General features: G+C 41.9%; 1 protein-coding gene across 4 annotated transcripts; it reads right to left on the bottom strand.

Moving 5' to 3' along the window:
• Positions 1 to 23,623: 23,623 nt before the first annotated feature.
• ATGRIP (Golgi-localized GRIP domain-containing protein) lies at positions 23,624 to 115,186 on the bottom strand. 4 transcript variants are annotated; one of them, XR_015694415.1, is made up of 23 exons: positions 114,944 to 115,186; positions 98,434 to 98,883; positions 98,123 to 98,238; positions 97,861 to 98,030; positions 97,638 to 97,731; positions 97,270 to 97,356; positions 96,907 to 96,987; positions 96,643 to 96,768; positions 94,534 to 94,642; positions 94,286 to 94,365; positions 94,065 to 94,193; positions 93,786 to 93,886; positions 93,566 to 93,699; positions 56,445 to 56,536; positions 56,166 to 56,288; positions 41,238 to 41,265; positions 41,055 to 41,113; positions 40,158 to 40,229; positions 40,033 to 40,080; positions 24,769 to 24,874; positions 24,587 to 24,645; positions 23,844 to 24,191; positions 23,624 to 23,794 (listed from the first exon to the last, which is right to left on the bottom strand). XR_015694415.1 is itself a non-coding variant. In XM_087697370.1 (22 exons), exons 2-22 carry the CDS (start codon positions 98,792 to 98,794, stop codon positions 24,081 to 24,083), a joined length of 2,286 nt encoding a protein of 761 aa, XP_087553496.1. In that variant the 5' UTR covers positions 98,795 to 98,871; positions 114,944 to 115,186; the 3' UTR covers positions 23,624 to 24,080. The 4 variants fall into 4 exon arrangements, 3 of the variants coding, with proteins under 3 accessions (XP_087553496.1, XP_087553495.1, XP_087553497.1); XM_087697370.1 differs by having other exon boundaries at positions 23,624 to 24,191; positions 98,434 to 98,871; XM_087697369.1 differs by having other exon boundaries at positions 23,624 to 24,191.
• Between the last annotated feature and the right edge of the window lie 28,993 nt (positions 115,187 to 144,179).

Consider the following 144,179-nt stretch of genomic DNA (forward strand, 5'->3'; position numbering starts at 1 on the left):
GCATGTTATTTCTAAAGAAGTTGAAGAGCAAGATCTATGACTTGTCAATATAAGTGAATCCTCCATCTTGAAGGCTATAGGACATGAATCATCTTTTGGTTAGGGTAGATCATTCAAGAGAAATCTATGATGGTACCATTAGGGTACAACTAGCTATCTCCAAGAAGGGCACTTGATGCAGTTTATAGATTCATCATGGCTATCTTCAGGAAGGGCACCTGATGTTGTAGTCTATGGATTCATCAAAAGAAGCTCTAGAATTCCATTTCGGGACTAATGCTAAAGTAGTTGATGGCTATCAAGTATCAAAGGATTTGATAGTATCCCAGATTGAAAGAGTAAAAGATGCAGTGCTAAATCTAAAGCTTCCTTGATTTAAAGAAAATATCATTTGCTTGCATTCATCTTGATTAGAAGACAATGAAGAATATGGGATGGAAAGAAATGATGCTTCTTCATGTCATGTAAAAGCTACAGCTACAATCAAAGGGACAACACTCCCATAAAGATACTCAGAGTTTTCTAGAAAATCCACAACATTGGAGAAAGTGTAGTGCCTTGTTTGGGCTTGATGATGTTGGTTTCCACATACTCTTTTGAGATTGGGAAGGCATACCTTGAGATCTTTAAAAATAATTTGAAAATACGCTAAAATACATTGGCATTCAGTGGCAACACAACAACCTCTTCCAAAGAAAAAATAATTCTTTACTTATGTTTTGCCTGATCATGGTATCAAGATTTTCTCTAAAGGGTGGCATATACTGAAATCATTGCCGATGTTATTTGAGAAGAAGTCACACTGCTTTCTTCAATGTGGCCTAATAGGGCTTTGCCAGTGGTGGCCAGTCTTGATGATGAAGGAAGAAGTTACTACCAAGCATAACTGAAAGGCTGCATCACTTGGAAAAGGGTGCAACAACAAGTATGATATGCATAGATCTTGAAAAGCTCCAAGGTGCAGCAATAGGTTTGATATGCAACTCCATGACTTCAGATTTTGCCACTATTCATGACAACAGGGCAAATCTTCTATTAGAGTTCATGAATCTTAGTATAGTTCTTGCTAATAGGAAGTAGGCAGCAACAATGGTTTGTAGGCTTGGACAATGGCACCATAAACAACTACCTTGTCTAGATTGATGCTAATAGGAAGTAGGCAACAACAATGGTTTGTAGGCTTGGACAGTGGCACCATAAACAACTACCTTGTCTAGATTGATGCTCATCTTTACATCTTGGACAACAACATGCCTCAAGGACTATCTATTACAAGCTTGATTCACAAATCTCTTTTTCCTTCTTGAAAGAGTTTTCAAGAAGCACTAAGAATTAGAAGGACAACCTGAAGTAACAAATGCAACACAAGAGATGGACAGGAAAATCAACACCAAGTAAAATGGATACAATGGTTCTATAAGTAGCAACAACACCTTTGGCATATATATGCAGGAGCATCAACAACTCACATAGCAACATCATCTCTTCATCCACTTCTTCTTCTAGCAATGTACAACGATGTGTACATGACCGACACCAGATATGCAGGAGTAGCAACAACTCACATAGCAGCATCATCTCTTCATCCACTTCTTCTTCTAGCAACGTACAATGATGCTAATAGGAAGTAGGCAACAATGGTTTGTAGGCTTGGATAGTGGCACCATAAACAACTACCTTGTCTAGACTGATGCTCATCTTTACATCTTGGACAACAACATGCCTCAAGGACTATCTATTACAAGCTTGATTCACAAATCTCTTTTTCCTTTTTGGAAGAGTTTTCAAGAAGCACTAAGAATTAGAAGGACAACCTGAAGTAACAAATGCAACACAAGAGATGGATAGGAAAATCTACACCAAGTAAAATGGATACAATGGTTCTATAAGTAGCAATAGCACCTTTGGCATATATATGCAAGAGCAGCACAACAACTCACATAGCAGCATCATCTCTTCATCCACTTCTTCTTCTAGCAACGTACAATGATGTGTACATGACCCACACCAGATTTTGATTTGGATGTAGGTAGCATAGAGTGCACTAATTTATAGGGAACAAATTGGCACTCTGAGCTCCATTAACAATGGTAACACAAAGAATAATCTAGTGGATTGTGGCTGCAAAATTCTTGATCACAAAAATTAGGATCATGGTTTTATCAATGATCCTAACTAGTGCCTGCATGTGAAAATCAACTAAAGCATCCCAACCATTGGAGGGTTCTTTGGCATTAGTTTATTCTATGAGAGTAGGAAAGTTTCCAGGCCCAACATTAGTCTTCAAAATTAGAAGTAGATGTATGAGAGTCATTATTGAGATTTCAAAGGGATGTTGTATATTATACTACATGAAGGCCTGGAAGCGTTTTCCTTTGCACTAATCTAGCAAGATTAAGGGCTTGAACAAGTCTTATATTTCCAGCAAGCTTAAGAGTTTGAGCAAGGATGAGTACAACTATTGATAGTTGATCTGTTGTTCTTCTAATCTATTGAGCAAGGTTTGAGAAAGATTAAGGGTTTGAACAATTATTGGATTGGTTCAACATTGGTGGATTGTTCTTGATTTGCATCGGTAGCAATCTCTGCAACTAGAGTCACAGGGATATAAGGTTCGTTAGGCTACCTTAAGGGAAACTTAATGATGAAAAAGATTATGGAAAGAAGGATGCCTTGAGATAGATAGTTTCTCTTAAGGTAGACATGTTTGATGTATTGGCATATGCACATGGCTGGCATGATTGATGTATTGGCATATGCACTTATGGATTTTGATGCAACCATGATGGAAGCTGAAGTGATAGATGCCATCTCCAAATAGAACTAGAACTTGTCAAACACTTGACATCTCATATGGATCAATTGTTGGTACAACCATGCATATTGGAAGCTCTCATCAATCTTTATGGTGATGTTTTGCAAGAGGGTTTAATGCATATACACGACAAGCATATGTTGGTTGTATTAATTGCTATGGCTAATGCAACAGCTCAACAAGACTTATTACAACCATTGCTAAATATGTACATCAATGAGTATATCCAATCACTCTCTTATGGACACTAACATCTATATGGGCAGCAATATGACTATGAGTAGCATTCATTTCCTTCTCAGCCACATGCTTCTCATGAGTACCATGGAAAACAGTATGATTATTCTATTGCTAATCTATATAGTGATGATGTGGGCAACATTGTGTCTAAAACCCGTAAAGCTTGACAATTAACCAATGATTAGATTAGAGAAATGCATGCTCAAGGGTTATGTTATAGATGTGTTGAACCTATGTATTCTAATCACAAAGATATGTGTAGAGAGCAAAGAATGCAATGATATTTGTGGTGATCCGGGTTTTTTACAACCCGGATTATTACCACAAAATTTGGCCAAAGCCCCTATCAAGAGCTTACCATATCACTTTGGGTTTACTCTTCAAGCACTAGGTATGCTACATTGCTTCTCGATTATGATAACTCTAGCAAATGGGGGAACAAGTTCTTAGAAGGCATGTTAATGTAAAGGGTAAAAGGGATGGTTATCTTAGTGAAGATGGAAATGGATTACATCTAGGAGTTGAGTGAGTGCATAGATTTTTTCAAAGGACTAGCCTCCAACTACACATGGGCTCCGTCTGCATCACTAAGATTTGGAATCTATCACCATCATTAGAGGACACCTCACCCTAGCACACAAGTCAATATCCACATCATGGTGTCATTTAGATCTTGCACAAAAGCTTACAAGCATGGACCCCTTTTGTCACATGCTTATATGTATTTATATACATATGGGGGACTAAAGTCAAAGCAGCTTTTGAAAGACATTTTTTATAATCTCAATAACTCCCAAGAAAAAGTGAATTTCAAGAAAATTCTCGCGATGCTCGATCAGTTTCGACCTGATCTACAAAGTTGTAGAAGAAAGTTTTTTCAAATTCCTCACGGATTTGAAGTTACAAAGGCGTAGACTGCGGGCTACATGCAATTTTCTTCTCTCTTTCACCACACCAACTTTCCACTCTATCCTTCTTGTAAATATACTATAATAATGTGTTTTGGGCACCCACCTCTTAAATCTAGCTCCATTTCTCTATTTTGTCTACCACCACCCTTGGCTTCTTGCATGATGACCAAGGTGGAGACTTGTCCCATCCACTATGCTCCATATTTTCAAAGATGCCATACATCATCTAGGATTATGTTAATCAAGAAGATTAGCTTAATCTAATCCCTCATGGAGGCTATATAAAGAGCCCATGGAGAATGAGGGGAGAGAGGACAATGACAAGTCCATGAGAGCACTCTAGAATATCCTCATCTCTTTGAGGTAAGCTATGAGTGAGTTCTTTTATTTTGTAGCATAATGGCAAGCTTCCTCTACCTCTTCTCCTATTATCTCCCTCTCTTCTCATCTTCTCATTCCATGTAGCATAATGGCAAGCTTCTTCTACCTCTTCTCCCCTTGTATCCCTCTCCTTTCATCTCTCTCTCCTATATTCCAATATGGTGTCTAGTACATATATTCTCTCTTGTAAATTTGTGTCTTGGTTCTCTTGATTCTCTTTGAGAAAAGGGATGTCCTAACCCATCCTCCCTTTGGCTAGGTAGTGCCCCTCTTTAGTTCTCTTAGTGAGGATTGGAGGTTGGATGGGTAAGAGGCAACCCGTTCATCATTTTAGCCCTCATTTTTGGTGCCCCCACTGAGGACATTCTCAACCACAATTCTCTACCTCCTTATGTGGAATGATACAACACATGGTGGTGCATCCTCTACAACAAGTTCCCCAAGTGGCTCTTTCTCAACGCCTTCACCAACTATTTTTGAAGCTGGTTGAAGTCCATGACTCCCAGAATTGTCTCCTAAAGAAGCTCAAGAAAGAAAGTATGCCTATCGGATGACGGCACGCATGCAGGTAAAAGGTGTTCACTTTAGAAATTCCATTATCTCACAAGGGAAAAAATTATGTCACCATCAATTGCTAGGTTCTCATAATTATGGTGAGTGTTTTGCAAATAAAGCGAAGGCCCTTCTGAGATGTCCTCGTCTCCAAATCATCAAATCCCTCTCTCTCTCTGGCCTAATCCACATCAAAGGAGGACAACTATGCATGAACGGTGTGGAGTTTTATAGAAGTGCAAAGTATGGAGACTACCTTCAACTGTTGTTAGCTCGAAGGTTGGGTGTGGTTGAAAAGGTGGCCATCACACCTTATGAAATATATGTCACCGAGGATGGACACACCAAGGCAAGAACAATCACTGGTGAGCAAATTCTCCGTATAGCAAAGTTGGTGGGTTCTAAAAAAAAACACTCTGGGAAAAATCCTTCATAATTCAAGAAAGTGCATTCCCTCTACTCCCTTAAGTAGTTTCCACTCATGAATAATAACAATGGCCCGAATTTCTACACCTTCCACTCTGTACAAAACATCCGAGTTAATGTATGCATCAGTAGGAAGATTTTCTTCCAGCAGCGTCTTGTCATGTACTTTGGGGCTGAAAGATTAAGGGAGATTCTTGTATCACCAGAACCTATAATCTTCCCAATGCTAGACTACAATACATCCTTCAATGTACATGTCTTTATCCTATTATAATAGTTTCTCATGAATCAGAACGAGTTGTATGGACCTATTTGTCCACTTGCTATGCAAACTATGCATATTGTAGCTAGCACAAAGCTTAGATTCCAAGGCATTATTAGAAGCATACTGGGGCCTCGACGTCTTGCTGAAATCAATGCATCTGTGAACCCATTCATCCTTCCCCTTATAAAATACAACTTAAGTCTGGACGTTTTCATCTTCATACTCTACTAAGGCAGCATGGCATTTCCAAGTTTTTTTGGGCACAAAGGGGAGAAAGCTCTAGACTTTTTGGATGACTTAGAAATGGCCTTCCTAGTCACGGACCGGGATGATGAAGCAACCAAAGTACGTGCCTTCTCTTTAGTTCTAAAGGGTGATGCTCGAGTGTGGTATCAAGCTCTCTCGGAGGCTACAAGGGGTAATTGGGAGAATCTCAAGACTGCATTCATGCACAAGTACCAAGATACAGAGCCACCTGAAGATATTTGGAGACAACTCTTAGATCTTCGCCAAACCGTAGCAGGGGAGTACCAAGCATATGAAGGCATGTTTATAAAATTGTGGGATAAGTGGACAACCTCTTTAGCCGAGGGAGAAAGAGTACCTGATTGCCTTAAGAAAGATTGTTTTCTAGCCGGACTCCATCCTCTACTAAGGGAGAAGGTCAAAGGAAAGTTTCCCACATCCTATGAAGAATCAGTCACTTATGCGAGGGAGAAAGATAGAAAATTAAAGTATCAAGCCCAGTTGAAGGGGGGAATTGAGCCCATGCAGGTTTTACCAACCATGCCAAGGCCTAGAGAAATAGCAGAGGCCCCACCTGAACCAGAGATACCACAACAAGAGCTCCTACAACGCATTACTAATCAACTTGAAAGCCTTTCATTAAATTTGGTGCAAGGAGTGTGGCCCCCTCCCCTCATAAATGAAGGTAATCGAGGTCCAAGGAGGCAAGAAAGAGAGTATGTTTGCTATAATTGTGGGGAGACTGGCCATGGTATATACTTTTGCCCTCATCCTAGGCGTTTTCCAGGAAATGGGTTCCAACCAAGAAGGAGGGGACAACAAGTGACACCACCTAGGGAAAGGTTTGTTCCACCAAATCCAGGGCCTCCACCACCGGTTCAAGTTCTCCAGCATCCTCGACCACTTGCAGAGGTGCCACCCTTGCCTGTCCAGCCGCCAGAGAATCATGATGTTAGGATAATTAGTTTAGATGAGAGTGATGTCAAAGGGAAGGCCAAAGTAGTAGAGGTTGAAGCAATGCCGGTGAAGAAAGCCCGGAGAATTGAGAAAATGGAGCCTACACCACCAAAGGAGGTTGAAAATATGGAAGAGGAGGCAGAGTCATCAATGGCTGCAAAGACACGCAACAGTAAAAAGAGGAGGGCTCGCTCACGCCGACACATTGAGCTAGATGATTTTTCCGTGGGTAAAGGTACTAGAGCTTATGATTTGCTTGCTGATGTGAGGAATCAAGGGCCAAAAATTTCATGGCCCCAATTACTACATCTATCTCCAACAATGCGGCGACAATGGTCAAAGATGGTAAGCATTAGACCCATGAAGAATAGACATGTGAATGCAATCCAGGCTAGAAAGATGAAAGATATTGTGCCTCTAGTGGAAGCCGAAATCAATGGGTAGAGAGTGCCAAAGACATATGTGGATGGAGGTGCAGAGATTTGTGTCATGACAGAAAAGTTGATGCATCGTTTGGGATTAGAGGTAAATGAAACTACTAAATTTGGGGCCAAAATGGCTAACAATGTAGTAGTAAATTGTTTGGGAGTTATAAAGAAAGTCAAGGTAAAGGTGTGTGGAGTGCAATTGGAGCTTGACATGTATGTGATGCTAGTGAAGGGGGACGACTATCCGCTCATTCTTGGGCGACCATGGCTAATGGGAATGAAAGCCAGACAAGATTGGGAGACAGGGGCTTTAGAGCTAAGGCCACAAAAGGGGCTGCATAAAAAATGGAAGAGCACTATCTACAACATGGAGGAGGGCCGATAGGAGGATCTTGTGTTAGAGACCACCGCTGATGAATGGAGTTCCAGCGAGGGTTGGTCATCTATGACGGAGGGAGAGTCTTCTAATGAGGAGGAAGAAAGCTCTCTAGAAGTGATGGGGATTACATTAAAAGGGTCTTCTAGTAGTGAAATTCCACAGTAGCTTCCAAAGGTCGAGAAGGAGGGGTTAGAAAAAATGTTGGCTAAGGATCTATCAGTTGAGGAGAAGGCAGCCTACATGGAAGTGGTGATAAAATACTTTGCACTTTTTATTTCTGATTATGAACACATCACAGGTGTGACAGCAATACAACATCACATTAATCTAAAAGAGGGAGCACAGCCAGTAGTGTAGCGACTACGACGATTGGGAGTAGTTCAACAAAACGCTCTACTCACTGAGGTGTAACGACTTTTAAAGGCAGGCTTCATCTATCCAATAGGGGATTCAGAGTGGGTTTCACCTGTGGTGGTGATACCCAAGAAGAATGGAAAATGGAGGATTTGTGTGGACTACAAGCCGCTAAATGCTGCAACAAAGAGAGATCACTTTCCTCTTCCCTTTCAGGATGAAATACTCAACGAGGTGGCCGGGCATGAGAGATATACTATTTGTGATGGGTATTCAGGTTATTTCCAGATCCGAATAGCTGAGGAGGATCAACAGAAGACCACCTTCATTACACCTTGGGGTTGTTTTGCTTACAAAGTAATGCCATTTGGATTAACAAATGCCCCAACTACCTTCTAGCAATTCATGAATTATGTCTTCCAACCATATTTTGGGAAATCCATCAGGGTCTTTATTGATGATTTTTGCATTTATAGTTCTAAGGCTCTACATCTAGGGAAGCTGGATGAAGCTTTCAACCACCTTGCACAAATGGGAGGGCAATTAAACCATGAGAAGTGTCGCATTGGCGAAAGCAGTGTAACTTTGTTAGGGCATGTCGTAAGTGAGAGGGGAATTGAAGCAGATCCAAACAAAGTTAAGGCCCTATTGGTAGTGCCATCACCATCTTCTGTGAAGCAACTAACCTCTTTCATTCAGAAGGTGCGATATATGGGGCGGTTCATTCATCTCCTCTCCCAATTAATATTTCCACTGCAACAGTTAACCCACTCTGAGGAACTCCTGTGGAGTGATGACAACGAAATGTGCTTTCACGAGGTGAAGAAGGCTCTTAGCACCCTTCCTATAATTTTACAGTCGTGTTGGGATCAAGAGTTTTTTGTCAATCTGAGTTTTGCGAAAGATGCTCTAGGGGCAGCACTAATACAAAAGGATGCTAAAACTGGCCTAATGAGACCGGTTTACTTTTCTAGTAGAGTAATGACAGCGTCAGAACGAGGGTACAAGATGGTCGAGGTGATGGTTTTGTCTCTAATGTTTGCTGTAAGAAATTTTCATCCTTATCTTCTCCCTAGACCATTCACAGTGATCACGACAGAAGAGCATTTTCCCTATGCCTTACAGCACATGGATGTTTCGACTAGAATCGCTAAGTGGGTGATACAACTCCAAGAGTTTGACTACACCTTCAAGGTGGAGGATTCTACTCGAGCTTGCCTAGCTGATTTGTTGACCCATAGATGCCATCAAAAGAAGGAAAAGGAGAAGGGAAAGGTGAAAGAGGAGACAGCTTCTCTTGAGGAGCCGCCACGGGTGGAGAATGCCCATGCCCTCTACTTTGATGGGGCCTACAAGCGTATTAAAGACAGAGCGGCAGCAGAAATAGTGGTGTTCAGTCTCGAAGGTGACAAACTTTATGGAGAAGGTATCAGCTTGGAGGATGTCCATTCTAACAATGAGGCAAAATATCAAGCCTTGCTTTTAGGTTTGAGGTGGTGTCTTTCACATGGTGTCACTCGACTTAATGTTTTTGGGGATTCTATGCTCATTGTTAAGCAAATGAAAGGAATCTGGGCTTGTCAAAATGATAACTTAGCAGTGAAAATGAGGGAAGCTAAAACTCTCATGAGAAAGCTACAGAAAGCCCAAATCTATTTTGTGCCAAGGCACACAAATGGCGACGCAAATGCTCTAGCAGCTGAAAAATTGAAAGAGGTAATGGTGGGAATCATTACAGTAAAGCTTCCCTTGTTTCAGGGTAAGTTTCAACTACAAGATGCGCTTTATTTTCTCGAGCAAGGTGAGGCACCTACACATATGAGTAAAAGTGAGAAAAGGTGGCTAGCTACTAAGGCCACCAAATACCACTTGATAAGTGATGTGTTGTATTGCAAAGGAAAGGATGCAGTGCTTAGAAGGGTGCCAACAGCAAAGGAGATTATAGATGTGATTAAGAGCTGCCATGAGGGGGTTTGTGGCGGACATTTTGCTCAAGAAATAACCAGTAGGAAGATTCTCCAAGCCGGTTTTGTGTGGCCTAGTCTACATCGAGATGTGCAACATTGGTGCCGCACTTGTGACAATTGCCAAAAGGCCGGACCAAGGAAGCTAGTGCATGAGGAACAAAATCCCATAACTACATATGGTCCATTTGAGAAATGGGGGATTGATGCAATAGGGCCACTCCCACGAACTCACTCTAGCAAGGAATACATCATAATGGGAGTGGACTCCATGATGAGGTGGGCAGAGGCTTCAGCACAACTAGTAGGATCACAGCCCAAGAAGTTGAAAATTTTGTGTTTGAAAATATTTGTTGCAGGTTTGGCACACCTTTGGAAATTATCTCTGATCGGGGTCTTGGTTTTAGGGCGAACCTAGTAGGGGAGCTAATGGAAAGGCTAAAAATCAAGCACAGGCATTCTACTCCCTACTATCCAGCTGATTTGTAAGATAATTACCAAGCAGGTACACACGCACCCCAAGCACTGGGATAAAAAATTGAATGCAGCTCTTTGGGCTTACATGACTTCATTTAGAACCTCACTTGGCTACACTCTATTTCACCTCTCCCATCCAGTTAGGATGAAAGCTCACGTCACTCGATTGTTTGTCGATGAAGATCGCATCATCAATTATTGAAGAGGCGTACCCAGGGAGGTAGCCCTCAAATCGAATATTGTATTGGATAGGAACATGTCGTCTGCGAGAGGACATGTAGACACTCTACAGAAAGACCCAGGACACAGCGTACCAAGGGAGGTAGCTTCGGAATTGGATCCTGGGAATATCAATTAATGAATCCGCTTTCTGGACTGCTGGGTGTTGCCACCTTTTCCACAGCCAGCTTCCCGCCCAAGGGTGTTTACCACCTTTTCTTGGAACGAGGCCTGCTATGACAGGGAATTGCTTCCTTTTCTCTCATAACAGATTTGCCTTTTTTTCTCTCTCTCTCTTTTTCTTTTTCTTGTTTTCCCCTATTCCCGAGGGTGTTTCCACCTTTTCTCGAAGAATAGGTCGGCATGACAAGGACATTAGTCCTTTTCTCCCATGACCGATATGTATATATATATATATATATATATATATATTCGAATTGAGCAAGGGAATGGTAGAACTACCATTTTTCAGAACCCACCTCGCCACTGTCACTGGTGGAAAATAGAGGATAAGAGATCAAGGCTGGAGGGGGGATTTGAGGGAACAGAGGGTTGCATCCACTTCATCAGGAGTGACTGAAGAACGGCTATCAGAAGTAGCATCATAAGAAGTACAGTGCCGTGCCAATGAGGGAAAAGATAAAGTGACCGTAATTGTCAAGATCCCCAAGGAGGGAAGTACTTCTTCAGGCGATATCCATTGATCAGAAAGGGATCATCAAAGGCATCAATGGTCTGCACTTGGACAGAGCCATTAGGGTTGACGGCAAGTACTTTATAGGGGCCCAGCCACCGCTGTTGGAGCTTGCCAGGAAACTTGCCAAATCGTGAATCATAGGCTAGGACCAAATCACCTTCTTTGAACTCCTTATGCTTGATGAAGCTATCATGGTAAGCCTTACGTCGAGCTTGCGTGGCTTCCATGCACTGGAGAGCCATCCTACGAATTTCGTCCAAACATTCGAGGTGCAGGAGACGGCGTTGCAGTGAATCATCGTCCCCCAAACGCTCTTTGATAGCCACTCTCAAAGAGGGTAGTTCCAGTTCAACAGGGAAAATAGCTTCTGTACCATACACTAGCTGGAAAGGTGTATGCCATGTTGCTGCTTTATGGGAGGTTCTATATACCCAGAGGGCTTCTGTAAGTCGATCATCCCAATCACGACGATGTGCGGCAATCGTTCTTGTCAGAATCGAGCAGAGGATGCGATTGGTGACTTCGACTTGGCCGTTGGCTCTAGGGTAATAAGGAGTGGACTTGCGATGGCGGATCTTATACAACTCTGTCAACTCTTCCATGACTTTATTAAGGAAATGAGTGCCTCTATCACTTACTAGCTCTAAGGGGCTGCCAAAACGGGTGATGATATTCTCGTACATGAATAGGGCCACGCTGTTACCATCGTCCCTCTTGAGGGCTTTAGCTTCACACCACTTTGTGACATAATCCGTACATACGAGGATGTATCTGTTCTGCTTCCTTCTAGTAGGAGGATCGATTGGACCTACGAAGTCGATGCCCCACTTCTCAAATGGCTTCAGGGGAAGGATAGGTTGCATTGACATGGCACTTGTCTTGGTGGGTTTCCCCATTCTCTGACAAGCATCACATCTTTTACAGTAATCATAGGCATCTTTGTGGATGGTAGGCCACCAATATCCTGCTAGCAGAGCCTTCCTGGCTGTAGCTTCTCCTGCAAAGTGGCCTCCACATGGCTCGTCATGGCAAGCATTCAGAACAATCCCAATCTCATTTCCTGCAACACACCTTCTGAGCACTTCATCTTTGCCTTTCTTGTACAGTGCACCGCCTAGCAGGGTGTAGGGGGATGATTCTAACATGAGCTTCTTCCTTTCCCGACTAGAAATACCAGGAGGATACTGTTGGGTTGCCAGCAGATTGGCAATGTCTGCATACCAGGGAGTTACAGTTTCCACCAAGAATAGGGAAGCATCAGGGAGGTCGGGATCATCCTGCTCCTCGTCTGTAGTTTGTGGGATACGCGACAGATGATTAGCCAAAACATGGGAACGACCAGGCTTAGTAATCACCTCAAAGTTGAACTCCTAAAATAGAAGGAGCCATCTCATCATTCGTCCTTTCACATCTGCTTTGTTCATCAAGAAGGACAGGGCCTCATGATCCACATAAAATTTAAAGTGGGTGGATAGGAGGTAATGGTGAAATTTCTCCAGGGCAAACACCATTGCCAAGCACTCCAGCTCTGTCACTGTATAGTTCCGTTCTCGATCAGTGACTTTTCGGCTTGCATAATAGATCGGTTGATCCAGCTTCGAGGAGCCCTTCTGGCAAAGGACAGCACCTAAGCCTTCAATTGATGCATCAGTGTGTACATGGAACTCTTTCGTCCAATCAGGAGGTTGCAGAATGGGTGCCTCAATCAGACACTGCTTTAGAGTGTGGAAGGCTTTGTCACATTCTTCCGTCCAAGTAAACTCTGCATCTTTCCTCAAAAGCTTGTGCAAGGAGGTTGCCTTTGTTACGAAATGAGCTATGAACCTTCTGTAGTAACCCACATGGCCTAGGAATCCCCTCAACTGTTTGAGGTTGGTGGGTGCTGTCAGAGCTGCGATCTTTTCGATCTTTGCAGGGTCTGTTGATATCCCTTATGCAAAGACAATGTGGCCCAACAGAACTCCAAAAGAGACCCTAAAGATGCATTTGTCGGGGTTGAGGGAAATCCCATACTCCCGGCATCGGTCGGCATCGGTCAAAGCATTGTTCCAGGTGTTCCCAGTGTGCACGGATCAAACTATAGACACAGAAGTCATCCAAATATACCTCAATAAAGTCGTGCAGATGATTTTGAAATGCAGCCATCATGACTCGTTGGAAAGTAGCAGGGGCATTGCAGAGTCCAAATGGCATCACCTGGTAAGCGTAGGTCCCCCATTCTGTGGTGAAGGTTGTTTTGGATTGGTCTTCTTCTGCGATCTGCACTTGGTTGTATCTGCTGAATCCATCCAAAAGGGAATAAAGCTCATGTCCTGCCACTGTGTCCAACAGTTGGTCTGTGAAAGGGATAGGAAAGTGATCCTTCTTTGTCTTGGAATTGAGCTTTCAAAAATCCACACATATTCGCAATTTTCCATTCTTCTTGGGTACAACCACGATGGGTGAAACCCATTCACTATTTGCCACTGGATAGATGAACTCGGCTTCCAAAAGCTTCAGCAGCTCCGCTTTCACCAATGTGGAATAATTCGGGTTCATTCGCCTCTGTCGTTGCCGTACTGGCTTGGCATCAGGCTCCAAGTCAATATGATGCTGACATATTGTGGGATCAATCCCCTTTAGGTCTTTGTAGGACCACGCAAACACGTCCGAATTCTCTTTCAACAAGTTGTACAAGGTTGACAACTCCTCTTCTGGGAGACTGCTACCCACCTTCAAGTGGCGTTCAATGCCATCTGCATCCACAAAAGTTAACTGCCTTTCACCTTCTACCTCACGGATGAAGGTCCCATGGACTGCTTCTTGGTACAGATCCGACTCCTTCAAGGGAGCGGTGTCCTCTTCGGATGTTCCACTAGAACCAACTTCTTCTTTTGGTGGAGACTTAATTTGCTCCTTGAGATGTTGGAATGGGATTAGAGCCGTTTCGGGTTTGGTTTCAAAATTAATTACCTCTTGGCTTGAAGACTCATCTTCTGATGACACATCCAGGAACGTCACATAACAGGGACCCTCTGATGCCTGTTGGGTTGGTGGGACTGGTGCTTATTGGCACGGTGCATCATCATCATCTTTCTTCGGTAAGTATGGGTTAGGACGGCATGAGCCACTGCTAAAAGACGGCTTGTTCTTCTTAATCCACGCCTTATAAGATTTTTGCATATAAGAACATCCATTTACCAGACCAAATGGTACCATCACCATTCTATCCCATAGCATGAGCTCGTCTGCTTCTCCTGCTTCCGAAACTTCTTCTCCAAATATATCCTCTGCAAATGGGATAGATTCTTCTGGCTCACTTTCATAACCTTCTTCGTCCATATCATGTCCATCCTCTTCTGTCTCTGTCTCTGCTTCTGCTTCTGTCTCTGTCTCTGCTTCTGCTTCTACTTCTGCTTCTGTCTCTGTAGGAGCTCTGTAAGAGAAGAACAGGTTTTCTATTTCATCTTTTGCCTCTGTCTCTGCTTCTGCTATGGCCATGTAACAGGGAGAGCAGTACATCCATGCTTCTATCTCACTGTCAAAAGTGATTTCAGAAGTCATTCCTGGTTCATGCAGGAAGTATTCACCCATTGATAATGGCTTTGCATCTTTTGGAAGTCGGCTTACAGTATCCACTGTTAAGGAATGTGCCACTGTTTTCTTAGGAAGGATCTGTTTGACAGCATCTTCATATGCTAATGTTCCATCCGTAGCCTCATTAGGGGAGTTAGAAGATAATTCCAAGGAAGTGGATCCATGTCCTTTTTGAGAATCATACAGTTTCAGCACCACTTTGTTGGGCCCTCTACCCAAGGTCAAGGTTCCTTTGAACCAATCCGTCCTTGCTCGGGCTTCAAAAAGCCATGGTCTGCCCAGTAACAGAGGGTAGGATGTACCATAAGAGTTTGGCTTCACCACCAAATAGGTTAGCCAATAATCTTTTCCAGCCACTATAGTCTTCACATATGGGAGAATACCCAAAGGCTTGATTCTACTCTGATCCGCCAGTCTGATGAGCCATTGGGTGGGTTGCACACCTTGTAGGCCTAGATCCTTCATTGTAACATCCGTCATAATGTTCACTGATGAACCTCCATCAATAAGTGCATTTGCAATAAAACAGCCTTCTATCCACACGCCAGTCTCTGGGGTACCCGGATCTAGGAAAGCGTTAGCCACATCCACTTCTTTGACAGGCTCTGGAGCCTTATTGGACTTTGTCACTATTGAGGGAGCAATCCTTAAACCACGTCTTTTTGTCAATATACTTTTGAACCTTTTTCGGCAACTGGGAGACAACATCAATAATTGTCGAAATGTAAGGTTTGGTTTAAAGGTATCTAGATCTCTGACCAGATCGTATTCCTTAATAGGATCCACTGGCTTCTCTAACCGGTTAGGGAATGGGGCAACACCCATTTTCATTTTCCCTCTTTCTTCCAACAGAGGAATTACAGGAACTTCTTCTGCCACTTGTGGCACGTCCTCCTCTTCTGTATCCTGGACCTCTGGTCCTGTCTCTGTAACTCTCTGTGGCACTGTAGGGCTCTGTACGGCACTGTCAGGCTCTGTTCTGTTCTGTTCTTCTTGTGGAAGGTTGAACTTCACTGTTCTGCCAGGAGGGTTATTTTCTTTTTGGACAGGTGGTTCCTTCTGCTTTGCACGAGTGATGGCAGCAACTTTCAATTCCACTAAATTGGAGGTAGGCTCTTGAGCCTTGGCCGGACTATCAGTAGCACTGTTTTTCACTGGGGCTAGGCTTGGACAGTCCTTTGCAGTGTGGCCTTCTCCTTTGCATCAACTGCATAAGGGCTTGTAATCCACTGACCTTCTAGGATTTGGACAATTTGGTGAAATGTGTCCCTTTTCTCTGCATCTGTAACACTCCACTTCTGATCTCTGACCACCGCCAGACTGTCTTCCTCTGTAACTTTGTGAAGGAAATCTTCTGGGTCCGAAATTAGGACCAAACTCTCTAGGCTTGGGTCCAATATCCTGTATTGTCATTTTGGATTCCAGCAAGTTGAATCTTGCGTCTTCTTCCTTCCTTCTCCTGTCATGCATCTCCTTCAGAGAGCAAATGTCCTCTGTATGGTTCTTCCGCAAATAGTAGGAACAGAAGGCCCCAAGAATGGTTGGTTTGCGTGTACATTCAGTGGCTAAATGGCCTACTTGATGACACTTACTACACCAAGTATTTAACCGCATCACATCTCTTCCTGCTTCTGCAACATTGGATATGCTAGCAGTATTCACTTTCAGCATCTGTAGCTGCTCTGTAATTACATCCATTAACTCCTTTTTTATGTTTGCAACTGAGTTGGATAAATAGTCCTTTAAGCTTTCTCCTCCTGAGGCACTGGCAGGAGGGTTTGGAGGAGTCTCTGTAATCACTGCATAAACCGGTTGGGCTGGTACAGAGGGGTCTCTGTTCTGGTTCTGATTCAAAGCTCCTGTTTGAACTGTTGGCTGTTGGCTCCAGTTAGTAGGATTCCACTGTTGCTGCTGATTTGGCGTTGAGGAAATTGATTGGGACAATTGTTGTTGTGGTTGAACCACCATTTGAGGCATGGATTGTGGCCACTGTGGATTTGGTGCACTGTACTATGATACTGGGGGCATCTGTTGGTAAGGATAGGGAACAGTCCCTGGAACTGCATTTGGTGGATACATCATTCCTGGCATCAGAGGAGGTAGGACTCCTCTTCCTGTATTCATCACCAATCTAGCTTCCACTTCATCGTACAGTCTTGCACCTTCTGTTGCAGCTTATAGGGTGGCTGGTCTTTGTAGCTCCACAAACTTACGGACTTCTGGTTGTAATCCTCTGAGAAATACCCCCTTCTGAATGCCATCATCTAGATTATGGTTAGTCCATCTCTTCAGGATGGATTCCATTCATGAGACATAGGCTTCTACTCTTTCTCCAGAGGACTGACTTAGGTTCATGAATTCCTCTCTCATCCGCTCTTCAAAACCTTCACGCCTGAATTTAGTGAGGAAGGCCAACTTCAGGTCGTCCCATGTGCCAAAAGTTCCTGCTGCTTGTCTCTCATACCACTGAAACGCCGCGCCCTTGAAAGTGGCGGGGAATATTGCTAACCAATGCTCAGGGGTTCTGGCATTGTTAGCCACACACGCTACCATAAACTCTGCTACATGAAGATCAGGGTCTTCATTGTACTCTCCCTTAAAAACTGGCAATGGAACTACATTCGCTGGCTTGTCATCAATATTTCCAGGACGGATCTGGCTTGGAAGTGGATCTCCAGCAGGAGAAGGAAGGGCTTGATGTGCCATTGGGACTTCTGTAAAGAGTTCCGCAAGGGCGTCAAAGGCAGCTTCTACTGCGAGCTCGTTCTCAGCCTTGATTTTTGCTTTCTCTCTTCTCACGTACCTCTGGACTCGTTCTAACGCTTGCCTCTTTATTGCGTCATTCATCAGGGGGTTGATTCCACTATGTTGTTAGTGCTCCACAAAGGGTTAACAGAAGGCTTCAGTCTCTGGAGGACTCTCTTGCCAACATTTCTTCTACTTCTTTCTTTTCAACGTCCCTGAACTCTGCTTTCATTCCACTGCACAAAGGAAGGTATTCGGTTTTGAAGGTGTCAAAATGCATACGTCTGAGCATTGTGGTGGTACCATCATCATAGTAATGCCAGCTTCTGATGGTTTCAACAATGTATGTTGTGAAAAACACTCTGTCTACCAACTTCCAGTGGGTTGCTAATTAAACAAACAGAAGATTATCAGTACACCAAGCATCCCATGTATCTTGCTGTTGAGCGTCCACGAACAAATTTCAACTTTTTTCCTTCTTGTCTTTGTGAACCTCTACAGACTAAGACTCCTGAAGCTTCTTCACAATCTCCCACTTGATGTTGTCTGGAAACTTCTCAATGAATGCCAAATCTTCCATGGATGGTCATTCTCTCTGTTTCTTCTCTTCAGTTTATTCCCAAACAGTTTGCCACCAAGATGCAAGTTTCTGCTGCTTCAACAGGAAGAGGAAACTGTCCACCACATAGAGCATGCATCATGATGGTGATGTGTTTCCGCCATTGTGGGATAAACTTCTTGTGGAAAGTGGCTTTGATTATGAGAAATTCCAACTCTTCAGTGGAAGAAAGAACTTTACAAACATCCATTGAATTCTTCTCTTCTTGGCAATGCCATTTCCTTCATTTTCAGCCTCTTTTGGTGCTTGTTGATGGGAAGTTTCCCCGGCTGCGCACCAAAAACATGGAGCCCCGAGAGGAACACCAAGGAAAAGGGAATTCTCTTGCAAGAAAATCTATCTTGTAACATCAACAAGCTTGTTTATCATGTTTCATATGATCACAATGAAGAAAAGAACACCAGGCACAACAAATCTTCGTGGAGCATCATGTAGATCTTCCACGGATTTGATAGAATCAACCATATTCTTCAATATCTTCAAAAAATCCATCAATAGAACAAAGAAAACAAAGGAATACACCATCTTTGAATGGAAATACATCACATAGTATTCATCTTCAATATCTTCATAGTCTTCTCTCTCAATCTCTCATATACAATCACTCTATTTGAGTAGAATTGACCATCTCTGACTCTCTCTCTCTCTCTCTCCATCAATAATACATCATATACTCACTACAATCTCTCAAAATTACTCTCAATAATCCTTATTAGGTCGTGGATACCCCTCCCAAGAGGTATGTCTGATATGAAGAGCCACCAAATCCACTACAGTGTCTTTTCATAGCTCACTACTGTCACTTCACTCTAGTCTTCACTTGAGTCTTCAGCAGCTACTTCTTTCACTTCTTCCAGCTCTTTTGCACTTGTATTCACCTCTTTCCAAGGCTAGAAAACTTTCCCAAGCTACACTCTCATCCATCAGAACACATATAGAAGCATACAGAACAGTCACAGAACAGTACCAGAACAGCTACAGTACAGAACAGAACAGAACAAAACAGAAACAGAGGCTCTACAGAAGACCTACAGAAGGTTACAGAAGGTCATCAAAACCACATAACTCATTCTCAAACCATTCCATACTCTTACAAACCATTCAATAAGCTTTCTCAATATCTCATTCTTCATCAATCAATACTCCATCCCTCCTTACAGAAGACAATCAGAACAAAACAGAACAAAACAGAGCAAAACAGAACAAAACAGAAGGTATACAGAACCTATCAGAACATCACAGAACCACCAATAAACATCATGAACTTCCAAAACACAATCAATATCATCAAAAACACTCTCAAACCACTTCTAAACCAATCAATCATCTCATAAAATCAACCATTTAGCTCTCAAAAACAACAAAAAACAGCCAAAAAACAAGTCATTTCAACACTCAACAGTAGCTTAGTGTGTTGCCTCTTGTGCCTAGGTGTATGTCCTTGTGACACGAGGTGCCTAAGGTTTATGGGTTACATGTGTGCAAATGGAATGAGTGAATATGCATATGTGTATTGTATAATGAAGTCAAGTCCTTGAGGTAGTGCCTAATGTGTAAGTGAGCTTGTGACGAAGCTTTGCAATGTGACTATGTGTGATGCATGCATGTGTATAACTTAGTGAAATTTGTGACTAACTTGTGCCACTACTAGTGCATGTGTGTGGCTCTTCCAATAGACACATCTTGACTACTTGTCATTGTAGTCACGTTGCAATGTTGATGATGGTTTCACAATCCTCATGTCGTTGCCTTGATCGCCAAGCTCTCGATGCAAAAGTTTCGTGCACATCTAGTCTTAAGTTTCCATTGTGAGATCGATGACGAGAAGGGAAGAGAGCAATGAACTTACTAAGCATTTCACATCTCTCCCTCGCACTCTCACTATTTTATTCACTTTCTCACTCTCTCTTCCAGTCTCTCCCTCAACAGCACGCAAGAAGCACAAAGCAAAAAGCAAAAAGTAGAGATAAAGAACTTGATCCATTACACTGAGCTTTCATTCATTTTTTCTAGTTACATACATGGCCATTCTTTTTAGGGTTTTCCCTTTTCTAGTTGGGCACTCTATTCCCTTTTTTATTCTTCGATCGGCCCTTTTGCACATGGCTATTACAAATTTAATCCTCATCACCTATCTAAACATTGAGATACCTAACTTTCACTAAGAAATTAATATAATTTGCATGGGACTCTCACCAAAATCAATTACATTGCAAGTTACACTACAATTTGTGCCATGGCTTTGTGAATTTCTTTGCATGGTAAGTTCTCTAAAAGAATTCTTCTTTTGTCCTTCTCGATCTCTTCCTTGGTGCTTTGCCTTTTTGTCACTATGTGTGTAGTTCCGTAACAAAATACTTCATTTCGTCCTTCATCACATCGCACCAAGTGGACAAGATTTCTTCTTTAGCATAAACAATGTTGCCAATCAATTAAATCACGGGAGCTGACAAGTTTTTTGCAAAACGTTTATTTCTCCTACCGTCTTGAAACTTGAAAGAAGTTAACTTACTTGACCAGACTTAAACCCTAAATATTTACTTTGATATATTATTTTTCTTTGAAAGCATAACCTTTTGGCAATTGATATATTTTCTCCTCAATAAAATCAACCCTAAACCTTAGACTAAACTTGCATAAATTATCTTCCCACTTTGAAACCGCAATCTTTTGGCAAGTGATGCATCTCTTCATTTGTGAGGCCCTCCCTTATTTGTGAAAGAGATGTGTTTGCACATGCCTTGCGCCAAATGCATGATTTCAAATAAATCTCCAATATAATAGATGCATTTGCATGATCAAACTCAATAACTTGATTAAGTGGAATAAGAATTACATTGACTTCATGACACCTTATGTAGTGAAAGGTTACAATGAAGTTTGTAGAGTCCATCATGAAATTGTAGACGATAGCCTTCTTCTTCAAAATCAAAGTGATACCATTTGTTTTCTCCATGTGCCAAGCATCAATTAAAGTCTAATATTGCACTTGATTTGCGAATAAATAGTGTTGTGTAATCTATATTTTCTTGTCACAAAATAAATTAATAGAGCTTCAATAACCACAAACATTGTTAGATTCACATGTTTTGTTGTAACAAACACCTTCAATGACTTTTGATTATCTTGATACAATCTGACTCTATAGCTTTCTCTCTAGTCTTTGCATCTAGCTATGGTCAATATTTACTATGAAATTATGGGAGGGAAAATGGAATCAAACAACTCCATCCACAAAGTGTTTTGGGTTTGGTGTATTGCATGTCTTAGAAAAATTGCATTGTTACAAGGTTTGATTTTATGCTACCCTTGTAAACTTATTTCCCTATGTGTGGGTGGCAAAAATCAAAATTCTCAACAATGAACTCTACAACTTACTAGCCTATCCTATTGGATGGATAAGTGAATGCAAAACACGTGTTAATAAAGGCTATAAAGCAACTTAGCAAAATGACCTAACAAAGGTGTCTATTAAAGTCCTTACAATTAGGATGATACCCAATAGACCTAGGTCCAAGAGGAAGTTCTCACCCTCAAGTCTACATGTGAAGCACATGTATAAATAACTCTTTCACCCTACTTGAAGGATGCATGGACCTTGAACTCCTTACCCAGTGCTTTGCATGGATCCATGCACTCATAATTACTTTTCTTCTTTCTCCTTTGTAAAAGAACCCAACTTCTAACCACAATTGTCGTCGATATTCGTACCCCATCTTCTGTGTTGCAACTATTGAAAATAGTGATCTTTGATATAGAAGTATGAGACCTCCTAAAGGTTGTGGTTGTTGCAATAGAGTGACATCGTGGGAGAAAAGACAATATGATGGCTAATATTGGAAAAACATTTTGAAAAAGAAGCATTCAAAGTTTGGCTATGCAATATTCATGATTATATAGAGAATGTTCATTTAAGTTGAGTTTGCACCAATTTTATTATCAGTACACATCAAGCTAGGGGAAAGTGTGTGTATTTTAAGACATTTTGTAATGTTTTAATCTACGTTTATGCCTTCTAATTTAAGAAAAACATATCATGTTAAGTTTTTCTATTTACGAAAGACTCATCCATATCAGCTACAACTCTTTTCTCTCTAGATCCAAAGATCAAAAAAATGAGTTTCAATTCCTCCAAATGGTTTACTTGATGGCAATTATCTTTCCAAAAATGAGAGCCAATGGCAATCAACTTTCAACAATGTTTTGAGCTCTATTTGTCATTTATGGATTGGCCTAAGTTGTTTGTCATAGAAACACACATACTTCATTTCCAAATGCATAGCTAAACACAAACTATGGGGATTTCGATTCCCTCGCAATCGATATTTTGTAATGGTTCCTTTTATGATGGAAATGATGACAATGCTTTTTTCAATGAGACAAATGTTGAGACATTTGCAACATTTAATCATCAATGGTAAGCACCACAAAAACTTCCTCGCGTTCACCATTCAAAAATTAAATTGTATGGCAAAAGCACTTCTCAAAACCGCTTTGATTCAAAAGCCTAATGTAAATTTTCCCAACAAAGATTATAAAAGAACATTTGTTAGTGAGGTATTGTTGCTAATGCAAACATATTTCAAAAAATTTTAAAAGCAATTTATCCTTAATAATTGAGAATGCCCATGTATTTGGATGTCATTTGCGCCTTATGTTGACCCACAAATAAAATACTTGCAACTTACATTTATTTCATACAATTGTAACCAAGTTCTTGTTTGCACCTTATGTTGACGTACAAATAAAATACTTGCAATATACATTTCTTTCATACGATTGTAACCAAATTCTTGTTTAGCTCCATCATTATGCAAAACTACAATGTTTGCAAGCCTAGAAAACATTGCACGGTATTGTTCAACTAATGGTACATCATCAAAGCTGTTGTAGCATTTGGCACATGAAAACATATGCATGCACATGTGACCAAGTTTGGGTATATATATTATAAATAGATTAATCAATATATCATTATTAATAGAGTGATCACATAAACATGCTATGATCAATATATCATTATTAATAGAGTGATCACACGAACATGCTATCAACTATATGCATAGCCTTTCTCATGGATTGAGTAGCACGCACACGTGTGAACTTGCATACTCTTTTGTTCAACAAAAAGCAATAGTATCGTGCAATGTGAACAAGCCTAATTCCCCAATACAGACATCGTCATCAAGGTAACCAGCCTTAACAAAGAGGCTTTAAGACCCCTCTTCTAGCCATATTATAAATTACAAGTCATGCTAGCACTTCTTTCTGCATGGCCACACAATGACATGAGCCAATATACATCAATCTCATAAGTCTTACAATGCAGTTAGGTTATTTAAGTTTTGTCATAATTAGATACAATGCGTCACTTTCTCTAACGTTCAAAATATTAAAAGAAGAATATTGATATTATGGCTTTCTGCAGACATGAAGACATCTACCACAACTCTGAGGGTTGAGCTTATTATACACGTAAGGGCACTGACATTGATGGCATATCGTCTTTTGATATTTTAGAGTGACCTTTCAGTCACAACAGGCTTCTACGTGGTGATGAAACAATGTATTTTTTGAATAAGAGACTCAAGCCTACTCCCATCCCACAATGGATCCACATCTGGGGCTGACAAGCTGCTCTGACTAAGATGGCCACATACTGATTCTTTCAGCAAGTATGCCACTCCCAGGCCTTGGTGTCACCAAATGATTGATCCAGCTTGCAAGTAGTATGTCGTACATCACTTCAACATTGCCATTGAGTCCGTCGAGTTTCCGCCTTGCAAATGGATGGAAGCTTCATTACGTGCCTTTGCACACTTTTGTTTGCTATCTACTCACAGTGGAAAACATGAACCTTGAAAGTAAGGTTCGAGGAGTATCAGCCGCAGGTACAGGTGTTTCAGGGGTCACACTATACACCTCCTGACATTTTCTCAACTGCAAATTAAAAACATGGGTGATCAATTGTTAGTTCCACCAGCACATGCATACATGGTTCCAGTCTCATGCCTTTCTTAGCAACACAAACTAATCATCATAACTTAAAATGCAGGTGCAACATTATTATTACTTCATTACCATGGCCATTAATTGACCCTCACATTAGCACAAATTCAAGTTTTCCACCACTTATGCATTATAGCAAGACAAGTAATTCTCATACTTTCTGCCCAGACAAACCTTAAAAATGCATGTCACACAAACTTTTCATTTACACTAACGAAACAGGCCATGCAAATGCCCTATGGTTTCAAAAGCATCCAGAAAATTTAACAAGGTCTGTTTTACAACCTCAGCAGTAAGTTCAGTTCAATAACATATCCTCTTCATACCTCATCAGGGCTGAACTGCAAAAGCATTGCAATAACCGGCAATAAAGCTTCTACTTCACCTGTCATCATAAGTACAAATTAGACCGACCGACAACAAACACAATAGACATCAAACCCTAAGTTCCCCTTGTCAATCACTTGATAGAAGTACAAAACTCAGAAAGTGGAGATAAGAGACTCACCGGTCTCTAGAAGCTTCAAGATGACATTCTTAAGATATGTCATATCCACGCCGTCTCGCTTTTTGGAACGCTCGAGATTCCTCAGCTCTTCTTTTAAAGCGGACTCCTGCACAATGGAATGGAACGTGTCAAGCCTGACATTAAGCTAGCGAAGTATTCTGAAGAAACCACAAATGCACATGCATCAAAGAATACAAACGTTACACAAAGAAAAGGTTGCAAAAACGGAATTGACACGTGCTTTTATAGTTACCACCCCCAAAACTTGTTAGTCCATTGAACTTGCTTAGATCATCTTTCCACAACAATCAAAGCATGCCATTAAAAGGTTATGATAATGTAGTTTATTACCTATACATAGTCTCTTAAAAATGTTGGCAATAATGTTTTCCGTGTTGAGCAATCAAAGCATCAAGGGCCTTGTATTCCATTGGTTCCTATTTTGTTTCCATTTATATCCCCAGGTACCATCAAGCTATCATCTGTATTTTTTCTGGTTCTTAACTTTTGCAGGCTAGTGATCATCCCTAACGGTACTGCAGATGTTGCCTGGCATCAACAAGAGGCTTCTTGCCTCTCTAGGCAGTTGCCATTTTCACCACATGGCAGGATCTGCATTTTACGCTGCTACAGTCAGTGACACAAGCTACAGCATCCGACCTGTTTCTTGGAGACCATATCCAAAAGTAGACAGTTACGTTTCGCTGCTACAAGCTCATTCCATCAGCATACACTTGTGTTTCTGCTACCGGAGCCCCTACAGGTCATTCTACTACAATCTTTGCCATCACATACAGCTATAGAGGACTGTGTTTTTCCTCCCTTCACTGCTGTCCACCTTCATCCAATGTTTTCTCTGACATCCCCTTCAGAGGACTATGTTTCGCTCCGTCCACAGAACATTCTCCTACAGGTGCTGCAACCTGATCAGCCAGTGCAGTTCAGTCATCTCAGGTCACTCCACCAATGCCAAACTCTATACTCACACCTCAACCCCAGTCCTAGAGACATGGAGAACTGAGGCCCCCATTGTATCATCATTGATCATCATTCATCATTTCATTTTCTCTAAATATTACGTTTATTCATTGTTCATGTTTGTGATACATTTTAATGGCTCCACTGCATAGAAGCAGGAAATGCCCTGAAACACCTATTGAAGGTAACAAAGTCCCAAAGGTTGAAGGTGTCTAGTGTTGGGTGTGAAGTCCCTTCGTCTCCGTGTAAATAGACTTACGAGTGTGAACACCCCCTTAATGTACCCTAACATATAAATACACTCTTTTTATTCTTTGTGTATCATCACATCGGTACACCTATTTTTTCTGTGTTCACTCTTCCTCTAACTCTGAGCTCATCTCTACTCTTAAGCTAACGCCTTGACCCTGCACGCCATTGTGCACTCTCACCCCCTTCAAACTGGTATCAGAGCTTAAGGCTTCGTGCGCTTCTTGAGACCACCAAAAGGATACGAGTAGTTGGCAGCTCACAGGCGATAGTCAAGTCACAAGTGAAACTACAGCGTGTGCAGGCGACTTGTTGCGTGGTGACGAACAGTCCAGGCGGTGAAAAGTCCAGGCGACAGTCGGGCGACCAAGCAGCAGGTCCAACATGATGGCAGGGACGGGAGTGGACCAGTCGGCAGGCAGCTGCCTGTAACAGGTGGCACGGGGCAGATGACTAGAGTTCGTGTCCAGCGTGACGACTGGAACCAAGAAACAACCAGGTATTGGTAGGCGACTCCGTAGCACGACGATCGGGACCAAGTGCCGGTAGGAGACGACCAGGCGATGACAGCCGTCGGGGTAGGGTCAACCGACCCCCTTTTCTTTTCATGACTTTGTTAGTTTCTTTTTAATAAAAAGAAATTAAAATTTTCTTTAATTTCAAAGTTACCCAGATCCTCTTAACAAGGGTTCACACATTGGAGGCACAGAGCTTAGATTTGTGCAGGATTATGCCCAAAAATTTGTTGCTCATGCAAGATCGAGGCATTTGCGTCAAAAATTGCAGACATTGTGCGTGTTTGAATTCAGGATTTCGCCAAATTTACTGAAATTTCGCTCATCCGAGTGAAATTTCTCAACGTTGGACCCATAAAATTTGGGCTTTTGCTGTATTGGAGAAATTTTGGTCGGTTGAGTCAGCTTGGCTGACATTGGTGCACAATTGGACCCGAGAAATTTGAGGCTTTTGCAAAATTTTGTGAAATTTTGCTAAATTTGCCCGTTTTATGCTTTCGAAAACATGTATTAATGCAATCCGGGCAGATTGGTCAGTGAAATTTTGGGGTTTTTTACTGAAATCTATGGATTTTGGCAAAGTTAATGCATGAAATACACTTTGGGAATATTTCTGAAGCAATCTTGTTGCCATAAGCAGAGTGATTCGAGCATTTTTATATCCCGCTTGTACGATTTTGGAGAAATTGCAAAGAATTCTTGGTGTTTTGGGGTATCACAAGTTGATACAAGCACATATGTATGCAGTACACATGTTGGGCAGCTCCCATTGAGTTGATGTATTGCTGATTATTCATGTTGCAGCAGTCTTAGTGATCATTTGCAGATCTGGGATTGGTGCAAATGTATTTTTGGTGATATTGCTGAAGTGGGAGTTATTTGGCAATAATGTATGCATTTATTGTACGCTAAAATTGCAGTCATACTACTGAAAGTCATTCATTCTACTGTTATACATGTACTTGGACTGAATCCTACTATTATTTGCTGAAAAATTAGGCTGAAATCAGCTGAATATTCAGCTCATTTTTGCTGTCATAAATTGCAGCATTGAATTTCTGGTGTATTGCTGAAAAATGGCTGCAAATGCTTTTAGCAGCAATGACACAAAATCCCTCTTTGAAATCAAGAGGTTTGATGTTGTTCTCAAGGACTGTGAAGATGCTATCTTGGAGACTAAGCCTACAGCTATGACAGATGTGGATTGGGCTAGACTTAATAAGAAGGCCATTGCATACATTAAGATGGCAGTGTCTGATGATATACTTACAAACATCAAGCGTCTTGATACAAGTTATGCTATATGGAAAAAGCTTAAGGACACTTATGAAAATACAACTCCTGTGAATCAAGTGCATCTTATGCGTAAACTTGTGAACATGGAGTTGGATGAGTCTAAGCCAGCATTTGAGCATTTGAGCACTTTCACAAGGTTTTTGAGTAGTTGCAAGACTCTGGTTTGACAGCTTTTGATGATAAATTGAAAGCTATTTTCTTACTGATGACTTTGCTTGACAGTTGGGAATCTTTGGTTGTGTCACTTAGCAACAACCTCGCTTTGACTTTTGATGGTGTTAGAGGTTCAATCCTCAATGAAGAAATCAAAAGAAAGACTAGTGGTGAAAGCAGTGGCTCAGCTTACCATGTAAGAGGCAGGTTTGAAAATAGGGGTAATGCAGCCAGTAAAGGTAAAAGCAGAAGCAAAAGCAAGGGCAAACAGCAGAATATCACATGCTATCAGTGTGAGCGTAAAGGGCATAAAAAGCCCGATTGCCGGTACTTCAAGAAAGAGCAAAAAAGAAGGAAACATCAAGGTAAGAAAAAGAAAGATGATGACAGCTCTTCCTCAAAAGAAGTTACAAAGGCAAATGTTGCATCCAGTGTGGTCATTGAAGAGCTTCTTGACACGGGAGAGATACTTGTTGTAGCCTCATCTAATGTTGCAGATATTATGGCAGCAACAGGTGATATGCACATCACCAAAAAGGAGGTAATTGATGCCTTACTTTCAGCTCATGATGGGCTGTCACAATCATGGATAGTGGACAGCGGTGCTTCTTTTCATGTTACCCCCTCTTTGGAGTCATTTTTTGAATACACTGCAAGTTGCCTAGGCAAGGTTTACTTGGGTAGTAATAACTATGCATGTGAGATAGAGGGTGTTGGCACCATTCACTTGGCTCTTGAAAATGGCCAAGAGCTGATTTTACAGGATGTCAAATTTGTACCTGGCATAAAGAAGAGTCTACTATCAGTTGGGCAGCTTGATGCTAAAGGGTACTTTACTACATTTGGTGGTGGATCTTGGAAGGTCCATAAGGGCTCTATGCTGATTGTTAAAGGGAGCAAAAGGGAGACTTTATATTACTTGCATTGTAAAGCATTACCTGGCAAGTTCTTGGCTGTGGTTGAAGTCCATTCACAAATGGAGCTTTGGCACAAAAGACTTGGTCATATGAGCCAGAAAGGCCTTCAAGTTCTCTCCTCTTTAGGGAGATTTGATACAAACGGCTCTGATCTCGAATTTTGTAATGATGGCTTATATGGAAAACATGTGAAGTCTCCTTATTACTTTGGTGTCGTTAAGAAGTCTAATGCTCTTGACTTAGTACACTCTGATGTGTGCACTATGCCTATTAATTCGTATGGGGGTGCACGGTACTTTGTTACTTTCATTGATGATTTCAATAGAAATTCATGGGTGTATGTACTTAAGAGCAAAAAGGAAGTATTGAATCCTTTTAAAAATTTTCATGCGTTTGTCACCACACAAAAAGGGCTGGCATTAAGAGGGAGTTGATAGCCCCATATAATCCTGCATCAAATGGCGTGGCTCAAAGATTTAACCGCATACTTTGTGAGAAAGTCAGATGCATGCTGTCCACAGCTAATCTCCTGCAGCAGTTCTGGGGGGAAGCTCTTAAAACTGTAGTTCATATAGGCAATCACTCTCCCAATCGTGCATTGGAAAATGGCATTCCTGAAGAGGTTTGGTTTGGCAAACCTGCTTCATATTACCATTTGCGTGTCTTTGGCTGTGATGTCTTTGTGCATGTACCTGTAGAACAGAGGATCAAACTAGACATGAAATCCATCAAGGGCATCTTCATGGGATATGGAGATGAGAGAGAGATGGGTTATAGAGTTTGGCTTCCTCAGGGAAGGAAGATAATACGCAGCCGAGATGTAGTATTTAGTAAGGCAAAGTTGCTGAAAAATGCTACACATGGTGATCTTGATAAAAAGAAGGTCAAATTTCAGCATGAACAACCAGCCATTCAGCAGCCACTAGCTGAAAATTTTGTCCCTTTTGATGCTGAAAATGAGCAGCAACCTATTGTGCTACAGCCAAAAGATCATGGACAGCAAATAGATGCACAGGATGAAATAGGACAACAAGAAGAACATGCTGAAAACAGATTACAGCAACAAGAAAATGCTAAAAATCAGCCACCTAGTGATGGTGTGCACATTCCTCAAGATGTAGGCCCATTGCCTGATGATACAGATCATTGGGTAAGATGGTCTACACGTGTCAAAAGGCAACCACAAAGGTTTCAGCTATCTTTGGATTGCATTTTGTTGATTGATGAGGGTGAGCCTCTGACATTTAAAGAGGCACAGTCATGTGAAAACAAGAGAAAGTGGGAGCTTGCTATGCAAGAAGAGATGAAGCCTCTATATGCAAATAACACATGGGAGCTTGTATCTTTACCCAAGGATAGGAAAGCTATTCCTAATAAATGGGTTTACAAAGTGAAATGTATTGATGGGAAGCCCAAGTATAAGGCACGACTGGTTGCTAAGGGCTATACACAAAAGGAAGGCATAGACTTCCAAGAGGTCTTTTCACCAGTGGTGAAGATGACTATGCTCCGCGTTTTGTTTGCTCTCACTGCATCCTTGGATTTAGAGTTGGATCGCATGGATATGAAGACTTCTTTTCTTCATGGTGACTTGGATGAAGAGTTGTACATGAAACAGCCAGAAGGATTTGCTATTCCAAGAAAAGAGCATTTGGTTTGTAAGCTGAAACGCAGCTTATATGGGCTGAAACAAGCCCCTAGACAATGGTACAAAAAATTTGATACCTTTATGCTCAGACATGGATTTAAATGCAGTCATGCAGATCACTGCTTATACACTAAAAAGGTTGATGATGGCAGCCTTATTGTGCTGGTTTTATATGTGGATGACATACTGATTGCAAGACAGCATAAGAGTACTTTGAATGCTCTTAAAAGGCAGCTAAGTTCAGCCTTCTCTATGAAAGATTTGGGGGTAGCTGAACACATTAAGGGCATGCGCATTAAAAGAGACAGAGGGCAACATTTGTTGTTTCTCTTAGAGGACAAGTACAGCAGCAAAGTACTTGACAGGTTTAATTTGGCTGATGCTAAGCCTCTTGGTGTGCCATTACCGCCACATACAAAGCTTAGCAAAGCTGATTGCCCTAAGGATGATGCAACTGCTAGTGCAATTAAGGGTATACCTTATGCATCATCTTGTGGATCTTTGATATATGCCATGGTTGCAACTCGCCCTGACATTGCTCATGAAGTGGGAGTTGTTAGCAGATTTACGTCTAACCCTGGCAAGCCACATTGAGAAGCAGTGAAATGTGTCTTCAAATACTTGAAAGGTATATAAGAAAAGTGTATATGCTATGGAAAGGGTACACTAGAGTTGCAGGGATTTTGTGATTCAGACATGGCAGGAGATCTTGACACTAGGAAATCTACCAGTGGGTATGTTTTTACTTTGGCTGGTGGGGCTCTCTCTTGGTGTTCAAGATTGCAGAAAATTGTGGCACTGAGTACTACATAGGCTGAATATATTTCAGCCACAGAAGCTTCTAAGGAAGCTATTTGGCTTGGCCATCTGGTCAAGGATTTTGGTCTTTCTTCACGTACTCCAATGCTTGGTTGTGATAGCCAGAGTACAGTATGTTTGGCTAAGAATGCCATATTCCATGCACGTACCAAACACATAGATGTTCGGTATCACTTTATTCGACAGGTCTTGGATGATGGTCTTGTCACATTGACTAAGGTCAAAACCCAGGATAACCCTGCAAATGTTCTCACTAAGTCTCTTGCAAAGGTTCAACATGAGCATTGCATTCGTTTAGTGGGAGTTGGTTAGCTTAAAGGTACCACTTCGAGCCTTTAAGTGGAAGATTGTTGGGTCTAAAGTCCCTTCATCTCCGTGTAAATAGACTTACGCGTGTGAACACACCCTTAATGTACCCTAACATATAAATACATTCGTTTTATTCTTTGTGTACCATCACATCGGTACACCTATTTTTTTTGCATTCATTCTTCCTCTAACTCTGAGCTCATCTCTGCTCTTCAGCTAACGCCTTGACCCTGCACACCATTGCACACTCTCACCCCCTTCATCTAGGATGCACTCAACTTTTGCATTACAACAAGGCATAGTTGGTGTTGTCCTGCTAGGCAAGATACGGTAAGACGAGCACCTCTATAGAGGGTGCCATAATAGTAAGACAAGGACCATTGGTTCCTCGGCCGTGGTGTGTTCTACCCTCAACGGAACCGATGCAAGATGAGGTCTTTGTCATAATGAGTTCCACACACTCCTACCAATCGCAGCAATCTGCCACAGATGTCCTTCAAAGAGACTTGCAAAACACAAAGAAATGGCTAAAGACGAGCTGCTATAATGGATGCAAAAATTAGGCAACCTGCTGCAAAAGGGTCTTGGATACCCAAGAAGAGACATGAAGGCTGAGAATGCTGAGTTTTGAGGTCACCCGATCCTGTAAAATGGTGAAATCAGAAGCGAATCATAGCACTTTGGATGATGCCTCTTCTTAGGAAGAGCTCCGGTTCAACTCTTTTGGCAATGATACCATGCAAGAGTGTGCAATGGAAGCAACATACACAATTAGGCATTGTACACTGCAAGGACACATCAATAAGGGTGCTAGACTGAGGCAAGAGAATGACAATGGTGCAAACGAAGAAAGGATAGTAGAGGCAACGAAGAAAACTAGCTGAGAAGGCATGCAACATGGAAATGCAACTTAAATAGACATGAGATCTCCAATCTGAACACCTGCTGCCATTAAGGGCGAACCTACTACACTCTGACCTGACTGCCAAAAATGATTGAAAATGATCTGACCTGCTGCAATACAGTCAGCCCAGCTGCCACATGGCATTCCACGTGAATGTGCCTCCAAATCTGGCTGGAAATGTGAATAGAAACAAGCTGGAAATGCATACAGCAACAGCACCTAACAAATGCACACACTTGACACATCAAAGCTCCTCCATCTCTATTAGACTCTAACGGAGCTCACAACTAGGAAATGACAACATGAACACATTGAATGCTAACACATTCATAGAAGGATTGTGTTTCACTCCCTCCACACCAAGGCCATCTGTGCACTATGCTGAGGACTGTGACCTTCATGCTTCTTTTTCAGCATCCACACAAGATCTATAGGTTCTACCTCGGCTGGAGCCTTGCATTTTCAGCCACACCTTGGTGGGGCGTGCACTCAACATGGGAATAGAAAGGTAACACGACATGTGAGAAACGGTACAACATAGGCACATCCCAGGACTACACCCTCGTGACGCCGCACATATGAGGGTTCACCACTGGGTATAAGGAATCACACATAGAGCGGAAACCAAGCACGGCTCACAGTCACTACTACTTCCTATATAGGTGTTTCTGGTAGCAACGCTATGGTATAGCTACAAAGCCCTTACACTCACCCCCGCTTTCTATCCAAGGGTAGAGGTTATTGACTCATCCGGGGTCTTAAGACAGCTTCTTCTAATAAGCTAGCAAGTGTTTGCCGATGTAGGACTTTAGCAAGTTCTTAACGCAGCCTTTACTATCAGACTGGTCAATGTCCACCGCACTACGACTTGGGGATCTTAACACAGCTTTTCCTATCAAGTTGGTCAATGTTTACCCATCTAGACTGCTTTGTTGCTTTGGTTTATTCTTGCTACCATGCAGATCCACCCTCGACTCAATTACATTTGAGGAGTGGAGGCGTTACTAGGCCTATGATAAGTCAAGTGATGACTCAAGGGGCATTGGAAGAATTGTTGGGATTCTCCTTGATCCAGGTGGCAAAGGAGGCATCCTTTCCACTTGGTGAGGTACTTGAGGTACCCTTTGTGTTTCCAGCGCTGAAGGAAGGCTTCTGCTTCAAAGGGGCCATTGGATTGAAACAGTGGAACATGCCACCCCCATTGGTTATCGAGATAGAACATGTGCAAAAGACGAGCATGAAATGCATTATGGGCGCACATGTTTTTTGGCAGGTCGAGCTTATATGTTACTTTGTTAAGGACTTGAGTGATACGGTAGGATTCATAGTAAAAGTGATTGAATTTGAGGCTCATATTCTTCAGGACTACTTGGAGCTGACGAGGACCATGTCTCCCTTGGTAAAGAGTACCACCTTCTGCTTCTTGTTGGCCTATTCTGTGTCATAGTGATTTTGCTTCTTTCTAGACTCTACTTAGCTTCTTCGTTGCGGTCTCTCCATTTCTTCAAGAATTCTTCTGCATCCTGATCTTCAGCTTTAGCAGCTCCTGAGGCTAAGGCAAGGGGTATGATGACTTCTTTTCTCATAGCTAACTCAAAGGGTGTATAGCCCGTAGCAGAGGCGATTGAGTTGTTGTAGTGAAATTTGAGCACATCAAGGTACAAGGCGCAATCTTTTTTATCCACGCGGGCATAGCTCCTCAGATAGTCTTCAATGCCTTGGTTCACTCTCTCTGTTTGCCCATCTGTCTTAGGGTGGAAGGAGGATGAGAATCTCAACTATGTTTCCAGAGTCCTAAAAAGTTCCTTCCACATGTCACTCATGAATCTACCATCTCTATCTGAGACAATGGCTAAGGGTAAGCCATGCAGCTTGAACACATGTATGAAGAAGAGGTGGGCTACCTCATTGGCATTCAATGGTGGCTTAGCAAGGATGAAGTGAGCTTGCTTAGAGAAATAGTCCACCACTAAAAAGACGATGGCGTAACCATGGGATTCTGGCAGCTTTACAATAAAATCCATGCTAATGACATCCCATGGCCGGCTAGGTACTGGCATTGGTTAAAGTAATCCTCCTAGATTGGAGCGTGGTGCCTTCACCAGTTGGCAAGTAGGACATGTCTTGATATAGTCTATGACTTCTTCCTTCATGTTTAGCCAAAAGAATTGCTTTCTGAGTGCTTCCAATGTCTTGCTTTGTCTCTTATGCCCACTTAATTTTCCATCATACACTTCATGTAATATGACCTTTTTCAACTCCATACTATTGCCAATTGGGAATGTATAATCTCTTGCCTACAAACAGAATTCCCTCCTCAAGGCTATATATGCCATGCGGTGCTTTGTCAGCTTTCACCTCTTTGATGATCTTGTGCATTTCTTGGTCATGTTCCAAAGCCTCCTTTACTAACTCAAGGAAGTTGCTACTGGCTGCACTGACGGCTTTCAAATCGGTCTTGCAACTTGGAGCATCTACTATCTTGTTGGTGGAGCCTCGTTTGTGTTTGATTTCCAAGTTGAACTCTACTAGAAAGTCGAGCCATTGGGCTTGTTTGCCAGACAACTTTAGTTGGGACTAGAAGTATTTGAGGGATATATTGTCTCTAAAGAACACTCCGTGTTTGTCTAGAACATAATGCTTCTATTTTCTAAGGCATTGAATCATTGCTAGCATCTCCTTCTCATGTGTGCTCCATCTGGTTTCTGCATTTGTGACTTTCTTGGATTCATAAGCTATAGGGTGGCCATCTTGCACCTACACTCCCCCAATGCCATAATCTGATGCATCTATGGAGATTTAGAAGGGCTTTGTGAAGTTGGGCACTTTGAGTACGGGGATTTGACTCAGACATTTCTTCATCAGCTAAAAAGCGGCTTGTTGCTCGATTCCCCATGTCAAATTGCCATCTCCTTTGGTGAGATGGGATAGTGGTGTCGTTGCTCAACTATAATCCTTGATGAATCTTCTACCAAACACCGTGAAGCCTAGGAATCCCCGAACTTCCCACACCGTCTTTAACACAAGCCAATTCTTTACTGCTTCTACTTTCTTGGGGTCTACTTTGATGCTGGCCTCACCTACGATGAAACCTAAGAATTCTAACTTCTTCACTGCAAACTCACATTTTTCGGGCTTGGCATACAATTTGTGCTATCTCAGCTTCTCAAAAACTAGGCATAAGTGTCTTTTGTGTTCCTCTAGAGTTTCACTATACACTAGAAGGTCATCTATGTAGATAATAATGAAGACATCTATTTCGGGCCAGAAGACTCCATCCATTAGGCCACAAAAGGTACGCGACCCATTACTCAATCCAAAACCTAGGACAAGCCATTCAAAGCTTCCATATCAAGTACGAAAAGTTGTTTTGGGAATGTCCTCTTCTACTATACAAATCTTATGGTACTCTGACCTAAGGTCTATACAACTGAAGTATTTAGCTCCATGTGGTCTATCTAAGAGATCTTCAACTAAGGGCATGGGATACTTATTCTTCATGGTGATTTTATTAGGGGCTCTATAGTCTATACGTAGTCGAAGTCCCCCATCCTTCTTCTTGACAAACAGCACTGGGGTGGGGATTTGTTGGGTCAGATGAAACCTTGCTCTTCCAATTCATGTAGCTATTTCTTCAACACCATGGGTTCTGAGTGATTCATATGGTAAGGGGCTCTAGTTGGTGGGACTGCCCCTAGGATTAGTTCGATCTTGTGGTCCACTTCTCTTTTGGGTGGTAGGCCTTTGGGTAGTTCCACTGGCATCACATCCTTATACTCCTCAAGTATTGCTTCCACTTCTATATTACTAACTTGGGGTTTGGGCCTCTTGGTGACCTCTTGCTCAATGGCCCGAATCATGCATAAGTACACCATGTCTCCCTGCTTTACTCATTTCTCCGCTTATTTGGCACTGCAAGTCATGATACAAGGCCTAATATGGGTAACCTGGTGAGGCGGTACTCGGGTTGGTGCTCCTGGTTTGTTAGAGGCTGGTTTTGCCATTTGGCATGAGACTTCAGGCTTATTCTCCTTCATCTTCACTTTGATTGATGTCCTGCCTGGCAGTTGTATTCTTTCACAGGGTACTCTAACACCCTCTCCTTGCATATCCAGCATCCTCTCATTAACTCCCTTTCCAAACATTAAAATGACATACTTGTCATAGAACTCTAGGTCTAAAATGGCTTCAAAATCGTCCATGGGAATGACTAAGAAGTCGAGTTTGGCTTTCCATTTCCCTACTACTTGCACTACAGAGACTTGTTTGACTTCCTTGGCTTCTCCTTGTGCAAAGCTTATTGTTCATCCTTCTATGGCCTTAGACAATTTTAGTCCATGTTTGGCTGCACAATCTAGGGTGATGAAGTTGTGGGTTACTCCTATGTCTACCATGATGGTTTGATCCCCTGCACTCACTCTGCCTTTGAGGTATAAGTGTTGGACTACTACTACACGGGCCACCACGCATTGGGCTGTCTCCACCCTTGGGTGGTCTAAGTTCTCTTTGCTTCCACTAGGGACTTCCTGGATGCGCAAGGGTTGCAGCTCCTCTCTTCCGTGTGCACTAGTGGCTACTACTCTAGACTTGCTTCATGAAGCTGTCATCCATGGGGCACCTATTTTAATAGTGAGGTCCCCTGCACTTGAAACATCTAATCCCTGTGGTTGAGCCTTCGGGTCTCCACCATAATATATTTGATCCCGCAGACCCATACGACACACTTGGAGTTGGTTTGTAGGGGTCGTTCCCCCATCGAACAACTACACCTCTAAGCACCAAGGCGGATTGTGATGCAATTGGGGCTATGCTTGAGACTTGACCCCGCACCTCTGGAAAGGGGCCTCTAGGGATATTGGATCTTCGGGTCCAAGAGTTGTTGGTGAGGTTGGTGTTGAATCTAGTCCGGCTCCCTTGGGTTATCCTTCTCTCTTCTAGGTCAACGAGTCTTTCAACCATCCTCATGGCCTCAACTAGATTGGTTGACTCCTGTCCCTCCACATCTCTTCTGGTCCATTCTTGCATGCCAAATAAGAATCCATGTAGCTTGGTGTCAATGTCCATGTTGGATAGCTACAGCATTAGCTGCCTATATTTGCTAACATACTCCTCCATCTTTCCTTGTGTTTGCTTGAGATTTTTCCATTCATCTCTAACTTTGAATTTCTCCATCTTTGGGATGAAATAGTCTTTGAGTTCCTCTTGGAATTCTTCCCATGAAAAAATAGTACGTCCTTGCTCCTGTTCCTTTAGGTACCAACTAGCAATGTCTTCCTCTAAGTAGATGGTTGCCACTTCTCCCTTCCTATCTTTGGTGATCATGGAATACTTCAAGTATCTATCTACTTCTACAATCCACTTCTTTAAAATCAACTTGTATCTCTCTCCTTTGTACTTGGTGCGTTCGGGCATTTTGAACTTGCCATAGTCATCTTCTAAGCTGTCACTCTCCTCCTCTTCCCTATGGTTTTGTCTTTTGTCTTTCTTCTTGTCCTTCTTCTTGCTACCTGTCTCAACTACCTTCTCCTTGTCTTTCCTTGTATCCTAAGCTCTCCTAGAAGTCTCCTCTCTACCTAACCTATCCATCTCCTCTTGCAATTCGTGTCTTCTCTCTTCTTCCTGTTGTTGTATCATCCACTCTTTGTAACCCTACTCCTTTTCTAGTTTTCTTCTCTGTTCCTCTTCTTCCTCCTTCATTTGCATGTTTCTCCAGATTGAGTCCAACGGCCTAACATGCCCTCCAACTGCCTCTCTAGGGCGGCTACCTTCTCCTCTTGAGCTACTCTCCATTCTTGTCCTTGGCTCTTCTTCCTCTCCTCCACCGTTGTGATAGGTGCATTCTCTCTATCATCGTCCATGTTGTCATGGGAAGCTGTGCCTTAGCTTTTGGTGTTGTCGACACGGGAAAGACATGTTTCGCCTTTCGGGTGGTGGTTGTGCTGCGGGGAAGCCGCGTCACACTTCACATATTGGCTTGTGTCAAGATCCCCGTACCGAGGGTCGTTATACCGAGGATCAACGCAACGGGGGTCGATGCGACAAGGGGTGACCCGACGTAGGGCGTCGCAACGTGAGGCATCACAACGTGGGTCATCTCGACACAATTTCTTTGGGGCACTGGATCTCCTCTCCTGCTTCTGTGAGCACTCCTTCACTCTGAGCAAGATTTTCTCTGATACCAAGTATGATACACCTACACTCGTTTACTCACTCAACATGGCACAAGAAGGTAATACTATACATGAGAACAAGGTATACTCTTGTATTATTCAATCAAAGAAACGGTATAACATCAGCACATCCCAAGACTACACCCTCATGATGCCACACATGTGAGGGTTCACCACTGGGTATAGGGAATCACACATAGAGTGGAAACCAAGCAAGGCTTAGAGTCACTACTACTCCCTATATAGGTGTTTCTGGCAGCAATGCCATTGTATAGCTACAAAGCCCTTACAAGGGGGGCGGGGGAGCGTACAAAGGGGTGTAAGACACTGGCTATGAAGCCAAGCAGTCAAGCAATGGTGAAGGCAGGAAAACCTTGTGCAAGTAGGGGGTAGGTCCATGCAAAAGACACTTGTGTGCTTGAGCAGCACTATGGATGCTACGTGGAGGAGAAAGCTATGGCAGACCAGGAGGATCCCCATGAGCAAGCGGAAGGATCATGAGTCAATTCAAACATGCAGTGCTCTTCTTCTTCTTCCATACCATGGCCTTACAATGCCCTACAAATGGGGCTTCAATGCTGACCCACACCTTATACCAACTATGCAGCTGAGCTTCCAACAATCTACGATAAGCCTGCAATAGTATATTTGCACACACAAACAATTCCCCAGGCCTCATGCCATACACCCTGACTGGATCCAGATACCAGTTTACACACTTATCTCCTGGCAGGCAGGTGTCATTTTTTGTTTGTATGCAGTCCCCAGGATTAGACAAGAGAAGGGGGATTCCACATGAGGAGGGGGTGTCCAATGAGATCCCCCAAGCATCATGCTGCGCACTATGACTGGATACAGATACCCAGGGTTTATGCACTTATATCCTGGCAGGCAGGTGCAATTTTATGTTCATATTAAGTCCAGAGGATGAGATGAGAGAAGGAGAATGCCATACGAGAAGCGGGCATCCTGACTTATTGTGCAAGTTGGAGTGTGCAACCATCCCAAAACAGAACTGAAAAAACCACAACATATCCAGAAAGAAACAAAAATAAATGCAAGAAAGCAAGCATACAAGCAACCAAGCAATCAAAAAATCAAGCAACAGGACATCCAACTCAACAAACCACTATTAAACAACTAGCTACAGCACAAATTAAAACAACCAGCACCAGGCAATGCTCCAGCGCACAACCTGCACTCTTGTTAGATTAAATTACAATTTCACCACTACACCCTCTCAACATCTTTGTACTTACACCCATAGTGACTGCTATATGAAAGCAAGACATGTAAAGGAAGAGACCTGTTGGCTATGGAGACGATTCTCATGCTCTAGTTCAACAATCTCATCCTGCAAATATGCAAAGACGTCGGTTTCATTCTCATCCACACTAGCACTTAAAAGACAAAAATAACTGTGAGAAATACTTGCAAAGCTTGTATGTGACGCTGGCATTGGGCAAGCTCTTCCTCCCTTTGTGCTTGTTGCCTAGCTAAAAGCTGAAAATGGAGGTCCAAACATCACAAAAACCCACTTCTTAACAAGGGTTATTCTTCTTCACATAACAATTGAGCAGAGTGGAAATGAAAACAGTAATTTCTTGATCTCATTGCTTTTTTAACTGATAATAACAAGACTTCTACACTTTCAGAAATTGTCCTTGAAAATGTTAAGCTTGGGCCAAATAAATAAACTGTTAAGCTTGAGCCAAATAAATAAACTGTCACGTGAGTATAGCAAAAGCACCAATGGAAAAAAGCTGGGTAAGAACTTGTATGTACGCTGCTGATTGTCAAGGCTAAGACATATATGTGCCTATGAACTGCAGAAAGCTTTTCCTTCTATATCAGACAGCAATTGTTATGAGTGTCAAAAAATCCTTTGAAAATATCTAATTGAATAACTTTCCCTTGATTTATCTTAAAGCAATCCCAAAATTGTCATATTCTCATAATTGTGACTGGCAACTAGTCTTTTGAGGCTTTTCATCAGCATCAAGCATACATTTGATCAAGGCAATTGTTATTAGGAAAGGTGCACAAAGAACATGTTGCTTAGATGCAAAGTTTCCGAATAATCCAAACCCTTTCAGAAGCAACTGAAAAACCCTATAAATACAGAACACAGACTGTAGGCAACCATGGATTTGATGCATCTAAGGTTTGCTCCAAACTAACATCTTGATCTTGAAGGTAAACATGTGAGGTGGATAGATTGACTAGAAAACAAAGCAAGCAAGTCAGTAACATTATTTTTTTTGAACTCAACCTGTCCATGTCCCAGTCACTACCCTTAAGCCTTGGGTTAAACGAGTGAATGCTCACCACAATCTGCTGCTCTGCACCCTCAATACTTGAGAAAAGGTTGTCTTCCAGCTCTGGGGCTGCAGATAATTCAGAACCATCACCAGAACAATAAGCTGATAATTGAGAGTCAAATTCTCAACTTTCAAGATTAAACTATGAAACTCCAGATTCATTTATAGTGAATAAAAAAGCATTGCACACCCGTTTTTGAATTAGCTTCACCAGATGCCTGCAAGATAAAGTCAAAGAGAGTTTGATGAATCAAGTGTACATTTGAAAATCTAAACCTGAACTCACTAAACGAAACATGCTACCTTTCTTCTTGAAGACCAAAACTTCTTCAGATAGCAGTTACTTCTACTTTCACACAAAATGACTTCCACTAGTTTGAGCATGCATAACAGGTGCTTTAGTTGCATACAAAATAATATTTCTTTCGACCAGGAAGAAAACAACTTCAACGAGCTTTGAGGCTGACCTAGCAGCACATATCCTAGAACAGGTAGCAAGTGAAAATACATAAGATGACATGGATATAAAGCTCTCTAATATATTTGCAAGTCTCTGAGTGGAAGGCCATATCTACTGGCCGCCCTGCGCGAGAGACCAAACTACTTCTTCCTCTAGACTTCCTATTCTGGAAGATGGACAGAACATCAACTGGAGGAGATCTTACGAGACCAGGTATCTGACCATGTCTCACAGTGGCATCTCGCAACAGTGGAGGTTGTCAACGGATGTGATTGAGTGGCCTTTAGCCGACAATTCCTGGTATTACCACGCCTCAGAGGCTCATTTGACTGCTTGGCTCTTGGAGGTGCTTGCAACAGCTCAAAAAGCACATCACTGCCCCCCCCCCCCAAAACAAAAAAAAAAACCTTCAGACCACAGTGGTGGAGTGGAGTTCACCCACCAAGTGCTATTGCATGTCACACAGCTCCTATTTGGCAAACCATAGAGCTTCCTCATGTATACACCTCACATCCTGGCAGCCTGCACTTCAGTGGGCCTCAAGGTCCAAGGAAGTTGATTGTGTGAAAGGAGCTGCAGCCAGCCTTGCTAGACATACTGACATTCTTCTACTACATGAGCATAAGTTCGCCCCCTCCCAGGCCGACAGAGTGGGGAAGGTGCTTTGGGGAGGCTCTCACACCTACTAGGAGTACTCTATTGGCACCCATGGCAAGTGTGGTGGACTCCAGAGTATGAACCTCCACTGGCCCAAGCCTACTGTCTTGTGTGCATGACCACAAGACGATTGTTGCAAAGAGAGTCTTGAGGATTAGGCTATACATTAGGGATTCATGCATTGGGATCCTCAATGTTTATGCACTCACGAAGGTCCACATGCACTAGCCTCTAGTTAGATATTATTGCTAGATTGCCAAAGGTGGACTCCTAGATTATTGGAGGTGACTTCAGTAACTTGGAAACCCTAGAGGATCAACAAGGTAAAGGGATGCACTTCCAAGGCATCTTAGATGAAAAGCACGAGACCTAGGAGGCCTTCATCTTTGCAATAAGAGCCCGCGATGCTTGGAGGGACCCATTGTTCCAAAACCAAGATGACTATTTGGACTCTCGTGGGGATTCAAGCAATCAGGTGGCATCCTCCTAGAGCAGTTGGATAGGTTCTATGTGAGGAATGAGGCTGTACATAGGAAGGGCATGTGGGACAGCTAGCCCAAATGACCTTATTAGATCATGTTCTATGGAGATATGCTAGGTTTTGTGAGGAAAACATTGAGTGGACAACCATGACGGAAACACGAAGAACTCAAATACAAATGCAAAATGCAGAATGAAAGAGTGTATAAGATGCTCAATGGGAGAGCTATCCAACAGCTGGTGGCTCTCCCCTCCACCGAAGACATATCCCAAGTGCGATAACCACCAATCAAAGCAAAGATTGATGAAGAAAAGTGCTCAAAACACAAAAAACGACCTGCTATAGATGATGATGGCATCAACAAGCTCGCGCACAATGCAGCTTGTAGGAGTCGCCAAGCTAAAGGGCGATAGCTTGAGATGACTATCGACTAGCTGAATGAGGCGCCTGATGAATGCAGCCTGGGAAGAAATGAGAAACTTGCAAAACAAGGCATAAACTGAGTGGCTAGGCAACCTCCTATTTATAAATGTGGATCCTAAAACCAGCCTTCCTTCTTAGAAAGGGCAGTAATTCCTTGATGAAGCACTTAATTACAACAATTACCTTAATGATCTCGGACATTGGACACCCTATTGGCCCAAAACTAACGCCCCTTTCGATATTTCTTTAACTTGATTGCTAATGGAATGAGTACAAGCTGAGATTCACAATATCCTTTGCTATTCCAAAAAGCTTCTTTGTTGTAGCCACAATCAACAATCAATGTGGGCCAATGCCCCTTGATTTTTCACCTAGGACTTGCACAAATGGCACCACCAATTGGCCCAATGCTGCCCCAAATTACAATGAACGGGCTAACATCTGAATTCCCTGACAGTTACACGAATTTCAAGTGTTGAATTCAATGTGTGATGCCTTCACCAATTGGTACAAGTCCCGAGGTGGCCGTCAAACCGTAGTTTCTGCACAAATTTGGGGTGTACAATAGAGATCTCTCTACTATCTACCAAATTTGGCTGAGATCTACTCAAAATGATTCAGAAACGTTGAGATCTCCTAAGAATGAGATCTCCTAAGAATGGGTTGGAGAAGATGAGAGAAAGCCAAGATGAGAGAGAATTTTAATATTCTTTGCGAGAAAACCCTAAATTTTGCCTGCTGCCTGCTCCAACCTGCATCTAATGCAGTCAGTCACCTACAGCCAAGCACCTCCAAATATTGTCACCTGATCAGCAATGCTATTGTTAGCCCCTAAAAGGTGACTCCCTACTGTCCCCTACCTGTTGAGGCCCCCAGATGGCTGTCTTCAAAAAATTGTTATTCTCTAATCAGAAAATAGACCAGCACCTTTCTCTCTTCCTCTCCCAAGCTATAAACTAACTGAATCTCTAAGATCCAGCCCCCAAAAACTACATGGGCATTTTTGCTAAGTGGCAATCTTCTAAACCCACTTTTTAACATTATCCAACCATTTCATTAATTTTCAAAATGAAATAATCTTGAAATTTAATTTCAGCCCTTGTGGCCCTATCCAAAATTAACTGTGCCCATCCATAATTAAATTGACTAGGCCATTTGCAACCTGGAGTGGTCTCCAATCTCTCTTGACCCTTAGACTGGCATGAATTAATTAATTAATGCTAGTCCCTAGTGTCACCACCGACACTTATTGGCCGAACCACTGCCCTAGGGTCCAATTTGATACCAATTGACCAACAGAACCAAGTCGACATAACTTATCACAACTTTTGGCTTTAATATCCACTGTATCCTCAGGGTCCTTGGCCTATTACTATGGGATATTTTCCATGTACATCACATGTGCTCAAACAACCTTGCACATTTAATCAATAACTTTATCAAATGTTATTAGCAAGATTAAAGCATCTCAAAATTTCACGTCCTTGTGATGACAAACCTCCCCCTTGAAATCCCTGCAATCATCCTCAATTGGACTGCATTGTGCCAAAGGAAAAGCATAGTGCACTAAAGGCATCATAGTCACAACATTGCACATTGTTGTCGAACCATCCTACACGCCCCAAATCTGAAGAAAATTTCCAGCCAGCATATACATAACATGAAACCAAAAATCAATCCAAAACTGTTGCTAGAAACTCATTGGATACATCCATAACTCATATTTCTCAACTTTTCTAACTATCAACTATAAAAAAGTAATAATTCAGCATAAAGCATGACTGAAACTATCAATGGCATTTACTAACATTATACTATCCATGGAACCAACTGTAAACCATTGAAAACTTAGCATAATCCGATCATAATCTGATCACTTGCAAATCTAAGAATTGATCACAAACTATTGTAAATGTGACCCCAAACTTATCACAAACCGACTGCAAAACCTGATTAGTAACTAATGCAAGAACTGATGCAAAAGTGATCCCAAAAGTAACCATAAACGGTTCTCAAGCTCATCAAAAACTGAGTTGAAATTGATTAACAAATTTGTCTCAAAACTAAGGCAAAAGCTCATAACTTATGCAAAAGTATACTTCCAATGCCCGGGTGAAACTCATACTCATCTGCCTACATCTCACAGTGACTAGTACACTGAGTAGTGACCTCATGGCAGACATACTATCAGCAAAGTACCTTGGATGTATACTCAATATATCCGAGATCCACTACATACGAGAGCTGTCAAAACTGGTGGAGTGAAAGTGCTACCTACCCCTTCAGCATCAAGCAATACTCTAAACCCCTACTCTACTGAACTTGACTAAGCCCGAACTAAAGTTGGCTCTAACTAAAAGACATCTAGGTAAAGCTACAACAACTGAGGAGGATCTGCCAAGTCATCGTCTTCCATTCACTTTGCATCCATTGGTGAAACGATGTTGAAGCTTCATTAAGAAGCATATGGAAACTTTAACTTTACTTGGCTTCAAACCTCCACTAGATTGTAGGTCTTTCTTTCTATCATGAGGACATGTATTTTTGAAACCTCACTTAACATGTGGATTAATTTTTAATCATGTGGTTAAGTAAATGTTGCACATGTGAGGTGTAACTAGGACTAGAGCCAATTTACAAGCCCGAGACCCGAGGAAATCACGAGACGTCAAAGGCAAAAGTTGTTATAAGTTATGCCGCACAAGTACTTAGTGGTATCTGGTGCCAGTTGTTGGCCTAGGTCATTCATTTGGCCATAAGTGCCAATTGGTGACACTATAAAAGTGACATTTAAAGGTACCTAACGTCAATCTGATGGTCAAAGATGGCACAGAGACACTCGGAAATGGAAGTTGCCTAGCCAATTTAATTATTGGACTGCTAAATTATTTTCTAGGCACCAAAATAATTATTAGATTAATTTTCAATATTTAAATACCAAAAAATCATATTTACGAATAATGCTGAAAAAACCATTTGAGACGGCTGCTACTTGTCAAAATGCCCATACAAGACTAAAAAACGTCTTTAGAGGGTGGAGAGAGGCATTTTTCGTGTATTCAGTCTACAAGAGAGAATGAGAAGATGTTCTTGGTCTGATTTGCAGCCTTGGAGAACCTTTTGACTCGCATAGTACGGCGGAGTTTCGGAAACGGAAAAAACGGAAACAGAAAAAAGGCGGAGTTTCAGAGTTTCGGCCAGTTTTTGGAAACGGAAAAACGGCGTTTCCGATTATACACTAAAATAAATACAATATTATGTGGGTATGTAAATATATCAATGCCTATAATAACATGTACCCAAATTTCATACAAAACTTTTGAGTCCATGTTATATGATTGAAATCATGATTTATTACACATATCACCACTCACGAGTGAAGATTGAAGAGTTAAGACTCAATGGTTGAAACTTAAGACAACTTAACACAATTAAGACTCAATTTTCAAAACTGAAGGTAACAAATGAATTATAATTTATGACTCCTAAATCATCTATTGTCACGAGGACGTGAAATTTTGATGCTTTGCTTATGTTTAATTGACATTTGATTAAAGGATTAATCAAATGTACAATTAAAAGATGCACATGTGTTGTACATGTGAGATGCAAGCTACTTTCTCACAGTTAAAGACCGAAGGACCCTGTGAAAAAAATGGGTGTCAAAGGCAAAAGTTATAACAAGTTACACTTGTTAGATTCTAGGTGAATTTTGGTGTCAATTTGCTCCTAGGACCATTAATTGGCCATTAAGTGTCAGTGGTGACACTAGGGACTAGGCATTAATTAATGGATTAATGCTTGCCCAAGGGTCAATTAATGCATGGAACCACTTTGGGTTGCAAATGGCCTAGCCAATTATTTTTTGGATGGGCAAGGTCAATTTTCAAGGCATGGATTAAGAGCTAAATTTAATTAATTCTGAAAATTAATTAAATGCCTGGAAATTGCTGAAAATGGATTAAGAAAGTTGCCACTTGACAAAACTTTCCCATGCAAGTGGGGGAAAGGCTAAATAGGGCTGAAGGGAGAGAAAAATCTCGTTTTTTCATTTTGGAGCTATTGGAAAGAGATGTTGGACTATTGCTGCCAGCTTTTGGGGCCAATTCCCAGCCATTGGAGACCATTTTGGTGATGGAGATTGCATATTCTTGACCTTGGGAACCTGACAATTGCTGCTGATGCACTTTCTCCTGAAGATCACAGTCTCTGATGCTCCTATTGTTGTTGGTGCATCCGTTTGGGGCTGGTACAGCAGGGCAGCAACTGATTTTGATCAGTTCATCGCGACAAATCTCAAAAATTTCTCTCTTTACAACATTCTCTCATCTCCTTCAGCCTATGCTTAGCCATTCTCAGTAATTCTCTGCCATTTGGAGGAGATTTCAGCCATTTTTGGTGGGTTGATCTGTAATTTCTGCAGTAAACACTAATTTACAGTAAAAATTAGGGTTTAGCAACCCACCTTGGGATCCGTGCCAAAGATTGAAGGCTCAAGGGACTAAAATCAGCAGCTGATAATTGAAGATTATCAAAGATTTTACGAGCCAGTCCATCCCAAATTCATTTGGGGCAACATTTGGCCAGCCAAGGGTCAAATTGGAGAAGAAATCTTAGGTGAATCAAGGGGCAAATGACCCAAAAGGCTTGCTGGCTTGCTAGTCATTTATAACAGCAAGAGGAATTGGTTAGCAGGAGGAGATTGAAGAATCTCAAGTTGTACTCCTTCCAATTGAATGAAAGCTAAAGAAATACCGCAAGGGGTGAAAATTTTGGGGCCAACAGGGTGTCTACTGTCCAAGAATGTTATGGTAAAGTGTGTATTTCATTTTATGTGCATTTATTTATTGCTGTAATTAACTCTTAAATCAGGTTATCACCACCCATTCCAAGAAGAAAGGCTGGTTGCATCTATGATCTAAAGAGCAGTGAAGACTGACATCAAGAACAGTGGAGACTGACATCAAGAACAATGGAACAAAAATTAAGATGCATAATAAGTGAAATCAAGATACAATGATACATGTAACTATGTCATGTGAATAAACAGTTAAAACTCCAAAGTCCAGTGAGCACTGAGCACTGAGTACTAGTCTCTAGACTCTAGTAACTACTGAGTAATAAATATCAACATCAATGAATGACTAGCAACTGTAGTCTGAACGGGAACGCATCCAAAGATTGTAGCATTGAGATCACCAGAGGCTGAGAAATATCAGATTTCTTTGTTGTAAACCCTAATCTGCAACAAAAATTAGGATTTAGCAATAGCCTCCAAAAGCGTATCAGAAATTGGAAGCTCCACGACTTAGATTCAACAAAGCTGAAGTTGTTTTTAGTCAAATTCAAGTGGAGGGACCAGCAAATAATTGAATTTGGGGCATTTTGTCTCCATCAAAGCGGATGAAGGGCAATTGATTATCTGAATCAAGGGGCAAATCAGATTAAAGACTTGCTAGTCATTTTGAACAGCAAGGGGAGGTGGAATACCGAAAGGGATTGGGAAAATCCCATTGTGCATCAACTTCTTCTGCAATTAAGTTAAATAAATACTGAAAGGGACACCAGTTTTGGGGCCAACAAGGGGTCCAATATTCAAGATTATATGGTAAAGTATACTTTTCAGTTTTGTGAATTTGTTAATTGTTGTAAATAGTGTTTAATCAAGTTATTACCACCCATCCAAGGAGGAAGACTGGTTACATGTTTCCATTGCCGGGACACCACTCAATCCCTTGATTTTGTGGACCCAAGGCACCTGATTACAAGCCAAAGCTTTGTGCTAGTACTGATTTTTACTCTCACTTGAGAAATGACAACAATATGTCTTCATACAGTGAGATAGACTCAAGCAATGATAATGCCTCTCAGTATGAACGTTCACATGGGAATGAAGGAAATGCAATGCCTAACCTTGGACAAGGCTCGAACCATGGACAGCAAGCTGAAAATATTGTTGTTGGGCAAGATGCACGGCCTTCAGAGAGCATAAGGAAACTAATGACCAGCAAAGTCAAGAGGAATTTCATAACCAGTTCAAGAATCAGATGAGGACAGCAGCAAATCTCTTGGCTGAATTGGCAAAGGATCCTCAATTTACCTAATTTTTGAATGCTCCAAAGAAAGACAGCAAAGGCAAGAAGAAGACATCTTCTATACCTTCGGGATAGCAAGATGCACCAAAGTTAATGCCAAACCCTTCATTTGAAGGTCCTAAAGATTCTAGTGAAATAAAACATTTGGTACCTACAGGGCAAGGAATGCAAATGCAAGTCCATCACGGAAGTGCCAATCCAATGGATTTTGGACAGTCGGGCATGCATGCTATGATGAGGCAGCCAGAATATTTTACTGGAAGCACGATTCTTCATGCTATGGTTAGACAAGGACCGCATACGGAAATGTATGACACAAATCCCTATGGTATACAGCAACCAATGCATGGTGTGCAAGGCCCAATGTATGGAAATATGCAAAACCTTATGTATGGCAGTATTGGCTTGATGCCTGGAGCACAAAGTAGCATGTTTGGTACTGCATCTACACCCCCGAATGCTTATGGCACTCAAGGAATGAATGCTGGTCATACAAATGCTCCATTTGGCGTAGGTTTTGATGTAATTTCAGCAAATACACCCTTTTTGCAGCAGCCAATGTATGACAACTTGACACCCAAAGGGACAGCAAAAGACTATGATGAGGGTGGAAAAGCAATGCAGTTTGAGTCCTTCAATGGTGTACAAGATAGACTGAAAGCTTTGACTTTCATTCAGCAGATTGATGCAGCCTATTCACGGGGGAACTTCACGAAGTCCTCAAAGATTCGAAAGACAGCCACTTTCTTGAAAGGTAATGCATTACAATGGTAGTCCACTCTTTTGATGCAAGGTAGAGCACTGTCAACATGGGTACAATTCAAGCAAATGTTTGCATCAAATTGGTTGATAAGTACCTTTGAGGTGGACATCATGACAGCTAGGAGGTGAGGCTGTCCCTATACGCGGCAAGCTAAAAAATCAAAAAATCAAGGAGATTCTAAAGGAAAGTAGCCCAAAACATCAATGGGATTGGTGTCCAATGTTGTTAGTGATCAGCCCAATGATGATGCTACTGAGTTGTACAGAGTATGGGGCAAAATTAGGGATCAGCATGCATTGATTTTCTTTGACAATGGTGCACAAGCCAACTTCATCTCTGTTGACATGGCCGCCCGTCTAGGCATCAAAGAGGATGAGATGGGACCCATGAGGGAAAATGGGATGGCATGTAAAGGCCATGCAGAGCCCGTCATACCACTCATTGGAAAGCTTTGATTGCATATACAAGGATATGTGGACAGTGAAGAATTCTTCATTGCTCCACTTGAGGGTTGTGATGTATTGCTTGGTATACCATGGTATCATCGTATGCATGCAGTGATTGATTCTCGTGCAAAAAATATCACTATTCAGCATAAGGAAAAGATACTCACACTTGATGTAAAGTTGAAAGGTGAATCTATCCCTGTTGTATTTGCAGCTACTATTTCTAAAGTAATGAAAAATCATCTTTCAGCGTACTTGGTTTTTACTAAGGATAAAGATGATAGTGAGAATGTTGGAAACGTGTCTAAGTTAGAGAAGGATTACATGTCATTTCTGAAAATGTATATTGGTTGCTTCTCTCAGTCACTTCTGCCTAAAAGATAAGCCACCCTACAGAGTCAATGCAACCTAACAAGAGGAGATTATGAGTCAGATAAATGACCTGTTAGAAAAAGGGTTGATTCGGCCCAACTCATCTCCTTTTTGTGATTGCTTCTCTCAGTCACTTCCACGGCAGCTACCGCCCGAAAGACCAGAAGATCATAGCATAGATCTTATCCTTGGAAGTAGCCCACCTAATAAGCCACCCTACAAAGTCAGTGCAGCCCAATAAGAGGAGATTATGAGTTAGGTAAATGAGCTGTTAGAAAAAGGGTTGATTCAACCCAGCTCATCTTCTTTTTGTTCTCCAGTGCTTTTGGTGCAGAAAAAAAATGGTTCATGATGTATGTGCATTGATTATCATGCTCTGAACAATATCACAATAAAGAATCGATTTCCGATTCCTCGGATCGATGATGTTATGGATGAATTGCAAGGGGCAACCATATTTAGCCGTATAGATTTGAAAAGTGGGTATCATCAGATACGCATTAGACCGGAAGATGTGCCTAAGACAGCTTTTAAGACATCTTTTGGATTTTATGAGTTTCTTGTTATGCCTTTTGGACTTACGAATGCTCCTTTCACTTTTAATCGGATGATGGATCGTGTTTTCAGGCCATATAGAGGATTTGTGGGCACTTTCTTTGATGACATGATTGTGTATTCAAAGAACGAGACAGAGCATAGAAAACAATTGGATATTGTGTTCAATGAACTCCATAAGCATAGGCTAGTTATCAATGACAATAAAAGTGAATTCTTCTCGCATGAAATTCACTTTTTGGGGCATATTGTATCGGCTGACGGTATTTGTATAGACCCTGCAAAGGTTGAGGCAATACGATCATGGCAACCTTTGAGAAATGTGCATGAGATCCACAGCTTCTTGGATTTATGTTTTTACTACATGAAGTATGTACACAGGTTTGCTGAAATTGCATCTCCACTGCATGCCTTGCAGAAGAAGGATGTGCCATTTAGATGGACAGCAGTGGAAATTTCAGCATTTAAAAAGTTAAAGGAAAAGATAACTTCAAACCCTGTGCTTGTGTTGCTCGATCTAAGGAAGTCATTCACAGTTCAATGTGATGCATGCGGTAACAACATTGGGGTTGTTCTTATGCAAGATGGCCGAGTTGTGGCTTATGAGAGCCGAATTCTCCACAGTGCAGAAAAGAATTTCTAGGTCTATGAGAAAAAGCTCTTGACTGTAATTCATGCATTGTCTACGTGGAAACATTATTTATTGGGGGCTGATTTTACAGTGCAGACAGACTATCAAACTTTGAGCTACTTTCTAACACAGACAAAGTTATCAGAGAAGCATATGAGATAGGCAAATTTTCTCTCTATGTTTCATTTTCAGATTGTACATACTGATGGTAAAAGAATGTTGTGGCTGATGCACTGTCATGTAAGCCACAAATTTCAATCATTAGCATGGTTTATCACACTAAGTTAGATGCCATAAAAGAGTGATATATTGTTGATTCGGACTTTGCTAATGTATCATGAGGACATGTATTTTTGAAACCTCACTTAACATGTAGATTAATTTTTAATCACATGGTTAAGTAAATGTTATACATGTGAGGTGTAGCTGGGGTTAGAGTAAATTTACGAGTCTGAGACCTGAGGAAATCACGCGATATCAAAGGTAAAAGTTACTATAAGTTATGCCGCACAGGTACTTCATGATATCTAGTGCCATTTATTGACCTAGGTCATTCATTTGGCCATAAGTGTCAGTTGGTGACACTACAAAAATGGCATTTAATGGTACCTAACATCAATCTGATGGTCAAAGATGGCGCAGAGACACTCAGAAATAAAAGTTGTCTAACCAATTTCATTATTGGCCAATCAAATTATTGTTCAGGGCACCGAAATAATTATTAGATTAATTTTCAGTATTTAAATACTGAAATTTAATATTTAATTATGAATAATACTGAAAAAACCATTTGGAAAGGTTACCACTTGTCAAAAATGCCCATGCAAGACTGAAAAACGTCTTTAGAGACTAGAGAGAGGCACCAATACAATGTCACCAACAATGATTGAACCCTTGGATGGACAAAGATCCTATAACAAAGCACCTCGAGGAATCATATAACTCGAAGCACCACTATCCAATAACCAAGGCTGCTTAGAAGAAACATCAGCCACCACTGAAGAAGGCTCCTTCTCCAATACATGGATATGAAGAAACACACAAACTCGTATGACATCGCAAGTAGAGATAGTAGAAGACTCCGATGTAGATCCTTCACTCCTAACTGAAGGTAAGGATATTTCTTCTAGCATTTCTCCTCAGGATATGTCCCCTTCACACAATGTGGGCACTTCGGCTTCTCTAAATCTAAGTTCAAGCCCAAAGAACTTTCTTTCTTCTTAGCCTTTGGCATCTTCTTTTTCTTCTTCCCTCCTCCCAATACTACACAAAGGCTTTAGTGGAGTCAAATCCACTACCACTGACCTCTTTGAGGTGCTCAACATGCTCTAAGCCAAGCGGTGATAACTCTTCCCATAGAAGTTTATCACGGGTCCTCAATGTGATAAAGCTTGTATAGAAGACATTAAACCAAGGAGATGAGAGCTAAGTCAAAAGGATAATAACCATGTCTTCAAAAGATATCATTTGACCAAGAGAGGCAAGCTCACCCCTCGTGTCCTCCATCTTAGTGATGTGCTCCTTCATGGAAGAAAAGTCATCAAAAAAGAGCACCCACAACTTCTCAAGGAAAATCTTGTGGGCACAATGTCTTCTGCTGATAGAGAGATGCAAACTTGCTCTACACTTCCACTACAGTCTTCAACCTACAAACATAAATCTTTCAAACTCATAAGGAGGAGGGATTGGGTGGCCCGATCCCATCAGGCTGTGCGACGATCAATAGATGTCCCCTCTGCAGGATCCTCCTTAGGATCGAGGATAGGGTCAAAAACAAGCTCCCAAGGATGGAAGGAGTCCAAAACACACTCCACCTTACACAACCATATAGAATAGTTGTAGCTATCCAACCGGTCCTCTTTGGGCAGTGAAGGAAGTACGGGTAAGAGGGTACCAAAGGATTTATCTTCACTTTGGACGAAGCCTTCTATGAAAGATGGATAGAAGGGGGATGGTACAAATAGGAAAGTCTACCCCCCAATGATATTCGCCATAATAATCACGCCTCCACTCCAAAGAGTGTTGAGAATGATGATTCTCATTTGAGTCACCAAAGCCTAAAAACCGGAAACACATCTTCCTCTTCTACAATCATCCACAACAAAAGATAGCCCACAAACAAAAGGAAGTCCACTACAGGATACAAAGATCTCGATGTGGAAGGTCCACTGGGGGGTAAAGGTTGTCACCTACCCAAAAATAGTTGTAGATATTCAAAATGCTAATGGAGATGCTATCCCCTAATGGTGAAAGCTGTCGCCTGGCCAGGTGGTGCTGTTGTGCCTGTAGCCAAAATTCTGCGTTTTCAGCAAAACGCTGAGTAGAATCTGATGCCTAGCACATGGAGAGGGCCGCCTCCACACAAAAACAGTTGACTCGATCCAAAAAGCTAATGACTGGGCTGAAGATGTTGTCGCTTGGCACAGAAAGCTGAAATTGTGCTCCAGATGATGTCGCCTCCTCAGATAAGAGCTCCACATATGATTGCATTTGCAGCAAACGCAATGTCTGCTACCTCTATTTTAGGGTTGGGTGTCCTCCTTTGCAATAGATCACGGCCTCTGTGTTTGTCTCAGACATTGATACCATGTGAGAGCACAACAAAAAGGAACAAAAACACAGAGACAAAGGAACAAAGAGAGACTACCAAAAAAGAATAATAAATGAAGTATTTCCTTGTGGAACATTTCTGAACATAGAATTTTCTTCAAGCCCATACTGATACTAGAATGGGTCTCCTAGGTGACTTACAGTTGGTCCCCACATAACTTAAGAAGCAATATAGACATAATCAAACTCACACCAAAATGGATTGTACGAACCTGCCAACAAGCTTGATTTTGAAAAATTTGAACTTTCGGTTGTGTCCTGACTGGATAGTCTGTCCTCATTTGAGAGGTGATCAATCCTATCACTAGAGTGCCCCAACTAAGATGCACCTTGTGCAAGAGTATAACACGAAGAAGAGCTCGGCCTCAGTGAATAAACCCTAGAAGAAAAGTTAGTAGATGGAGCATTGTCCTCGAAATCAAGACCATAATGCCTTGATAGGCCTCCATTGCAAGAGTAGTTTGAGAAAACATCAAAGGATCTGAAGATGGAATGGTCTGAGCCATCATGAATCAACACATGATGTAATGTGTAATCAAGAACAAACCAAACAATTCATGATAGCCTCATGTAAACTCTTTAGAACAGCACTAGCTATAATACCACATGGACATATGCTAGGATTTGCAAAAGAAAACATTGAGTGTACAACCAAGACTAAAACACGGAGAACTCAAACGTTGATGTGTGTCATCTATCAAAGATGGATCCCAAGTGCAATAACCACCAATCAGAGCAAAGGCTAATGAAGAAAAGTGCTGAAATCACAAAAACGACCTGTTGTATGTGATGATGCATCAGCAAGCTAGGGCCAAATGCAGCTTGCAAGAGTCACTAGGCTGAAGGGTGATAGCTGGAGATTACCATGGCAGAAAGCTGAATGATGCACCTGATGAATGGAGGTTGGGAAGAACTAGGGCAACCAATAAAACAAGGGATAAACTAAGTGGCTAGGCAGCCTCCTATTTACAGATGTGGATCCTCCCAAAGCTTGGGTGTTTGTTTATGGGACGCAGAAACTTTGGTAAAGTTTGAGTTTTGGGGCTGTTTTGATGAGCTAGGAAGATTTGATGTGTAATGCATCTTTTTTAGCTCAACATGCCCAGTTCCCCTCTCCCTTGATGCTCCAACTTTAGCCCTTGATCCCCACTCACCACCTACACATGTGAGGAAGTGAGGAAACAAATCATACAGCTCTGGACCACAGAGGATGTAGGGATTGCAGAGGAGGTAATAGAGGGCCGAGGGGAGTCCAGAAAAATGTCAAGAGGCAGCCCTGCAGGCTCCACAAGCCAACTACCATTAAAAACAGGCCACTTTTGGGAATTTGTGAGGCAACCAAATCGTTTTGACCATTTACCAGAATACATATTCTTGTACAGTTTGGTACGATAATTTACACAGCAACATACCAAGTTCAAAAGAGAATTCTTGAAGCCTAGCATAGGGACTAAGCACCCCACCCCCCCAAAAAAAAAACACACACACACACACATGTTCATACACACAAAGGGGAACCCTATAGGTGTAAAACCATGCTGTGGAAATCGAGGCATGTGTAGTGCGAAAACAAAGCATTGTAACATTTCTCTCAACAAGAAGAATCTGGAAACAAGACATCAGACCTTTGTTGAAGCATCAGAGATCACTTTCTGCAATTCTCTTATTTCTCCTAGCAACTGAGCAATCTCCTGGTCCTTGGACTCTACCATACTGTTTGCCATGTCTCGAAAGGCATCATGTTCTTCCTGAAAAATATGCAGTGGTATGGCGAAACAAGCACAATGGTATGGTGAAACAACAAACTGAAAAATCCTATATAGTGCCAACATGCCCACTACTAAAGCAAACCAAATTATGTGATGAAAAATTTAACATAAGATCAATTCTTGAAGCTTTCTTACCTTTAAATGTGAATAACTGTCCTTAAGCAATCCTAGCTCCTTTTCCAGACGTTCACTGAATGTATCTTTCCCTTTCAAAGAGTTGTACTTCTCTGAAAATAAGGATGCATTCAACAAACTAAGAAAATGTCCTTCAGCAAATCTTTATGGATGTGAAGACACCCACGGACATCGAATTTACAACAGGTACAAACGAAGGATCACAAGCCTCCTATATTCTCATCTGTGAATGAAGTAAAAAGCAAGCATGTTGCTACTGAAAAGAAAAATTCAACGGTAGAATATATCTAGACCAAGACCCACAGACGCATGTAAATGTACCGACAACCTCACTTGACTTACGTTTCAGAGCATGTTTCTTATATGCAACATACAGTTTGCACTGCATGATTCCTTAGATATATCATATTGTTTGCTTTAGATATGCACTGCATGATTCTTACATATAGAAATGGCTTGCTTTTGGCTCCTAGCACTAACAAGGATGCCATGTGATGATATGTTGAGCTCTATATAGGATTTTCACATATATTTTCCAAAACTGGATTGACACTCTGCCGATGATATTTACGGATGATGGAACGTTATGATTGATGCCTAGAGGTTGAAAGGATCCAAAGATTTCGCCAAGACCCAAAAGTCGGTCGTACCACATGAGCATGGTCTTGTAGATAATTCTTCTCCAATGAGAGTTGTATAGGAGGCTTGTTGCAAGTGTGAGACATCATTATAGCCTCCTTAAAGGTGGGGATGTAACCAACCTTCTATATCAACTGTTAACAATATGTATTGGCTCAATGATTCAAATTAATATGATGCTCATGTACGGTAAATGTGATTTGTATCTTATTTGAGTATTTTGAAATTTCAGTTAAATGTTCTCTTTTCATACAAGGGTGGTCGCTAGCCACAATGCCTTATAATTATATTTGGGTCATCATCAACAAGATGCCCAAGAAGAATCAAACGTTTAGCTATTAGCATATTTGATGTGTATGTATGGGATGGGAACTAGGTCTAAGAGACCGGATAGATGTGTGGATGGTAAGGATGGATGAATTGGCACCCAAAAGAGGTTACCTACAATGTATGAAATGTACCCCATTGGCAAAGAGAAGGGAGAGTGCACAAGCTAAAAAGCTATAAATTCATGCATTTGCTTTACTATCATGCAATCAAATCTACTTTGTGTCATCATGCTTCTCCACTTATTCTTCTTTCTTCCCCCATGGCTCATCTAATCCTCTCGCCTAAACCATGATTTGATGGGCGGTTAGATTGACCAAAATGCCCACATGGCTAAGACTTTTCTCTCGAGTAGTCACATTGACTAGAAGCCCACATAACGAGTGGTTTTAGAAAGCAAAAACAAATGCTTATGATCAAAGAAACAAACCATGAATTGGAGAACCTATACAATTAATTTCACCGAAATCCAAATTTTGTGACTCCTAAAATTTAGGAGACTGCTATTTTTCGAAGTTATTGAAATGGAAATTATGTTCATGTCAAAGGCTCCAAAATTTTGCAAGGACCAATTTTGCCTTCAGTGGCCATCTTGGCCATCTCAAATTCTTAACCATTTGAGAGATTATTAAAGTAGAGGGTCCAGAAGCTTCTTTCTCTAGGAAAGTGGCATATGGCATCTACAATAGGATGTGTCATTTTGAAGAGACTAGTGCCCTTACACTTGTCATTTTGCTCAACACTTGTCACTTGCACCAAACGCTTGTCATTTGTAGCCTCTACTTTCCACTTTTGAGCACCCAAGCCCTACAGTTATGTATTGGAGGTCTCTCTCTTCATTTCCAACAAGCTCTAACACTGAAATTTCAGCCACATGAATTGTACTCTCCTATCTATCACTCATCCAAGAAGCACTTTCTACTTACCTTGATCGAGTCCAAGCACTAAAGAAGAAAATCAACTTGCTATCGGGCATCTACAAAAATTAGCCCTAATTTTCAAAATTGCAGCAAATCAACCCATTGAATGTGGTTTAGACACTTGGCGTCCATAGTTTATTTCAATAAAATCCTTTAAAGGGAGATAGGTCGGTTTAGCAAGGGCTACTCCACTCTTGATCATATCCTCGCACTCTGAGCCATCATTGAGGAGAGTAGGGCAAAGGGGAGGTGGATATACTATTGCTTTGTGGTTCTCCATAAGGCCTTTGACATAGTACCAAGTACTAGGCTCATAAAACGACTATACAAGTTGGAGGTCCCAATGGAGACGAGATGGGAGATATTAACACTGTATGCATTTGTTACAGGATTAGTGCAAGCACCATGATGGTTATCAAATGGGAACACCAACACCAATGGGGTGAAACAAGGATGTCTATTCTCAACTACTCTATTCAGCCTTCATATTGATGAGATATCCGACTACATTGATCGACTTGGAGAAGAGGGAGCTAGCCTTTTGGGTGGGGGGGCCACATTGATACCCATATTTCTATATGCCGATGACATAGTCCTCATCTCCAACACATCGCAAGGATTGCATCGCCAGCTAGATATACTACACGCCTTTTGTCAAGACAAGGATCTCATAGTGAACCTTGGGAAAACCAAGATTATGGTGTTTAACACTTCCTTCCAATGGATTCGGTAATCAATACCCCATTTCACATATGAAGAGAAGATAGTGGTGGGGGTGATCCAGAAATATGTTTACTTGGGGATTACATTTTTAGGGCTGAGATTCACTTTGAGGAGAGCAACAGAGAATACATTGACACGAGGCTATGAGGCTTTAAGGGCGATGGAGAGCCAGTGCACATTCATACAATTTCAAGAGCCTCAAACGAAGCTCTAGCTCTTTGATACTTTGGTCACGCAAGCACTTTTGTATGGGGATCGAGCCTCTACCACACGAGATTAGCCATTACCCAAGGGAAAGGAGATATATGAGGGATGGGAGCACATGGAGAGAGCACATGGAGAGACCCCTAGTATTGATGATTTCACAGATGATTTGAAGTAAGCCCTCTATACCACATGAGATTATAAGAGCAAAGATGGAATCACAACCTATAGTGGCAGAAGCCCTCTTCCAAACAGTGGCATTCCTGCATAGGCTCTGGACCCTCCCTAGACAAAGATACTCTAGACTCATACTATAGTCACCTATACAACTAGCATTACAAGGGGATACTGAGTGTTGGTATGCTCGGACAGAGGCATGGCTACAATTACATCGATTAGACATAGATCACCTCCCATCACTATTGTACAACTTGGGTTGCCTCCACTTGGAGCTCAGCTAAGAGGAGTTGAACCGCATCATCAGGATGGACATTGTTCAAATACACACAGCCAAGACATGGGTGACACCTACTAAGGACCTGGGGAACAAGATGGCTTTCTACGAGAAGCATCTTCTACACATATCCCCCGATGGCCTTGCTGTCCACCCAGATACATGGATGTACACCTGTCTTATGGTGTACAATGTGCCATTGGGCAGCTCTGTACATCCTCGTACCAGTTCCGGATTGAGATAGGTAGATATGGTGCAGACTCCCTCCCCCAAAGGATAGGATTTGCCAGCTTTGTTTACTCAAGCTAGAGATACAAGAGCACTACTTATGTAGATACCTAGTGTACTACGAGATCCAAGGATGCTTCCATTGCTTTTTTGGAGAGAAACTTGGGCCACTATCTAGGGTTATGTATTTCCCAAATCAGAGATGCCTCAAGCTCTTCTTGCTGAAGCTACACCGCCACAGAGAGCACATGGATCCAACAGCAAAGAAACGAAGCCACGCACCAATGTGCACTCACAGAGTTCTATTGAGCATTGACTACTCTCTCCACCATAGAGCCCTCGTTGTCGACCCACGGCCCCACGGGAGACCACCTTAGGCATAGCCACGGAGATGCAAATCCCGTCACCCACATTCTACTGGTCCACACCCTCACAGGAGGCATCATCTGCAAATACAGAGAATACTAAACCATCACAAGGGGACCCTTCCTTGCCACTTCAACCTCTATATACTACACAGATCCATGAGAGATATCATGAGATGAGATGCTTCCTGAGCAATTCCACATTGTATCTGGCTTAGACATCATTTTGTACTCATCAACTATGTATTGTTCATTGTTTATTTTCCATTTAGATTGTCATAGCATTAGATGTCAACTATTTTGGAATATGGGAAATTCCTTGACTTTTCAGATGTAGCATTTTGGTCTCATAGGCCAATTTGGCCTTTTGTAGACATTAATATAACTTTCTTTTTCTTTTTTTATTTCTCTCTTTTAAATTTCATGGTAGTAAACTATTCAAGTTTGATAGTTCAAAGTATTGTCATTTATTCCGTTCTTCCAACACTAACATTGATATCAAAGCAAGGACTTCTTCCTTGTAAGAACTTCTCTAGGGTGACAAGATTTTTGGGCTCAATGTTCTCACCATTTTGGTCCAAATACCATCAGATATGAATAGCTTTAGAGGAGGTCATAAAAACTACGTTTCAAGCAAGGTATGGACATTATCAATTTTTGGTCGTACCTTTTGGATTGACCAATGCTCCCACAACTTTCCGACATATGATGATTGACTTATTCATTCGTATCTTGGAAAGTGGATAGTCATTTTTCTTGACAACATCCTTATTTATAGCAAGTTATTGGAGGAGCATGCCAAATATTTGTATATTGCCTTATGTCTTTTACAACAAGAGCAATTGTTTGCTAAACTATCCAGGTGCAAATTCTTTTGCGTGTGACACAAAGCTATCATACCTTGGTCATGTCATCTCAATTGCATTCAGATTGATCCCGAAGAGGTACGAGTAGTGCTTAATTAACCTATTCTAGGGATCATAAGGCAAGTAAAATCTTTTTCACGTTTTACAAGGTTTTTTCGAAAATTCATTAAGGACTATCCTCATACTGCTGAACCCTTAACATGTTTGCTTAAGGGTATCCAAAGTAAGAAGAAGCACTTTAGTCCACCCATTGTTTAGACTAGTGAGCTCAATCAATATTTTCAAACATTAAAGCGACTTATTACTATCGCACAGATGTTGCAAATTATCGATCCAAAAAAACCTTTTGAGGTTCATATCGATACAAGCGATTATACTCTAGATATTATCCTTTATCAAGATGGCCGACCTTTTGCATTTGAGAGCTATAAGCTCACTGATGCCCAAACAAGTTACACTATTGGAGCAAGGAATTGTTGGAAACCATCCATGCACTTAAAGTATGACATCATTATTTGTACAATGCCTAGTCTATTATTTGGACGGACCACTACTCACTGAAATACCTATGTGATCAACCTGATCTCTGTGGCCGCAAGGCAAGATGGGTGGAGCCTTTGCAAGAGTTTGACTTTAGAATTCGCTATAGGAAGGGCACAACTAATATAGTTGACAATGCTCTTGGTCGAATTCCTGAGGTCAATGCCCTATCCTTCTCCAGAATTTCAATTGATTTCTTTCTCTCTCTCAAACAGTGTTGCTAAAACAATCTTCACTTTGGTAAGATCTAGCAACTAGTTCAAGAAGGACCTAGTAGCCCAAGAAGCTTAGGCGGTCTAGATGCCCAAAGGCTCGCTACTAAGAAAAAGATGGCGGAAAAGGAATCCATTCGAAATGGATTGCTTTTTAAACAAGGCAAAGTATGTGTCCCGATGATCAAGATGTCCACAAGAAAATTTTATATGAGTATCATGATACGCCAAGCGCTATATACCCTAGCATACATTGGACTTTAGCCTTAGTCACCCGTTATTTTTATTGGCCACATATTAAGACTGTGGTTGAGTCTTATGTGCATGAGTGTCTACAATGTCAACTTAACAAAGCTGAACGACACAAACAGATGGGAATATTGCATCCTTTACGAATCCCTAATAGGAAATGGAGTAGCATTTCTATGGATTTCATAGTAGGTTTGCCCCATACAAATCGAGATCATGACGCAATTTGGATTATAATCGAGACCAATTGACAAAAATGGCTTGATTCATTCCTACAAAGACTGTGAAAAAAGTTCATTGGTCATTTCTCACAAACTATTTTTCAAAAATTGAAAACTCAATTGTCCATGTCGTCCTCGCAACATCCAAAACCTGATGGGCAAACCGAAAGACGAGAATCACAAACCATGGAAAATGTGCTTCGTGCATATATCTCCCATAGACAATTTGATTGGAAGTGTTACCTTCCTCAAATTGAGTTTGCCTATAACAGTGCTAAGCATTTGGCTACTGGTTATAGCCCATTTATGCTTATGTACAATTATGAGCCAAAACCACCAATTGCCACAAAGTACGGGGGTGGGGTGTCACGAGATGTTGATGATTGTGAAGGGAAGCATTAAAACAACACAAGATCATACCATATTTGATGCTAACCAACATAGTACTCCTAGGGAGCTCCAAGAAGGCATGTGGATTTACCTTAAAGTCCCAAAGAACTCTAATCCAATGGCCACCGCCAAGTGCTATAAGTTTTCTTCGAGGTATTGTCGTCCATTTCAAATTACCAAGAAGATAAGTAGTGTCTTCTATGAGTTAGACTTGCCTTCGAAAATCCGAGTTCACCTGTGTTTCACGTGAGTCGTTTGAAAGAACGAATGGGACCATGTGAGCAAAGTGTTCCGATTGAGGAAGTCCCGCGCCTTGAGGATACTACTTGTTATGTTCCACTTGAACCCGAATTAGTTCTTGATCTTAGGACTAAATGATCTCATCGGACTGTTTATCCAAAGGCGCATGCTACTTGGGAGTCAATACCTTTATCAAAGAGTCATTTTTCTCACTTCATTCCCTAAAGATATTGCTGAGGATAGCAATCATTCATAAGGGGGAGGGGGAGGGGGGGGGGGGGGGGGGGGGGGGTTTTGTTATATCCTTGGACATCTAGATAGGTGCTAGTAGTATCGGTCACAATGGTTACGAAGTCACTTAGTGCAAATATACTAAGGACACTTTCGGGTTAGGGCAACCGAGACCTATAAATAAAACTCAATGCCTTATTGTGCACATTCATTGGTGGTCACCAGTCTTGAAAAATTGGCATGTTAGCCAACACATCCATACACTGAGATAGTGTGGGCTGGTGGTATGGGATGCCAACCCTTGCGATGTGATCATGGCTCGAAGTGCTACTAGCTCCCAAGCTCGAGGATAAGCCCGTTTAGCTCTACAATCGAGAGGTGCATCTAATGTCCAATCCCTTGTATGTTGAGTCTAGCTTGTATCATGTCTTGTGTGCAGGTTGGATCTTAGAGGGATGTTTCAAGTCATCTCACTACCCTCATACACACATAGAAAGCTTCAGCCCTAGCTCAATCAAAGTACTTAATAGATTTATAATCCTAAATATTAAACCTATGTAGAAACTTTTTCACAAATTGTGACTATGACATGATGATACCATGTTGACTTTCGGTGAACTAAATCCCCAAATAGTAATGTAAGAGGCCCATATCTAACATGGCAAAAAATCTGCAATTTCGCTGTTTTTAGGTCTAATGAGAAGCATATCATCTACATGAAGAATGATGGCCAACAAGTCCCCCCCACCCCCCCCCTTCATTCTTAATGTATAGATTAGAAGCAATTGAACTATTCTTGAACCCTTTGTTGTTCAAATAAGCATCTATCTTTGAATACCATGTATGAAGAGCTTATTTCAAGACATACAAAGCCTTGTTTAACTTACAAACCAAGTGCTCTTTGCCTTTAAGAACAAACCTTGGAGATTGTGATACATAGACATCCTCATAAAGGTCACCATGAAGATATGTTGTCTTAATGTCCAGTTGATATACTTTCCATCCATGTGTAGCATAGCAATAACACATCTAATTGTACTCATGCAAGATGTAGGAGCAAAAGTCTCCTCGTTATCTATGCCCTTTTTCTGAGCATAGACTTTAGCAACCAAGTGTGCCTTGTACCTGTCAACTGAACCATTAGCTTTGCATTCAAGTTCAAAGACCCATTTCATGCCAATAGTCTTCTTGCCACATGGCAACTTAACAAGATCCCAAGTACCATTAGTAGTAATGGAATCCAACTCCTCTTCCATGGCCTCCAATGTACAACATGTGTGTCATCAAATGAGGTAGGCTCATCTTCATCCAAAAGTGAGCTCATGAATGCATGCTCGTCAAGAAGAGCATCTACTTCCAAATTTTCCACAAAATGTGGCCCCCTACATTGTAAGCAGCCTATTTAGCCACCCTTCTAGTACATTGAGGCAGAGAAGCATCAATCTTACTTCCCTGTAGAGTCTATAGCAACCATCTCGGGACTATTTTTGTTGCATTTACAGCCGCCATTTCTTGCTCAATTGCTTGGTCCATTGCCAAAGGCAAATCATGATCGATCAAAGGGTGATTTGGGACAATGAAGCAACAACAGCTTGCTGTAATACATCTGTTCTTGCATTTACAGCAAGCTTGGATCCCAATGCAAGTGGCAAAAGACCCTCAAAGACATCACTAGTCTCGTAGGTGGCTAGCATCTCAAACTTATCCTGAGAATAGGCTGCATTTTCGACAAAAATGACATCTTTGCTAACAAAAAACTTTCACGTGTAAGGATCGTATAAATGGTAACCTTTACTCTCCAAATTGTATCCAACAAAAATACATTTAAGTGTGTTATCATCTAGCTTCCCACAAAGCTCTTAAGCCATATGGGTATATGCTGTATATCCAAACACACAAAAGTAATCAACCTTCGGCTTTCTATCATGCAATGTCTCATAAGGAGTGATGTCTTGAGAGCCTTAGTCGAAGCATAATTAAGTGCATGATTTGCACACTTAAGGCTCTCAAGCCAAAACTTGTATGGCAGCCCTCTACTTTTCCGCATACATCTATCTGGTCATTTCCACGAGTGTGCAATTTTTTCTTTCAGCCACTCCATTCTATTGAGATGTCATCCTCATGGAGGCCTGATGGGTAATGCCATGCTCAAGCAAAAATGTCTCAAATGCACAAGACATATACTCCCCCCCTCGATCCTATGTAGTGTTTGCACCTTCAAACATGATTCCGCTTCCAATTTCGAAACCAAATGTTTGAAGTGCATAAATACATTGGACTTTACCTTAAGGCCATATACGCATGTGTAACAAGAATAGTCATATATAAAAGCAACAAAATACAAATGACCATTGAGAGCTCTAGTCCACATAGGACCACACACATCAAAGTGTATTAGCTGCATTCTCCAAACAACACACATTGCACCATCCTTCTTAAAAGCAAAGCGATGTATTTTTCCAAGTATACACCCCTAACATGCAAGGTGGAGTGTCAACTGGAGGCAAAACATCCACCATTTGACAATGCTGAAGTGTCATCAAACTATCAAAGCTCATATGACCATATCAAGCATGCCAAAGCTTCACATTTTGCATAGGGGGAGTAACCATATTGACTGTCAGAGCATGATGAGATCTCCTCTCATAAGTATCCAACAAGAAGAGACCTTTGTACAAAATACCAAACAAACGAAGAGCATAATCAAGCTCTCTATCTCTGACAATGCATTTATCATCTTCAAAGATGACCTGAAAGCCTTGCTTATTGAAAGCTAAAACTGAAAGAACGTTTTTAGTTATCCTAGGCACAAATAATACATCCATAAGCTGAAAATATAATCCATTTGTAGCAATGATCACAACTGTACCAATGCCATAAACATAATAATTAGAGTTGTTTGCACAAGAAACTCTATTCCCTGCAGGGGCTGATTGCATGGATGTGAACAAACACTTCTGAGAAGTGATTTGCCTAGATGCCCCACCATCAAAATACTATGTATGCTGCGTTTCAGTAGCATTAAATGCTGAATCAGCCAAAAAAGTATCATAACTACAAGTGCGAAATGCATAATCCTCCTCAATCAAGTTGGCTATAGCATCACCATCTAAAGATGGAGTGGCTAATGTTTCTTAGACAGCTGAGCCGGAGTCCTTCCTGTAAATCCCTAAACTCGCACAAATTTCCATGCCCAAACTGTCTCTACCAGCAAATGAATGTTGTACCTGCACTTGTTTCCTGCTTTGGAATGTGTGAAACACAAAGGCCCCAAATTTCCTCAAAGAATTTTCAAAAAAATTTGAAGAAATTTTTTAGTGGCAACCTTACAATTCGATGTAATATCACCTCAGGATGCGAGCTGACAGCAACCAGCAACTTCACTGCACCTCCGGATGTGCATTGGACCCAAAAATCACAAAAGCCCCAAACTTATCGTGGAAATGTCAAAGAAATTGCTCAATGTTGGCCATTTTGGTGAAGATGTATGCACAAGACCTCGAACCAGTCACAAGCCCCAAATTTCAGGGTCCTCCAACCTCCTCGAGATGCGTGTCATATGGTCCAAGACAGGACGGTGTGCACGGAGCTAAGCACGCAATGTGGCTGCACAGAAAAGGCAATGGCACTCAAGCTGAGTGGGCATAAGCTTGGCAAGAACTCGAACTAGGCAAAATCCCCAAAGTTTGGAGTCCTCCAACCTCCTTAAGATGCGTGTCAAATGGTCCAAGAGAGGGTAGTGCACATGGAGCTGAGCACGCAAAGTGGCTGCACAGCAAAGGCAGTGGCATTGAGTCTGAGCATGTGTAAGCCTGGTAGGGTGGCAGAACAAGGCAGGGCAAAGCAGATTGGCTGGCAGCGGTGCAGTGCTCAGCAGGCTGTGTTGGGGAGCTGGGCGACGGCAGCTAGCAGGCAGGGTGCAAGAACCACACTAGCTGGCACAAGCAACTGCACAGGCAGAAGACTACAGGACGGCAGCTAAACAAGGTAGCGCAACTGCTGTTGGTAGCACTGTTGAATTGGCAACACTGCAGTAGCTCCTTCTTGGGCAGACCCAACAGAACACTAGCCGGCAGCAACGTGGATCAAGTTCATTGATACCAAATGTGAGAAAACAGCTAGCTATGGAGGAAAGAGAATAGCGTGAGCTGAAGAGAGTGTATTAGCTCAAGTGATAGCAACATAATGAAAGTACACACTAAAAGTACAACTAAGGTCTAAGGCTAACCTCACTCTAACAAGAGTTGAATTAACTTGACTCTAGGGCCTAATGTCACCACATTAAAGTCCTAAGACATACCACACTTTGACACTTTAATAAGTGTCTGTACACCACACGAATTACATTGGGCACTGCCTAGAATTGGCAAATTCTAACAAGTATTATGGCTGCAAAGGCCTACCTCAGCATGTAAGATATCAATGTTATTGATTCAACAAAGTCTATGAAAGGTAGCACATCGCCTATTATTCAAGAATCCACCCAAGTGGTGACTTCAAAGTCTCATCATACGCAAGCTACCTCCTCTTGGCCCAAAAATCCCTCCATGGAGAAGGGTAAAGAGCAAGTCAAAGAATTGGCTATTTCTACGGTGGTTGAATCTCCAAAGATACTTTTAGCAAAGCAAATCGATGCTAAAAGAGACTTCAAGCCTAGAGAGAAGGCACCAAGTTTGACATTTTCTATGGTAAGAGAGATTCTCAAAAAGCCATGTCTTTTACTGGACAATGTGACGCCACTTTTGGAGATGAAGATTATACAAAAAATTTTAAAGATTAGAATGGTTAAAATGCATTTGAAAGATCCTACTTCAAATTGGTGGCTCAAAGTTATTCAAGAGGGAAAGGAACCCAAGTCTTGGAAAGTCTAAGGAGATGTTCAACAAGAAGTCTACCTTCATCCATTGAAGTCGATGTGCAACAAGAATGGTATGAGCTAAAGAAAAGCCAAGGAGACCATGTTAAAATATATATCAACAAGTTTGCAACTATTTCTCTTAAATGTACATCTCTTAATGAAGTTTCTTCTAATACGGAGATGAGAAAGCATAGTCAGAAGTGACACACAAAAAGGACCCTTGGGATGCTAGGATGCCATCTCGGTAATGGATCCGCGACGAGTTAAGGATTTAAATTTTGTTAATCTTTTAAATATTTTTTAATGTTGTCCTAGTCCCCCGTCCCCTATTTTTGGCCATCCCCGTTAAGTCTCCATCCATGTCACAATCTCCAACTCGTCACTTGTGATTATGTGAGAAAGATTATCCATGAGTTATATCCAACGGTACATTGAGTTGTCAAGACGACGAACCCCAATACTTTGGAAGCAACGCAGGGTGTAGCCTTAGAAGCTGAAGGACTACATATGCCATGGACACTTCATAAGTCCCCTAAAGAAGAACCGCAAAAGAAGAAGACGAAGATGTTTGACCAAAGTGTAAGAATGGAGGCACAGTGTCTGTTCAATCCCAAAAGAAGCTAACATATGAGCAATTAGTAGAATATATAAGAGAAGGGTGATGTTCTGTTGTGGAGAAAAGGGACACATGGCTAGTCAATGCCCTAACAAGGCAAAGACAAAAAACCAATGCTAAAAGGCATCTCAAGTGAATGTTGTATCTAAGAAATCTTGACAACAGGATGAAACCCCAATAGAGAAAAGGAAGCTTTTTATGGCTTGGATAGAATTGCTAATCAACTTGTTCATATTCATTTTGATACAAGGGCTACATAGCATTATATCCATCCTCGAATGAAGCTGCACATCTCCAAAGGAGAGGTTTGAAACACCAAAAATGTCAAGTGTTGCTTTTCAAGGAATGAAATCTCAAGTTATTTCTAGAAAACTACAAATTCAAATAGGAGATTATATAGATCATTAGAGCTTTATCATGGAAGATCTTGATCATTGTGATGTTGTATTACGAATATCTTAGCATAGAAGAGTAGATCCAACCATTGATTGGAATAAAAATAAATTTCTATATCCTCTAAGGATTAAAATGTATATTTTGATGTAGGAGTGAAAGGAAACTTTATTCCCATATACAAATTATTTGTAAAGCAATGAAAATTTAATTCCTTGTACTTAATTTTTTTTCAAAGATTCTCACAAAGAGTATACATCTAAAGAGTCCATCTCAATTATGAACAAGGAGTGAATGAATTTGTTAAAGGAGTATGAATATTATTTTACAGACACTTTGACAAAGTTACCACCAAAGAGACTAGAAGATCATCACATTGATCTCATTCCTGGAAGCTCCCCTCCAAATAGGCCAACAAATTGTGTGAGTCCAACACAACAAGAGAAGATAATGAAACAAGTCAATGAGCTCTTGGAGAAGTATCTGATAAAATCCACTTCCTAACCTTTTTGCTCTCCAATCCTTGTAGCGCAAAAGAAATATGGAGCTTGGTGCATGTGTGTGGACTACAAGGCCCTCAACAAAATTACAATCCGGAATAGGTGTCCCATTCTAAGAATTGATGATATCTTGGAAAAGTTGGATGGATCCAAAATCTTCAGCCAGATTGACTTGAAGAGTGGCTACTATCACATAAGGATTGTTTCCTATAAAGGGAGAGGGCTAGTTTCCCTCTCACCATGGTGTTCTTGTTAGAGATCAGATCAGGGCAGCAGGGCAGGTGGCCTGGTGCAGTCGGACTGCCACGTGGCAGTCCGACCTGCAGCAGGCAGTCGGCTGCAGCCGACTGGGCATTTCTGGCGCCCTCTTTTGCCCGGTTTTTCGGCTATTTATACCCAACCTTCTCAGCAGTCTGGAACACTTCTCTGCTCGCAGATTACAGACCGGTGACACATGCAGATTCCGTCTCTGTTCGCAGATTTCAGACAGCAGACAATGCAGACTGCAGCGGACTTCGAGGTGAACAGCAGGTTGCATCGTCGAGGTGGAGACACGCAGTCCAACGCACTGCGCCCGTGTATATATCTGCATATCTTTGTATTCAGCATTCTTTTAACAGCAGATCTTCATCGTCCACTGTCTCTTTCTCTCTCTTCTCTCTCTGCGTTCTCTCTCTCTCAGTCCTACGCTTCCGCACCGCTACACTCTGACAGTTCTCTCTCTCTCTCTCTCTCTCTCTCTCTCTCCCTCTTTTTTTTTTCGTAAAAGGTAATTGTATTAATTACGAAAAAAGAGTACAAGTTTTCATGATTACAAGATACACGAGGGCTCTGAGCCGACGTGTAAGATCCCAGTACTAAGCCACACAAAAGTTACACAAGCGATGGCAAAGACGCAGAGGAAATTGCCATATGCCAGGTAAGCAAGTCCTCCCGAGGGAGCAAGTCTGAGTGTCGAATGAGATCTATTTGCCAATGCAAGAGACCTTTAAGCCGGGCAATGCATTTCGGAATATTAGAGGTGGAATCAAAAAGAAAGGCATTCCGAGTGGTCCAATTGTGCCAGCATCCCCAGAATCTGAAGAAGTGAAACAAGATCTTCATATGCAACTGTGGCGGTGTGGGGTATTTTGGTCGCACAAAAACCCAATCGAACGGGGTGAGTGAGGATCCCACCACTGTACGCCAAACCTGTGACAAGAGCGACCAGATCCTATTGGCCAGCGGGCAAGAAATAAATCGATGCCGGGCCGATTCCACGGTAGTAGTACAGAAGAAACAATTTCCATTCGAGATTCGACGCTTGGAGAGGGCTGAAACAAGAGGAAGACCACCAATCATCACCCGCCAAAGAAAGACCTTGCATTTAAACGGTGTCTTATTCAACCAGCCCTCCATCACCGTTGCCTTTCACCATGACTGAGATTTCCGCAAACCCCATACAGAATTAGCTTTAACAGCCAGCCATTGATGATCTTTCATTAGAAGATGATACACCTGATTAGCAGAGGCTTTTTCCAGACTCAACCGGCCGACAAGGTCCCAGTCCTACCAAGGACGATCCACCGCAAGGGCAGGAAAAGGTTGCCTGGCCTGAAGTACCAGCAAAAGCTGCTCCCATAAGTCATGGTAGCCACGCGGGATTCTGAAAAGTCTCCTGGCCATACGAAACAATGCGAAGACATTACGGCTGGCAAGGGTGGCATCCGCAACGGAAGCCACCCCCAGACGGGCCATGCGGTTAAATTTTGGTCGAAGCTCATGTTTGTCTTCCCACGAAAGTAATCTTGATACTGCTAACAATTCTAGTTGAAAGGAGTTAGCATGCAAGCGGTCCTCCGCTGGATGCCAACTCGCCTTTTGGAGCATCGCTTTCCAGGAGCCGACCAAATGTAATAATAGAGAGGAGGCGGGGCTGGAAAACCTAGAGTCTGCATTAAGGACATGCCACCAGGAGGCCTGAATTTGTGTATTGCCATGTCGAAGCCGGCTGTCCTCCAGAAAATGACAGGCTATAATGGTCCACGGGTGATGATCCACACACATAGCGCGAAAAAGTGACCAACGAAGGGCCAGCATATGAGTTTCAGCATCCAAAATAGCCCCACCACCCAAGCGTTTGGGGGTACATGTATGCGACCACGAAATCCAGGAGATACCTGCATGCAAGGAATCCTTCTTCCATAACATGAAACGAATAGGGCGCGTGAGAGCCTTCAAAGTAGTAGGAGTCCAGGGCAGCAAGGGTAAGAAATATGTGAGCATTGGCAGCATAATTGTTTGCGCCACTTTGAGGTGGACATGAAAGGGCCACGCTTGCAACTTCCAATACAGAAACTTAGTGGCCAGTTTCTGTGAAATCCACTCCAGTAGCTGCTTTGGCCGAACATCAACCCCCAACGGGTACCCGAGATGCCTGACAATAGAGCCACGGGGAACAACCTGACCCTGCCAACCCAAGGACTGTAAATCCGACTCCGTGCAGCTGAGAATGGCTGATTTGAAGGCATTGATGCGAAGACCCGAAGCATGACCAAAGAGTGTCCAAACATCTAATGCCTTGCGAATGTTGTCCTTGTCTGCACGCAAAATCATAAAGCTATCATCAGCCAAAGATTGGCTAATGAATTGCTGCCCCATAGAAAGAGACAAACCGGCCAGCTGATCAGAAGCTGCCATTGAAGATAACATTGAAAGAACCGAACCGGGTTCAAATCCTATAAACGAATCATAGTTGTACTTTGTTTGCTGTTTAGATTCGCCTTACCTGCTTATGCTTTTATAGCACTTAAAAAAAAGAAATATGGCCATTCCCAATGTAATTTTTAAGTTAGATCACGAATGCCATAAAGATATCCCCATTACGGTTATATTAGAAGCAAAATGTAGTAATAAACTTATTTTTAATAACAATCGATTAATAAGAACCTATTCGGCCAATCCAAACGGGTTGCACCATAGCAATCTTTGTTGTAAAAAAAAATATCGCTCTAAACCGGTGAAATAGATTTTAATCTTCCGGTCAGAACCATACATGCAAGTTTCCTTGCATATGGGTGAGTCGCCAGGGCAAAGAAGAGAGGACTCAAAGGGCAACCCTGTCTCACTGCGCGTGCAAGGAGAAATGGCTCTGTAACCCCACCATTGAGCATAACACGTGAAGAAGCCTCAGCGCTAATTTTGTAGATCAATCGGGACATCCGCGCCCCAAAACCCATAGCGGACATAAGTTCAGCAATGAAAGACCAATCTAAATAGTCAAAGGCCTTTTCCAGATCCAACTGAATCAATACCACTTCCTGGCTAGAGTGCCTTGCATAGTCAATGGCCATTTGCACATTTAAAATAATATCCAGAATGTTGGGTCCCTTAATGAAACCATATTGAAGAGGATGCACAATAGCTGGAAGGTGCTTGTGGAGCCTATTCGCCAGGACTTTGGAAAAGATTTTATACATCGAGCCCATCAATGAAATTGGTCTCCACTGTTGCAACATTGACAGCGAAGGAACCTTTGGAAGCAATTTGATAAGACCTTCTTTCCATGAGGAAGGCATGACCCCTGTTTCCCAGACCTACTGAAACATAGCCACCAATGGCTTCACCAGTTGCGTAGCCGAGCACTCAAAGAATTCATTGGTGAGGCCATCCCAGCCACGGTTTTTATCCTTGGGCAGATGTAACAAAACATCCATAACCTCCTCCTCACAAATATCTGCCTCCAAGGTAGCTCACATATCAAGTGGAACCTGATGGCGGACCAGATCATAGAAAACTGAACGTGCATATGTAACCTGGTCAGAAGGCGACGAAGAATAACCAAGAAGATCCCGAAAATAATTCCTGCACATATCGACAATGGTGTGCCGATCAGTAACCATGCGACCATCTGAATCCTGAAGTCTGGTTATATTTTCTCGAGCAGGAGAAGCATGCAAGGCGCGAAAGAACTTATGAGTCTGGCAAGCATTATCTTGCAAATTGTCAGTCAAATTGTGTAATTTGGCCTGCTGATAGGATTTCAACTGAAATTCTTTAATAAGATCGGCCAAACGCTGCGCCAGTGATAATAGAAAATCATCATCTGGGGTATCCACCAGAAGCGAACGAACCAAAGCCAGTAAGCCTTCCGCTGCATGGCGACACCGCCGACAAAGAGAGGCAAGATGTATCCCATACTGGCGAGCGACCCGTTGCACATTAGAGACTAAACGTTCAAAAGAAATTGTGCCCTCAGAGGCAAAGTCCAATAAAAATCTCTCAATCAATTGCTGCATGTAGCCCTGAAAGATTGAATGCTTCAAATAAGAAGAGTTGAAACGTAAAGGGAGTCTATCCAACAACTGCATAAAAGGTGCAATAGGTTGTGCCAGTATCTCAAGTTGGAGAGGGAAATGGTCCGACAAGGCATATTGCTGCAATACTTTCATTTCCAGCATCTCAGGAAGAAAGTTATCATCCTGCATGATGTACATTCGATCCAACCGCGACCATGTAGATGCATACTGCACTGAATGAAAAGTAAACCCTGGGGAGGACGGATGTAACCAAGACCATAGATCTTGCTTAAAAGCCGCAAGAGCAAAGGCATTCCACGCCCGGCTTTTCGAAGCATCCATCACCGAATGCCCGGAAGTGGACTGGGAAGAGTCAACACACATATTGAAATCTCCCATCACAAAACCCCTTCTACCAAGTGACATGGAGCTCTGCAAAGTCTTCCAAAGATCCTGGCGAGATAAAGGGTCATTCGGAGCATAGAGACCCAGCAACCATAAGATCTCTCCTTCAAATAAAATTTCAATTACCACAAAGCGGCCCCGCACATCATTTTTAATAAGAATAGGCTGATATTTCTCATGGACAATCATAAGCACTCCAGAATAATGCACAGCATGTGTCCTTGCATAAAATAAGCGAAAACCATGGCAATCCACCACTTTTCCTACATCATCGTGGCTCTTGTGCTCCACCGCACACAAGGCATCCCACTGATTTTCATGCAAGACAGTACACATGGCATGTTGCTTATGGCGAGAACAAATGCCTCGCACATTCCACGTGGCTATCTTCATATATTTAAAAAAAGAAAAATCGGGAAGGAGGCACCGCTTGCCTCGATTTCACCTTGTCCGCTAAAATGTCAAGGACACCATCATCCAGAAAATCAGCTAAGACTGCAAAAGAATTCGGCCAGCCAGCTTTAGAAGTAGATGGGTTATCCACTATCTTAGGGGTGGCGCGGGGATAATGACGATCCCAGGGTGTAATCACATTGCCTTTAGAATCAAATGCCAACTTAGCAGACGGGCCCTTAGACCCGTCTGTATATACTTTCCTCGTAGACTGATTACGGGGAGCAGAAGGAGCCATAGTACGCACAACATGCTGTGAAGAGGACATTTCTTTCCTGCGCATATACGTGCGCATTGAATCCTGTGACACAACAGGCCCAGAATCCAGCAAAGCAACATCCAACTTCTTACCTTTTTTGGGACGTGCCTCTATCCATTCATTGTTACGAGAATCCAAACCCAAAACCTGTTGTTTACCTTTATCCAAAACACTGGATGGCTGGGTATCCTCCTATGAGGGAGCATCAAGCACCATGTCATCCCTGGGCGGCACAACATGTACATTATCGGAAGACATTTACCTCTCTAGGCATTCGGCCATAAAGTGTCCCAATTTACCACACGAAAAGCAGTGTTCCGCAAAGACACCCCATTTCAAGCGAAAATGTAAAGGATGCATGCCAGAGCAATTAAGGCGCAGCCACGCAAGTCTCTTCCTGGTAGTGACCCATAACATACACAAACGGTTTCTATTCATTGCCCTTAGGCTGGGGGGGACCAGGACCGTTCCCACAATGGCCATGGCATCCTTTAACAATGGCCAATAAACAGCCGGGCAATTTTCCACCTCAACCCACACCGGGCATTCACGTTGAAGGAGGCGCTGAAAGTCGGCCATAGGGTGCCATGGCACGACATGAACCAAGCGGTGATCAAAGAATAATGGTAGTTTGGACAGGAGCTCTTGTCGGAGTTCAGTAGAACCTCATAAAAGCCTCGAGGTCCAACAAAAATCTCCTCCACACACTCCCCTTGCAGTAAATGGTGCAACCACTGGCGAATATGGAAAAGCACTCGGATCCACCGTTGCCTCCAGAACCTCTTCAGTTCCCGCGTCAGAAAAAGCTTCATGATTATGCTGGACATAGTCGCCAAGCAACGTATTGGCAAATTCCAACAAATGCTCCCAGTCAATTTCCTGGGAATCCACAGAATCAGAGGCCACCTGAGCATACGAACGATCCTGATGACCGATTATCTCTTCGGGCGTAGGCTTGGAGCGTTTACCCGCAGGCTGAAAGTCAGGAGCAGGCAGCATCTCCTCTATACACGGCACCATATCCTCCGGTTCTTCTACATCAAAATCCGGACCAAGAGCGGCTACCGTTTGTTCAATAAAAGCCATATCCAGGCCAGCCATGCTTCTCTCTGATCAGAGGCGGGACTGCAGAATCAGTGCACCACCCGGATGCAGCAAGCGGACAGCAACAGAGAACCGGACCGACATGCGCAGATGAACCGGGGTGCCGGGCAACGGGTCAACCACAGATGAGTCTTACACGCGTCTGCGGGCAGGCCTGCAAAACTAGGGCACCGCAAGGCTGCAGCCACAGGGCCGCAACTGGGCGCCGGTGCAGAAGGGGACGGACTCGAGCGGTGAGCCCCAGATCAACAGGGCGGGCGAAAGCCGTGGGAGTCCGCAGCAAGGCGCAACAGGCACATGCCTGACGTCACGACGGGATGGTCTAGCAGTAGGCGCAGGAGGCGAAACGTCCAGGCGAGGCGGTTGTCTAGCGCAGGAAACGGGGCTCCAGGGGACGACGGGTCACGGCCCGCAAGTAGCAGGGGGTGACAGGGTATTGATGGGACGGCAGAAGTGGGGCGCAGTGAGGCGCCGGGGCAGAACGGACACAGCACGAGTCAGCGGGACGACGTCAAGCAAGGCGCAGGGCATCGATTCGCTCTGCCATCGCTTGCGCCTCCATTCTTCTCTCTCTCTCTCTCTCTCTCTCTCTCTCTCTCTCTCTCTCTCTCTCTCTCTCTCTCTCTCTCTCTCTCTCTCTCTCTCTCTCTCTCTCTCTCTCTCTGTGTCGCGCGCACGCGCAAATTTCATGGTGGTAAAATGTTCAAGTTAGGTAGTTCCAAGTATTATCATTTATCACATTCTTCCAACGTTCACAAGGGAAGTCTTGCTTCAAGAGCTTATGACCCTCTTTGGCTATCAAATTCTCATTGCCAAGAAGGAGAAGGAGAACTACTCTTCAAGTATTAGGGTACTAGTAAAATCGCCACCTTGAATCACAAGCTAATTGTTAAGGGAAATATTTGTTAAGCTAAAACTGGTGCATTTAAAGTAGACCTTTCATTAAGCTTATCAAACAGCTTGTGCTTCAATGTTCCATGAGCAAAACCCTAAACTTTGGTTGGCTCCATCTCTATAAATAGAATGTGCTAGGTCACTTATATCCCTTTGCCATCCGAGTCTCCAATCTGCCAATCATCACCACCTATTGTCCTAACCATCTAAACACTGCGCACCTGCACTTGGTTCCAGCTACTATTGCCATCACTCCAACCCCCTTGGCAACTACCCCAGCCACTATCAAAGTGCTTCCAGCTGCCACCCTGATCATCACAACCTGGTGGACACTTGTGTTTTCATCAAAACAAGCCACCCTACTATTGTTCTTCACCAGGAGGGCATTTATACAACTACATTTTCATCATAGTGAGCTTATTATCCTTCATTGCTGCCTGTCGTCGCCAACAGTTATACAAGCTACATTTCATAATTCCCAGCACTCCATCATTGCCTAGCTGCCAGTGATTGCTGATCAAGCCACCCTGACTCCCACATCATCATCCATACAGTTACCTACTACATTTTTAGTTTTTCAGCCCTTTTCTACATCATCCTCTACTCCAACTAGTGGTTCCTACACTTGGAATCCATCTTCCATGGACAATATACTCCAACATCTCCCTTAGCCACCTCCCACAAGAGATCGTCGTCAGCTGTTGGACTGCTCTACCTTTGACTATTGTTTTGTTTGAGTTATTACATTTTAGTGGTATTGGTACATTCTATATTTTCTCAATGCAAAGCCTTGTTAGCAGTCTAATCAGCTCATGTGGTGTGAGTCCAAGCATGTGCAACAGTGGACCCGGCATTTTAGTGTCATTTAGGCATTTTTTTATTTGTCGCTAGGATGGTGATTTAGGTGTTTATTGCTAGCCGACCTCATCATACTATTTGCATATTTCTTGCCTATTCATTTGGCTCCCTCCTCCACAATCTAGTCATTCACTACTTGTAGATTCCAATGCATGGTCTTGTTGGAGAGAGGGAGCTGGTGCCAATGACTCATTGTTGTACGCGAATGTCTCTTGTTTGGTATATGGATTTCATTTCCCCAGCATATCTCTGAGTTCTCCTTTGCATTGTTCTTGTGTTTTCTCTTTTCTCTCTCTTTTGTCTTGTGTTCAGTAGTTTATTTCAGTGTTCTCCTATTATTCCATTGTTGCATCCACTTCTGACAACCCTAGCATATCTTCACAATATTGCTTGAATGGACTATGGACGATGTAGAGAACCCAAGAGGAACCATAATATAATGGTCTAGGAACAGATGTGATGCATGGCACCAAGAGTCCAGCTGAGCCTTGTCGCTCACATTTGGAAGTAAGGAACCATCTGATCAAGAAGAACCACAAAGGGATTTTAGAAATTCCTGGAGAAGAAACTGCTCCACCATGGCACAAGACACAAAAAGACAGACTTGTTTTCTGCCCCTGCATTATCACTTTTCACACTTCTTTCCTCACAATTTACTGCAGTTTACACACAAGTACACACACTCTCTCTCGCTTTCTCAACCCAAAATAATGCACTGCTCACTTTTCTTTTACTAGTGTCCTTTAAGTGATCCTACTGTGTTTATAGACTCGTTAAATATTTATTTCAGAACAATTAGAAATTCTGACATGTACCTATCTACATTCCCTCCCCGTTCCTGAAATGGGGCCTCCCTGTTCATATGCTGTTCCTAATTTCCACTGCCTGTTCCCCATTTCTGAATGTCAAATTTTCCTATGTCTGGCTTACTGTGCCTCAACTGCCTGTCCCCAACAAGGAGAAGGGGAAAAGAATGTTCCTGATAGGGAAAACCTGTTGGGAATGGTAGCAAGAACGTTCCACTAAATACCAATGCTTTCCTAGTTCCTACCGCTTCGCAACACCATTCCCCTCATTCCATGTCACGGCTCGCCATGGTGGGCAGCTACAGTTGAGTCCAGCCAGTCGTCGCAATGGGTTGCTTGCTCATTTGCATGCAAAGTGAGAGGTTGAGGGCATGCACGAATCCTGACCCATTTAGTGCCGAAAACTATTTTGGTACTACTTGTAACTTGTTGCTCAGGCAGCAAGGGTCATGATCTTGCTAAGAGTTCTGAGTGGTGCATCACACATAGGCATGCATGCATACATGTGCACATGCACACACACGCACACATTCAATTTGGAGATTGTGAGTGAGAGGGGGGGGAAAGGGCTGATGCCAAAATCTGCTATAACCTGCACCTAGGACTGAAGTCTGAAGTACAAGGTAGGAGAGTTTAAGTAGTAAGACTGCAAGACTCAAAACAAAACGTCTGGACTTCTATTTAGCCCATAAATATCTAGATAAATAAATAGGCCCAACAAAGTTATATAAATTAGCCAGGGAGAATGATAGATGTATTTTGCACTTGATAAGCTCATAAATGGTTGGCCAAACTAATAAATGTATTACAGATATGACTAAACTATAAGTGTCTGTCAATATAATATGGAACTCCATAAGGAGAAAAGTAGTGCCTCATTACACATGACAAGTGTACTAGGAACTCATATATTCCCCAATCTTTTCTCAGTTATAATTTTGGACTCTCAAAAGCCAAAAAATGTATTTTTTGACTCACATTGTACTTATACATTCTCTACAAACATAACAATGAGCTTCAAGTGGTTTTTGATGATCAAATGATTAGAATTGGCTGTATTGCTAAGTCACCTAGACCAATTTTACCCCATTTAAGCTTAGGAATCTTATGAATCTCCTTGGTCAAATCATCTAGTGGAGCTGCAATCCTTGGTTGCAAAGTTCTTCACTTAATACCAGCATAAAAGCAAGAAAACTGCATACATCATATACATAAGTTAGATTTGGCCTCTAGATCATAGCCTATAATTTGGTCTAGATTGAAATGATTCATCTCACAATGCCTTCAAGGAACAATGCGTGAATAAAACTATGGAATAGCTGCCAAGATTTGCACTAAGGAAACACAAAGTGTACGACCACAACAGAAACACAATGGTATAGACACAAATGTGCAAGACTCAAACCCTAAAAGAAAAACTCAAAACTCAAACACAAAAACACAAACAAAAGGAGAGAGAAAGAACACAACCCTAAAGTGAATGAAAACTGTAAATGAATGAAGAGTATACAAAGTACCCCAGGGCAAAGCACTAGTGTCAGAGAGTGACATTGACCATGGATGGATCCCAAGTATAGTAGTCACCGGTCGAAAACGAGAGAGTACTAAATAGTGAAGTGCAACAGGCTGGTCACCAAAACACAACAATCACAGGCCGAAATCTCGTAAACGTAGCAATGTACCACCAACGAAGGCTGAAAACCATAGAAACAGGGAACGGCCGTTCCAGCCTATAGGAACGGTTTAACGCGTTCCAGATCCTTGGAGGAGGTGAAACGGCCAGGGAACGTTCCCTGCCGTTCCCTGGGCCGTTCCCTGCCGTTCCCTGGGCCATTCCCTGTTTGGAACGGCCATTCCAGGCCTGTTGACCAAAAATTTACATTTTTCCACGGTTTTTTTCTTTTTGCTTATATCACACTCCTTCTACTGCATGTTCACCTATCTCCATTGCCTAATGTGCACACACTAATCTCTCTCTCTCTCTCTCTCTCTCTCTCTCTCTCTCTCTCATATTCAAAGTGTCAAGACAACCCACAAGCCAATTGGGAGTCCATGCAAAGCTCAAATTTGATGCATTATGAACGCTTGCAAATCACAATCAAATTTCAGCCTATTCTCAATTCCAAGGTAATTATCCATTTATATTGTCTAATTTCAAGGGAAACTAGAATAATTGGGGCAATTCATGAGCAATTTGGAGCTGTGGGGGTAATCGAGTCAATTTTGGGACATTTTGACCAATTCGGAGCATTGAGGGGTATTGGGGCAATTAGAGGGACATTCTTTGGGGCAACTTGATCATGCAGGGCATATTTGGGGCACTTAAGATATGAGCCGTTCCCCCCCGTTCCCGTTCCCCCACCTTGGACGTTCCCCCCGTTCTAGGGGGTCCCGCTCCCGTTCCCGTTCCCCGTTCCAAGTAACTATGCTGAAAACTAATCACCCAAGGGAAAGAATTGTCAAGCAACAAGAGAGGTGTTTGTTGTTGATGTAGACAACTGGCACGGGGACATGAAATTTTGAGATGCTTTAATCTTGCCGATAATATTTGATTAAGTCATTAATCAAATGTGCAAGATTGTTAGCACATGCAATGCACATGGCAATTATTTCATAGTAGCAGACCAAGGACCAAGAGGATGCAATGAGTGCCAAAGGCAAAAGTTGTAATAAGTTATGTCTAACAAGTACAAGGTGGTACCCAATGTCAGATCTAGACCTAGACCAATTTATTGGCTACTAATGTCGATTGTGACATTAAAGACTAGGCATTAATTAATTAATTAATACCGGTCTAGGATCAGTAACTACTCATGGATACTTGGAAGATAAATTGGCCTAGCCAATTTAATTATTGGCTAGTGAAATCAATTTAATAAGCTAGATAATGCTGAAATATGGGATTAGAAAACTACCACTTAGCAAAACTTGGCTGAGCAAGTCGGAAAAACTTTTTTAGGGGCTGGTGGAGTCTATTCCAACCGTTGTGAGAGAGAAGGAGGCTGTTAGAGAGCAAGGAGAGGCTACTGATATGATTTGCAGTCTCCAAGGATTAGTCCTACAACAATTTGGAGCCCTCCAAGAGCAGGTGACAGCAGCCTAAGGTCCTTATGGTGCAAGTGACAACAATTTGGAGCCCTCCAAGAGTAGGTGACAGTAGCCTAAGGTCCTTCTAGTGCAGCTGACAACATATAAGAGGGGACAGTAATATAGATGATAGATTCCATGGCTGTTTGAGCAAGGCACCAACAGTTTTTTAATATTTCTCACAACGAACTCTGAAATTTCTCTTTCTACAGAATTCTCTCTCATCTCCCAATCATTTCTCAAGTTATCTCAGCATTTTTCAACAATTTGAGCCATTAGAGAAACAGATTTCAATCAATCTCTACTAGAAATACTAATTTACATCAAAAATTAGGATTTCACAAACACCTCGAGATGCATACTCAAAATTAAGGGCGTACGACTTGAATTCCAACAACTAAAATTGAGGAATTTCAAGGAGATTCAAAAGGCTAGCCAGCAAATATCAAATTTGGGACTGAATTTGTCTTTCAAGGAGGAAGGTGAAGACCAATCCTCAAGCAAACCAAGGGGCAAATTGGTTTGAAGGCTTGTTGGTCAATTTTGACAACAAGAGACACAATAGCAGAGAAGATCAGAGGATCTCAATTATACTCCTTCCATTTGCAATATAAGATAAAGAAATACCGCAAGGGGTGCCAATTTTGGGGCCAACCATATGTCCAATGACTAAGATTAAAGTGGTAAAGTGTGCATTTTCAATTTATGTGAATTTTATGCTTATTGTAATTAGTACTTAATCAAGTTATTTACCACCCTATTCCAAAAGAAAAGCTGATTTCAACAATCTATTAGACAGCAAAAATGCAAGCACTATAGCAGTCAACTAATGGGACAGATGGCAGCAGTCTGTCGCCTCACACAACATGCTAAAAATGCAAGCTAGTCAGGTGCTACGATGATGCAATAGATGCAAGCCTCCAAACTACAGGGCGATGGCTGAAAGCAGGCTATCTAGGGCTGGATATAACGATAGACAACAGTCAATGATGGTTAGATAGCATATGGTAGGTGGATAATAGCTAAAATCTACACAATAGAGTGAGAAACATGCACAAAAGGATGAAAACTTAATGGGGGTAGCTTGTCTATTTATAGATATGGATAGACCCTCCCAAATTAGGATTTCACCGAAACTCTTAAACCGTGCACCGTTTTTGCGTTTTTCATTGACTAAGCATATTTTGGAGCTATCTAGTAGACTAATCAACATATAATGCATTTCTTAGCTCAATATCCTCTCTCAAGTACAAAAACAAGGCTAGAAATGAAGGCCAACCCAATTTTACCCAAGGCATCCCATCCCAAAGCAGCCAAGGCATTGGACAAAGGGTGCACGGAGGTTGCATAGTAGCCTGCCCAAACTACAGAGGTGATGGTTATCTTACCAAGGAAGTCCAAGTAGTTACCCTAAAGAGGACAAGGCATCAGACAAAGGGTGTGCATTAACAACCCAATGGCCTACCAAATCTTGCAAAGGCAAATGGAACCACAATGAACTTCTTTTTATTTTGTTTTGCGGGGGGTGTGTGTGTGTGTGTGTGTGTGTGTGTGTGTGTGTGTAGTAAGGTATTTTGAGAGATGATTTGCAATCGATTAAGTAATTGTACCATATGGGAGAATGAGAAGAAATGGATAGGTCCAAACCATCACAAAACAAACAAGCTACCTATCCAATCGAGAGTATCGATCACAAGAAAAGGGTGATGAAGAATGGTGGTGTAGTGTACAAACTACTGATGGAAACAGCTTAGGATTCATCTACTGGGGCTCTACACAATGAGGATGCCACATGCTGTGAAATGCTCATGTAGCAAGTATTGAGCTAAAACATGCTTTACATCTAATTAGAATTTTTAAATAGCCCCAAAACACGCTTAATTAATTAAAAACACAAATTTGGTGTGCACTTCAAGAGAGAATGTTGGTTTTGACCTAGAAGTTGGTCCCTCAAGGCCTCAAAATGCTAATAATCAGCAAGAAGAAGATGATGATCTCTCCTATTGTCACCTCAATTCTCTGCTTGGTTGATCAATTTTCAATCTTCCTCTCGTGGTACACTACTGGATTTACAAGATTTCAGCCTCCAACTGTTGTGTTTTGTTACCCAGCCTATTGCCCTTCATTATTCAACACTCTCTCATCTTCCACTATTGGTTATTGGACTTGGGATATATCTCCGGTGGACGTCACTCTCAGACACTATATTACTCTACCCTTGGGCATTTATGTACACTCTTACATCCTTTATAGCATTCATTCACTTTAGAGTTTCTACTCTCTATGTTTGTCTCTGTGTTTTGAGTTTCGAGTTTTTGAGTTTTGTGTTCTGCGTTTTGCATTTAGGGTTTGGGTTTTGCTTGTCTCTGTTTGGGTATGTATTTCAATCTTGGTCATACATGCTATGTTTCCTCAATGCAAAACCTAGCATATCTTAACAGCATGTGCCACTTGGACAATGTCCCTCGTGGAAAAATTGTTTACTTACCCAAGCACCCTTTACAAAGATGATGAAATCATGCAATACAAAACTTAAGAATGAAAATCTAAGGACAAAATCCTATGGGCCTAACTCAATAGCCTAAAGACCTAGAAGTGGGAAGATGAAGATAAGCTAAGAATGTGGCCATCATCACGTATGCCCACTAGCAGGGCTCTACCAATGAAACGCCTAACGAGGGGGTGAGGTAGTCCTAGATAGAGATGAATATGAAGTGAAGCTGTAAAGTGCAATGGGATCGAAACTCATAAACCAATCAGCCAATCCCTCAATAGTATTGAAGGAGACTGTCTACCGAGGTTGTTCGCATGCCACATGTCGAGCAGCTACAAGGGCCAAAGAAGCAAATGGGGTAGCAATGGGAGACATAGCCCCATTGGACATGCCAGCCTAAGTGGAGGCAGTCGCAACGATCTGTTGTGGTTTTCTAAGTGAAAGACCTTGGGCCTTAGTATGACACTCCTCATCCACATGGCCCAATCTTTGGCAGTGAGTGCAAAACCTAATTTTTTTAGGGAGTTGTTGCCAGAGGGATTTTGTTTCTTTAGTTGTATCTAAAGAATAGGAGTAACCCTTGGTTTGGCTTGCCTTTGCATATTGCGAGTTCTTGGCACTGCTAATTTTACCTTGTGAAGAAGATGCAACCAATCCCCCTCTCTAAATAAATATGTATAGAGGATTTCTTGTGGACTTGGTCAAGTAGCCGTGCGTAACACAAGAACTGACACTCAAACCCGTAGAAGGTCAGCAATCTAGATAGTGAGATAATGTGATGGATAAAATGGAAGTATTTTTCTGGCAACTTATTCAAGGAGATAGTGACCTAATCATTGTCTAACTTCATGGAGCCAGTAGTGGCAAACTCCATGGGTAATCGGTGATATTCAGCCGACTTGGCTTTTAGACAATTCCCTTTCTTAATGAAAAACTCTTGAAGCTCAAAATTGCGATTGATACGTCAAGTGTAATCTCATGCCACATTGCAATCAATGAGATGACTCCAACGCTCAAATGCAAGGGAAAAATGTTGTAATTGAGAGTGGAACTCAAGAAGCATCCCCTGTATTAACTCAACATTGGTTGTGGCATTGCATGCTTTCCATTGAGAGATGTGATCAGGGTGAGTTAATCGAGGGTTCAGCATACGCTCTAAACCAAAGACAAGGTCCCAAAGTCCCTAAGATTCAAGCACTTGTTCCATGAAGTTCGACCAAGTAGTGAGATTCGACCCATTAAAACGAGTCTCATCCATGAAGGTATTCTTGGCCATTGCAACAAGGATGGAAGTGCTAGGAGATGGATAAGGTGTGTAATGAGGATAAGGTGGATAGGGTGGGGTAGAGAAGTACACTTGGAAATTAATCCTAGAGTGTCTACCATGCATACAAAAAGTATGCATAGTGGATCCGAATGTGGGCATGGACTAACTAGGCATGCACATGGTAACCGCATGAGGAGCCCATGGAGGAGAGATGGAAACACGTGGAGCAAAGGATGGGAATCCCTGCATAGAAGTGACCCATGGAAAGCGTGATGATGCATAAGCAAAGGATGAAAATCCTTGCGTGTGAGAGATCAAAGGATGTGTGTGACTAGGGGTACTAAGGGGGATGCCCATCATAGCTATCCCAATGGGAAATGATGTGTTCACTTGCGTAAAGGTGGAGGGAACTATATTAAAGGGTGGCATTCCCTATTACAAAGCCCCGTGATACAAAGTGGCTTAAAGATAAGTGGATGGTACAGTGTTAAAGGGTAGTATTCCCTGTAATGATGTACAGTGATGTAAAGTGATCATAAAGTGTGAGTATGGAACGAAGAATGAGAATGTGCTAGGAGCGGAAATGGAGATTCCAACTCCTAGTATGGAGGATGTAAATGTGAAGTATAATCCAAGATTTTGAAATGAAGAAGAGAGGAAATCGAGATATGGGCTAGAAGAGGGTGGGATGGGTGGGATTTGAGAAGAGTGGCTTAGATTCTCAAATGAAACAAAAGATATAGATATACCTAATGAAGGATGTTTACTTCAAGAGCCCTCTCTATTGAAGTTTACATACAAAAAATCATCCGGATGCTATACACCAAAGGGAGAAACATGAAAGGGTTTTGATTCATACAACTCAAAGGGGTTGTACGAACCTAACACTAGGCGCGGTTGAGATGATGAAGATGGGTCGCCAATCATCCCAAATGTCGTATGTCCTCCATGATCGAAGAGGTGGCTAGCCTCACCAACCAGTCCAAATGGAGGAGCAAAGCTAGTAGGAGGGGTGTAAGTTCAACTATATGTGATACGCAAATACTCTTGAAACTCCTATGACATGAGACTAAACTCTAGAATAGGAGAAAGCAAAGAAGATGAAGGTGAAGGTGGGGTGTCGTCTTCCTCGCGGAGTCCATAATGCCAACTCATGGCCTCCAATGATGGAGAAACCGAGTAAGACATCATGGGGTCCCGAGAAGAAGGTGACTAAGACATTATGATTCAGTTACGAGTCGTTCATATGCCTCCCACAAAACCTAGCACTCCACAATATCCATAGAATACTCTTTATAAGAGCACTAGCTCTGATACTATGTGAAAAAAACTATGGAGTAGCTGCTAGGGTTTGCATTGTGGAAACATAGAGTGTACAACCACAACAGAAACACAACGATACTAAAGAAATGTGCAAAACTCAAACCCTAAAAGCAAAACTCAAAACTCAAATATAGAGATAAGTACAAACAGAAGGAGAAAGAAAGAACACAAATCTGAAGTGAATGAAAACTATAAATGACGGTAGTGTCAAAGAGTGACATCTAACCACCAAACACGGATCCCAAGTACAATAACCATTCATCAAAGATGAGAGAGTGCTAAATGATGAAGAACAGCAAGCTGGTAACCAAAACACAGCAATCGGAGACTGAAATTTGGTAAATGCAGCAATGTACCATCAAAGAAGGCTGAAAACTGATCACCCAAGAAGGCAAAGATCTATTAGGCGACAATAGGAGAGTTGTTCCCCGATGTAATTGGCCTACTAGACAACAAAAACGCATTGCAACAATCGACTGGTGGGAGAGATGGCAACAGCCTATCACCTCACACAAGATACACAGGATATTCAGGTGCCATGACGACTAAACAGATGGAGATCTCCAAACAGCAAGGCGATGGTTGGAAACAAGCTGCCTAGGGCTGGAAAGTGATGAGGTGCAATCGGTGATGGCTGGGCAGCAGATGGTAGGTGGCTAATGGCTGAAATCTACACGGTACAATGAGAAACTTGCACAAAAGGATGAAGGCTGAATGGGGACAGTCTGTCTATTTATAGATGTGGATAGACTTTCCCAAATTAGGGTTTCACAAAAATTCTCTCGAACCACGCACCGTTTTTGCATTTTTCATTGAATAAGCATGTTTTGGGGCTGTTTAAGAGGCTAATCAGCATGTAATGCATTTCCTAGCTCAACACAATATGCCCCAAACATTGCATTTCCAAGTGTTACCTCAATTCACGAAATACTTTTCTAGATGCTCTCAATGCTTATCATCTGCCTTGAAGGCAATAAGGTCATCAAAGAGAGTGTCTAAAAACTTCTAATGCAATCAAAAGATTCTATTCACTACCTTGTTAAAAGCAGCTTGAGCATTTGTGAGACTAGAGGGCTAAATACTCATACAGTACACATGTAGTTTTGAAGGTTAATTTGAGTATATCTTCAAGTGAAATCTTTATCTGATGATATGCCCTCCTCAAATCAATCCTATTGAATATGTATGGTCCCTGGGCACAATCCAAGCTATCATCAATTCTAGAAATTGGGAACCTGTTCTTACATGTTATCATTAGTCCATACACATAGAAAGAACCTTTTTTGTACCAGAAGAACTCACGAAAGAAAAAGCCAAAGAAGTGGGTCTAATCAATCCCTTTTCAACAAGTTCATTAACTAGTATTATGATCTCCTACTGATGGCTTCTCATTAAGCCTATGTAGAGGTCCATTAGGAAGTAAGCTCCTTGGAATCAAATAAATAATATGGTCTTCTAGTCATTTAGGAGGTATTCCCTTGGAAGTGTATCTATGAGACATACATCAAACTTTGCAAGAACAGTTGACTTTGATCATTGAGTGAGCTTCCAGTTCAAAGGATGCAGCTTCCCTCTCAAGATCAGCAGCACGCAAGGGCAGCCACCAATAACTATTCTTAGGGGAACTTGGAATCCTGTCTCACTAAGAACATTGTATTGGAAAGAAGGAATGTTGACCAAAATGGACTTGTTTTGCACCTTCTTGCAATAACAAATGTTCTGTTTTTAGTTGAATTACAACTCAAGCTTGAGGCATTGCAGATCACTTTAAAAACTTGCTCAAAGGGGAGAGATTTTCATAGCGTAAGAAAACTTGATGTCCATATTTATGGGTGCTTGAATACTCAATATGCCTTTGTGGCTTTATCTTGTTTAAAACTGGAGAGGAGCTGGCCAGGAAAGTTTTCAATAGCAATCTCTTTGTACACAACTAATTGTTGAGCTAAAACACACTTTTCAACTGCAGAGCATTCTTAAACAACCCCAAAACACACTTAATTAATGAAAAACCCTAAAAAGGGGAGCGGTCTGAGAGAGTTTCAATGGTCTCCCAAAAACCCTAATTTTTGGGGCACCCTTCAACATCTATAAATAGATAGGCTGCCCCCATTCTGTCCATTCCGTCTATGCAGGTTTCACACCCTCCAGTGCAGATTGCAACCATCAGTCTACCTCCACATGGCTGTCCAACCTTTGTGATTGCTGCCACCTCTCCCTCTAGCCTCACAGTGCCCTAGCGCCTTCTTCTAGCTGTCGCCCACTGTTTGGCGCCATCTCCCAACCTGCGTTTGGCCTCCAGCTGCCATCGCTAGCATCTCCAACATCAAGCAACATCCTATAGCCTGCGTTGAGTTTTGCATTTAGGGTTTGAGTTTTGCTTTCTATGTCTGTGTTTGTCTTTTTGTGTTTCTATCGTGGCCATACACTTTGTGTTTCCTCAGTGCAAACCCTAGCAGTTTTCTTCACATGGTATCAGAGCTGATACTCTTGTAAAGAATATCCTGTGGATATTGTGGAGAGCTAGTCTTTGTGCGAGGGATACAATACGACTCGTAACCGAATCACAATATCCCAGACACCTTCTTCTCATGTTCCTATGATGTCCTATCAAGCTTCTCCATCACTGGAGGCCCTGAGACGACATTATAGACTCGGTGACGAGGACAATACTCCACTTTCACCTTCACCTTCTTTTTCTACTCCTATTCCAGATTTCACTAACATGACAGAGGAGGACTTTGAGGAGTACTATCACAACAAGTACGGTGATGTTTGCACCCCTCCTGCCAATTTTACTACCACATTCAAACCGGTTGGTGAGGCTAGCCACCTCTCCGATCATGGAGGATATACAGCATTAGAAACATCTAGAGATCCATCGTCATCATCTCATCCAGGTCCAATGTCAGGTTTGTACAATCCTTTTGAGTTGCATGAATCAAAACCCTTGCCTATTTCTTCTTTTGAGGTACAAGATCCAGATGGCTTTGCGTATGTGAACTTCAATAGAGGGGGCTCTTGAAGCAAACAAAATTCAAGTACATCTATAGCTTCTGTTTCATTTGAGCATGTAACACACACTTCTCAATTCCCTCCCATCCCACCCTCTTCTATATCACACCTTGATCACCTCTCATCATCTTTTCAAAATCTTGGGCTAACTACATCCGTCAATGGAGAGCCCGCAATGCCATAGATAATGTTGAGCTGATGCAAGGATTGCTTCTTGAGTTTCACTCTCAGTTATAGCACGTCCTGCTCGCGTCAAAGCATTGGAGTCACCTTCTCGACCGCTATGCGGCCCGAGATCGTACTCCGCACATAAATCTCGACTTTAAGCTTCAAGAGTTCTCTATTAAGGAAGGGGATGATCTAAAAGTCAAGCTGGCTGAATATAGGCAGTTACTCGCCGAGTTCGCCACTACTCGCTCTCCAAAGTCAGACGATGATCAAGTTACGTTCTTCTTGAATAAGTTGCTTGAAAAATACTTCAATTTCATTCAGCACATCATCTCACAACCTCGATTGCCGACCTTCTACGAGTTTGAGTGCCAGTTCTTGCATTACGCGAGGCTGCATGATCAAGTCCACAAGAAATCCTCATCACAACCTTATTCAGAGCAATGGGGGTTGGTTGCCTCTTCTTCGGGAGGGAAAACCGACAGTGGCAAAAACTCGCAAGATGTGAAGGCAAGCCAATTAAAGGGTGACTCCTCTTCCTCACATGGATTCAAAGAATCTAGACCTATCTAGTAGCAACTCCCTAAGAAAAACCAGTTTTGAACACACTACCAGAGAGCAAGCCATGTGGACGAAAACTGTTGCTCCAAGGCCCAAGGTCTTCCACCTAAAAAGCCTCAGTAGACTGCTACGACTGTATAGTCCAGTGGGGCTACATCTTCCGCTCCTGCTTCATCTGCTCCTTCAGCACCCGTTGATGCCATTGGACATGTGGTCCGAGCACAGCCTCAACAAACAGTCTCTTTCACTACCCCTAAGGGACTGGCTGATTGGTCTGCAAGTTCCGATCACATTGCACTTCATGCATCCATCTCACCTTCCTCTCCACCTTATCAGGCGTTCCCTTACCAGAGCCCTGCTCTGCTGGCGGTACACGATGGTGGACACCTTCTTTGACTAGCCTGTCTCTAGGTCCTTTAGGATACCCTAGGTCAATCTAGCATCCATTTTTTGCACTCTTAGTTGGGTCCATATGATTCATTGTCCTTAGTTTTTCCATTCTTATGTCTTCCGTAGCATTCACTTATCCACATACACATTCACCACATTTACTTTCAGTTAGTTTTTCTCTCTGTTATGTTTTGCTTTGGAGTATCTCACCAATGACCTCTGTGTTTGCAGATTCTCATCTCTTTTGCAAGGTTTTGTTGTCTTTTAGTATAGGGCTAACTTGCAAATTGCTTTGGTCCTACCTGGGCTAGAGACGTAGGGATGTGCACCATTCCTTTCATCATCCTAGGAGTGCTTGCTCTTCTTTCACCATGGCGGTTTCCCCTCCCGAGACGGATCGTACAGCATCTCTCTCGATGCTATCATGGCGGTGACTTCTAGCTTGCTCTTCCAACGGGATGCTTCATCTACTTCATCTTCATCATCTTCTTTCATTCCTTACGGTTCTTGGTACCATACAAAGACCAACATCGGGCTCCTCTTCCTTCCTCGGCATCTACATTCAAGTTGAGAGGGGATTCCTACCCTTCCTAGTATTCTACAGGCTTCAACACTTTGTCTTCGACATCGGCTTCTCCCCCTGTTGTACCTTCCCCTTTGCATTACATGATTTCATTATCTTTGTACTAGGGCACTTGGGCAAGTGAACAATTTTCCCACAAGGGACACTGTCCAAGTAGCACCTGCTGCATGAGCATTCTTCAGCATATAGCATACTTTGTATCTCATTGTGCAAAGCACCACTTCAGCGGATCCTAAGATATTTCCAAAGGCGGTTGTTGTCACCACACCACCATTCTCCTTCATCGCATGGATACCTCATCACCTGTTTTTCCTCGTCATCGATATCCTTGAGTGGATGGGTATGCTTGTACTGTTTTGTGATATGTTGGGTATACCCTCCCTACTTCCGTTTTCGCGGTCACTATTACTCAATCAGCCACGTCCCATAAAATTTAACTCGCTTATTCAAAAAAAAGGTTCAATGTGGTTTCATCCGCCTTTGTAGGGCTTGGTAGGCCACTGGGTAGCCGACGTGCACCCTTTGTCTGATGCCCTATCCTCTTTCGGGTAACTACTTGGATTCCCTTGGTAAGATAACCATCGCCTCTGTAGTCTTGGTAGGCCACTAGGCAGCCAACATGCACCCTTTGTCCAATGCCCTGGCTGCTTTGGGGTGGGACGCCTTGGGGTAAGTAAACATCACAGTGGTTGGCCTAACCTTTCAGCTCAGTTTTAGGCCTAAGAGAGGGTATTGAGCTAAAACATGCTTTTCAGCTAATTAGCACTCTTAAACTACCCCAAAACGCACTTAATTAATGAAAACCCCTAAAAAGGGGAGCAATCTGAGAGAGTTTCAGTTGTCTCCCAAAAACCCTAATTTTTGGGCCACCCTTCAACATCTATAAATAGACTCGCTCCCCCCATTTAGTCCATTCCGTCTGTGCAGGTTTCACACTCTCCAATGCAGATTGCAGCCATCAATCTACCTCCACATGGCTGTCCACAACCTTCCCGACTGTTGCCACCTCTCCCTCCAGCCTCGCAGTGCCTTGGTGCCTTCTTCTAGCTGTCACCCACTATCTGGTGCCATCTCCCAGGCTGCATTTGGCCTCCGGCTGCCATCACCAGCATCTCCAACATCAAGCGAGATCCTACAGCCTGCGTTTGCATCCTTCTGGAGCCGCCTGGCATCATCTCTCCCCCTCTGCAGCTATCGCCTCTGCCTTTGGCAGCCCCTAGTGTCAATGTTTTGCAATTTCCTCTCTCTTCACACTCCGACTGGTGATTACAGACTTGGGATCCATCTCCGGTGAACGTCACACTCCGACATTGCTCTGGCCTTGAGCACACTATACACTCTTGCATTCATTTACAGCATTCATTCACTTCAGAATTGTTTGCTCTCTCTCCCTTCTTCTATTTGTGTTTGAGTTTCTGTGTTTGAGTTTTGAGTTTTGCGTTTAGGGTTTGAGCTTTGCTTTCTGTGTCTGTGTCTATCTCTTTGTGTTTCTGTCATGGTCATATACTCTATGTTTCCTCAATGCAAAACCCTAGCAATTTTCTTCACACTAATGGAGGCATCATGTCCTTATTTATGGGTGCCTAAATACTGATTATGCCTTTGTGGTTTTATCTTGTTCAAAACTGGAGAGGAGCTGGCCAGGAAAGTTTTCGATAGTAATCTCTTTGTACACAACTAATGGAGGCATCAGATCCTCTTTATTCACCAGGCCTGTTTCCATGCTGCTTTCTTATTTGTATAGAATTAATGGAGGTATTAGGTACTCTTCAATTCCTGGACATGTCCCTCAGTGTAATCAATACTGCAAGCTATGAAGCATCTCGTTTTCTAGCACTCTGCTTGCAAACCTCAAGTTCATTATGATCTCCTGCACTCTTTCCTTATTTGGCATAGAAAAAATCCCATTAATTACATTGAACCGAAAGTGCGGCCATGTCAGCTCCTCTCTCTAAGCATATGTCAGTGGAATTTATACAAATGAGCCCAGATAAGATTCAATACCCTGCCAATTTGCATTGATATCATTAACACGGCTTTGCCAAGCCTCCTGTTCAACAAGCATTTGAGTTTTTGTGGACTCCAACTTGGTAGCAAGTTCACGAATCCTTTGTTCTGCATCCAGCAATGCTACAGATCTGGAATTTCAAACCACAAATTAAATTAATGCTAGAACTGTATAGAACGCCACATCCATTTCCTTCAAAATAAAAGAAAGACTAACCTTGCAGCAAGTTGACTTTCATGCTCTTCTTTCACATCTTTTAAAGCTTTTAACACGCGATCTCTTTCTGCTACAGCAGAGGCTGCTACCCTCTGAGCTTCCTGTATTGTTGAGATAAGATGTTTAAGGTTTACAAAAATCTACATTATACCCATTAAAAAACTAACATCAACCGATTGGTGCAGTTCTTTCAAATATCACTAGCAGACCATAAGAGAAGTTTATCTAACTGGAGATGTGCAAGGACAGCAAAAAGAAAAGGAGATCTTGGTTGTCAACCTTTAACGCCGCCTCCTGCCTTGCCAACTGCTCAACATCTTTAGCAGCAGTTAACTCTGCTTCTTTTTTCTGAAGAAGGGAATATGCCCGGACCTTGTATGCATTGAATTCTTTCTCCAAACCAGAGATCTAATATTTTTGAAACAAAAAGAATATTCAGATCAAACATTAAAAATCAGAACATAAGTAAAGTGTATTACAGGGACACTCTACATACAGACCTGGTCTTTTTTAGCAGCAAGCTCAGCTTCAGCTACAGCTAAAGCCTGTCGCACTCCCTGGAGTTCAGACTCCATTTGACCTGTAAACGTGTTCTCATTTACAAATGATATGAAACAATACTCGAGAGCCACATGACATTTTTCAGGTATAATAAAGTGGTTTAGTAGCATAAAATTAGTCCTTGCTTTCGCAGAGCCACATGAACATTTCTTAGGTATAGTAAAGTGGTTTAGTAGCATAAACTTACTCCTTCCTTTCACAGCCATTATTTCTTGCTGCACACGGGCCTTCTCATTTTCCTCCAGCTTCCGTTTCAAGGATGCTACTGTAGCCTCCCAAGTTTTTTGCTCCTTCCTCTGACAACATTATTGACTGTGTTAGAAAGAACAAGCAATATCCTCTGAGAAAAATATACTGAACATATAAATCGATACCAAAATAACCACTGTTTTTACAATGTACACACTTGATGAGTACGAAGTAGTACTAGCACTAATTATTTTACCAAAACAGTAAATATGGTGTTGACCAGCCCTATAAGAGCTTTGTCCAAGGGCAAGTTAATCAGCTCCTCCACATGTCTAAGTCAGCACACATGGATAATGGCTCTATTAGGAGCATCCAATACTAGTCTGCTTAGATCCAAATGCACATCTAACTGTAAGAATCCATCCATTGGATAATGGAAACGTGTTGCCAACCAGTCCCATATGCAAAGTAGGGGCTTGAAAAAGCTATAAACATCAAAAAAACATTACATCCTCTCTCCTTATGATGAACCAAAGAGCCATACATGGAACATGATCACACAATCAATATTCCCAACACAGAGGGGACATTGCAGCCGATAGTGAAACCTCTTCCCATCTCAAAATAGTGTCGGCATCCAGGAGGAGTACTGAGACCCCAACAGAGTCCCAGCCTGGAATCTACCCAAGCACTATTGATTGACTGAGGAATCCAGCTTGGCTGATCCAGATGTCCTAGATCTTGACCAATGCCTTGGAGAAGAGAATGAAGCCTCTTGGAAGCCTGTTCTCCTCTTGAGTTGTGTGAGACGAGAATGAAAATCTAGTGTTTATTGTAAGGGAGGTTGGTACCTGCCGATGAAAATGGGGGGTGCTCTGAATCAAGTCCATGACCTTGCCTGGAAACCCAAACAAGAGCATGACCATGAGTAGAGGGCATCAGCACAACTCTTGATAATGTCTTTCCCTTTTTTCTTTTTCTCACTAGAAATCACATGCCCTAACCTTTGTAAGCCTTCCTCATTTTCTCTTGAAGAACAGACACATAACTTCCTTTTGTGACTTGTCCAAGAGAAGAAATGGCTACTTATTTTGTTTGAAAGAAAACCGAAAGGCACAAGGGCTCAACAGCAGCTAAAGCGGACAGAAAAGTACAAGAGCACTACCTCCATGCTAGAGCTTGAAAGAGAACTAAGGAATAATGTGTTTGATCAAGATCTTGTAGCATTTCCTTCCATTTTCAATCTTAACTAGGTAATCAGATATTTTGTCTACAGGAATTAGTATCGCAGACTAAGGTATATTAGATGGACTTTGGTTTGGAATATGACAAGTTCTGGTATTAGAGTGGGATCAATCAAAGAAATATGCTCTACAACTGCTTCATTAGTTGGAGGTCGCTAGATAATGCTAAAACCTGGCCATTCCAAAATGTACTTTCCTTGTAAAGAACCATGTTTGTGGCCATCAGAGAATCCAATACTACTACACTATGGGCTGATGGTATTGTCACGCAGTCCATGTCTAGTCGCTCTCTTGGAGGGGTGAATAGCAAACACTTCGATGAATGGATCACCTGATTCATTGATAAGCTTTCTTGCATCTCTCTTAACTTTGTTTTGTGGATCTATAAGGTCTGGAGTAACCAAAAGTTGCTACACAGCTTCAACTCCAGATTGCTCAACAAAAACCCTTGCACTCAACTCTGGTAGATGCTAGGCTGCCACATAAACATTATTCTCACACCATGATTTGAACAGGCACAACAAGAATGGCAATAAGCTGTATGGTACATAGGCATAGTGGGCATAGGAGTCAAACAGCTGTACTGCCAAAGAAATTCAGCTAGATGTATTCCACTATCTGTCTTGCTACTGATTGTTTGAGACCAGCTCAGCCATGTCTTACCAGATCGTGCTCCTTTGATCAGTTTAGCAGCCAGTTTTCACCAGTTGAACAAATTTGCTTAATACGCAAGAGCAACAAAAACAGAGCCAGAATAGTTGTGCCACATGTCATGCATCTAAAGCGTCTGAGACTAAGCCAATTTTGCAGCAGGCATATACGATTGCTAACTATCTAAATGTGCACCTCTCTTTGCTTCATACATGTTCTTGTTCCATCCGTCCCAAGTCTCCTCGAAGAGCTTCTAAAGCAGCAGTAAGCCGTATTGCCTCTCCTGACGAAGCAGCATCAAGTTCAGCAATCTGTGTCTCTTTTCTTGCCAGCTGATTCTGCAAGCATTACATATTCTGCAAGATTCAACCACTTGAAACAAACCTAAGATTTATCTCAAAATGAAAGCCAGTAACTTTAGAGAGCAAAGATGCTGGATATGTAGTATGATCAACACACAAAAGAAAGTACTTCACCTGAAGAGAAGAAATTGTTTCAGCTGCTTTGGTTCTTTCTTGTACTGCATCCACTACCTGAGCTTCAAGGTCTTCAACCACCTGGGAAGTAGAAATAACAGATCACCAACCGAAAAACACACACACGGAGAGAGAGAGAGAAAGAAGAAAGAAAGAAAGTTATATTAACGTCTACAACAGGCCAAGTTGGCCTATGAGACCAAAATGTTGCATACAAATGTCTGGGAGATTTCAAAAGTCCCAGTGAAGCTAACATTTATGCTATGTTGAACTAAATTGAGAGAAAGAAACATGACTGATTGCAATTACGTGAGCTCTTAATTGACAAGATCATAAAAAATTAAGCAGACACAGCATTATGACCTTTTGGTGCTTAGTAACCAGTTCCGCAACAGAAGCATTATGTTTTTCCTCCATTTCCAGCATCTTCTCAGTAAGTTCGCTGATCAGCTGATCGAAGATCACATCAAGAAGCATGCCACTTTCCTTTAGTCTTTATCCTTGGGCATTCTGTTCTATACCAATATCTCAGTCATAAGAAAAAAGACATGCCACGTGCCACATGCCACATGCCACCAATTGCTGCTTCTCTTTGTCTTTCCTTGTACTAAAACATTTCTTGAGAAACTAACCAGAATGACATTCATACCCTTACAAACTAATGCACTACATTACTGACTCTTATCAGTCAGGCAAAATATATAAGATTGAGCAGGTTATTTTTATATTACCTGATCTTTTTCAGCAGTAATACGCTGAGCTTCCTTCTGCTCTTTCTCTTTTGACTCCAGGCGACGACTTAACTCCTCAATCACCTCTTTTTGTCTGATCAGGTTTCAGAAAAAGGTTTTTTTCTACCGAAAATGAACTACTCCACAAATTCACAGTAAACAAACCTCTTAATAAGCAGAATAAGAAATAACACCAAAGCCTAAGCCTCAAGATTCGACCCACTTGTTCTGAGAGGCACGAAGCTGCTGTCTCTCTGCATCCAGAGAACGGAGAGCATCACCAGCTTGTGCTCGCACCCTTTCAAGATCATGTTGCAAAGAACTACACTGGTTTGAGGCTTGGGAAGCTTTCTCTGATGCAGCTGCTACCTGAGCTTCAAAATCATCCCTCTCCTGAAACAATACAGCAAAAATATCTCCTATTGGTTCTAGCATCAAAAGAAGTAGCAGGAAAAGTTGCTACAAAAAGCAATTCCATTGCATACTTTTTGCAACTCTTGAATGCGTTGCTTTGCACGTTTCTGTAGCTTTCCAAACTTCATATCCAGGTCTGAGTATTTTTTATCACGAGCCTTTATCTCCTCCTCCATTTCCTTCTGCACTGAAAAACAGCAGTGTGACATAAGTCTCGAAACATTCAGTGCTCATGAAGATGCTAATCTAGCCACTATGACCTTGAACAGTGAACAACTTAGCAATAGCAAGTCATTCCATGAGATTTCTCAAACCGCAATATGAGATGTTCAATCCTTGGAACACAGACAATGTAAACTGTTGCAATTGGAAGGTAGCGGACCTTCCACAAGCTTGGCTGTCAGATTCTTAACCCGCTCTTCTGCATTTAGAAGAGATTCCCTTAATTCTTTCACAAGTTCACCAGATCCTGTTTGCTTCTTTGCATCAGCAACTTCTTCGACCAGGTTTGTTTCGGATGCAGGCACCTGTCCATGATCTTTATTCTGCTCATTAGGAGAGTCAATACTTTTTGATTGCTTGACCTCTTGTACCTCCAAAGGTTCTGGTGCACCTTGCACCTGATGCTCTGATAAGTTAATGCTGAGACCCTCGCCATTTGAAATGCCAACACTGGCATCCTCCTCACAGACAAACGAACTATTCTCTCTGTCAGCCGTGTCCTGCAACTCTGATGGATCCATTGCTTTTTACACGTTGAGGCAAGATACTTGCCCTCACAATCTTGAGATATCAGAAATGCATCACCAGTTATGTTCACCTGTTTATTTTGCTACATTGTTTGAACAGAACAGTTCAAGAGAATAAATACATCAGACCAGTTAAAAACAAAATCAATAACAAATACATGAATCGGTTCAGTTGGAAGAAATTTAATGATTCTTTCATCAAATGCATCCAAGGAATGATCACCTAATCAAAACACCCAGAGGTGACAAACAGACCCAAACTACTCACAAATGTGATGTCTTGCACAGATAAAATTCCTTTACAAAGTAAAATTGTTAACCTTAGCTGCAAACAATACCTGTTGGAAACAAATATCCACCATCCAAGGAACCATCCTCCTATTAATATGCATGGAGGTGATAAACAGACAAAAACTACTTGCAAATGTCATGTCTTGCACAAAAACTTTTCTCCTTAGAAAGTAAGGTCATTAGGATGTCAGCTACACTGGGAACAAATAACCAAGCAAACAAATAACCGCCCATTCATTCATCCATCTACTTACCCAGCAACCACTTCCATAATTCCCCAATGTGAGAGATTTTGTAATAATTAGATATAGAAACAAAGGAAAAGTCAATTTGCTGATCAGTTTCAGAAAGGGATTGTCAAAAATTTTACGGAAGTATGGATCTGCAAACATGAAATGTGATGTGACAGAAACCAATCAACAATGTCTAGAGACCAGAAGCATACTCAGCCATAAAAATTATCATGATTTCCAACAATTCCTAGTGAAAGAGAGTTCTAGGAAGCAGCCAGTTGCATTGCTAACCTATTCAGAAGCCTTCGAAACCTAAACCACCACATAATAAGGGGGGTAGAGTCTTGTTAGAGAGTGTGCATTAAGGACATTGGCTAATACATCTTCAAACTAAGACTTTTTTTCTTTTTGGGCCAAAAAAAGGGCGTTACCAATTGTAATATTCAAAAGAATTTTACAAAGAAGTACATGTGCTCAACATTGAACAATCTAGCTGGCGCTGTCTGAAAACCAGAAAAACAATCAGTCGAGGGGGGATGGGGATAGAAGCCATGTGGGGAATGTATTGCTACCTAGGGCTGCCGACCAGCATCGTGAAAAACAAGCCATGGCCACCCCAGGTGAGAATGAACTGATCCCTCAACTCCTGCTCAACTCAAGAGCTGCCCTGTAGGTGATCGCATTGGCTGTGGAGTGGATGATGGATGTTCAGAGCTCTCCCAGGGTCACATATACCAGGAGGCTCTCGCCACCAAAAATCATCTAGCACCGTGCCTTCTAGATAGGCTCCAATACCTAATGGCTAGGCAAGGCCTCCAACCAACCACAACACAAGAGCCTAGCTCGATAATGAAGATCATACCATGCATCTCTGCCTCAAACAGTAGATGGGGGGGCTTGGCTACCTAACTATCGACAAAAGGCCCTCCCTAAACATGCTACGTGCAAGTCGACAAAAAGGACAGCAAACTCTTCTCCACACCAGCTAGGCTGCCTCACATGACCAAAGACAATGCTTTGGGCCTAGTCTCAACTCAAACCTAGATGGCAAAATGTATCCTAGAAAAGCAAGTACTGCCAACTTTGTCAAAAGGCTGGCCATTTCAACGAGAAGTGTTGCTCAAAAGCTAAAGGCATACAACCCAAACACAGACAAAATCAGAACCCTTCCCCTCAGTCTCAAGATAACCCCAACTACAAAGGAAAGGTGGTGGCTACCAACAAAATCAAGGGCAATGGAGATCTCAAAATCACAATGTCACTAGTCAACCATCATAGTCAGCACCATTCTCAACTCCAAAGGGCATGTCTGACTAGTCTACTTGACCATCAATAGACTTCGGTTGATGACGCCAAATGATGGAGGATAAGTTGGGCTACAAAAACGCGGGTCCCAACAGCCTCTGTGATGACAAACAAGTGACACCAAGTGATGGAGGAGAAGCGAAGCTGCAAAAACGCAAGTCCTAGCAACCCCTATGCTAGAGAGTGACACCAGGTGATGGAGGAGGAGCCAGGTTGCAAAAATGCAGGTCCCAACAGCCCCTGTGATAGACAAGTGATGAAATCATTGATGCTCAGTTATGTAGACTGCCGCCAAAGGCTAGGATGCTAACGCCAAGCTGGAGATAAGGACACAAGGCAAGGAGAAGATCTCCACACTGAAAAACGCAAGTGAAGGTGGAGCCTAATGAAAAAGGGTGCAGACGCCAAGCATATGATGGTGACGCCAAGTAAAAGATGCTCCAAACACAAGGCCTGATACTGGAACAAGGCGCCTAAAGCAAAAAGAAAAGGTGAAGGCAACCACGAGCCATAAATCGCAATGTCCTAAAGGGGTGTGAAGGCAATGGAGGGAGCTAGTGAGAGAAGGGAAGTGGTGGTGGTGACCAAAGAAGGTGTGTTGAGAAAGCCTTCACCCGCAGTTTGCGTTTTTGCGTTTTGCGTTTAGGGTTTGCAGCCCCAAAAAGGGGCACCATCCTAGACTGACTATGCCTATTTATAGGCCACTCTCTCATTCATTCCTTACGGCTGATTCATTCAATCCGTCACCTCTTCTCTCCAGCCTCTCCACTACCCTCACACCCCTTCAGGAGAACATTGCGGTTCGTGGTTCGTGGCTATCTTCATCATCTCCCTTGTGCTATGGCACCCTTGTTCCCTTGTATCACATTCACTCCATGATTCGGAACTTCATCATTCCATTCATCAAAGTTTCTTCTCTCTTCTCTTTTCTTCTCCATATTTGCCAAGTTCACTCCATGTTCCTCCCCGCAAACCCTACCATCTCGCTGGTACGTCGTCTTTTGACATGGTATCAGAGCTGGATCTACTCACCTAGCAGCGAAGATCCTCCACCCCAGTGAAGGTAAAGACCAGTGGCGGGTTCGGCATCCACTTCTCTTCTTCTTCTGTTGCATCCAAATCTCGTTTTTGAAGGTTTCAAGTGTTTTCAGCTTGCTGCCCACACCCCTTTCACAGAGGACATCGCAGTCTCAGCTGTCCTTTGCTGTTATCTACAGTCTAGCGCTTGTTTCCAGCCTTCCACCCCCAGTTTGCAGCTGTTTACAGCAGAGCAACTATTGTTGTTCACTCTCCATTCAAAAAACAATCTCGTTTTTGCAGATTTCAGGTATTTCAGCTTACTGCCCACACCCCAGACACAGAGGACATCACGGTCCAAGCTGGCCATTCCTGTCTACAACAATCCGGCGCCTATTTCCAGCCTATCACACACTATTTGGAGCTGATTTCAGCATATTGACTACTGCTCCTGTTTTTTTCCTGCGTTTTTAGACTTTCTCTCTCCTACAGCCTGCATTTTTAGTCTTTCTCTCTCCTACAAGCTGTCTTGCTCGGAGTTCGTGATCCATGAGTTTTTGGATTTCCTATCTACTTCAAAAGGGGATTCAGAGGGGGATGTTATTTATTTGTCCTCAAAGGGGGCATCTACTTCTTCCTCGCCTTCAGTGGGGGGCCCTCCACCTCCCACCTTAGATGGGAAACCTACTCCACATGAAGTTCTTCACCCATCCTCTACTTTCTTGGGGTGGCTGTCTTCGACCAGTCATCTCTTCTACTGATACCCAAGATCTTCAGGTACCACCTAGATTAAGACCTCGGAGGTTCAACTGCGACTTGGTGACAAGGCCTTCGTATTCCTTCCAGTATGGATGCAAGGAGCTAGTGGCTTCTCTCCCGAGGTTGTGTTTTGGGTTCTCCACTTCACTCTGTCTACTGGTCTTTACTGCAGGTTTCCTTTCCAGTGGGAATCTTGGATCTTAGGGATCCTCTACATCTTCTTCCTCCTCTTCTCTTCTTGCCTTGGTCACTTGGTTAGCATGGAGCCACCTCCCGAGATCGAGTACGGGCATATCCTTATGGTTCTCGACACCACACAAAGTCCAACATTCCTCCTATACATTGCATATTTTCATCATCTTTGTACTAGGGCGCTTGGGCAAGTGAACAATTTTCCCACAAGGGACACTGTCCAAGTGGCACCTACTGCATGAGCAATCTTCAGCATGTAGCATTGCATCTCCATCTCATTCTTCTCTTGTTCCCCTTTTTGGGCCTGAGAGGGGATATTGAGAAACCCTTCACCTACAGTTTACATTTTTGCGTTTCTGCGTTTTGCGCTTAGGGTTTGCATTTAGGGTTTGCAGCCCCAAAAAGGGACACCATCCTAGACTGACGCCTATTTATAGGCCACTCTCTCATTCATTCCTTACGGCTGATTCATTCAATCCGTCACCTCTTCTCTCCAGCCTCTCCGCTACCCTCACACCCCTTCAAGAGGACATTGTGGTTCGTGGTTCATGGTTATCTTCATCATCTTCCTTGTGCTACGGCACCCTTGTTCCCTTGTATCACATCCACTCCATGATTCGAAACTTCATCATTCCATTCATCAGAGTTTCTTCTCTCTTCTCTTTTCTTCTCCATGTTTGCCAAGTTCACTCTGTGTTCCTCCCCGCAAACCCTACTGTCTCGCCGATACGTCATCTTTTGACAAGGTGGTCAAGAATGACTGAAGAGAGAGGTGGAATGAACGAAGTGATTGCCTATTTATAGGCATAAGTTGTCTAGGGTGGGCGCCCACTAAAAAATTGGCCAAAATGTGGATACAACCCTTTTTGGGGCTGTCAGTACGAAACCCTAAATGAAGTTTGTGAATTGAAGAAGTGGTTTATGCCTAGGGCACAAAGTGGACCGTATTACCTGATGCTCGTGAGGGAGCTAGAACATCCACTCCTCAGTGATGGACAGCTCTAAATGTAGTGGATCTCGGATGTATTCAGCATACATTCAAGGTACTATAACTGACAATATGTTTGCCAAGGGATCACTATTCAATGTACTAGTCACTATGTCTGATATGCATATGGTATGGTTTATTATATGCAACTCTGTAACTATACATTTGCATCACTTTATGCTCGGTGTAGCATCAATCATGATCAGAATTGAATGATTGGTTTTTGATCATTAGAGCCTATTTATCCTATACTGATTTGCGGGAAATAGTCATTAGTTTTCAATGGTATTCAGGTGATTTTATGACAGCAGCATGTGTTATGATATCATTGATGTTTCAGCAGATATATCAGTTCATGGGAGTCTATGCATGTGATTCAATGGGCTAGGGCATCATGACAATTTCTTGATTATTTAGGCATTTTATTTGGCTATCTATAATGGCTATTTTGGCATTTTTATGCTGGCCAACCTGCTGCCATTTATGGCATTCTTTTGACCGATCTATTCAAGCTCCTCCTCCACAATCCATTCATTCATCTATCATCTACAAGTTCTTTGTGGAGACAGGTGTTTTCATCAATTTGCTGCATTTATAGCTTAATTCAGCCTTTTGGTTTTCTAACCTTGCCTACTGGCTAGGTAACCATGTGAACAGGTCATTTTCGCTGTTTTTGCATTTTTTGGTTGTAACTTTCTGCTTCTTGCAGCAGTCATCCTCATGTTTTGACCAGATTTTGGTTTCCATTGCATGAGAACTCTCATTTTGTGCAATCTTTGTTGTTGGTCTGGCTGTCTTCTCTCTCTTTCCACCTTCTATCCTTTGGCTTCTCTTCCTATCCTCTCCAAATGGCTCCTCAACGCACTTCTACTGACAATAAGTTACATGGCCCTGACTATTTAACTTGGAGTGCTGTTATGAAAGCTTGGTTTGTGCGAAAGCAGTTATGATACATTGTTTGTGGAGCTATACGCCCTTAGTGTCCTTTTCTAGTTCCAAACGATTTTAATGAGGACAATCACAAGGAACTTGTGCTTAAATGAGATACGGATGATGCGCATGCCTATTCTGCTCTTTTTCAATGTATTTCTAAAGAAATTCTACTAGTGGTTACCTCTTGCAAGACATCTCCAAAAGTATGGTCGAAGCTTCACATATTGTACAAGGCACTTTCGACCATGCGTGCAATGACACTTTATGGACAACTCCAAGAAATGAAGTTCGAGCCTAGGGACACTACTCAATCATTGGCCAATGCTTTGAGGGCACAAACCCATGTGTCCTCCATATTGCTTGAGTATGAGGCATCTTTGCATCTATAGGGCAAGCTTCCATCTCATTATACAAGTTCTAGTAAGGCTCTTGCAGCTTCTAAGAGGAGTGACAAGAACAAGAAGTCCAAGGCCTAGTGTTATCACTATGGTAAGAAGGGACACTTGCAGAACTGCAAAGAGTTAGTGGCTTCCAAGAAGAAGAAGGAGAAGAAGAAGCAGAATGTGGACTCCTCCATTGATTCATCCTCCTCAGAATCCAATTCAGATCCTCCAACCAAGGCCAAGGCCAAGGCCTGGAAGGGATCCTCGTCTTTTGATCAAGGGAAGGCTTGGCAACCCCTCCTCCTTTTGCTTTCTAGGACAGGTGATGTGGTCATCCCTCACGACTCTCCAAAGACAAAGAGGAAGTGTGAGAGAATGGTGAGATGAGATAGTTGAGCCTCCTCTATACAGGTATACCAATGCACAAGTTCCAAAGAGACATCCTTGACGCATCGATCAAAGTCTAGCAAGTTCAGATCCTAGAGCTAGGATTGACATCCGCATTCATGCTGGGATATTACGTGACAAAGAGCTTAGCTCCTAGTCTGGTGCTCACATGCGGGGAGACTTTGGTGGTCTACCTTAAGGCAGGGAATCCATGGTCACATATGTTCAAAGGCATTTTTAACAAGATGATCGTGTATGCTACTACGAGACATGAGGGGATACTTTGGTAGTTTAGCCAAAGGCAAGGACTCCATGGTTACATATGTTCAGAGACATTTTTGACAAGATGGTCATGTATGCTACTATGAGAAATTGTTGATAGACATTGAGAGCTATGATGATTCTTCTCTATTTTCAAGAGTTGGTATGATCGACATCGACATTAGATTCTCTCCAAGGCACCTTGGTGGTGGCTTGTGTACCCATTGCTTGGGTATCCATGGTTCTCCTTTGGTGGTCCTTGTTCTATGTGCTGCAATGGGACCTTATCATTGTATATTGTATTGTATCAAATCACCCATGATCTGAGAGAGAGTGTTAGCAAATATGTCAGTTCGGTGATGGCTATTGTGGCATTTTATGCTAGCCGACCTCGTGCCATTTATGACATTCTTTTGGCCTATTTATTCAAGCTCCTCCTCTACACTCCATTCATTCATCTATCATCTACATGTTCTTGGTGGAGAGAGGAGCCAATGCCAATGACTCACATTGGTTCTGTACTGTCTCATGACTTGGTATATGGATTCAATTTTCCAAGCATTCTTTTCAGTTCTCTTCTTTTGCAATGTTCTTATTTACTCTATGTTTGTGTTCAACAGTCTATTTCAACATACGTATACACTTCCATTGTTGCATCCACTTCTGATGGGTTTATAGTATACTATGATTTGGTTTTGCTAGATAAGTTAAGCTCATGAGTAATGGATGCATCCCATAATATTCTACCAATGCTTTTGAGATTCTTTGTGAGTCTTATACTATGTTATGCTTGCTAGTAATTTTCAGCATGTGTTTGGAAGTAGCATGCTTTGGCAGCCATGGCCAATGTTGTCTTTACTATGATACCTTGTAGAAATTCCAATGCAGTACTTTGCTTTTAATGAATCCAACTGTGCAATCAGAGACGATTGCAAGGATTTCAAGGGGGAGGACTGTCACGAGGACATGAAATTTTGTTGCTTTACTTAACATTTGGATTAATCTTAATCAATTGTTTTAAGTATGTGTTGCACATGTACAGTGCAACTGAGATTATTTCATATTTATGAGCCAACGACTTGAGGAAATCAATGGATGTGAAAGGCAAAAGTTGTCTTAAGTACTATTGCACACATGCTAGGTAGTATCTTATGCCAAAAATTGGTCTAAGATATTTTATTGGCCATAAGTGTCAGTTTGGTGACACTAGGGATTTGGCATTTAATAGTACTTAATGCCAATTCGGGGGCTAAAGAAGACTCAAAAACACTTGGAGATAAACCACGTAAACCCTCTATATTTTCTTCATCACTCGCACCCACAAGTGGTTATGATAGTTTTCTATTTGGTGATGTTTAATCTGACCATCCCTTGCTTTTTCTCCAAGGGCGCAGATACTTGAAAGGACAAAAACAAACCCCAAAAGAAAAAGTTCAAAGCCATTCCATCATCTTTGCAAGTCCTAGTAGACCATGTCATGAGGACATATATTTTTGAAACCTCAATTAACATGTGGATTAATTTTTAATCACATGGTTAAGTGAATGTTGCACATATGAGGTGTAACTCGGATTAGAGTAAATTTACGAGCCCAAGACCAGAGGAAATCACGAGATGTCAAACGAAAAGGTTGCTATAAGTTATGTCCCACAGATACTTCGTGGTATCTGGTGCCAGTTGTTGGCCTAGGTCATTCATTTAGCCGTAAGTGTCAATTGGTGACACTAGAGAAGTGGCATTTAATGGTACTTAACGCCAATCTAATGGTCAAAGATGATGTAGAGATACTCAAGAACGGAAGTTGCCTAGCCAATTTAATTATTGGCCAACCTAATTATTTTTCAAGGCACCGAAATAATTATTAGATTAATTTTCAGTATTTAAAGACTAAAAATTAATATTTAATTATGGATATTGCTGGAAAAACCATTTGGAAGGCTGCCACCTGTCAAAAATGCCCATGCAAGACTAAAAAACGTCTTTAGAGGTTGGGTAGAAAAAGACCAATCAATAACAACTGACAACATCTACAGGCTATTAAGACAGGGCAACAACAATAAATGACTAATTTTCTTCAATTATTTGTATCTACAAGATGTTGATGTTAGCAGATATTAGTCAGCTCATGGTGTGAGTCTGTGTTAGAGGCTGGGCATTTTATGCAGTATTTTATGGCGCATTTTAGTGGCCATTTATGATGTATTATTTAGCATTTGTTGCTGGCCGACCAGCATTAAATGCTCCCCACTTTTGTGGCTATTTATTGGGCTCCTCCTCCACAGTCTTTGGTACTTCAGCCATCAGTGGAGATCCTTCTGGGAGAGAGGAGCCGGTGCTGAGGAGCCCATGCAGCCAGTGACTCACCGTTGTATGCTGCTGTCTCGTGTTCGATATGGATTCCGTTTCCCGAGCATACATCTGAGTTCTCATCTGTCTTCTGTGTTCATTCTTTCTTTCTTTCTTCTGTCTTGTGTTTCAGCATTTATTTCAGCATATTCTTCACGCTTCCATTGCTGCACCACTTCTGACATGGTATCAGATTTCAGGCTGCAACCTATTTGTGCTGTGTTTTCTTGCTGATTTCAGGATTTTCACCCTTTCTTGCTGATCAGGCAGCTGTCCTTCCTACTGGCGACTGCTGATTTGCTGCTGGCGACAGTGTTTCAGCATTTGCGTTTTGCGTTTTTCTGGACAAATTTGTGTTTCCTGCTGTTCCACTCTTTGCTGCCCGTGTTTCCTTCATCAACCTGCTGGCAACAGTCTTTAGCCCCTGTTTCTTCAGTTTGCAGCCTGTGTTTTGCTGTTTACAGCATTATTTTTGCCTGTTTTTCTGATTATTCAGGCCGTTTTTTGCTGTTTTTGGCAGTTTTAACCTGATTTTTTCACTTTGTGCAGCAGCTTTTGGCTTATTCTGGTCAGCCTTTGGGTTATATTGCATGTGAACTCACTATTTTTGGTGTTTTTGGTTGCGTTTTGGCTGTGCTCACTCTCCAAACGACCATCTTTTCTTCTACTTCTCTTCTTATCCTCTCCATATGGCTCCTCCGTGCACTTCCTACAAGCTCCCCCCGGAGTTTGATGGAGTGGCCAATGCTTTGCGGGCGCACACATCATCGTCTCCTGTCAGTTTTACACATATGACCTCGATGCTTCTTGAGCATGAGGCATCCTTGAGATTACAGGGGCGGCTTCCGGCACATTATGGAGGTGAGGCTTATGTAGCTTCAGAGAGGGGTGACGGGAAGAAGAAGTCGAAGGCCTAGTGTTACCACTGTGGCAAGAAGGGACATTTGCGGAAGGACTGCAAGAAGTTAGCGGCTTCCAGGAAGAAGGAGCAGAAGACGAAGCGGGATGCTGACTCTACCGATGAGTCCTCTCCTTCATCAGACTCCGACTCCGATCCTCCGACCAAGGGGAAGTCCAAGGTGCGGAAGGGATCCTCTTCTTCGGATCGCGGGAAGGGCTTGGTGGCCCCTTCCTCGGCTGCTTTCTAGTGGTGGTGATGCGGTCATCCCTCACGACTCCTCGGTGCCAGAGAGGGAGTGTGAGCGGGTGTTGGTGGGGCTGCAGTGCCTCATCTATATTTTGATACAGGTGCACAGGTTCCAAAGAGGGACGTCCCTGACGCATCGACGGTATCTGGTAGTGAAATCCTAGAGACTGGTGTTGATTTCTGGGTTCATGATGAGCTGTTCTTCTTGACAGAGAGCGAGAGGCTTTCGTCTGGAGCTCACATGAGGGGACACTTTGGTGGTTTGGCCAAAGGCGGAAACTCCATGGTCACATGTTCAGAGACATGTTTGGCAGATTGGCTTTGTATGTCCTGAGTGACATAGGTGACATTACACAGAGAGCTGCTATGAGTCTTCTCTATTTTCAGGTGTTGTTGGTATGATCGACATCGACATCAGATACTCTCCGAGGCATCTTGGTGGTGGGCTGGCCACTCACCGCTTGGACATCCATGGTCCTTCTGGTGTTTCTTTGTTGTGTAGTTTATGATTCTCCATCGTTGTACTATTTCATTGTATCCGATCACTCATGATCTGAGAGAGGGTGTTAGCAGATATTAGTCAGCTCATGGTGTGAGTCTGTGTTAGAGGCTGGGCATTTTATGCAGTATTTTATGGCACATTTTAGTGGCCATTTATGATGTATTATTTAGCATTTGTTGCTGGCCGACCAGCATTAAATGCTGGCCGACCTGCATTTTATGCTCCCCACTTTTGTGGCTATTTATTGGGCTCCTCCTCCACAGTCTTCGGTACTTCAGCCATCAGTGGAGATCCTTCTGGGAGAGAGGAGCCGGTGCTGAGGAGCCCACACAGCCAGTGACTCACCGTTGTATGCTGCTGTCTCGTGTTCGATATGGATTCCGTTTCCCGAGCATACATCTGAGTTCTCATCTGTCTTCTGTGTTCATTCTTTCTTTCTTTCTTCTGTCTTGTGTTTCAGCATTTATTTCAGCATATTCTTCACGCTTCCATTGCTGCACCACTTCTGACAATTGATGAGACAAGGTAGTAGCAGTAAATTACAAATTTTCTTCAATTCTTCACGAAGAAAGTCTGAATTTTCTCTCTCCTCAACATTCTCTCTCATCTCCCAGCCTTGCTCCAAAGATCACAACATTGAGATCACCAAAGGCTGAGAAATTTCAGATTTCTCTGCTGTAAACCCTAATCTGTAGCAGAAATTAGAGTTTAGCAATAGCCTCAAGAAGCGTGCCAAAAATTGGAAGCTCCAAGACTAGGATTCAACCGGACTAAAGCTGTTTTTAGTCAAATTCAAGTGGAGGGACCAGCAAATCAATGAGTTTGGGGCATTTTCCATCTCCATCAAAGCAGGTGAAGATTAATTAATTGCCCAAATCAAGGGGCAAATCAGATTGAACACTTACTAGTCATTTTGGACAACAAGGGGAGTTGAAATACCGAAAGGGATTGGGAGAATCCCATTGTACATCAACTTCTTCTTCAATTAAGTTAAATGAATACTGCAAGAGGCGTCAACTTTGGGGCCAACAGGGTGTCCAATGTCCAAGATTATATGGTAAAGTGTGCATTTCAATTTTGTGAATTTGTTAGTTGCTATAAATAGTGCTTAATCAGGTTATTTACCACCCTATTCGAGGAGGAAGGCTGGTTTCAAACCACTAGACAATTGACAAGCACCCTTTATGCGATGCCTTAGCCTCGCTAGGGTGACCATTTGGGCTCCCAGGTTAAGATTACCATCACCACTATAACATTGGTAGGCCATTGGGCAACCGATGGGCACCCTTTGTCCAATGCCCTATTTGCTTTAGGGTGGAACGACATATTATGGCCTAAGCTATGATTTGCAATCCCTCTTGGGCATAGTTACACAAAACGGCCTGAAACAGCACTTAAGAAGGGGCAAAACACTAAAACAGTGTTGAAATCTCCAAAAACACATTTCCTAGACCGAAACGTTTCGGAATTGTGAAACAGCGCCACGTGGTGTTTCAGGCCAAACCCAAAAAATTTTGAAAAACATTTCAGGACATAAAATGTCTGCATGCATGGAATAGAATGCAATGTTTATGTTCAAAAATTGAAGGTTTGAAACCTCTTAAGAAAACATATTAAATTTTAAGTCACAAATGTGTTGTTTTGAGTGTTGATCAAGTGTAATCAAATGAGCCATTTTAATACAACTTGCTACAAGTAAAAAGGGATTTGCACTACTCTTTTCAATCATAGCCTTTCATTAAAGAAAAATCTTGATTCTTCCACGTGTGAACATTAAAAAAGAACATTTGAAATGAGGATTGTGCCCACAATTTGGTTCCAACTATAGTCCATTATTCTCTCTCTCTCTCTCTCTCTCTCTCTCTCTCTCTCTCTCTCTCTCTCTCTCATATAATGATTCCAACATACAGCTTCATTAACATCTTCCAACTTACAACTATAAGTTCTTGCATATTGATAATTTTAAGTTTTTAAAGAGTCTTCAAATCTTATTAACTAGGATATCATGTAATCCTTGTCTTCCCTAAATGATGTAGTATTTCCATTCCCGTTTCACCCCTTTTGAAAATTCTTGTCCCCATTTCCATTCCAAAGTTCCCCTCAACTATGCTCTTGGGTACCAGTTTTGGGCCGAAAAGGGGGTGTTGAGCTAAAAAATGCATTACATTATAGGCCCAAAATATGATTATTACCAAACTTTCCCAGAGAGTGTTTATGTTCCATCAGCCAAACCCTAGGTTGATAAGATCCACATCTATAAATAGAAAATCCAATTAGAAGGCTACCATTTGGCAAAACCTTCCCATGAAAGTGAGAAGAGACTGGTGAGAGGCTAGAGAGACCATTCTAGGCTGAGCGAGGAAGAACGAGCTGTCGAATTAGCTCTGAGACAGAGGCAACAACTGATCATGCAACACAACAAGACAAGGGCAACAAGTTTCCCTCTTTGCCTCAATGAAAGGCAATGACAAAAGATGAGAATTCGCCACTTGCACTAGAGTTTTACCCCCCCTTTGAGATGTTGGTGCCATCAAAATTGCCATCAGAGCTACCATTCAAAAGATTCTCTCTCTAGCTGATTTTCTCTCTCATTCTCTTGCATTCACTCTCAGCATTCTCTTCTTCGTTCCAACCATTTCTCAACCATTCTCAGCAAATCTCAGCCATTCATAGCAAAATTCAACCATTGAAGGTGGGCAGCAAAAGCATTTGTTGCTATAAACCTTAATCTATGTTAGAAATTAGGGTTTACCAGCCACCTCAGATCCCATAGCACTTGGAATTAGCAGCTGAAATTTGGGGATTTTCAGAGATTTCAAGAGGCCAGCCCATCCCAATTGAGTTTGGAGTTAGATTTGACCAGCCAAGGGTCGATTGGAGGCCAATTCCCTATCAAATCAAGGGGCAAAATTATTTGAAGGCTTGTTGGTGATTTATGACAGCAAGAGGCATTCGATATTGAAGGAGATTGGAGCAATCTCACTGTACTTCTTCCAATTGCAATACAAGTTACAAAAATACCACAAGAGACGCCAATTTTGGGGCCAATCAAGAGTCTATTGTCCAAGATTAATTGGTAACATTTGTATTCACAAACTGCCATTCATCACACATAAGTGTTATGTTCACAATCAACAAAGTATATGGAAGACTTTTTTACTGCTTTAATACATGTTGAATGACTCTTTCTGCAACTGCAGGTCAACCTGTATGAGTTTCAGTTTGCAGTGTTGTTCCCATGCAAGTTCTCCACCACAGTTCGTAGTAATATTTATGTTCAAGGTCTCCACGATGAGTCTACATCACTAGTGCTAACCATGCTGCATCTTGCAGCAGCCCAGCCTTACTTGCATTGAGTGCATGATAAATTGATCAGCTCACCCTTCAGCACAGTCACAAGGGCCAAGTCCAGTTCCAACTGTGTATAGCACTTCACTAGCTCAAGACCAAGCATTCAAGTTGTTTGCCAAGTCATTGCGCTGAGCTCTCCAAAAAGTTAGGCAAGCAAATATTCATTTTTTCACATTCTAAACCCTATACTCTTTTCATTCAGTTTGGTTGTGATAAAAGTGTTCTTTGAAGCAAAGTTATTGGATTCACTCTGGGGAGACCTGGTTGGCTGTCAAGCTCCTGCATGTTAGATTCAAAGGCATCTAGAGGTTGCTTTAATCTGTCCCATAGGCAAACATGAAGATTAAAACACCAAACCAACATCCTAATCATCAGGCAAGTTAATTCCCACCACTATTTTTTCGAAGTCAGGAGTCTGATACCACCATCCATGTCCTGAAGAGATTCTGAACTCCTATTCTTTATCTCTCACCCAGGCTGCATCATGCAACAGCTCAAGTGCTTCCTACTTCAGTTATTTCATCAAGCCACCACATCAGATGCATGTTGATTTAGGCAAAGCAATTCCGGCTCTGCATAGACATCAGGGCTTGATGGGACTCATCATTGTAATTTCCAGCCATTTGGATCTGATTTGCAGGACTCATTCTGATGTTTGGAATCTAGAATCTAGATGTGCCTCATGGAATTTTGCTTGTTGGACACAAAGCTGATCAGAAAACAATCTTTTCATCATTTTCTTTGTATTGAATTACTGAGAATAGTTGCCCAGCGTCTTGATTGAGGGACCTAAGGAAAAGAGAGAAACTCTTCCAGTGAGTGGGGTAGGCCTTCCCACCTTGTTGCAACTCTTTTCTGTCCAGATATTTCTTTTCAATTATTTTGTTTGCAGTTTATTAGCGTGATTTCAAGTATTAAATATCTGCCACAGAATCCTTGCCGAGTCACATGTCATTTACCACATTCTTCTCAGCCCTACAAGACTGCATTCATTTATTCTCTTACTCATTCCTCTCCCAAGAACTCCTCTGTCGCAGCCTCTTTGAAGCATGCAACTAGTACCTAGTTATCTTTCAACCCCAATAAAATGAGTAGCAGCAATTTGCAAAGGTAATACCCCGTGAACTCATCTTCCCTGATTAAAGTTCACAACATCTTGTCCCTCACAAGAAACAATAATCATGCGGATAGCTTGGCATCATATCATATTTCTCAAATCAATTTTCCTTAGGCAGGAAATTATCATATAGAGCTTAGTGATGCTACCTTCATTAGGATCATATGTATGTCTTAGATCAAATTTTCGCTAGAAAAGAGTATCATGTAGAGTTTATTGATCCTAAAAGTATCATCAGCTTGTTTAGAGGCTAGCCCCACTACAACAAGAGGAGGGTTGGCCCACCGAACCAAATAACATCCATGGTTTTGATGCAGTTCATGCCCCCATTGTAGCAAAGCAGACTAACTACATTTATACGATTAGACCTGAGCTGCCCCTAATACAAACAACACATCAAAGATTGGCCAATTCGAGCAAGGGCACACCATCTACTCCATGCAGCAACTGCTCTATGCAGCAAACCAAAAAACATCAAACATCGGGCTAATTCAAGCAAGAGAACACCATCTACTACATACAGCAACTGCTCTATGCGGCAAATTATGTACTGATATCTTGATAAATCCCAAACAAGCACTTTTTGGAGACTTAGAAGAGCGATCCACAACCGAAGTGCATGGTGTACATTAGCTGTCCGAGCATTCCGTAACAGTGTGACTTAATCAGTCACAGTCCATAGCGACACCTAAGTCGCAGGTCATGGACAAAATTATACTGATCGTTTAATTAGTAAATTAGTACACTGATGATGAACCATAATGCAGCACAAAGCAATCCAATGCTTGACACAGCATTGTCACAACGACAGTTGTAAGTCATAAATCGAAGCTATACCCCATGCAACCTGTGCTTTAACATTCTGATGGACTCTGATAGACGATCAAGTGTGCATACAGTGCACTGCTCGGATCTGATAACAAAACCCTACCTTTAGAGAGAAGTGGAGGCGGCCATGCTGATGCCTGAGTTGTGCTCTAGATTGGCTCGAACAAAGGGAGATCAGACGGATCTGCTGGATCACCGGAGCTCATCCGATTGGCCTGTCATCGAGCATCGAGCTTGCGAGACAGCTACAGCTCTCGTAGAATGACAGTGATACATTGATCTTAAACGCTGATGCCTCCATTAATTGACTGTTCGCAGACTGTCTTGCAAATTCGGCTTGCGCCAGGGCCCGGGTGTCTTTTATTTTCGAATTTTTTTAATTAAAGCTGAGACTTAACAGTTAGCACAATCAGTAGAGTTAATCATCAAATTAATTAATAGTTGATAATGACGCAACGTGGGGTCAGGTTTTTCCAATGCGGAATATAATTATATTAATATTTCCAACATCTCTAATGAGATGAGGTCAGCTTTTTACACACGAGAATATATATAATTGACATAGCTGTATGGACAAACTGCAGGGCCCATAAGATAGGGATAGGGGATGGTATTTGCTCGAGGTACAACATAGTGCCCCATTTGTTTCTCTCTTGTAAAGCAAACAAATATATTTTGAACATAATCGAGGTGATAATAGCACCTTTCCACCCGTCTACACTTAACTTACATGGAAATAAGTGCTCCTGGGAGAGATATTTGGGGTCCATCTAGTAACATGGAACTGGCCAAGAAGCATATATCTATGGAATATATGGACCTACTAATATTTGATCAGGTTTATTCAGAGCCTATGTACCCATTTAATGCATATTATTTATGGTAGGTTGCAGCCATGAGGAAAAATCTAGAGAAAGACATGGACAATTATCAAAAGATGAAGACTCAATGAAGAGAGACAATAGCCCCAAACAATAAAATTTTAGAAGATCTAGAATGCACAGAATTCATCATTCACCAAGAAAGAAGACTTAGGATGGAGATCAGAAAAGCCGCGTTCTCTGAAATGTATGAGACGATCGTGCTAGAGGATATGCTTGACAAAATGAGAATGAGAGCCCTTCATCATCTAAAAGGCAAAGAGTAAATTCCTAAAGGAATTACTGTAATGAAATCACTCTACTAGTATATGAGGTTGTTCTTTTGAAGAAGCCCTAGGATGGACCCCTTGCTTTGAGATCCACTTTTGTATATTTTTTTTCTTACTTTAATACAACCTAACGACCACTTCAGAAAAATAATAACAACAACAATTGTCATGATTACAGAAGGACCTACACTATTGCAAAAGCTAGAGCAAACTAGGTAAGTCATCATTTGCAATCTTACTAGAAGTCGTACAAGCTACCTTCCAATACCACTATGCCTTATAGTAGGCAATCCCTTTCCATGGATGCTAACATGTGATCCACTAAAGATATGGGCAAGACGTCCCTCCCAAAAAATGTGCCTTATAGTTTTTTGATCCCCCCATGAACAACTTCCATTTGTGAGACCTCTATTCATTAATTCGCTTGCAAACAATACTACTCGCATCAATATTCTCCATAGAAATACTCTATCCTTTAGCAGGAGTAGAAGCAACCAACTTATTCTAAACATATTTTTGCATATGCACTTAGAAAGATTTATGGCCCATGTGTTCTCTAACTTTCTTAACTCTACCTATCCCATTAGGATTAAGCTTCTTGTATAAATTCCTGCCATCAATTACTAAAGTGAATTCCTATTCGAACTCAATAAGTTATATGGTAGCACTCTTTGTAGTGCATTTGCAATGAAATCTCAAGTAGGCATGAATGCATTAGAAAGGCTCCATCTTGCTAAGCCCATTCAAGATTTGATTGTCCAAATTGAGCCAATGCTCCACCTGGAATGCCCCTTTTTTTTCCAAGGCTAATGCATGCCTTCCAAGAGTGCTAGTCACTAGAGGCTAATGCATGCCTTCCAAGAGTGCTAGTCACTAGTGGCTTGATTATCCAAACCCAAAAAATAATGGTGGACCTAGATTTTTCTGAGTTTTGACCTACAATTGTTGCCTAAAAATATCCTTCCAAGACCTTATCAAGCTTGCAACAATCAACCTCTTAGGTATGAGTAGAACCTCCTTTGATAGCCCTCATCTGCATAGCAAAACTCCTTATTACTACTTAAAAAATTTTCTACTTGCCTTTCAGTCCATGGTACCTATTGATCACAATATCTCTTGAGTAGCTTTGCTCACATAGCATCAATTTCTACGGCAACATCTAATAGTTCCATGCCCCCTTCCATCCAATCTTTCTTAAGGTAGTCCATACTTATAGGTGCAAAGTACTTGTTGCATCCAAGTTTCCCTGTTAAGTTTTCCCATCATGGAATCCCATTTCTTTTGAAGAGATTTGTTCCAGGTCCTCATTGGAAGAGGTAGAATCTTAGTGCAAGGAATATTAATTTTTGAGGATTTTTAGCTTAACATGTAGTGGCCGAGTAAATGAATCTCAATTGTTAAGCTTCTTTGTCAACTTCTCAAGAATCCAACTGTTCCTTGCCTTTGAGATGAGGTCAACCTTTTTTTTAAAAGTGTGATCTTATGTTGAGGTAATTGTGAAAGATTACATAGCCCAAAGACAAGGATAAAACAGTTTCTCAAGAAGGTTAAACATCATTCTTAAGGAGCTTACAAATAGGCCCAAGGGCCTTATCTTTCTTAGCCATTATTCCAATAAGCAAGTGAGCCTTACCAAAAATACCAACACTACAATTAGCTAAGAGACTCCTAGTGTTGTGCAACCTTTCAAAGGTAATGTCATTCTTGAAAGCCCAAATCATTTGCATGGTCAAACTAGACCAAACTTTTTCAAAGCAATCATTGAAGTTGCCCATGTCACATACGAGCATTTGTTTCTAGCTCACAATTGAATGGTGTTTGATTTTGCAAAGGACACTATGGGAGAGGATATCCACTAAGGCATTTTTAAATCTCTTCTTCCAAGTGCACATCACATATCTAGGATCATCCTTCTTCTATGCTTTAGCAATTTTAAGAAATGAGGGGGTGTTGGAGTCTCAAAAGTAAACTAATTTCTTCATTGTGCTTACTGGTTTTCCATCCTTTTTGCCCCAATGTTGAAGCCATTTGGTGGTATCCACTATATCAAAGGAAGGCCATCATTTCTTTAACTAGGTTATTTAAGACCTCTTTATCTAAATTAGTTAAGAAGTTATCATTACTAAAATGGAAGATGTTAATGGACTCTTCATTATTATCACCTAATTTTTGTGATAGTTTTGCAACATCTTTTTTATCAAGGTTAGGTTTTAGATGCTTTTTTTTACCTTTATCCAAGGCACCTTCTTTACTACCAAACTTCTTTGGATTAGGCAAGTAAATTAGTCTTCAACCTCATCAATTGGACCCAGTCACCCTTCTCTTGATTAAGCCACATTACCCCCAAACTAGGTTCCAAATATCAAGCAAAACAATCAAGCCCTTGCAATGTACTTTGTAGGAGAGATTAGGATTGGCACTAGCAAAGATAAAGTGATCATCATTGGCAACACTATTCAGCTAGACATTAAATAATATGGAAGACTCTGCCTAGGCTCGTTCTACTCCTTTCCATTCTATTAAAGGAGCAACCTCACTCCGCACATTAATAATCTATTGTGCAATAGTAAAGCACTTAATGGAAATCTTAGGGATGCCACTAAAAATTACAAGTACATTTATAGTCCATCCATACTTTACCAAAGATATTAGCATGAGATATTTAGCAAGGTAAACCCACAGCTAGTCTTCATCCATCCTTTTGAATAACTAAAAGGAAAATCTAACGGCTTTTTCTCTTAGCAGTTCTAGGTCAAGCCCGCCTTTCCTAACCACACTGATGAGACTTGGTCCTACCAATAACATGCCATCCCTTGATGTCACCACATGACCAAAGCACATGCCTAAAGATGGCTTCTAGCCTATTCCACTAAGAAGAGACAAAAGAAGAGATTACTACTATGAACACAAGTATGGGTGACATTATGAACTTCAATTGGAAAATCTACCAAACCAACCCATTTTACTCTTGATTTTGGCATCCATCCTTTCAAAGAGCCATTCAAATCATTGCTTGATAAAAATGCCAACTCCTATTAGGGCATCAAGGTAGCATATGTCGTACTTCTTCTTAATTTCTTGGAAACCCAACCAAACAGAGTTTGATCACAGCTCCTATTCTAAAACTACTCGACTTGAACCAAAAATTTGAAGTTGTCGCCATACTGGCACACACATATATATTGGCCATCTAGAAGCATGAGAAGCGTGATTGTGCCTCTCCTAATGGTAAAGTCAATGTTGCAAGTGGGTAGCCTTATCAAGTGCTTCTTCTAAGGACAAAGCTATCAATTGTGTATTCATATACGGAGATGGTATCAAAAGCATTTAGTGAAGAGACTTTTGACAATCTTGCAAAACATTTCACCAAATTTATCAAGGATAAAAATAATGAATTCCTAGCACACACAATTATGTGCTTTCCCATATCCATATTTAATAATGTATAGTCCTTCTTTGAGGCCGTAGCTTGGTGAATGCTAAATATGATACTAAGAATTGTATCATAAATGATTCAACCATGAATAAAGCCATACTATCTGCAATGCACTAACATTGAAAGAAGTTGCTTCACTCTAAGAGCAAGGGCCTTAGCCATGAACTTATAAGGGGGCATTGAGCATAATTGGGGATGCCATTGACCCAGTAAGTATCTTGAAGCAACTTTAGGAACAAGCTTTACTACACCTTCATTGTTGGCAACTTTGGAGAGTGAAACAATAATTTTAAGTAGTCAACTTTAGGAACAAGCTTTACTACACCTTCATTGGAAACATTGGAAAGCGCACCGATCATTCTAAAGTAATTAAGAAGTTTATAAAGATCCTACCCACAGACATCTCAAATGCCAAGTCTACATGGAAACCATTGGGGCTAGGGGTTTTGCAAGTTTTCATTAGTTCGAAAACCTCAAAGAGCTTATTAATAGAGGAGGGTGGTCCCAAAGGCACATAGCAATGTTAGGGGATTCAAAGGGTAGACTAACAATAGTTGAGAGGTGATACTTGAAGACTATCAAAATGCCCTTATCATAAAAAACTTCTCTCCCATGCTCATCTTCAATCATGACTACTACTTCCCTCTTTTGCTTCCTCTTGAGAGAAGAGAGGAAGACTAGGGTAGGGGCTTCACTCATGAGTAGTACTTCAAATCTCATTTGCACCTCAAGACCTAAAACTCTAGGACACTCCCTATTTCTAATAAGAATCTCAATGCTTTGTAAGAGATAAAGCAATATGACATTAGAGATAAGCAAATAAGAGTAGTAAGAATATATCACCTATGTTTTTGAGCCAAATCAATTTGTTCTCTCTGCAGCCTCATGCGAGCCCATGTTTTTTTACAAAGATTAGTGATTCAGAGCATGCACTTTTCCCCAAATCTTGGTAGGTTTGTTAGCCTTGACTGTAAAGGCCTAGGTCTTGTTAACTTATTTGAGGAACTTGGGGTGACACACGAAACTAAGATTTAATTTCAAGGGGGTGAGGGGGGCTTCATTGTTCTACTAACACAGATGAGTCTACACGAGATCATGATATGTACATGATTAGAGGATAAATCAAAGAATGTTTGATACCTGGGAGATCTGATGACCATCCTTTAACAAATAGAACTTGTCAAGATAAGTTCCCCTCCAAGTCACATCAATGTGTTGGTTATGTCATGCAACACTTTTATAGATAGAGTTGCCCATAAGAAAAGTAGCATATGCTAAATTTAGCTTGTTATTAAGTTGGTTCTAAGCCTCTTTCTCACATTCTAACATGTTATACAAACCACAAGAACAATCTAGCCCCTCTAAAGTCTTATTCCAATCCCCCAAATAGGAAGACTAAGTTATTGGTGGGCACATGTGAGCCAAGCCATCCCCATTTGGCAACTCGCATGTGTAAGATATTTGGCACATAGATTGAGTAGCAATCTAGTGACTCGCCGCTTAGATTGATGCTTTCTCCCATGATGGAGCTATTGTAATAATTTTCAATCTAAAATAGCTTGAGAAAAGATTGATATGATACCATACTTACCAGCCTTACCTCTGTAGCACAAGTTGTGAAAACAAGAATAGTCATCTAGATCCAATTCAAAATCAATTTTCAAACCAAGATTAATCTCTTGCATACATTAGGCTTGTATCATTGATGAGGAAGCAAAGGTTACCTTGTCTTTCTCTAGCACATAGTCCCCCCTACATTCGAGATAAGTATAAAAACTTTTTAGGCATGTACTAAAATTCTAGGTAGACCCCCTTCCTTCCACACAAGTACAAAACATCTCCTCCACAAATTGTCTATAATGGTTGAGCGAAGTGTTATTAGTATCAATAAGAGGAGGCTATATGCTTATAGATGGTTGAACTACACTTGCTATCTTCTTGATGGACACCTTAGTATTTGTTAACCACAAATAGCAAAGAAGGATACAAGTCTAGCGAAGGCATAATGTGCCAAAACATTCTATAAGGATTAATCCTTCTAGGCTACATTAACTTATTTCAAGCACTGTCATCCACAATGTGCAAGTAAACATTATTGTATATTTAATTTGAAATTTAAGATCTAGGTTTTCTCTCACCTAAATTGAGAGTGTGAGCTTGAGGTTGCTACACTTCCTTCTTCTCTATGTTTCCTCTCTAAAATGGAGCACTTGTGGATAAAATTGATTGCAATGGAGCAATAATGGGAGTAGACTAAAGAGTACCACTTGGATCATGGAGCCATTTGCAAGCCCATTGAACAAACATGATTGGTCAGTAAGTGAGCTCACTATGTCTTGAATTTAGGCTTGCAATTTTCTTCCTTGGATGATAGAGAGAAGAGTGCATGGTTAGATTGAGAGAGTGTATAAGGAAGCTAGGTGAGAGATAGTGTAGCTAACATAGTTGAAGCTATTGAAACAATATGTGTTCTATCTAGATCTCACTATTGAGTGAAAATTCCACCATTTTGGTTCTGTTTGTTGGGGCCAAAATGGAATCGATCATTAGGGTTCTTATAATCTTACCACCAAGAGAATAGGAGGCTTGCTGACAACTTGCATGCTCTAAAATGTTCATGATTATTGCTCTCTATGAGATTGATGTTAGGACCATTTGACATTGTCTTATTATTTCAAAAGTTCAATGTACACAACCCATGACTAGCTCTCACCTAGCCTACTCACACAACGGATCCATATGAGATGGAAGAATCCACTTACCTATAATTAGCTCCTTTGTTGTAGTCCATGTATCGGTTCACCATGTTCTTTAATCAAAAATCATGCTCCTTCATGTATCTAATGTTTCTTCCTACTACAACGAAGAGGAGATACCCTCAATGAGTTCAAGGAGAATAACAAAAGAAGATGATTTATTGCTCCATGTGGCCTCACCCTCTCAACTCATGCACTCTTGCTCACGAAGTCACTCACCATGATGGGAAGGAGAAAAGAAGATAGAATGCAAAGAGCTTCACACTCCATGTCCCTTGCTTTGTCACAAGCTCTCAACTCACTCTCCACTCATTGATCATGGCTTCTATTCATGCTTCTAGACAATATTTAACCAAAATTTGATTAATATAAATGATGAGTTCAAAGTATCAAGTTGCTACAACTTGCATGGGGGTAGGAGTTGGGGCTCTCAATAAAATAATGGCATAAGCTATAATTGTAGAACCATTTTTCTTTCAAAAAATTTTAGGCCCATTTTGTATTTGTAGTTAATATTATCCCCCTTCATAAGTGAATGACAATCCCATGGCACTTACGTCAAACTTATGGTATTGATACTAGTGAGAGGCTCTAGGACATTTGATGAGGAATCCTAGTAGGGAAGGATGGCGTGTTATTGCAAATGAATTGAGGAGTAAGCTCAAAGTAGTAATACCAAATAACTTGATGAATTGATGTTGATTATTAAGCCACACATGCTCTACATACATGGTATGTCTACCATACTAGTACAGTGGTTTGTGTGTGTGTGCAAGTGCAATTGGAAGTTTCTTCATTGCTCACTTTTGTTGGGAATAGTGAATAAGGTCTATTAGGTTATTACAAATTCTTAGATGGCAATATTCATGTGCATTAATATTATCAATAAATGTTATAAAACACTCACATATAGCATTCATCAATCTTTATTACAATCCTTACAAGAGCAGGAACTTCAAAGTGGAGAAGCTTGAAGAAGGATTGAAGCATTTCAAAGATGAGGAACAAGAGATGGCAAAGGATATATGAATAAATTTAACCTTGGAGGAGGAGAATTCTTTGCTAAAATCACTTTTGGGCCAAATGAAGAAGAATACTAATGTTATAGAAGCAAAATTGCAAAGGTGCAAGCAAACTCCCATAGGTTAGAAGAAAGAAAAAAATATAGGTTAGAAGCATAGAAGTAAACTCCCATAGGTTAGAAGACCAATGCTGTCACTATCCTTGAATGGTGGATCATAAAAAACATAATATCTTATTGAAAGACAATATAGAAATACTACCTTATTTCAAGAGCCTTGACCACTTAATCGGTGACTACCTCTCACATAGCCTTTTACACACAAATACAAGATCCGTTTGTAGTGAATGTGCAAAGCATATCCTTTATGATGAAAGATCGTCATAGCACATTCTACTATCCAATATGCACCTCCTAGGTTCTCAAACCCTTTACGACCTTTGTCGTGCTTGAGGAAAGCATGGTAAGGCATGAGAGAGTACAAGAAAAGATGGAGGTTTCACTCTCTTGGTCCCTCACCCTTACTCTCACTCTCTTTCTCTCAACTTAGGTCTCTCTCTCACATGCAAAAGCAGGAAAGCAAGAACCAAAAGTTAGTACATACATGAATAGCCTTTTCCATTCCTTTTCAACCTTCTTATGTAAAAAATTCGGGTTAGGCTTTTTGCTATGTCCTTGGGTCAATCTTTTGGACCAAAGACATGGTCTTCTTCCCTTGTATGCACTTAAATTCACATTCCTATGCTGAGTGCTATCAAGTTTGATTAAAATTTGCACGAGAGGGACCCCAACTCTCATTTACAAAATAATGATTTACGTTCTCAAAGTATAATAATTTTTGAAAATTTGAGGCTTCCATGTTTTTCTATTTATTCAAGTCTTCACGTCTTCAAATTGATTAACTTTTGCCTCTCTCCTAATGGAGTGCCATTCTCATGGCACTTACACTGAGAAGCATGATGTGGTTGGAAGTGTTGGGTCAATCGATAAAGAGATCCTGGAGAGCTAAGAGAGACATGGTGGCTGCTAGAGGTGGGGGAAGTCATAGAAGTAGAAAGTGGGACACAAATGTCAATAGTTCTTTATATGCACTCCACATACCCATCATGGTGCTCTCCCTAAGGGTGTGACTACCTGTCTTGGTGATCTGAGGTGCCCATGGAGTGTAATTGGGAGATAGGTCCAATTCTAAGTGTACTAGGAACATTATCCCACACTCAAGGACCCAGTTTGTGAAAGGTTAGTGTGTTGTGCCATCCCTTAGGGTGACAATTCTACCAAGCAAGCTTGAAATGCCTTGCCCTTGATGGGCCCTAAGGTTGTGATGTGGGGGAGTGGGTTCACCCTAGGTGTTGTGATGTTAGGGAGCATGCTAGGGTGGCCCCTAGGTGTTTTGAGAGTGTCATGTGCTTCTCTCTTTTTTTTTCTTTTTTTCTTTTTTTTTTTGGTGAATAATTGTAATAGGTATTTCCACTACTCAAGGACCAGCTTGAGTGCATGCTAGAGGTATTCTTTATCAAGCATATATTCTTTTAGTGAGCTACATAGTTGTAGGTGCGATTTTGGGTAGAGCGAATGTGTGCATAGATCAAATCTACTATTTACCATATCTATCAAGAGCTCAATATAATAGATAGATAGCAATTGAAAAGATGGTGGTAGAGAGAGGGAGCTTGAGCTCTTATAAGACACAAAATACACAAAGAGAATGCACATAAGATAGGAAGTTGAAATACCATCTCACTGGAATGATATGCCAATACATGCATCAACCACATAAGTGATATGAATGCAAAAATTGTGAGTGTTAGCTCATGTTCACATCTCAACACTCCCCCTCAAGCTTAACTCCATGACCTGTACTTCAAGTAAGCTTAAAAAATACTAAAGCTTTTTTGCTTCTAGGGTTTTGGTGAAAATATATGCAACCTTCTTCTCTATGCTCACATATATATGATCAATGTCACCTTCCAATACCTGCTCTCTAATGAAATTGTAATAAACCTCAATGTGTTTTGTGCGTGCTTGAAACACTGGCTTCTTAGTCCATTGTTTACTACTCATGTTGTCACAATAAGTGTCAACTCTCCTATCTATCTATATTTCCAAATCATCTAGTAGCTTTCGCATCCAAGCTATCTCACTGTTGAGAGTGAAAAAGACTGAATTTTTCTCAGATTTTTGTTGTTTTTGAGGTCTGAATGGTTGATTTTTGATGGATTTAGAGTGATGTACAATTGTTAATGGAAGTGTTTGAGAGTGTTTTGGATGATATTGATTATTTTTTGGAAGTTCATGATGATTTTTAGTACAAATATGAAGCTCTGTGATGTTTTGATAGGTTTTGTTGAGGTTCTGATTGGTTTTAATACCTTTTGTATAGCTTTTGTTTTGTTTTGATTTTCTTCTGTATGAAGCATGGATTGATGATTGATGAAGGTTGAGATTTTTTAAGAATTTATTGAATAGTTTTTAATAGTTTGAAACATTTTTAGTATGAGTTATGAGGATTTGTTGTTCTCTGATAACCCTCTGTAAACCTTTTGTAGAGCCTTTGTTTCTGCTCTATTTCTATTCTGTTCTGTTCTGTTGATCTTCTGTAAGTGTTCTGCAGAATGTATGTGTGAATTTGGGAAAGTTTTCTAACTTTTGGAAAGGATGAATCTAAATTCAAAAGAGCTAAAACAAATGGAAGAAGCAACTGCTAAAGACTGAAGAGAAGACTGGAGTGACAGAGACAGGAGTGAGATATGAAGGGTTATTGTAGTGGCTCTGGTGCCTCTTCGACACAGATATACCTTTTGGGAGGTGTATCCACGACCTAAGAAGGATTATTGAGTCATTATTGAGTATTGTAGTGAGGAGATGATGTACTATTGATTGATTGATTGATTGATTGATTGATTGAGAGAGAGAGAGAGAGAGAGAGAGAGAGAGAGAGAGAGAGAGAGAGAGAGAGAGAGAGAGAGAGAGAGAGAGAGAGAGAGAGAGAGAGAGAGAGAGAGAGAGAGAGAGAACCAATTCTATCAAAACAATGTATCTTTATATGAGAGATTGAGAAAGAAAACTATGAAGACATTGAAGATGAATACTATGTGATTGATTTCCATTAAAAAATGGTGTATTCTTTTATGTTCCTTGTTCTATTGATGGATTCTATGAAGATGTTGAAGATTATGGTTGATTCTATCAAATCCATGGGAGATATTTACTATGATGCTGCGTGAAGAATTGCTGTTTTCTTTGTTTTGGTCATGAAAAGAATGAAATAAAAGCTTATTGATGTTACAAGATAGATTTTCTTACAATAGAATCCCTTTTTCCTTGGTGCTTCTCTTGGGTCTCCATATTTTTGGTGCACAGCCAGGGAAACTTGCCATCAACAGGCATCAGAAGAGACTGAAAATGAAGGAAATGGTTTTGCCAAGAAGAGGAGAATTCAATGGATGTTTGTAAAGTTCCTTCTTCCACTGAAGAGATGGAGATTCTTATTATCAAAGCCACTTTCCATAAGAAGTTCATCCCACATTGGTAGAAACATATTACCATCATGATGTAAGCTCTATGAGGTGGACTGTTTCCTCTTCCTATTGAAGCAACAGAAACTTGCATCTTGGTGGCAAATTGTTTGGAAACAAACTGAAGATCAGAAGTAGAGAGAATGACTATCCATGGAAGATTTGGTATTCATTGAGAAGTTTCCAGACATCATTAAGTGGGAGATTGTGAAGGAGCTTCAGGAGATGGTCTGTGGAGGTTCACGAAAACAAGAAGGAAAAGAGTTGGAATTTGTTCGTGGATGCTCAACAGTAAGATACATGGGATGCTAACAATCTTTTTTTTGTCCAATTAGCAACCCACTAGAAGTGGTAGACAGAGTGTTTTTCACAACATACAATGTTGAAACCCTTAGAAGCTGGCATTATTATAATGATGGCACAACAATGATCCTAAGAAGAATGAGTTTTGATACTTTTAGAACGGAATATCTCCCCCTCTGTAGTGGTTTGAAAGCCGAATTCAATGATGTTGAAAAGAAGGAAGTAGAAGAGATGTTAGCCAGAAAATCCCCTAGAGACTGAAGCCCTCTCTGATTCTATTTTGTTGAGTACAAACCAACTGGTTGGAGCCAACCCCCTAATGAATGATGCAATCAAGAGGCAAGCGTTGGAACGAGTCCAGAGGTACGTAAGAAGAGAGAAGACAAGAATCAAAGCTGAGAATGAGCTCGCAACAGAAGCCTCCTTTGATGCCCTAAAAGCACTCTTTACAAAAGTCCCCATGGTGACTCAAGGTCCCCTTCCTAGTCAGATTCGTCTTGGAAATATTGATGACAGGCTAGCAAATGTAGTCCCATTGCCAATTTTTAAGGGAGAGTACAATGAAGACCCTGATCTTCATGAAGCAGAATTTATGGTAGCATGTGTGGCTAATAATGCCAGAACCCCTGAGCATTGGTTAGCAATATTCCCCGCCACTTTCAAGGGCGCAGCATTTCAGTGGTATGAGAGACAAGTAGCAAGAACTTTTGGCACATGGGGCCTTCCTCACTAAATTCAAGCGTGAAGGTTTTGAAGAGCGGATGCGAGAGGAGTTCATGAACCTAAGTTAGTCCTCTGGAGAAAGAGTAGAAGCTTATGTCTTGCGAATGGAAACCATCCTGAAGAGATGGACTAACCATCATTTGGACGAAGGTATCCAGAAATGAGTGTTTCTCAGAGGCCTACAACCAGAAGTTTGCAAGTTCGTGGAATTGAGAAGACCAGTCAATCTGCGAGCTGCAATGGAAGGTGCAAGATTGTATGATGAAGTTGAAGCAAGGTTGTTAATGAATCTAGGAAGAGGAGTCTTACCTCCTTCCATGCCAGGAATGGTATACCCACCAAATGCAGTCCAAGGGACAGTTCCCTACCCCTATCCCCAGATGCAAACAGTGCCGCAGTATAATGCACCTAATCCAATGTGGTCGCCACAGACGACAATGCCTCAAATGATGGTTCAACCACAACAACAGTGGCTTCAAACAGTTCCTCCAATGGCAACTCAATAATAGTGGAACCCTACCAACTGGAATCAACAATCCCAAGTCTTAACAGAAGCTCTAAATCAGAACCACAACAGAGGACCTTTTAGATCAACCTAACCAGTGTATGTAGTAATTATAGAAGCTTTCCAAAACCCTACTACAAGTAATTCAGGAGGTGAAAATCTGAAGGACTACTTATCCAACTCAGTTGCAAGTATCAAGAAAGAGCTTATGGATGTGATTACAGAGTAGCTACAGATGCTGAAGGTAAATACTGCTAATATATCCACTCCTGCGGGAGGTGGGAGAGATGTGATGCGTTCTAATACATGGTGCAAAAAGTGCCATCAGGCAGGACATTTAGCCACTGAATGTACCCGAAAACCAACCATTCCTAGAGCCTTTTATTTCTACTATTTTAAGAAGAACCATACAAAGGATATTTGCTCTCTGAAAGAGATGCATGAGCGAAGACAGAAATATGAAAATGCAAGATTCAACTTGCTAGAATCCAAAATGACAACACAGGATATTGGACCAAAGCCTAGGGTATTTGGTTCTAATTTCGGTCCAAGGAGGTTTCCCTCTCAAAGTTATAGAGGACAATAGTCTGGAGGTGGTCAGAGATCAGAGGTGGAATGTTACAGTTGTGGAGAAAAGGGTCATATCTCCCCAAATTGTCCAAACCCTAGAAGATCCGTGGATTATAAGCCCTTATGCAACAAATGTAAACGAGAAGGCCACTCTACAAAGGATTGTCCAAGTCCAGCCCCTGTCAAGGCCAATGCCACTGCCAACAAAAGGTACAAGAGCCTGCCTCCAATTTGGTAGAGTTGAAAGTTGCCACTATCATGCGCGCTAAGAAGAAAGAACTAGTTGTATAGAACAAGAATAATACCCCTGCCAAGACTGTGAAGTTCAACCTACTAATAACAGAGGAACATAGTAGTATAGGACATAACAGTGCAGTACAGAGCACTGTAGTATCACAGAGAGTCCCAAAAACAAGACTAGAGGTCCAGGAGATAGACGATACAAAAGCACCTCCAGAAACAAAAGAAGTGCCAATGTTGCCATTGCTAGAAGAAAAAGGAAAGATGAAAATGGATGTAGCTCCATTCCCTAGCAGATTGGAGAAGCCTGTGGATCCTATCAAAGATTATGACTTGGTAAAAGACCTAGATACTTTTAAACCAAACTTAACATTCCAATAGTTTGCTGATGTTGTCTCCCAATTTTGCTGAAAGAAATTCAAAAGCATCTTGACAAGAAGACGTGGACTAAGGATTGCTCCTTCAACAGCGACCAAGACCAATAAGGCCCCGGAGCCTGTAAAGGAAGTAGATGTGGCTAATGCCTTTCTAGATCCTGGAACCCCAAAGATTAGTGTATTGATAGAAGGATGCTTTATTTCAGATGTATTTATTGATGGAGGCTCATCAGTAAACATAATGACGGATGTGACAATGAAGGACTTAGGGTTGCAAGGAATTCAACCTACACAGTGGCTTATTAGATTGGCAGACCACAGCAGAATTAAACCGTTGGGCATCCTCCCATACGTAAAAACAACCCTTGCAGGAAAATATTACTGGTTTAATTATCTGGTGGTTAAAGCAAATTCTTATGGGACCTCATATCCTTTGCTCTTGGGGAGACCTTGGCTTTTTGAAGCAAGAGCCAGGTCAGACTCGTTCAAAGGAACCCTAACCCTAGGCAGAGGACCCAACAAAGTGGTGTTGAAATTGTATGGATTGCAAAAAGGTAATGAATCCACATCCATCGAAGTCATAACTGACTCCTCCAACGAAGTAACAGATGGTACATCAGGAGACGAAGAGGTTGTTAAACAAATCTTTCCCAAGAAAACAAAGGCACGGTCCCTAACAGTGGGCACTGTAAGCCAACTACCGAAGGAAGCCACGTTCTTGTCCATGGGAGAATACATCCCGTCTCAACTCAAATTGACTTCTGAAATCACCTTTGACAACGAGATAGAAGCATGGATGTATTGTTCTCCCTGTTACATATCAGTCGTCGTAGAGACAATAATAGAGATAGAGCTAGAGATAGAGGTAGAAGCAGAAGCAGACACATAGGTGGAGGATCTGTTCTTCTCCTACAGAGCCTCTACAGAAGCAAAGACAAAGCCTCCAAAGGAAGAGGATGAAAATGATGAGAAAGAAAACAAAGCAGGTTATGACAGTGCAGGTGAAGAAGATCCTCTGATAGCGAAAGATCTTGTTGATGTCCCTACAGAGACCTCAGAGGCCGAAGATCTCAGGATGTTGAATGAAATGACCATGGTTCTATTTGGATTGACCAATGGACCACAAAGTATGCAGAATTTGCATAAGCAATGGATCAAAGGTATAAATATGAAGTTTACCAGTGGCTCATGTCGCCTTGACCATTCATTTTGGAGCAAAGATGATGATGATGCCCCCTGTCAACAGAAGCCGGAACCATCAAAGCCATGGATTCTAAAAGGTCTGTGCTATGTGACATTCCTGGATGCATCATCTGAAGATGAATCTCTAAGTCCAGAAGAAGTCACCACTCACACAGAAACAAACAAAGCTTTGATACCCTTCCAGCAATTTCAATAGACAAATGAGTCATCTGTTCAAAAGAAGGACACTGGTTCTAGTGGAACATCAGACGAGGATACGACTCCTTTGAAAGAGTTAGACCTCTATCCAGAAGTAATCCGTGGGACATTTATCCGCGAAGTGGAAGGTGAAAGGAAAGTGACGTTCTTGGATACTAGTGGTACTGAACGTTACCTGAAAGTGGGTCTCAATCTTCTAGAAGAAGAAGTAGTGGTCCTGCGAGAGTTATTAAAGGAGAACTTAGACATGTTTGCTTGGTCATATAAAGACCTAAAGGGGATTGATCCCACAGTATGCCAACATCATATTGACCTAGAGCGTGATGCCAAACTTATAAGACAAAGACAAAGGCGTATGAATCTTAATTATTCTACTCTGATGAAGGCTGAATTATTGAAACTTCTTGAAGTTGAGTTCATTTATCCCGTGGCTAACAGTGAATGGGTTTCGCCCATTGTGGTTGTACCCAAGAAGAACGGGAAACTTTGAATATGTGTAGACTTTCGAAAGCTCAATTTGAAGACGAAGAAGGATCATTTCCCTATCCCTTTTACAGACCAGCTGTTGGACACCATGGTAGGCCATGAGTTGTATTCCCTTTTGGATGGATTCGACGGATATAACCAAGTCCAAATCGCAGAGGAGGACCAATCCAAAATAACCTTCACCACAGAATGGGGAACCTATGCCTATAGAGTGATGCCATTTGGGCTCTGTAATGCTCTTGCCACCTTCTAACGAGTGATGATGGTTGCCTTCCAGAATCATTTGCATGATTTCATTGAGGTGTATCTTGATGACTTTTGTGTCTATAGCTTAATACGAGAGCATTGGGGACACCTTGAGCAATGCTTTGATCGATGTCGGGAGTATGGAATCTCCCTCAACCCCGACAAATGTATATTTGGAGTCTCTTCTGGTGTTATGTTGGGCCACATTGTCTCTGCACAAGGGATAGCAATAAATCCTGCAAAGATTGAGAAGATCGCAGCATTGACAACACCAACTAACCTCAAGCACTTGAGAGGATTTCTTGGCCATGTTGGCTACTACAGAAGATTTATTGCACATTTTGCAACCAAGGCATCCCCTTTGCATAAGCTCCTAAGGAAAGATGCGGATTTCCTTTGGACTGATGATTGCGAAGGAGTCTTTAATACTCTAAAACAGTACCTTATCCAAACACCTATATTGCAGTCTTTTGAATGGAGGAAGGAGTTCTTGAAGGGCTAGGTGTTGTCCTATGTCAAAAAGGGCCCCTCTAAATTAGATCAACCAATCTATTATGCAAGTTGAAAAGTAACAGACCACGAGCGAAACTACACAGTGACAGAGCTTGAGTACTTGGTAATGGTGTTTGCACTAGAGAAGTTTAGACACTATCTATTGTCAATGCATTCAAGTTCTACGTGGATCATGAAGCCTTGTCCTTCTTGATGAACAAAGCAGATGTTAAAGGATGACTGATGAGATGGTTGCTCCTATTCTAGGAGTTTAATTTTGAAGTGGTCACTAAGCCTGGCTGTTCCCATGTCCTAGCCAATCATCTATCACGGATCCCTCAAACTGCAAGAGAGGAACATGATGATCCAGACCTTCCTGATGCTTCCTTGTTTCTAGTTGAAACAATTACTTCTTGGTATGCAGACATAGCCAACCTCTTGGTAACTCAACAGTATCCTCCTAGCATCTCAAGCCATGAGAAGAAGAAGCTTGTGTTAGAATCAGCCCCTTACACTTTGCTAGGCGGTGCACTGTACAAGAGAGGCAAAGATGAAGTATTATGAAGATGTGTGCATGGGATAAGATCGGCATAGTATTGAAAGCATTCCATGACGAACCATGTGGTGGACACTTCGCAGGAGAAGTGACAGTCAGGAAGGCTCTGCTGGCGGGATATTGGTGGCCGACCCTCCACAAGGATGCATATGTCTATTGTAAGAGATGTGATGCTTGTCAGCGAATGGGAAAACCCACCAAAACAGGTGTCTATGCCACTGCAACCCATTCTTCCCCTAAAGCCGTTCGAGAAGTGGGGGATTGATTTTGTGGGTCCCATTGATCCACCCACCAGACGGAAGCAGAACAAATACATCTTAGTATGTACGGATTATGTCACAAAATGGTATGAAGCTAAAGGTCTGAAGCGGGACGATGGTAACAATGTAGCTTTGTTCATGTACGAAAATATTATCACCTGTTTTGGCAGTCTCCTCGAGCTGATAAGTGACAGAGGTACTCATTTTTTGAACAAAATCATGGAGGAGCTGACAGAGCTGTATAAGATCCGCCATCGCAAGTCCACTCCTTACTACCTTAGAGCCAACGGCCAAGTTGAAGTCACCAATCGCATCCTTTGCTCGATCCTGACAAAAACAATTGCAGCACATCGTCATGACTGGGATGATCGACTTACAGAGGCCCTCTCGGCATATAGAACCTCCCATAAGGCAGCTACAGGACAGAAACCTTTCTGGCTAGTGTATGGTACAAAAGCCATCTTCCCTGTTGAATTGGAATTGCCCTCTTTGCGAGTGGCAGTTAAAGAACGCTTGGGAGATAATGAGTCATTGCAACACCGCCTCTTGCACTTGGAATGCTTGGATGAGATACGGCGGATGGCTCTACAGTATATGGAAACCACTCAGACGCGACGCAAGGCCTATCATGACAGTTTTATCAAGCACAAGGAGTTCCAAGAAGGTGATCTTGTCCTGGCCTATGATTCGAGATTTGGCAAGTTTCTTGGCAAGCTTCAACAACGGTGGATGGGCCTGTACAAGGTACTTGTTGTCAATCCTAATGGCTCTGTTCAGGTGCAGACTGTTGATGCCTCTGATGATCCTTTTCTAATCAATGGCTATCGTCTGAAGAAGTACTTCCCTCCTTGGGGACCTTGACAATCACAGTCAGCCTACCCTCTTCCTTTTGGACATCGCATTGTCATTCTCTTCATGCTTCCGATAGGCCCTATGATTCTCCTCATGAGGCGGTCTCGTTCTGCTAGCCCCTCATAGATATCTCTCAACCCTACCTTATTCTCTTCTTGTCTAATCCAACAATGGTGGTGAGATTGGTCCTGACACATGGTATTTCTACCATTCTCTTTCTTAATGAAAATAAATAAATAAATAAATAAAACAAAATAGACAAAACTGTTATTGGAGAAAATGAAGAAATTTTCTATCATAATAGACCTCGTTCCAAGAAAAGGTCGAAACACCCTTGGGAAGGAAGGTGACTATGGAAAAGGTGGTAACACCTCGCAATTCAGGATAGCTGACTCACCAATAGAACCTTTCGAGCAAGTAATTTGAAGCCATCTCCCTTGGTACGCTGTCTCTGCAATATCAGTCTGTCTGCCCTTCTTAACAGACGACCTTTCTTACAAATCATTGAAGTACCAGACTTGTTGGTTGCCTCTCTGGGTACGCCTCATCTTCAATATCCTAATGACAACCACAGCCGACATGATCTTCATCACCAACACCTTGAGTGATATGAGCTTTCATTCTAATAGGATGGGGATGTGTATATGGGCTGCCCTCTGTATCTATCAGAGAATGAGACAGAGGGTGGGATGAGTGACCAATTTTTCCCTTCAAATCAAATTAGAGGTGAGATGTGTGAACAGAGTGTTGCACGCACGAGATGGGCCTCTCAATGCACAATGCACGATCTGTTCCTATGCACTACACCATAAGGTTCCCTGGCCTTCCTTCTTGCACTGTATGCTAGCACAGGGTGGGATGCACTATTGCACCATCAAATGCATACAATACAACCTCTACACAAGTGACAGTAAGGATTACATCAATGGGTTTCAGGAATGGACTACCCTCTGTATCTTTTAATAGAGCGTGAGACAGAGGGTGGGATAAGTGTGACGGATGGTTATTCAATCAATTATTGAGAGGTGAGGATTGAGGGACGTTATGACCATTGGAGTTACGTACATTTCTGTTTTCCTATGCACCCACGGGATGGGTCTCTGCTATCGTCACTTTGCTCTGTATACTGCACTGCAAGGCTTCCTGGCTTTTCTGCTTACAGCTATGCCAGACGGGTTGGATGCACTAATGCACCATCAATTGTGCACCCTGGCATACTCTCTCTGTCCCATCCCCTTGTTGTCAATTTCTAAACTGGGTGTGAGATCTAGGTTTCCATCAATATTACCTCAAGTGATGTAAGTTATGGGGCAAGTGATTGTTCTCTCATTCCATTTGAGTGCTCGTGAGTTGAGTGACTATCCTTCATCAACGATACCTCCCATGATGGGCTTCATCAACAAGCTGCCTCCCTGGGTGCTGCTGCATGGTCCCTGCCATGTTGGCTGAACATTGGAGTAAGCTGTGGTACCTCTTGCACAGCTGACTCCAACCCTTTTGTAGCAGTGATGGTTCCTTCGACTATACGTAAAACATGCCAAGTCTTTCTAATCTTATCCTTATGATTGCAAGTGTACGTTATGTTTTTAAGTGTGGGGATGCTATAGTTCAGTCGGTTGACGAGTCCTAGGTTATGTTGCTACATCTAATCTTGCCCGATAAGGTCTTAAGTGTGGGGACGCGTCCCTGTGCATCTGTTTTGCATATCATCATGGAAATACATCTAACCATCTCCAAATGTGGAAATTCATTTTTAATGCTCTGATGGGGTCCTTGCCTCACTCATCCGTTCTATTTCACCCTGTCCCTGGGGTCGTTCCTTGTTCGTTTGTCTTTATCCTTTGTTTTGCCATTTTTCCATGTGAACGCACCCTACGTTCATTGAGACTCATATCCAACCTTAGGCTTGTTTGTCCCTCCGAACTGGCCGTTTTTTCTTTTTATACACCCTTGTTTCGACTTACGGTTCATCCACTATCCCATTTTGAACAGTATTATGTATTTCCCTGTGAACGTATCCTACATTCACTAGACCTGATATTTGATATCATAACCCAGTTTTTCGCTTTGACTGACACACTTTTCCTTTTTACATCCCCTCGTTCCGGCTTATTGTTTTTGAGTTATTAATTTTTGAAGCAATTTTCGGTAATTGGATATATTTCAATGTGAATGCATCCTTCTCGCTTCAAAACAACAATTTAACATTCTATCCCTGTCCCACACCTTTCCTTGGACATATTTCCTTTTTACACCCTATCCTTCCGCTGTACGGGTTATCCGTTATTAATTTTTGCGAGTTTTTGTGTCTTTTTCGTGCGTATTTTTGCCATTTTTTCATGTGAACTTTCCCTATTCTCTTCGGAAATCCATTTTGACTGGAAAACCTTGTCCGGCCACCCTTCCTGCACAATTCTCCTTTTTTCTCTGCCCTGTTTCGCCCTCTGGATTTTTTGTTATTAATTTTTATTGGTGTTTTTGGCGCCATTTTCTTATTTTTTCCATGCGAATGCCTCCTAACCCTATCTGAATTGCAATTTGATGTGGGTGCCTTGAAGATTTTAAGTGTCCAGTTATTTTTCCTTTTTACTGCCCCTCGTTCCGGTGCATGGATCCTTCCATATTAATTTCAGAATCTCTTTTCAAGTACGATCTTTGGGTTTTTTCCATGTGAATAGGTCTTATCTCCGTCAGAACTGTGTTCTGACATGATAAGCATGTCCAGTATGAATTTCTCACAATTTTTCCTTTTCCCGCATTTCATTTCGGTTGGCAGATTTTTCGATATTAATTGTCGTATGCGTTTTCAGGCATATTTTTTGTATTTTTTCCATGTGAGCGTCCTGACTTGTTCCGGACACCCCATTGTACTTTTCCGCAGTCTCCCCTTCACCTTTCGACACAGTTTTCTTTTTTATTGCATTGCGTTCCGGCTCACAGTTTGCATGATATTCAATTTTCTTTGTTTTATTGTGCCCTTGCGCCCCTCGTCTCGCATGTGAACGCACGTGTTTTTTCTTTTACGTGTCTTGTGATGCCCCGGTGGCATCCGCGCCTTCCCCATCACCATTCTGGGCCCCGTTGCTTCCAGTTACTGCAAAATTTTTTAACCTTGCCCGACGCTTCTGCACAGGACGAGGGGGGTTTTTATTTTTCTCTTTATTTTTAAATCTTTATTCAAAAAACATATATTAATTTTAAAAAAAACCCACCCCCCACTCGACGGTTTCTCTACCCTCCCCTTCTTCTCTTTCTCCTTCTCTTTCTCTCTCCACGTCTTCTTCTCCCTCTTTCTCCTCCCCTGTTCGTTCTTCTCCCTTCTCCTCCCTCTCCTTCTTCTTCCCTTCTCCTCCTCCCTGCAGCCTCGCCGCCTGCCACGCCGCCTTGCCGGCCGCCCCGCCAACTGTCATTTTGCCACCACGCCGCCGCCCTGCTCGTCTCCCACCTCTGCCACTCCTTCTCCAACTCCTCCCTCCTCCCTCATCTCCTCTCCTCTCCCCCCACCATCCTTTCCACCCGCCAGCTATGTCCCCCCCTTCCTCCCCTCCCCCCCTTATGATGAACCTACACTCGTTACGCACTCAACACGGCATAGAAAGGTAACACGATATATGAGCTCAAGGTATACTCTTGTATTATTCAATCCAAAAAGCGGGACAACATAGACACATCCCATGACTACACCCTTGTGACGCCGCACATAAGAGAGTTCACCATTAGGTATAGGGAATCACACGTAGTGTGGAAACAAGGCAAGGATTTGAGTCACTACTACTCCCTATATAGGTGCATTCGGTAGCAATGGCATGGTATAGCTACAAAGCCCTTACACTCACCCCCCGCTTACCGGATTCCTGTCCTCAACAATCTAAGGGTAGCGCTTTGTTATTGACTCATCCGAGGTCTTAACATAGCTTTTTCTGTCAAGCTGGTCAGTGTCTGCCGGTCTATGTGACCATGGGGTCTTAACACAATCTATTCTATCAGACTGGTCAGTGTTTGCCGCACTAGGACTTGGGGGTCTTAACACAGCCTTTTCTAGCAAGCTGGTCAGTGTCTACCCATCTAGATTGGATTATTGGGGCTTTGTTGGAGTTATTGATGTTTATCACCATGCGGGTCCACCCTCGACTCAATTACATTTGAGGAGTGGAGGCACATTGAGGTCTATGATTGAGAACCGCTTTGTTTGGGTTGGAGAGGCTCAAGGGTCGTTGGAAGGAGCAGGGGGTTCTCCTTGAGCCAAAGGGCGAAGGCATCTTTGCCGCGTTCACAAGTCTCCACTTCTCTGAGATCCAAGTGGCTGCCTTGAGTGGACGCCCGCGCCACTTGGTGAGATATTCGGGGAAGCCTCTTTGTTCCAGGCGTCGGAGGAATGCTTCTACTTCGAAGGGATTGTTGGAATGGAGCATTGGTACGCGCCATCCCCATTAGTTGTTTGGATAGAACCTACGCAGAAGACGAGCATGAAATGCATTATGAACACAAAAACTGTCTAACAGGTCCAGTTTGTAGGTGACTTCGTTTAGCACTTGAGTGATTCGGTAGGGTCCATAGTAGCAGTGATTGAACTTGGGAGTCATGTTCTTGGGAAGTGACATATTCTTAGAGCTGACTAGGGCCATGTCTCCTTTGGTGAATAGTACGGCATTTCTTTTCTTGTTGGCTTGCTCGGTCATGGTGATTTTGCTCTACTCGAGGCTTTGCTTAGCCGCTGCATTTCGGACTCTCCATTTCTTCAGGAACTCTTCTGTATCTTGAACTTCCGCTTTGGCTACTCTGGATGCTAAGGCTAGTGGTATGATGACTTCTTTTCCTGTGGCTAACTCAAAGGGGGTGTGTCGCATTGCCGAGTGGATGGAGCTGTTGTAGTGGAATTCCAAGACATCAAGGTACAAGGCCCAATCTTTCTGGTCCACTTGGGCATAGCTCCGAAGATAGTCTTCGATGCCTTGGTTGACTCATTCTGTCTGTCCATTTGTCTTTGGGTGGAAGGATGATGAGAATCTCAATTGTGTTTCCAAGGTCTTAAAGAGTTCCTTCACATGTCGCTCATGAATCTTCCATCTCTATCTGATACTATGGCCAGTGGTAAGCCATGAAGTTTGAATACATGTGTGAAGAAGAGGCCTGCTACCTCCTTGGCATTTAGTGGTGGTTTGATCGGGATGAAGTGGGCCTGCTTGGAAAAATAGTCCACCACTACAAAGATGATTGTGTACCCATGGGACTCGGGTAGTTCCACAATGAAATCCATGCTGATGCATCCCATGAGCGGTTGGGTACCGATAATGGTTGTAGTAATCCTGCTGGTTTTGATCAGGGTGCTTTGACCAGTTGGCAAGCGGGGCAGGTTTTGATGTAGTTTATTACTTGTTCCTTCATATTCGGCCAAAAGAACTGCTTCCTAAGGGCCTCCAAGGTTTTGCTTTGCCCTTTGTGTCCTCCAAGTTTTCCATCATGTATCTCATGCAGGATGAGTTTGTTCAGTTCCAAATTGTTGGGGATATACAATATTTTGCCTAAAAATAGGATACCCTCCTCTACGGTGTACATTCCATGCGGGGTCTTCTCTACTTCCACATCTCTGATTAGGTTGTGCATCTCTTGGTCTTGCTCTAGGGCCTCATTGACTAGTTCTATGAAGTTCTGCTAACCACACCGACAGCTTTCAGGTTAGCATTCCGGCTCAAGGCACTTGCTATTTTGTTAGTGGAGTCGGGCTTGTGTTTAATCTCCAGGTTGAATTCTGCTAGGAAGTCTAGCCAACAGGCTTGCTTTGCCGATAACTTGGGTTGTGATTGGAAGTATTTGAGGGAGATATTGTCAGTGAAGACTATTGTGTGCTTGTCTTGAACATAGTGAATCCATTTTTTGAGGCAGTGGATGATTGCCAAAATTTCCTTCTCATGTGTACTTCACCTTGTTTTAGCATCGGTAAATTTCTTGGACTCATAAGCAATGGGGTGACCTTCCTGCACTAGTATACCTTCTATGCCGTAGTCGGAGGCATCTGTCAAAATTTCAAAGGGCTTGGTGAAATTCGGCACCCTTAACACGGAAGTTTGGCTCATGCACTTCTTCATTTGCTTAAAAGCTTCCTATTGCGCATAAGTGTTGCTTGTGCTCCTCTAAGGTTTTACTATAGACTAGGAGGTCATCTATGTAGATAATGACAAAGATATCTATCTTAGGTCTAAAGACTCCATCCATGAGGCCACAAAATGTACCTGGCCCATTTCTTAGGCCGAATCCTAATACTAACCACTCAAAACTACCATATCGGGTGCAGAAGGCTGTTTTTGGGATATCTTCTTCTGCAATGCAGATCTAATGGTATCCTAATCTAAGATCAATATGGCTAAAGTACTTGGTCCCATGCAATCTATCTAAGAGGGTCTTCCACTAGGGGCATTGGGTATTTGTTTTTTATGGTGATTTTGTTAAGGGCCCTATAATTTGCACAGACTCTAAGTCCCCCATCCTTCTTCTTGACAAATAACACTGGGGCACCAAAGGGGGTTTTACTAGAGTGGATGAACCCTTGTTCTTCTAGTTCATGTAGTTGCTTCTTCAATTCCATGAGCTCGGTGTGGTTCATGCGGTAGGGAGCTCGAGCCGGTGGGGCAGACCCTGGGACAACTCAATCTTGTGATCCACATCTCGCCTGGGTGGTAGACCCTTGGGTAGCTCTGCTGGCATTACATCTTTGAATTCTTCAAGTATCTCTGCCACTTCTGTGTTCCTGCTTTAGTGTTTGAGCTTCTTGTCATCTTCTTCTTCAATTGGTCAGATCATACATAAGTAGACCATATCTCCTTATTTGACTGATTTTTCTACCTGCTTGGCACTGTTGAGATATCGAGCTCCACTCGTGATACGCCAGGGTGACCGTTGTGTATTTATGTCACCGACTTGTCAGTTGCAGACGCGGTTGGTACACCGCCCATGAATAATAGCTACATGATAGCTATCCTTATCTACTCTAGTTTGTGGCTCAGTTAGTATGCCACCTTAGTTAGTTGAGTTTGGTTTGAGACCCATATATAGGGTTCTTCTATTTCTTTGTACTTGAGTTCTTTTGGCTTACACAACTAAGAAGAGGAAAACTGTTTTCAGCCTCCACCCTTGTGTGTATTCCCCCATTGTGCAAGCAAGAAAGCTACAAGTGAGACTCCTTCCTTCTCTCCCACAATCTTGACATGGTATCAGAGCCTTGTTCGTGGTAAGGAGCTCAAGAAAGCAAGCCAAGCTCGTGGTGTTCTGGTAAGAGGAGCAGTGTTGCTTTCATTTTCTGTTTTGGGAGCAGATCTCTGCAGATAGCACAGCCGGAAAGTGCAGGAGTGCATTGTCTCAGGTTGAGATGCCCTTTGCGGTGAAGCAAGAGGGCAGTATATGCTGCGGGAAAGGGGTCTAGTCCTTAGCGACCTTATTTTTTTGATTTGAGGCCATTTCGAGGCTTGTTTTGGCGGCGGAACTTTTCTGCACGCACTCAGGAAAAGGCCCAGTTTTATGCTGTGCAGCCACTATTCTACAGGTCGGTGAATAGTTACTGTAAAAATTGCATTGTATGCTTGTGCGCAGAGACATTGGGAGTTACAGAATCATCCCTGTTGCCTGTTGATGCAAAATCGTCACTAGGAAGTGACTGTGTGGTCAAATACCACTTTCGCCAGTTTTGCAGATTTTTCCTTGTGAGGGTGAAGCTGTGGTTTTTGCAGTGAGAGAATTTTTTGCAGTCTTCTGTAATGACATCTGATTCTCTTTCACAGATTGTCACTGAAAAGCTTGATAAGAACAACTTCCAAGCATGGAAGTTTAGAATGACGAATTTCCTTATGGGAAAAGGATATTGGGAATTTGTTGCAAGAAATGAAGAAGAACCAGTTCTTCCTGATGTTCCCAATCAACAGCAAATGCAAGCATTTAAAGCATGGCATGAGAGAGCCAGTAAAGTTATGTATTGGCTGTCTATCAACATTTCAGACTCTATGATTATGCATATTCAGGATGCAAGTACGCCAAAGGAGGCATGGGATACTTTGTCAAAAATGTATAGCACAAATACGCAAGCCAGGAAAATGTAGCTCAAGCAAGAGTTGCACAATGTGCAAAGAGAAAATATGAGCATCAATGACTACCACATGAAGGTGAAGAAGATTGCAGATGCACTTGCTTCCATTGGGTCACCAGTGGAAGATGATGATTTAGTTTCTGTGACCTTGAATGGTCTAGGAAAGGATTATGCACAGTTTCGGACATCCATTTCAGTTCGTGAAAGATTTCCTGATTTTGAGGAGTTGATTGCTCTTCTAATTTCTGAGGAACAGAGAAATGGTGGTGCATCTTTTTCAGGAGGAACTTCTAAAGAAGCTGTCTTCTACTCAAATGCTGGAAGAGGTAGAGGCAGAGGTAGAGGAGGCCGATATGGAGGCCGTGGTAGAAATCAGAATATGTAGCAAACTCAAGAAAACCAGTCCTATGGAGGAGGACGTGGTAACTCTAGAGGCAGGGGGAGCCAAAGAGGTCGTGGTGGATGGCAAAGAGGCCAAAATGCAAACAGTAATGTTGAATGCTACTACTGTGGTAAAATGGGTCATATGGCTAAAGACTGCTATAAAAAGCAGAATGACATCATGAATGGAAAACTGCAACAAGGGAATTATGCATCTTTTAGTAGACAGGGTGATGACAGAAATGAGCACTTGTTTATGGTGCAGCACATGAACAACTCTGACAAGTGCAGAAGAAAGCAATGATGTATGGTACGTTGACTCAGGTGCATCAAACCACATGACAGGTCATGCAGAATGGATGGAGGATGCAAGAAAAATGGAAAAACCAGGATTTGTGGAGACTGGTGATGATATTGCACATCCTATTCTGCAGATTGGAAAAATTCCTTTGTCTATGCAGGATGGGAAAAAGAAATACCTCTCCGATGTATTTCATGTTCCAAATATCACCAAGAATTTGGTTTCTGTTGGTCAAATGGTTGAGCAGGGCTTGCAAGTCAGATTTAATCCTCATGGATGCTTTGTTGATGATATGAAAAATAAAGGTGCTTGATAACAAAAGGAAAGAAGAAGGGCAGAATATTTACATTGGATGCAGACATGTCTGAATTGAGTGCAGCAATGTTTGCACATGGGACCGGTGTAGTTGCAGATATTGATATCTGGCATAAACGCATTGGTCATGTTAATGTACAGCGACTTAAATCAATGCAGGCCCAAAATATTGTTGTAGGTTTGCCGAAATTCAAGGTTGCAAAAATGCATAAGGTATGTGAAGCCTGTCAGTTTGGAAAACAGGCAAGGAAACCATTTCCTAGACATGTTCAAGAGAGTAAGAAGCCATTGGAATTAATCCACTCTGATGTGTGGACAACTAAAGCTGCATCTCTTGGAGGTTGTCATTATTTTGTCAGTTTTATTGATGACTATAGCAGAAAAGTTTGGGTGTATTTTATGAAGAAGAAAAGTGAAGTTTTTGGGCATTTCAAAACTCTTAAAGCGATGGTTAAAAAAGAAACAGGCCTATAGATAAAATGCCTAAGGTCAGATGGAGAGGGAGAGTACCTCTCAAATGAGTTTGCAAGGTTCCTGCAGGAGCATGGCATAAAGCAGCAATATTCATGCAGTCATACCCCACAAGAAAATGGAATTGCAGAAAGGAAAAACAGGCATATTGGAGAGGTATCTCGTGCCATGCTCAATGAAAAAGACTTGCTAGATTTTTATTGGGCTGAAGCAGTTGCTACAGCAGTCTACATAATGAACATGACTCCCACTACAGCAATACATGGAATGACTCCAGAGGAGAGGTATACTGGTAGGAAACCAGATATTTCTCATTTGAAAATTTTTGGTTGCATTGCCTATGTACATGTGCCAGATGAGTTGAGATCCAAGTTGGATTCAAAAGCTGAGAAGTGCATCTTTATTGGTTACTCTTTGCAGCAGAAAGGGTATAGATGCTATAACCCTTCTACTTGTAAGTTTACAGTGAGCAGAGATGTTGTTTTTGATGAGATGAGTAGCTGGTATAAACCAGTAAATGTGATTGATGATGTAGATGCACAAAATGGTAATGTTGCACAAAATTCACAGCAGCAGTCATAAAATATTAGTGGACCTGGAGCGTCCTCTAGTAGTGGTTCACATTCTTCGCCATGGACAGGCAGATTGAGATCAGGAGAATCTTCTCAAAGTAATGCAAATAGTGGTATGCAGGTATCACGAAAAGGAAAAGAGAAGGTTGATCAGCCCATGTTTGATGTGAATGCAGGTCACTCTTATGTGGATGGTGAATCCAGTGGCTCAGAACAGAGCATTGATGATGAGTTGGGTATTCCTTCTATTGTTACACCTGGAGTAAGGAAGACCAGGGATGTTTTGAGAGCACCTGGGAGTGAACCTACTTTGCGCAGGTCTTCGAGAGCTAG

Source organism: Lygodium microphyllum, chromosome 17 (genome assembly GCF_053477565.2).
Source record: "Lygodium microphyllum isolate KBCC chromosome 17, Lygodium_microphyllum_v1.1.10, whole genome shotgun sequence".
NCBI lineage: Eukaryota > Viridiplantae > Streptophyta > Polypodiopsida > Schizaeales > Lygodiaceae > Lygodium > Lygodium microphyllum.

Bases quoted from the DNA above. Each gene is read 5' to 3' on its own strand.
- ATGRIP (XM_087697370.1), bottom strand. From the start codon at position 98,794: ATGGATCCATCAGAGTTGCAGGACACGGCTGACAGAGAGAATAGTTCG. The intron at 96,769-96,906 runs GTGAAGTACTTT...TAATGCTTGCAG, and splicing joins AAACAATTTCTTCTCTTCAG to AATCAGCTGGCAAGAAAAGA. The intron at 24,192-24,586 runs GTATGAAGAGGA...TTTAATTTGCAG, and splicing joins TGCAGTTCAGCCCTGATGAG to TTGAGAAAATGTCAGGAGGT.